A 121,896-nucleotide genomic window follows, 5' to 3' on the forward strand; every position below is an offset into this window, starting at 1 on the left:
GTAGTTGTCGGCTGTGCTTGATGGAATAGTGACTTCTTTTTTTAAAAAAAGATTTATTTATTTATGCATACAAGAGCTGGGGTACAGGCCAGAGATGCGGGGGTGAGAGAATTCACCAGAGACAGAGTGGGGAGCAGAACAGGCAGACGGACTGAAATCCACTGCTGAGGGGAGCAGCGGGCGAGACAGGAGAGGTTTGCTGTGTCATGTGGGTTGCTCCCTGGCGGGTTGGAATTGAACTCGTGCTGCAGAGGCTGCGGGCCACCTCATAGTGGGTGCTAACCCCTTGCGCCACCAGGGAGGCCCAGAATAGTGACTTCTTGGTAATTAAATGCTGAGATATTTTTTAATGTGCTGTTTCCTCATGTAGTGGGTTCCCCTTTACTCATCAATGTCCTTTTGTTATGAATTTAACCATATCATCTCTCACCCTTGCTTGTCTATAATCTTCATACTTCAGTCTAACACGCACAGCAGTTTCTCTCTTTTTGGCTTTGTTAGTTGCTGATAGGAAGTACCTTGGCATGTTCCTGACCTTCAAAGTGCAGCTCAGGTGACTCGTTAAGGTGTGGCAGAGTTGGTATCTGTTTGCATCTGTCAAGGAGTCATTTCTTTGTAAACATTTCTCTTCCTTTTGCAACAGGGCGGTCCCCAAGAAAAGGGGAGGTTCCAGGTTTCCTGCCCCACACAAAAGGAGGGTGTTGTTGAGCAGAGAGAAGAAGCTGCAGAGGAGACGGAGGAAGGAAGGAGCAGGATGGAGCCAGAAGGAGACCTGGAGGAGGTGCATGGAGCCTAGGGACACGTGAAGAAACTGTGCTTGCCTTTTGGTCGTGGACGGGGTGACACAGATGTGGGTGAGACCCGTGGGGAGGTGACTGTGGCGGTTTATGTCTTGCTTTTGATTTTGCTCTTTTCCCTCCAGACTCGTCTGGTTGTTTCTGACCCTTTTCTGTGGGTCCCCACTGGAATGTGCTTTAGACTTGGGGCAGGCTTTGGGGCCTTGCTCTGGGCTGATCCCATTTGGATGGAGTTTTACCCACGAGGGGACAGGGAACTTTGGGTGCTTCATTTAGAAACTAGACTCTTTGCCTTTCCTGTATTGTTTCTTAAATGTATTAAAGTTCCTTCCCATTAAAGTCTCATGTTTTGTGTTGATGCAGCGGATGGCAGAACCCATTTAGAGTAAGTAGGTAGGTTTGCAGGGTCTGGGCTGCCCCTCTCCCTGCCCTGTAACACTTTGAGAAGTTTTTTTTTTTTTCTTTTTTTCTTTTTTAAAGATATTTATTTATTTATTTATACGAGCACTGGGTACAGTCAGAAGTACAGGAGGGTGAGAGAATTCACCAGAGCCAGAGCAGGGAACAGAAAAGGCAGACTGACAAAATATACTGCTGAGGGAAGCAGCAGGTGAGACAGGAGAGGTCTGCTGCACAGTGTGGGTACCTCGCTGGCCTGGCATCCAACTCATGCCGCAGAGGCTGCTGATAGCTTCACAGTGCTGAGACTTAACACCTTGCGCTACCAGGGAAGCCCCACATAAGTTGCTATTTATATGAAACTATCAATAAATTTTCAAAAGTAAATAATAGTTATTTTGAGTTAAAAGTGCAGTGAATATTTATTTAAAGCATATTTATTAAACTACCACTAATGCCAGCCACTATCGTATATGCTTCAGCAAGAAGGTTCATTTAAACAGATCCAAAATTCCAATTAGTCTAACATCTATCCACCAGAAGATAAAGGTCATTAAATTGCATCTGATATGAGGTTTTGTTAGAAAAGTAGGTGATTTTCAGCTAAGGGGAATCAGGTCAGCTTTATTAAAGGTCGTTCTAGAGCCTGAGTGCCCCCATCAGGTCATGCTGATTCAATTACATTCCAGATGGCGGTCAGGCTTGGGAGATCCTGTATATACAATAACTGAACATGTTTCTATGCCTTCACGATGTCAGATGCAAAGTCCTTCTGCATATCCAGGTGTCAAGATGAGGAGACCAAGGGAGAACACTGTGCTTGGTTATTTATTTTTAAAGATTTATTTATTTATGCATACAAGAACTGGGGTACAGGCCAGGGGTGTGTGGGGGGGTGAGGGGATTCACCAGAGACAGAGTGGGGAGCAGAACAGGCGAATCTACTGAAATGCACTGCTGAGGGGAGCAGAGGGCGAGACAGGAGAGGTCTGCTGTGCCATGTGGGCATCTCCCTGGCCTGGGATCGAACTCGTGCTGTAGAGGCTGTGGATAGCTTCATAGTGCTGTGCTTCACCCCTTGCACCACTAGGGAGTCCCAGTACGTGGTTATTTTTTAATAATTTTTGGAATGTGGTATGATCCTGTACAAATCAATGGTGACCTTAAGGAATTATTTTATTGTTTTGATGGTCCCAAGGCATTTTGGGGAAGGTTGAGGATGCACTTTTGGTAGGGGTTGGGAAGCTATTTATCTCATAATTGGGATGGTCTTTTCATGCAGTTTAGATTACAGCAAACTTTCATAGACGATACCACATTCTTGAAGAAATTCCAGGTCAAAAGAAGTTAGTGAAGATCAAGGCGCATAGTAAGAAGAGAGAGCACTGATTGCCCAGCTTCCATTTTGAAGCTTTTATGACTGAAGGAGCCGGTGAGATGGGGCACAATGAAGAGATGCAGGAATTAAAGAGAAAGGGTGAAGGAAAAAATGGTGCCAAACATATGGCAGAATCTACAAACGTTAGAAAGCCATCTAGTATAAAATTTCATTTATACTAGAGGAACATGATGGATGATCACTGAGATGCATTGTAGAGGCCATCCAAACATACTCCTTTACTTGCTTTTTATTTTTATTAAATATTTATTTATGCATATAAGAACTGGGGTATAGGCCAGGGTTGTGGGGGGTGGTGATGAGAGGATTCACCAGAGACAGAGTGGGGAGCAGAACAGATAGACCGACTGAAATACACTGCTAAGGGGAGCAGCGGGAGAGACAGGAGAGGTCTGTTGCGCCATGTGGGTAGCTCCCTGGCCTGGGATTGAACTTGTGCTGCAGAGGCTGAGGACAACTTCATAGGTTGCATCTCAACCCCTTGTGCCACCAGAGAGGCCCCTTTACTTGCTTTTCAGTCCAGAGGTAGCCTTTTTCCAGTTTCTGATATTGTTGAATGTAAGATTAAGGTCAGTTTAAGACTTTGACTTCATTTATCCGTGGTAGCAAATGACTAATTAGTCAGCAACTACAAAGTACTAAGAGAACAGAATAATTTCATATTAAGCAATGGAAAAAAAATAATTTGCATCACATGCAGCCCCGAAATGCTGTGACTGCATCCTTCATTATCCTACAGATTGCATTCCCACCTGGGAATGCTGGTTAACCATCTGCACAGTTCCTTAAACACAGAGGCTGATTAATAATTACCTGCTTGATTGCCTGAATTATTCATATATTTGCTCAATAAACACTGACCAGGTACTCAGGGTCCTGTGCACTGGGACACACGATGTCTCCTGAGGAGCCAGTATTCCAAGTGGAAGGTGTTAGTTGAGAAAACAAGTAACCAAAATACACACTTGTGTAAATAGGTATTGCTAAGTAGGAAAGTGAAAAAATAAAAGTGGGCAAGGTTCAGAGCTAAAATGGGAGGAGAGGATTTTCTTTCAGAGAAGGTTACAGAAGCTCAGCTTTCTGCTGTTGCAGAAAGTGTGATGGGGAGTCACTGGTGCGTCTTGGGCAGGGGTGTGGCATTTATGGCTTCTGTTTGATCAGGATCATCCCAGCTGTTGTAGGGATGGATTTGGTATAAGAATTAAGTGACAGGAGCTATTTTGAGTCCTGGTGACCATGATAATGGCTTGAATTGGGATGGCGGCGAAATGTCATAGTGAAATGCATAGTATATTTTGAAAGGACATCTGAATGAATGTTTGGATACTCTGAAAAAAAAAAAAAAAGTCGAGGATGACTCCAAGAATTTTGCCATCAGCTACTGGTAAATGAACAATGGGTTTACTTGAATAATGAAGATTGGCAAAGGAACAAATGGAAGGTGGTGCTTGCTTTTGGCCCGTGTGGTTTGCATTGACTCCTAGGTCCCAAGTCTTTTGACGGAAGTTGGCTTCGCACAGCAGTCATGTAGACAGTTTAACAGATGAGGTTAGAACAATTCAACGAAGAAGCTAGAATAAGAGATACAGATTGTGGACTTGTCTACACACAACACTGTGTTGTAATCTGCTGACGCTGTCTCAGTTCTGATGTACAACAGCCACGCTCTGCCTCCAATACTTGCAATAAACAGATTGTACTTCATTATCCTTTAAAAATCACCCTCCCACCTGCACAAGGTAACCTTAGTGTTCAGAACATAGAGTACTTAATTTCTATTCTCTCCGAGAGTGAAAGACAACTGAAAATTCTGAGTATTGCATTTCATGACCACAGAGACAAACTAGTACACCACAGAGGTGTCAACTGAACAATTCTGGAACATCACTAATAGTTAAACGTAAAACAACTGGAAAAGATCTTTCAAGAGCTCTCTAGGCTGTTAGTTGGAGGTGTGTTAAGGTCTTGGCACCTAATGTAGCTTCCAAGCCATTCTCAAATCACTCTGACCTAGTGCCACCTACGTTTTTTTCTATCTAGAAATCTCAGGAGACTTCAGGACACAGCTCCGGGATGTCGCCAGGGAAGTTCTAGGTGAATTTCCTACAGATACCCATTAAGAACTTTCTCCATATACTTACCCAAGGCCCTCCCTCCTATTCCTCCATCCTTGGAGTCAACTCAGGAAATCTCAGGTATTTAAAAGGCATCTATGATTACAATTTCTTTTGGTAAAGGGTTCATTTCACTCTCTGTGTGTATGGGGGCAGGTAAGGGGTGAAGAAGGACATGACAATGGAGATCTTTCAAGCATTCATATTATTTATATATTTTTTTAATTGTCACTGTTGAAACAGGTTGGATGTGTCTGAGTATTTGTTCAAATGGATAGAATTGCTCCCCGCCCCCACCACCTTCATTTTTTAGTTGGTGGATGCCCAGCAGCCTATGACGGTTGTCAGCGGCTCCTGGTGCCCTGCAGCTGTTCTTTATCTGATGTCTGGAGCTCTATCACCTCTTCCATTTGGGTGCCAGCAACTGAGAGCGGCTCCTCCTTTCTGGCTCTCTATATTTACAGCAGAGGATGCAGTCAGAGCTACACAGGCATTTCCTCTGGATCCACTGAAGACTCACAAGTGAACTAGAGATCACCAAGGACTTCCCCTTTGCAGGGAGAGGGCAGCTTTGGAGGTCAGAGAAGCTGGGAATCATCCTTTTAGTGGTTACTCACCATATCAAGGAAAGTTAATTTTCACTGACCAGAGTTTTATTTCCAAAACAGTGAACTGGAAGGACACCTCTAGCAACGGTGGCCTCTTGCGCCGTGTGACTTTGCTGTCTGAGTCATTCTGCTGTTGAGACCCACAGCTTTATGTTGTCCTTCAAATAATAATGTACTAATCACACTTGCTAAAAACTGAACCAGCCATGCATTGAATTATTTGGGAGATTTTTTAAAGACCTCATTCAAGAATTCAGAATCAAGGTTTAGGATTATTTTAAGACCGGCACTATACAGACTTGTGCAATGTCATTTTGACAGGTGAAGACAAAATGAAAGCATATCTACAAAAGCATTTCTTCAATGTGATAAGTTCCTAAGGTATTCAGGGATTATTATTTAAAAAATGTGCTCGCTGCCTGCCAATCTGCTTCCAAAAATAAGCTAGTCTGAGGGGGCTAAGTGGTAGAGGACATTCCTGGGAACTAGTTCATCCACAGCCATTTGTGACAAAGCATTCTTGAATTCTTTTTTACTACCTTCTTTCGCTGCTTCGCGACCAAACCAATTTCTGTGAAAAGAACTGGGACATTAAGAAAAAAAAAAAAATCTAATATGTAACTTGCTGCCAAATGGATAGTGGAAAAATTAACTTAAGCCGGTAGTTTATCTAATCCATTTCATTTATTAATGGGAGTCAGTGCCACCAAATATACCTTGTACTGTAATACTTTTAGGAGGCAGGAGAGAGGAGTGGAAAAAAATTATTTCGTGTTTGAGTGGGAAAATCTGGGAGCTTAAATGTTCTCTGTGAACAAACAGTGCTGTGACCTTGAGCAAGTTACTTTGCCTTTCTGATCCTGGGTCCTCCACTATGAAACGCAGCCCCCAAGTCGCTGTCCTGAGAGCTAGTCAGGTGCTTCAAAGACCTTCAAGTGTTACTCTAGTGAAAATCACGATTTGGTCAGACAGTGCCTTGTAGCCATCCAACGCTTTGCGCTTTCACACTGTACGCATTTGGGGAGTACTGCCGTCTAGTTCCCTGCAGGTTAGGTAGTTTATTTTCAGAAAAGAACTGAGGGAATTGTTGCTCTGCCAGAAGATGAGTCACAGAGAGGTTCTTCGGAGTGGAGTTATACAGAAACGGACTTGGGGTGCGTAAAACCGAGATCCGAGGCTGCAGACACTTTTCAGGGCGCAGAGGGGTCACCTGAGTCCCTGAGCACGGCACAGATGAAAGTGACCGCCCGCCGCAGAACGTGGCACTAGGATTCCAGGGGTAGAAGCACTTCAGGGAACGACCTGAGACATTCAGAATGTCACCGAGATATTTACAAATAAACCGGGATACTCACTGCAGGAGGGAGGGAGCCAGAAGGACGAATGGCGGATTCAGGGGCGAGACGCACAGAGGGAGGACAGGGGTTCCCGAGACTTTGTGTTCAGGGCTCTGGTGGATCAGAGAGTGCCCTTGAGCGACAGGGTCAGCGGGTGGGGACCCACGGCCCGGCAGCGGCGGTTACAGTCTCCGGGGCGCGCGCCCCTGCCCCGCGGGCTCAGCGCGCCCTCGCGGGCGCCCGGCCCCACCCCGCCCGGAGCCGCAGCGCCCCACCTGCCCTCGGGGTAACGGTTTCCCGGCGCGCGGACTCCGACCCGCCCCCCGGCCCCCTCCCGCCCCCGCGCCGGAGCCGCAGTGCGCGCCGCTCGGAGAGGGGTAGTCCGCCCCGGAACCGACGTGCGCGGCCCTGGGGCGGGGTCGGTGGAAGTGTCTCCAGGATTCCCCCACCCCGCCCCCAGCCCCCCAATTCCGGCCGGTCCTCGCTTTCCCGCACCCCGGCCTCGCCCCCGCCCCGCGCTGCGCCCCCTCCGCCCCTCCCCAGCCGCCCGCGCCCGGACCTCCGCCCGCGGCCCCCCCGCGCCGCCTCGCCTCGCCTCCCCGCCCGCCGCCCCCTCGCCTCCCCGCGGCGCGGCTCTCACGCGCAGCCGAGCTCCGCGCCGCCTCCATCAGAGCCGAGCCGGCGGCTCCGGGAGAAGCCGCCTCTGCGCCGCCGGGCCCTGCGCGCCCCTCCCGGCCCGCCCCCCGCCCGGCGCCCCGGCCCCTCCTGCCGCCCCCCGCGCCCCCTCCCCTCGCCTCTCCCTCGGCGCCGCGGAGCCCGCCCGCCAGCCGGGCCGGCCGGAGGCGGCGGCCGCGCCACCATGAGCCTGGAGGGCAGGCGGGGCCGCGGGGCGGGGACCGGGGCCGCCGGGCCGCCCGCGTCCCCTCCTGCGCCGCCGCCGGCGGAGCCGGGCTCGGCCCCGGCTGCCCAGCGCTACCCGCCGGCGCTGCCCGCGCCGCCCGAGTGCCCCGAGCGCGCCGCGGGGCTGCGCGACCCGCCGGCGGAGCTGCCCCCGCGGCGCAGGGGCGCGGACGCGCTGCCCCCGCCGCCGCCGCCGGGGCGGCCCTCCGGGCAGGAGGTGGCGGCGGCCGGCGACTGCGGGGAGGGTCCGCGGCGCCCCCCCGAGGCGGCAGCCCTGGAGGCGGCGGCGCGGAAGGGCGGCCCCGGGGAGCCCGAGGCCGGCGCGGGCCGGGAGGGAGAGCGGCGGGGCGCGGGCGACCAGCCGGAGACGCGCTCGGTGTGCAGCAGCCGCAGCAGCAGCAGCGGCGGCGGCGACCAGCGCGCCGGGCACCCGCACCAGCACCACCAGCCCATCTGCAAGATCTGCTTCCAGGGCGCCGAGCAGGTGAGGCCGCGGGGGCGCGGGCGGGCGCGGGGCGCGGAGCCGGTTCAGCACCACGGACAGCGCCCGCCCGCCCGGCGCGCTCCAGCCCGGGCCCCGGCGCCCCACGCCAGGGCTGCGGGGTGCGCCTCTCGCCCTGCCCGAGAAGGCGGCTCCCCGCGGCCCGGGGGCGAGTGCGGAGGGCGATTTGTGCCACACCTTCCCCCTTACCTGGTTTTGCTCTTCCACATTCCTCAGGTGCTTTCAGGATAACGCCCTGAGTATCACTTGCGTGTGGATTTCTCGGTGGATTTTGGTTTATGATTACAAGAATATCTACGTTCCTTTTTGTGCAAATGTATTCCCAGACTAGAGAGTCCTAGGCTGCAAACGGGGGGAGGTTCTGTTCAGACCAGTCAAGGCACGGTGGTTTTTTGCTTCTTGCAGTTTCTGGTGACTTAGCTCCTTGAGGTGAAAAGGGTGTTGCGGGTTTTTGCCAGAGAAGTAGGGATGTGCTTTGGCATTGGGAAAGAAAGTCTGTATAGTCAGCAGTGTACTTTGTTTTGTTGGAAATCCAAGTCTAAAATCATGAACTCCATGAGAAGTGCATACAAACTTACATGCAAGGAACCCTGCAGACAGTAGGATAATCTGTTTCTCACGAAATGTGTGGTCTGAGGCGACATTAGGTTTAATATTTTTGAAAGAAAGGAAATTGCATAGGAATATGCAGGCTTTCAGGAGTACAGCGCCCTAAGTCAATATTTATGATGCTAATTTAGAAAAAATAAAAGCATAATGCTATTATTGCAAGCTACTTTCTGGGATGCCACGCGATTCTTCTTCAGCAATGATTAAGAATAACTGCAGGGGAAATGCATCTGACCATCCACTTAAAAGTTATTAAAGAGATTTAATAGTACAGCTTCCCCCCCAGGGTATTGGGAGCTATATCGTGCAGACATTTTGTATGTTGGTAGGACATTTATGTCATAACTCTAAGCAACGTCTTTGAAATAGTTTAAAGACTTTCGTTGTGTTCCCATCAGAGGTATAAACATTAATTTCATTTTCTAGGATAGCGTTAATGCTTGTATACTTCTGGGTAGACGGCTCTGAAAGAAAATAAAGCCAATGTTAGATTTTTTAAAATAGGCACACAAACATAACCATTCATCCTGAGCTGTTTTCTTTTCAGGGGGAGCTGTTAAATCCTTGCCGATGTGATGGGTCCGTTCGGTACACACATCAGCTGTGTCTGCTAAAGTGGATCAGTGAGAGGGGTTCCTGGACCTGCGAGCTCTGCTGTTACAGATACCATGTGATAGCCATTAAAATGAAACAACCTTGTCAGGTAAACTCTTGTGACCTTTTTCCCTGAAATAATTTTGCTTAATATGAGTGCACCTGAGTTTAGTTATTACTAAGGATATTTACTTGTGCTACTTTAAAACATGTTTTGCAAATCACAAACAAACCAAGATTTAGAATTTGTAGATTTTTACATGGTTTTTATGTACTTTGAGAAAACTGTGACACTTTTTTTATCTGAGAAACTCAAAAGACACTTTATTAAAATTGTTTATTAATTTGTTAATTGGGGAAACTATACTCATCTTTGTTTGTAAAAGGGCAATCTGGTAAATGTTTTGTGCTCCAGTGAAATCAACTTTATTAATTAGGAATGTGATGCTATTTTAGTATTTTGTTAATTTAAGCACTGAAGCCCTGAGTGGGCTCTATTTCTGGAAAATAGATTCTAGTAAAGCAAAACTTTGCTAGTCTGTAAACTTTGTTTGAACCTCTGAGTTCTAATCTGGACCCTTTTCACTTACACAGGTTTTCTTTTTCATGAGGTTTTTCGAATGTGGTTAAATTTTGACTACTCTCTATTTTCCTGTTTCACTACATAGTGAATGCAGAAGTAGTGTCAACAGTTAATATCAATAATAGTACTGAAATTATATATATATACTTGCACTTTTACATATAATCACATAATATAATCCCAATAAATCTACAAATATCCTTGAAAAACAGAATTTTTCCCCATGGTGGATCTGACTCTGGTTCTATAAACACACTGGTGGAATGTAAAATATAAAATATTAAGAATGACATCTTAAACCAAAGCAAAATAGTGTGTAATTGAGGCGCTCTGGTAGTGAGATGGAGAGGAAGTTGAGCAGACATGGAAGTGTAGGGTTCAGGATGAAGAGGCAAAGGCAGTAATGGGAGGAAAATGAGAAGGGAATTGAAAAATCAGGAGGGGCAGAAAATAATAAAATCTAGTGTTTCCAGTTTCCAGTTTCCATTTAGACTACCAGGTTTAGTTTGCACTGAGGAGTATGAAATAGGTAAAATGTTAGTCTTTGGAGAGGGAACCTGGAAACTGAATCACTATTACTTTAAATTTCAGAGTTTTTAACTTGTGTATCCCTTACCTAGTTTGCTATTAACTTGCATCCCTGATAGTCATTTAATGCATGATGAGCAAGCAAAAAATAAAAATGGGAATTTTCTCAAGCTGACCTGAGACTTAAAAATAATTGGGAAAGAAGAATAACTAAGGAGGAGGAGAGCTGGATCCTTGCTGACGAGAGGCGCAAAACGGATACATTGCCCCCGAATCTCTAACTGATGAAACTACTTAGGTGTCAGTTTATGGATCCATCATACTTGTCTTGAAAACAGAGGAAACCATGTCCTCAAGCCAGGACATAAATAGCATCATTGTAATACTGTAATTTTATGACTGGAAATATGTGGAGGTGAGAAATGGGGAACTTTGGGGCACTGGAGTAAAAAGCCCCACGAGTTGCTGTGTGGTCAGATGTATTAATTAATTTAGGGTCGTTAACTTTGAAGTAAATAGCAACAGGTCCTTGATATAATTTTAAAACTGAGGAGAGACAAGGAACTATTTTGTCATTTCAGTCCTATAACAAAATTAATTGATGAAACCGTGTTTTGCTTCATTGGAAAATTTTTTTCACTAGTTATTTTAACAAAAGCAGTTCTCCAGACTGTCTGTGATATGACCGAACAATCCCAATGAAACAAGCAAAAAAAAAAAAAAAAAAAAAACAGCCAGAATCTAACTCCCCAGTATCACTACTATATTTAGGTTTAATTTTATGACGTCTTCAAATACTGGCATGATTTAAAACTTGATTTGTATGTTGCGGTGAAGTACAAAATAATATTTAGAAACAAGGTTGCTATGAGTGTGATGATGATAGCTCAGATGATGCCTAAGAAAGTCATTTCCCAGGACTATATTATGTACATAGAAAACTCAGCAGTCTTAATGAAGTCAAGTATCAGGTTCCCAAGGTATGAGTTCTTTATTCCAGATAAAGTCTGACAAATTTTCTGACATTTCTGTTACGAACGACTGGCTAAGAGAGCACTAAAGTCAGAGATACTCTGACTTCTGGTTTTCCCTTGTGGTGTGAGGTCAGGTGGAGATGGCATTTATCACATTCATGTTTATATGGGTGGCAGAGATCTATTTCCTCGTGGTGCAGAAGCAAATAGGAGGCCTGTTTGGCCCCGTCCTACACTTTTCATCTTCCTCTGCCCTCTGTGTGGAGCCCTCCCATAATCGAGCGGGTAGATCCTCAGATGTGGAACACAATAGCAAATAAATAATAATATTAAGAGAGAACATTTACCGAATACTTACTCTGTGCCAGGCACTGTTCTAATTGCTTTACAGATACTGATACTGATACTTAATCTTCATAACAAACTTAAGAGGTAGAGGATTTTGTAATCTATTTTATGCAAGAGAAAATTGAAGCATAGAAAAGTTAAGTAAGTTTTTTTCTAAAGATTTATTTATACATACAAGAGCTGGGGTGTAGGCCAGAGGTGTGGGGGATGAGAAGGTTCACCAGAGACAGAGTGGGGAGCAGAACAGGCAGATTGACTGAAATACGCTGCTGAGGGGAGCAGCGGGAGACAGAAGAGGTCTACTGTGCTATGTGGGTCAGCTCCATGGCCGGGCATCGAACTTGTGCTACAGTGGCTGTGGGTAGGCTGTGGATAGCTTCATAGTGCTGAGACTTAACCTCTTGTGCCACCAGGGAGGCCCAAGTTAAGTAACTTCTACTAGGTACATACCTAGTAAAAGACAAAGCTGAGTTTCAAACTTGGTCAGTCTGTCTCTGAGGTCCATGGGCTTGGCCTCCATGCCCTTTGTTGGATGGTCTTCTTGACTCCTTGGCGGCCACTCTGACGTGTTTGGGACAGAATGTCCTGATCTGGGTTGTGCTTCCACATGAGTGGAAACAGAGTCAAGCAGGACCTGGTTCAGCCTGAGTCTCTAAGATGGTCTAGAAAAACTTTGACTATGTTGCTGCATCACAAACCACCTCAAATACATAGCTGTTAAAATAGTTACTATTTATTATCTCTGAGGAGTTTGGGGTGAGTGAGGTTGGCCGGGAGGTTCTTTCCTATCTTGGGTATGAGTCTTGGGTACGAGTCTGGAGACGTAGGCATCTGGTGGAGGTCCACTAGATGGGCACCCCATGGTACACTCAATGACCTGGTTCTTGGTGCTGACTGGTTGTTAGCTGTTGGCTGGTGCCTCAGTTTTCTTTCCCTGTGACTTGAGTTTCTCATAATCCAACCCTTTGTATTCGAAGAGTATGAAAGTGGAAGTTAATGGAACTCTTAAGGCCCAGCCATGGACGTAACAGAGTTTCTTGTCTGTTGCATTCTCTCTTTTGTTTTTTTTAAGATTTCTTTTTATTTATTTATGCATGCAAGAACTGGAGTGTAGAGCTGAGACTTTAACCCCTGCACCAGGAGGCAGGTCCTGTTGCAGTCTCTTGATTAAAGCCAATCACAGGACTAACCACCAAGGTTCAAGAAAAGGGAAAGTAGGCTCCATCTGTGGGTGTCTGCTCACCGTTAATTTTTTTAAATTTTATATATTTTTTACATCATTTTTCATTTTTGCACAATGTATGCATTTTCATCTTGGTTATAGATCTCCATACAATTCCCACCCTCCCCTTGTTTTGATCCTACTCACTCCACTGTCCCCCCCACGCTCCGCCGTAGTGTGTCTCTGGTTTATAGTTGCTTGTTGATTTTGAATTTTACTACTTTATTATAATTAGTCATTTTCCTGGTCCCTTATTTAGGTTTTCTAGATTCCTGCTATGAGTGAGACCATCCGGTATTTTTCTTTTTCTTTCTGGCTTATTTTGCTGCGCATGATCCCTTCCACCTCCATCCATGTTGCTGCAAATGGCATGAATTTATCTTTTTTGATTGCTGAGTAATATTCCATGGTATATATGAACCACATCTTCTTGATCCAGTCATCTATTTTTGCTGCCACCATTTAAATGTAGTGGACATTTTTTTAATCCGCTATAACAGATCATTTTTGAAATGATTCTATCAACCCACCCTGGTCTCTTCAGTTGTCCTCATCAGGTCCAGGTTGGTCAACAGGCACCACCATAACTTCCCTTCCTGGGTTCAGAAACAAAGCAGGTTGAAAAACTGCATGGGAGGTGAACTCCATTAGTGGTGCTTAATGAGTATCCTCAAGCACTTCCAGAGTGATTATTACCACAGTGTACATCTTGGTGCTCGGAGGGGCATGGCAGCGGAGACCGGAAAGGAACAGGTATTCAGAAGCAGGTGTGTGTGTGTGTGTGTGTGTGTGTGTGTGTGTGTGTACAGAGAGACAGAGACAGAGAGAAATGTTAAGATCAAAAACCGTAGTTTTAATTGTTTTTAACATCGAGATTAGAATTTTGATTTAAACCTGCCCATTTAATTGAATTTTAGTGCTTCTCAGCAATATGTCCCAATAAAAACCTGATGTATCTTCTACAAGATATTTAAACCTTATTTGCTGTATCATTAGCAATAGGAGTCAATTAAGACATGCGAGATAATTAACATGCATTTACCTTCCTACTCACTTACAGAATCCATTTTATTGATTAGCATATTCAAAGATGATGAAGTAATGATACTTTAAGAGTAAAAGTAATTCTTTTTGAATCTCATAGTATGGTATAAAATTAGTGGAATCTAAAAACATGTCTGATTACATTTATTTTGAGATATTGGTGAGTTTATAAACTAATTCTTCTACATTCAAGTTTATGAATGCTTGTAGTACTTTTTCAAGTAAGATAGACACTTCAAGGTAAAGTATTGTTTGGGAAACTTTGAACTTGTTATCAGAGTTGAACTGCAATGCCCATACATAGAAAAATATAGTGTAAATGGAAAATAATAGCTTTATTATACCCTGGACAAGTTAATTTTTTTTGTGTCTCAGTCAAGTCATCCTTAAAAGATAATAATGGCATCTATTTTAAACATTATTTTTAGGATTAAGTGTATATATTTACAGACATAGTGCATTTCCATATGTAATATGCATGCAGAGTGCTTAGTGCCAGCCCACAGGAGGTGTATTTAATGTTGGCTCTGATAATTTTTGTTCAGTCAGCAAGCACTGGAGACCCTCAGTGGCTCACAGCAGCAGTGCTCACAGACCCTGGTTGTTTCCTTCAGCCCCTGCTCGCCAAAGTGAGGTGGATGACTCCTCTCCCCACATCATTCTTTATCTCTGGGCTTTGCTCCCAGCTTTTTCTGGGTGAGCCCTTGTCACTTTCTGATCAGATTTGTTATTGTAAATAACAGAGGCATCAGCATTTGGAAAATAAGGTGTAATGAGATAGAATAATCCCTGCATGTGGGAGCATTTTAATCTACCGTTTCCCGCCCCCCCCCCACCCCTTCATTGGATGTCACCTTCGGTTCCTGAGATGTTCCTGCAGGGAGCTGAGCTCAGGCCAGCACGACCCAGTGCCACCAGGCAGCTCTTCTTTGTGGTGCTTTGGAAAGTTCTCTGTGGGTATGTGTGATTGGAGACCAGAGAAGCCCCAGAAATCCGTGGGGATCCATCCCAAAGGGGCACAAGCTGAACAGCCATAGGAAAGAATGGTGGCCATCAGCTTTCCTTTCCCTTTTTTAGGTAGAGCCCAGCAGAAAGGACTTCCCCAGGGAGGGAATGAGGCTTGAATGTGGGCTTTTGCCATATGGGCAGATAGAGTCATAATCACCAGCCTCTACTGTTTGTGTGTTTTAAAGATTTATTTTTATTTATTTATGTATGGATACAAGAACTGGGGTGCAGGCCAGAGGTTCTGGAGGGTGAGAGGATTCACCAGAGACAGAGTGGGGAGCAGAACAGACAGACTTACTGAAGTACACTGCTGAGGGGAGCAGTGGGCGAGACAGGAGAGGTCTGCTGTGCCATGTGGGTAGCCCCCTGGCCGGGGATCGAACTCATGCTGCAATGGCTGATGATAGCGCTGAGACTACTGCCCCACCAGGGAGGCCCTAGCTTCTAGTATTTGTATTACCCTTCCGCTACTGCTTTGCTTTTAAACGCAGCAATGTGCTTTCAGCTACGTCTTTCTGTAGCAGTGGGAATGACTGGGGAGTCTCCCAGTGAGGAGAGTGACTGGAGAGTAGTTTTCCTTTTTATTCATATTCCTCCAACCTGGGGGTTCATCATGATAGGAATGAGAGAGAGGAAGTTGGCACCAGTTAGGTTCATCTTGACTGTCATTCTAAGATACGGCTCCTGAGCCTGTCTGCAAAGCATTTATACAACTTTAATTAACTTCCTGAGGACCCCGCAGTCATTATTTTCCTAAATGGGGCTCTGTCATGAAAAGGGTATTTCCACCTTCGGAAATGATGAAGTCATTCTCGTGACATAGCCATGCACTAGGAGAAGCTGGCCAATTATTACTGAAAATTGACGGTGATCTTGAAAATGTATTAAGACAACATCGGAGCATGAGCTTTATCTGCGCTGCACGCTGTCATTTGCACTTCTGGATTAGAGGTGTCTGCATGTGTGTGAGCCTCTTGACTTCCCTTTACTTTTTCTCTAACTGTTGCTCTTATTCACATTCTCTATGGGTTTATTAGCCACCGACAAGCTGAGGGTAAGCTTTTCATTACCGTGCCTGAATAATGGAGAAACACTGTTAAAATGCAGTATTCAAGTGCACATACTGGCATGTTTTATAGGTAATTAAATATGTCAAAATAAACAAGAACACATGAGGCAACAATTTGCCTTTGAATTTGTTTTTGTCTATTTGCTTACTAATTCTTCTTAAAACACATGCATCTTTGTTTTATTTCCCCGAACAGATTGATGAGTCTCTCCTGAGTGAAATATGTAAATCAAACTTAGTCTGCTGCGATAGTCATCTTACTGCACAGGCCACGTAACCAGTGGTTTTGCCATTTGGCTCAAAGCCAGGGGTTGTGAGATGAGGGCCCAAGAGGCGAGGCCACGCCGGGCACTGTGTGCTGGTGACTGCTGTAGCGCTCTCCAGAACTTTCTTCTTCACATGCATCTGCCTTTCTGCTTTCTAGATCTTCTAGTGTACTTAAGTGTAGCTAACTTTCCAAGTCTATTCCCTTTGGACGGCTTTGTCCTTTTGGCTCTCTTTGCTGCTCCACTCAGCTTCCAGTAGAGGAAAGACCCTCCTCTTTGGTGCAAGACTTACTGCTGAAGGCAAGTCAGGGGGCAAGGAAATTTGGCAGTGGCTGCCTAACAGAAGCTGATTATGGCTCTGAAATGCCTTCACTTGATAACACTTATCTTGTTAATGTTATTAATGTTCTTGAAACCAAAGATCAGGAAACCTTTCTGTAAAGGGCCAGATAGTAAACATTTTAGGCATTGAGGGTCATTACAGCTACTGTCCTGGCATGAAAGGATCCGCTGACACTGTGCCCCTGAATGAGTGTGGCTGAGTTCCAGGAAGACTTTACTTGTAGACACTGACATTTGAATTTCATATAATCTTAATGCATCAGGAAATACTGTACTTCAGTTGATATTTTTCTCCCCAACCATTTAAAATTTAAAAACTCATGGGCTACTCAAAAATAAGTGGTAAGCTGGATTTGGCTTGCCTGCATTTGGTGGTAGTTTGCCCACCCCTGATTTCAATAAGTGGAGTATTGATAGGGAAGGACTTAGGTGCTTTCTGACTTCTTAGAAAGGGAAATGGGTGTTTTTAATTTTTTTTTTTTTTGGTGGGACCCTCGCCGGCGGCTGGGGAACGAACCGGCACTGCAGAGGCTGCGGGCAGCCTCGCAGCCCAGCGCTCAACCACTGCACCACCAGGGGAGGCCCTGTTTTTAAATTTTTATCTATTTTTTGTAATATTGAATGAAATTATTTAAAAAATTTTTTAGAGATTTATTATTTTTATTTATTTATGCAAATAAGAACTGGCATGCAGGCCAGAGGTGTGGGGACGGGGGTTGAGAGGATTCACCAGAGACAGAGTGGGGAACAGAACAGGCAGATCGACTGAAATCCACTGCTGAGGGGAGCAGCGGGCAAGATAGGAGAGGTCTGATGCACCATGTGGGTAGCTCCCTGGCCAGGGATTGAACTTGTGCTGCAGTGGCTGCAGGTAGCTTCATGGTGCTGAGACTTAACCCCTTGTGCCACCAGGGAAGTCCATGGAATGCATTTTAGGGTAATTTTCAGGTTCATCCCTATAGCAAGTCCTCCCAGGCTACCCGCAGCTCAACAGTTATGCTGAGAATTTCTTCTTTTGAATATTTACAAGTGATACCGGTTTATTTTGTCTGGGTTTCCAAGCTGGCCTTCCAGGTGGGCATGCGTGACAATGAGTAGGACAGATTTTAGAACAAACCATGCAACACAGCTCAGCATAGCTTGAAATTCACTGCCCCCCCGCCCCGCCCCGCCATGGTCACTATGGATTCAGTGACTCCCTGAGGTGTGTAGGAGTAAGAGAATGAATGAAAACATGTTATAGTAACAGGGCAGACCACAGGGTCCTGTTCTGTGCAGTGAGAATCTGTCCTAAGAAATCAAGTCACGCTCACTGCTCACACGTTAGCCATCTACTGGCTATTAATTTCCAGCTTGTTCTTCAGTTGCTCTTATAGTAATCCTCTTCTGAATCTGCCTGGGCAAAGATGTTCAGTGCTTCAGACCACGGGAAAAAGCCTTAAGTGTGGGATCTATTTTTAAAAGCCTAGAATAAAAAAAAAAGTTTTCAGTGAGACATATCTGCTCTTTTCAAAAATTAAAATGTCATGAGAAAAGACTCCGAGAATGTAAAATCACCCACATGTGACATGCTTGCTTTCTTGAGGTTGTCACTTGGTTGAAGGATTTCATCTGGCGTTGGTTCAGAGAATTTGAATAATTTGTTGGAAATGTTACTGTCTGATCTCGGGTATGGATGAGCTGCGAAGAACGTCGTCTACTGCGTGTAATCTTTTTGGTGTGAAATCTGCCACCTGGATAAAAACAAGGGTGTGTGTGTGTGTGTGTGTGTGTGTGATGAGCGATTTGTGCAGTTGGAACATAACTTGGACATGATTTTCCACCGGTGAATACCATCTCCCACGCAGGGAGATGCACTGGAGCCCCGGGTAGCTCCTCCTGCGTGGCCGTGTGTGTGGCGGGGCTGGGCTAAGGCCTTGGAACAAAGGAAACTCAGCTTCCTTCTATTTTCGGACCTTCTAAGAGTAGAATGGGATGACTCTGAGGGCAAAGCGAGAGTGCTTCCGAGTGGCAGGGAGTGGACTGATGAGGAGATAATCGCCTACAATTACAAGTAAATGGATGGCAGATGCGAGGGCTCGGCCAAGAGAAAGTGCGCTGTGGCTGATGCTTTCTGTCTCCCTGGACATCTGACAACATCTTCCCTGTGAGCCTCGCTCCTAATCCAACAGCTGTTCTACATGATTGAACCAAATGACGTCCCGTCCCATCCAAGTGGCAGTGCAATGGGGAAACATGGCAAAAACCGAGAAGCATTTCCATAGAGACAGAGTCAACAAGAGAACACATCGCCGGGACGGTCATATTCCTTCCTTCCGGTAGGTGTGGTCTGCTCTGAAAACTACCATCTTCAAAACCCAACCTCTCCCCAGTTTTTATGCCTTGGAGACAGTTCATTCTGACCGATGACATCTGAGCAAGGTATCTTTATCCGAATGCTGGACGGCCATTGCTGTGCGGGGCCTTTCACTTCGTTTCTCATCTTGCTGTGCTAATTATGAGCAAGTGACCAAGGCTTAATTTGTGTGTAGGGCCCTCATTGTGTGTGTCTGGTTCTCATTTAAGGCCCCTGTGGGCACCCCGTAATATTTGCGCTTGCAGTTGTTCCGGGAGACCCATTTGTGTTGTCACTCTGAGATACAACATAGTTCAAACAAATAAGGAACTATTTCAGGAACTGTACACAGGCTCTCCTTGGTTTGCTCGGCCTGTTACAAAAATAACAGGGTAATACTTCTCACAAATATCAGGGGATTTTACTTATATTCTTGTGAAAGAATATTCCAGAAGCCATAGGTAATACTTTTGTTGTTTACTCCCCCCTCCACCTCCCCCCCCCCAAATTAACTTATTTTCTGTTGCGTTTGCAATTTTTTTAATGTAAATATCAGTGTAAGTGGTCTCTGACTTAATATAAAGATAAAGAACGGCTTCTAGGAGAGTAGAAGAGAGTATATACTGAGCATCCAGTAAATATTTGTTTTATTCTGTTTGCTTCTCTTTCATCTTTTACTTGACATCATCTTATTCTTATCTTCTTAGTAGGGACAAGATGGCAGGTTTCCAAGAAGCCTCCAGTCCTGGGAGAAAAAAGACAGATGTTGATTCTCGATGATGCTAACTTGAAACTGATATCAGGGTATAAGGCAGTGTTACTTCGATTAAAAATATACTTTGTTATGTCAATTTCACCTTAACTTTTTTTTAAAATAAAAAAAAAAAACATACAGTGAATTGGTTGGGGTGGGGGGTCAGCACTTGCCCACTTGGTGTTCTCTGGGGCCAAGCACGACCAAGTTCAAACCTGGAAGTTGAAAGAAAACTTTGAACATAAAAACACTCTTCAGTCTTTTGCACGGCAGGCTCTCAGTCACGCCACCATAGCTTCTATTGAAGTCATTTTCAGATGTAGACAAGACTTGTCAGCAATTTGAGAACAACATGAAGGAAAAAAAATGCTAAGCCAAAAAGAACGCAACTAAGGGGCCTCTCTGGTGGTGCAAGGGGTTAAGCCTCAGCGCTATCAAGCTATCTCCAGCCACTGTGGCATGAGTTCGATCCCCGGCCAGGGAACCGACCCACATGGTGTAGCAGACCTCTCCCGACTCCCCGCTGTTCCCCTCAGCAGTGTATTTCAGTTGATCCACCTGTTCTGTTCCCCACTCTGTCTCTGGTGAATCTTCTCACCCCCTGAACCTCTGGCCTACATCCCAGCTCTTGTATGCATAGATAAATAAAAATAAATCTTTTAAAAAAATAAAAAAAAGAACACAACCAATTGTGCCAAGATTTATTGTGTAGCTTTGAGTGACACATGATTCTTAGACTGCGTAGGGAAAGGTTCTTAGATCTTGAAATAATTTTTTTAAAAGATTTATTTATTTATTCATGCATACAAGAACCGGGGTACAGGCCAGATGTGCGGGAGGGTGAGAGGATTCACCAGAGACAGAGTGGGGAACAGAACAGGCAGACTGACTGAAATCCACTGCTGAGGGGAGCAGTGGGCGAGGCAGGAGAGGTCTGCTCACCATGTGGGTACCTCCACGGCTACCGGGGATCGAACCGGCACTGCAGAGGCTGTGGACAGCTTTACAGCGCTGTGCTCAACTGCCTGCACCACCAGAGGAGGCCCAGATATTGAAATCTTTTTGGGTGATTTGGTGACATACATAATGATGGATGACAAACATACTTCCTGTCTTCCTTTTGTCTCCAACTTGCACCCTTCTGAGATGGAAGGTAATGCCTGTTTGTTACAGGAAAGGGAAATTCGAGATAGAAATATGCAGTTTTCATTTTGGACATGATTAAATTCTACTATAGTAGACATTAGGGGAAAACCACCAATTGTTTGAATTGCCTGTAGGGGAAAATGTTAATGCCAAGTGATGATGAATGCATGGAGATTACTAGTATAACTCAGCAAGGCAGTGGAGTAATGTGTGCTTATTTTTTTGTCTAAAAGATGGTTTTACTTAGAACAAAGGGTATCCTCTATATTTTCCTTCTTTGTTATTTTACACTGTGAATTATGTAATCATTACTTTTTATGGATTATTTTTTCACTAATTCAATAAGGTAAGCATTAGTAAGTAGCAGGCACTGTCCTAGACCCTAGAGCTACAAAGTTGGTGAGCACCTGCAGAGGCAAGACCTGTGCCTCTAAAGTTTAGTTCTTTGTGGTGAGGAGCAGAGAATGAATAAGCAAATAAGTTTTTAAAAAGATTCACTTTATTTATTTATGCATGCAAGAACTGGGGTGTAGGCCAGAGGTGCGGGATGTGTGTATGAGAGAGGTTTCACCAGAGACAAGAGTGGGGAGCAGAACAGGCAGATTGACTGAAATACACTGTTGAGGGGAGCAACGGGCTAGACAGGAGAGGTCTGCTGAGCCATGTGGGTAGCTCCCTGGTGGGGGATCGAACCACCAGGGAGACCCTTAGTTGTATTTCAAAGACCAAATTGGAGAGAGAGTGAGTTGAGAACAAGAATAGGGTTAGAATGTGTCCTTGATGGAAGGGAAGGACATACAGAGTCTCATGCTCAGATGATGTCAATAGAGATGAAGAAAAGTGTTTCCATTTGAAAAATGCATTGAAAATAGAAGTAACAGGTTTTTCAGTTTTGTTTCTTTGTAAACGATTTGGTGATAAAAAGAAAACACCTCCTGAACTGATTTGAAGCCACCTATAGTCTTTACCTTAGTTAGTATCAAGATACATGTATTTTGCTGTAGAAATAGTGTGATTGGTTATAAGATATTGACCCAGATCCTGCTGGGGGTCTCAGGTGTTACATAATATATTGAAAATGTACCATACATAATAAAAAAAATTGGGACAGTTTGGAATTCTGAAACACATGTGGCATAAAGTGTTTTGGTTAAAGATTTTGGCCTTATGCATGGTCCATCCTGGAGAGTATTCCTTGTACTCTTGAGAAGAATGTGCCTTCTTCTCTTGTTGAATAGTTGTCCTATAAATGTCTGTTCATAGTGGTTTATAGTATTAGGTAAGCTGGTTTATAGTTTTGTTAAAATCATCTATTTTCTTGATCTTCTAATCAAAATTGAGGTATTGAAATCCCAAACTATTGTTGAATTGTCCATTGTCTCTTCACTTCTGTCAATTTTCAACCTTATGAATTTGAGAACTCTGTTATTAGTGAAAATATGTTTATGAGTGTTTTATCTTCATGGAAAATCACACATTTTATGATTATGAAATGTTTTGTGTTTCTGGGAACAATTTTTGCCTTAAAGTCCATTTTGTCTGGTAATGGGAGATCCACCCAGCTTTGTTTGATTAGGTTTTGTGCAATAGAACTTTTTCCATCTTTTCGCTTTCAGCCTCTTTGGTCTTTGAAGCTGATTTGTATCTCTTGCTGACAGCATATAGTTAGATCATGGGGAAAGGGAGTTTGGACCTGTGTATGGTTATTCCTGTAATAAAGCTTTATGAAAATAAAATATTGTTGAGATTGCTTTTTTTGTGACATTATCAATTTTGGAGAATCTGTGATTCTGTAATCATGGTCATCATGTGATGTATGATTATGTATTTTGAATTCCTGTAACTCTATTGTCAACTTGTGTGTTTGCACTGGTTCTCTGCCTGCCATCACCTAGTGAAGAAACAATGATTTTTCTTTATCTCCTCCTTGCTCTCATCTCCTGAGACAGTGCAAACAACTTAGGAATTGTGGGATTCTATGCCTTTCTGCCAGATTTTGGTTTTTATTTATTCATTTGCATATTCCCCATTTAATAATCCAGCAGATATTTACTAATGATTCTTGCCAGTTGCTCTTCTATGGACTGGGAATGAAAAAAGAGCGAACAAAAGATGGGAAATCTCTGCCCTCAGGAAGCACACATCCCAAAGAGGGAGGTTGACACATAGAAGTAAAAATCCCAAGCAAAAGAATTTGTAAGTTATTTAGTGATAAATACTAAGGAAAAATCATTAGACAAGGAAGGGGGGTAGGAAGTTAAAACTTAACATGAGTTAAAACTTAACATTATTGGGGAAGACTAGTCTGTGACCTTTGAGTTTGACTGACAGAAAATTTTTTATATATGGCTTTCTAGAAATACGGTACGCTAGTAAACATTTGTCAAGACTCGTTTCCCACTGAAGCACATTTCATTCTGGGTTTTACTTTTCTTTGAGTGAACTGGGGAGGTCAATATTGACAGCCTGTAGTCTTAAAATTTGCACTAAGATGTTAAAAATCTCAATAGTGGACCAACTTCCTCGATCCATTGTGAATCCAGGATATTGCGCTAAAGATGGACTATGTTTGATATAGAAAAATGGAAAAAGTATAATTAATCAGATAGATATTAAGGGAAAAAGAATAGTGAATAATGTATTCTAGATTCTAAGATTCACATATACTCAATTTGTTCTTCCTGAGTTATTTAAAATATTTATGTTGCCATGTTCGCTGTTCAAACTGCATACAGTCTTACGTCTGTAGATTAGGTTAGTATCTTAAATAAAAGTCATCTTAAATGAGAAATTTAGCCTATTTTTGTTTATAATAGTTTTTAATATTGATTTTTATAAATACAGCGATAATAAAACAAGAAAAAAAACCTAATATTGGGCCTATTTTATCTTCGGGCAAGTGCATTTTTTTCTGTGGAAAAACACAATTTCTGAGAAGGATCATATTAAAGAGAAGTTCCATGTCCTCATTGAATGTCATCTAGAAAACTTGGCTATTTGGAGAATGAATGTTTGAGGGTGAAATGTTCAAGGTAATATAATTGGGAGATATTGAAGCAGCTGTACATGACTTGGCTACCAGGAATGTCTTGTGATGACTTAAAGAGAGGAAACAACTTTTTATGTTGCTCCTGGAGCTACAGAAATAGACATTTGGGCTTGTAAAGTCCATTTGAGACAAATGGCTTCCATTCATCAGTGCAAAGGCATGCCTAGCAGCCCAGCTTTTTAAAATCTCAGCCATGGGCTGGGAATATGAACGTAAAGGAGTTTTGAAGGGTGAAGAGACCTTCCTCCTCTTCAGAAAACTTTTAATAATATGGAGACATTTATGATACTTAGTCAACCCAAATGCAATAATCAGTTCCCCCAAGCTGACGGGAAATGTCATCAGTAACTTCAAACCCTCAGCTTTCAAAGGCCATAAGTAGAAGTGGGTTATTAAGAATCTTTTATTCAGGAGGAAAGTGATGGCCATTTCATGGGGAGTAGATGTTATATTTATGAATACATGCAGGAAGGAAGATAGATCATTCTTATCCTAAGTATTCTCCAAGGAGCCCTTGTCTGGGTTTCCTGTATTTGTTTAGATCATCTGTTAATAGTTTAAAACCTTTCAAAATAAGCAGCAGCAGGTTCTGAGGGTCCACGTGAGCCTGGGTCTTTGCGTTGGTCTCTCTTGCCCCAATTAGGAAGGGAGCTGCTCTCAAGAGCTTCCCTGCACAAGTGCGCCCTCTAGCGCTTCCCGGTCACTGAAGTTGTGCTCTTGAAACGTGACCCCCAGAGGGCCCAGGATGCTGTTAAGTTAGAGGAATAGGGTTGTTTCATAGAGTTGTTTCATCTTACTGGACAACAATCTTGGCCCAGTTCCCATTTATTTCAAGGCCTCTGACATCTGTTACTGTTTACTTACTTTGTTTCAAAAAAGGTGCCTGTTTTTCTATCTGATTAACTTCTGATGAAGTTAAACCTTTTCTGTTTTCTTTATCAGTTTGCAATTTGAGGGGTAGGGGGTGGAATCTTTGCTCTGCGCAGAGACTTGGGAGTAACTACATCTTAAGTAGTTTAAGGATATGAGGCATGTGAGCTCAGCAGACAGTTAAATCCATTTAAAGTGATTTTAGGTAGCAAATTCAAAATTTGATTGTCCATTATGTGTCTGGCTGCAACAAGTTTAAAGAGGAGATAATTGTGACATCTAGCAGTTTCTGCCAAAATCTTTACCATATGTTGATGATCAAATATTTTAGATATTTTTTATCAAATAAGAGAACTTTGGATTAATGTATCCAAAAGCAACTATGGACCAAATATGGAGGCAGTTTGGTTAACTTGAAAGAGGAACTGGGATTGCATTTGGCCTGTTTTTTGTCCAGCTTTAGAATTTTCAAAGAGAGCCTTTTATTTCACCCCGGGTGTCATTTTTAAAGAGCATTAGATGAGAAGCAGTTTTCATGATGTAAAACTTATGAGCTATATTGGAAAATGAGATTTTTAATTACTACTGATTATTTTACTAATGGCAAGTCCTCTTGCTTGAGGGAGAAAAATTTTTCCAAGTAGCTTAAGTTCTTAGTTAACAAATTAGGTAACAGCCAGAGGAATCTTAATTAAGTAGTGACTGTTGAGGCACCAACTACCTCCTGAGCGTCCCCCCTGGAAGGTGGGAGGGGGTCTGGAGAATGACTCTTCAATATGGTGTAAATCCCCAGGAAAGAAATTACTGGAAGTGGCAAAGAAAGAGAGGATGGAAGAAGAAGTGAATAGGATTTTCTTTTTCCAAATGGAAATAGAATTTTATTTTAGAGGTACAAGGTGTTTCAAGAACACCGTGCGTAGTGGGTTCCAGACATACAGATGATTTGTCTAGGAGCAGATGAGTGACTCTCTCCACATCAATGAGGCCACAATTACTTGGGGTTTGATGCACAGGAAATAAGACCTATTAGTTACTAAAAATGAACGTTTCAGAAGCAGCTTAGAGAACATGACTTGTCACAATGCCTCTGCCTTGTTGACTGATAACTTATTGCTCAGGAAGTCCACAAAGGCGTGGCAGAAGGTACCAACCACATCATGAGGTCTTTCTCTGTCACGGAACCCTTCAACCTGTGGTTTCCAGCAGTCATATGCAAGAAGGTGAGGCTTCTGTTAGATGATGACATGATTTAAATGGAGATCAGACATGGGAGATTTTTTTGTTTAAAGATTTATTTATTTATGCATATAAGAGCTGGGGTGAGAGGATTCACCCTAGACAGAGTAGGGAGCAGAACAGGCAGATGTACTGAAATACACTGCTGAGGGAACAGAGGGCGAGTCAGGAGAGGTCTGCTGTGCCATGTGCGTAGCTCCCTGCCGGGGATCAAACTCGTGCTCCAGTGGCTGTGGATAGCTTCATAGGTTGCGTCCCAACCCCTTGTGCCACCAGGGAGGCCCAGACATGGGAGATTTTAAGTGAATAGATAGCCATGTAAAATAAATATACTCTCTTTTACATAAAGATGTTCATGTCGTATTTTTTGCCTTAGCAAGCATCGAAATATATTTGTAGGCCAAAATAGATGTCACAGAATATTTAGCAAGCAAAGCATAATAATTGCAAAAATTAGCAAAGTTAATTTGTAGTTGACTATCTTGGTAGCATGTGTGAGAGTGGGGAGATCTAGAAAAATTCTTCATCAGATTTTGATGCAGGAAGAAAATGTGAGTGCCTTTTTCTCTCAGCAGCAGACCACAGTCCTGACTGACATAAACACACCGTTAATTAAGATTGTTCGGCATGCTCGATAACATCTTTTCAGCAGTTAAGCCTTTGGCAAATGCCAAGCATCCTCACTTTTATGGCAATCTTGCAGCAACAGGGCGCTGCAACACTGGGACACTTTTCAATGAAGTAGTATGAAGTTGCATTGAGAGTAAGGACAGAAATGCTTGCATTAATAATGTATCTGCATTGCATGCCCTGTATTAAAACTTATCCATCTAACCATTTCCAAGCAGCGCCCCACTGACATAAGATTAGTATTCTCATAAAGAACTAAGAGAATGTTTGCTGTTGTCAAAGGCAGTTTTAATTTATAGTGTGAAGACAAGGTTCTTCAATTCAGTTGCTAACTATATATAGGTGACAGTTCTATGCTATGAAAAGGAATACAGCGCTCTCCTTATCAATTGTGAGTCAGAATTTGGCCTGCGTCTCGGGAGTCAGACCGCTCATTTCTCATCCGGTATCTGAGGCTGATAATGGAATTTCTTCTAGATGTCTGATCAAACCCAAACAGTGCCAGCGAAGTGACTTTAAAGTGATTAAATTACTCAGGTCTTATCTTTTAACTTTCAGTAGCTAGCAAATCCATCCAGAATTCGGTAAAAAAAGACTATACAGTTTTATGTATTTACAGGTAGTCATGGATTAAACCTCACTCAATTGCATAGCAAACCACAGTGGAAAGTGAGGCAGATCAGACAAGCATGGACTTGAAGCGAATCCCAACATGTCATTTCCAGGACTGACAATAATCTCTTAAGTATAGTGAAGAGCAAGCTGGAGTAGGAGGTTAAGAGTATGTTTCGATGTCTCCCCACCTTCTCACTTTCTCAGGATGACTGTGGCTTAACCTTTCATGAGCTTGGACAATAACTACATTTACGATAAAGTTTGTGTCAGTTTGCAACGACTGCTTCCGGGGATGCTACTCTAAGAATTGCTGCCATTTACTCAGCCCTTATAGGCCAGGCACCTTGCAGAGCGCCGACGAGTACTGCCCAGCATTCATTCCCCAAAATGCGGCAGAATGGGCAGTCTAGAGAAACTGTGTCTTACTTTGTGCTTCAGTTTAAGTTGTGCCAAGGTTGATCGGCTGGATCAAACTCTCTGGAATTCAGAAAGTTTAGATGAGTTTGAGAAAATGGGAAAAGAGCTCCCCGCTCAGGGGTCTGGATGCTGGGCCGCGGGCGCCACACAGCTCTGTGGGCTTTGGGGTCATTACTAAATTATTCTGAACTACATAAGCTATTTAGGAAAACATAATGTTGTGAAAATGTACCCTAAAATTTGAACCACCCAGGCGATAGGGAGTGAAAATGGATGACTCCGTTTATTTACCCCCCAGGCTCCACCCCAAGCCGCTGCCCCTTCATCTCTGTTAAAGATTAGACCGTTGACTTCTAGGGCCTTCTGAAGAATGCGCTTACTTGGAGAGCCACGTATGGCTGTGAGTTTCTAGCCTCTCTTTCCCCACTTCCTCCTGCCTGCAGCTGCTTTCCCTTGGTATCCAGTCAGTTCGTGCCTCTCTTTTACCTTTTTTAAACAACTGCAATGCAGTCTTCCAAATGAGTCTAACGACTTAGTTAACAGTTTCCTAGTAAGGGGCGTTCAGGTAGCTTACAATTGCTTATTGTTATAAAAACGCTGCAGTGACTCTACTACATTTGCTAGCTGTATTGCAGGGGGTGTGTTTCGAGAGGGTTGAGTCATACCTGGAAATGTTGGGTTATAGGCTCTGTCATCCACCTTTGGCTGCTTTTCTGTGTTCCCCACCAACCACACCAAACTATTAGGGTCTCCATCAGCAGTGTGGGACCAACAGTGGCCATTTCCTTCTTCTTTGCCAAATACTGGACATCATTCACTATTATTTATTAATTAATTAAGTTATTCATGTTATAAAAAAGTGATACCTGATTATTTTGATTTGCATTTCCCTGATTGCTAGCGGGGTTGAACATTGCTCTCTGTACTGACCGTTGGTATTTCTGAGTGTGTGTGAGTTGTATGTTCATACCCTTTACCTGGTTTTGATTGAGATTAAGCTTCTTTTTAAAATTTAGATTCACATCATTACAAACTTTTCTCCTTTTGCGGGTGCTGGTTTGACCCATCAGTTTCTGTTCCATGTCTTATAATTTATTTGGGACACAGACATTATAAATCATCATGCAGTTTTTAACACAAGAGGATGCCATCCATTTTTGTGTTACTGATTTTAGCCTAATTATTTTGTGATGAGAAGAGATATTTGGTATAAATTCATTCTTTCAATATTTGCTAAGACTTGAGTTTTGATCAAATATATGGTTCATTTCTATACATCTGTCATGTGTGATTAAAAACAATGTGAAGCTGATAGATTTCTCAGACAGGTAACTACAAAGAGCCGCTGCATCACTTCCCAACCATGTCAGATAAGATTTGGTTCAGACGCCAATGGTGGAAATTCAGAATATCCGCAGCTTAGAAAAGATAGGAATTTCCTTCCTTCTTTCATGACAATGTCAGGTAAGGTGCTCCAGGACTGTGACTATATTTCAAGTGTCAGAGTCCAATCTCTCCTTCTCTTGCTGTCTGATAAGTGTGGCCTACTTTCTCAAGTTCATCTTACTGCCCATAATGGCTGCTTGAGCACCACCTGTTACATCCACATTCCAACCAGGATGAAAGCCCACTTGTTGGAGAATTGCGGAGCTGTCTCGAGGCCATTTTCCTGAAGTTGTGCGCAGCACTTCGGACTACATCCCATGGGCTACAATTTAATCGCATGATCAGATCTAGCTGTAAGGCAATCTAGAAAGTGTGTGATTATTCTGGCTAGCCTGTGACCCACTGCATCTTGGGAGTTCATTGCAAGCATAGGTATTGAGGAACAATTAGCATTCTTCTCATCATAACCAGTTCTATCAATATGTATGTCCACCAGTTAGTACTCATTTTATTGAATACAGTTACCTTGAAGGATAAAGAACCACTGCACTTGACTTTGTGTATAATCTTTGTTAAAGTACTTAGAATCCCATCTTTTTTACAACCTAAAACACACCTCTGAGCATTATAAAGAGCCTCTTTGGAGTCACAGAGTTGCTTCATGCTCTCTGGCGTGATACTAAAGGTCTTTGCTGGGTAGCCGCGTCTGAAGTCAGCAAACATATGCTGCTTCCTGCTCTTCTTGTAACTGTGATCACACTGAAGAGTTACCCTTGTTTTCCCAGTGTGGACTGAACCCTGTCTTTGTTCTCCTGCTGACAACACTCCTTTCTCAGCTGCAAATGACTTTTCTCTCTTTTCTGCATGGTGAAATCCCCCTCTTGTTTTCCAAGTCTAATCCAAGCGCTACCTGTCCACCAGGACATCTCCTGTGCCAACGTATGTGCCATCTTCTGCCTCTTGGAGCCATGTGGCACTTTATCCTTTCTGTGCTTCTGTGATTTTGTACACATTGCACCTCTCCACCACACCCTGAGACACTCAGGGCAGGACTGGTGCCTGAGTTACTCTTTCATGCCGTACAGTGCCAGCTGTATGCCTAAGCGTGGACAAGGCATCGATCAGGGAAATTAAAGTGAATGATTGATTGATGGTAAAATGTATGCATTTAGTGCCTTAATATTTATTTTATACAATCTAAATTATATAACCTTAACATTCTTTCTTCTCCATGGGGTCCAAGTAATGTTGCTGGTACCAGATCATTTTAATAAGCAGTGAGGTGCATTTAGTTCAAAGACGGCAAAGCTAGCTGCAGGTGGTGAGAAAGCTTGGTGCCACTTACTGGCATATCTTAATATTTTAACAGATTTATTCTTAGCCAAATAGAAGAAGCAGAATGTAGAAACAATGCCAGTTCCTGCAATCAGATTCATCTGGGGGCACTGTATTTCATACTTTGGAGGGCTTGATGACATGTCTTCGGCTCCATTTGCGTCTCTGCTTGAGGATGAGAAATGGATGTCTTATGTTGCTGTGAAAGCTGTCTGTAGGTAATCTTATCCCATGGTCTTAGAGCTATCTTGTCTCAATCAGTCCTTGCACCAGACTGGAGCCTGCCAAAGTTTGGCTTAGTTTCTTCAGGACAAATTAATAAGCAGGACTTGATATGATTTATGACATGGATGTTGATAAAACTGTTATTAGGCTTGTGCCATACACTTACAACATGTGTTTCAACTCTATTTCTGTGGGTTGGTCTTGAAACATGGATCAAATCTCATGTTTGGACAGAAAGTGAAAAAATTCTTGTTTAGATAGGTTGGTAGGCAGGTAGAAACTGCTTTATATCCATCATGACTATTCCAAGCTCTGGGTATACATCTTGATAGATGCACCTGGAAATGCACTTGGTAGAAGTCATTTATTCATGATGGAACTGTAAGTGAAATATAAATAAAAATATAAAGCTCAACTAAAAGCCTCTTCATGCCTAATGCCAGAGATACTGGAAATACAACTATTAATGTCAGGATGAAAACAAGAGTGCCTGCCATCGCTGCTGTTATTGGAAATTGTTCTGGGATTGCTGGCTAACACAATTAGGACAGAAAATCAAAAAAGGGACAGCAGTACCTCCCTGCCCCAAACATCAGCAGAGAATATCGCTCTTCACCATCATCCCCAAATGGTAAAAACAAAAAAAACCCCAAGTCATGATTTTGTTTGAGTTCTTTCGGTGAGTTGTTGGCTCCCTTTTCATATATTTATTTTTTAAAAAGTTTTTTTTTTTTTTTAATGCATGCAAGAACTGGGGTGGAGGCCAGAGATGTGAGGGGTGAGAGGATTCACCAGAGACAGAGTGGGGAATGGAACAGGAGGATCTACTGAAATGCACTGCTGAGGGGAGCAGCGGGTGAGACAGGCGAGGTCTGCTGCACCATGTGGGCCACCTCCCTGGCATGGCGATAGCTTGATAGCGCTGAGACTTTAACCCCTGTGCCACCAGGGAGGCCCTTCTTATGTTTATTGAGGATGTTAAGATTGAATGTTTACTCAGGACAATACTGTAGACATGGAAGGGAGAATTCTGATTGACATCATTTTTCAGCGACTCCCACCACACACCAACATGCTGTTAACACAGAGATGTGAGATTACGGTTGTCAGGCATTCGTCCTGCTAGGAGTCAGAAACTTAACTCTGCCTCAAGCAATGGGAGGTGGCATGGGAGTGGTTCTGGGAAAAGGATTTGGGGTCCATATTCTGTTTTTGGAGAGTGGTCTAGGTCTGGGGATGTTTATTTGAATGAGAAATGATCCGTTCTTTGCCTTGGCGATCACTTCTCGAGAGGTTTACTCTAAGGATATAATTATACTAGTCTGAAGTGGTGTATGAACAGGGGTATTGATTTCAGTCTTGTTTATGATGGAGAAATATTACAAAGACCTAAACGCTCATCCATAAAGGCTGGTGAATGGTTATGTAAACGATGGCGCCGCAGTCCGGGGGGCGCCGTGAGACAGCGCGACGCATGGGTGTGGAAACATGTACAACCGCTGAGAGCAGGCGGCGGGTCCCAGGGCACATGTTCTCTGATTCCACTCAGCAGCTGGGCAGAGGTAGAGCTTTACCTCGCTCTCACTCTCACCAACTGAACGTAGAGCGATGACTAGGAAAAGTATTGGCTAAAAAATGACATTAGAAGTGGAATCCAAGTAGGGAGATCCAGGCGGACAGGACGCTGTCGGGCGTGAGGGGATGGTTACAGCTGACCCGAGATCACAGGGTTTCGGAGAAGAGGGAGTCAGTGCAGCAAGAGAGGTTCTCGCTGGGACACCCTCGAGCTTGTTCGCATGCGGAGGCAGGCTGTGAGTGGCTGGGGAGGCAGACGTTGAACACATTCAGCGGCCTCCTGGGATTTGTTCAGGTCTATCCCTTCCTCACCGGCCTGCACAGACTCCGCTGACATTTGTGATCCGTCGGCCCCACCCCGGGCCAACTTTCCGCCACAGCCAGTCCTGGTCCTGGTCCTGGTCGAAAAGGATCCGTGTGTGTGTGTGCGCGCGTGCACTGGTGCCTTTGGGGGAAGAAAGAGGAGGATTCCGTGCCCCAGTCTCCCATCCCCTGTCCCCACCCCGCACCCTGTCTCTTCCAGCCACCAGTCCCCTTGGAAGCCGTCTCCTCCACCTCCCCCGGGGCCTGCCTGCTCTCCTCCAAGCTCCGAGCCCCCAACATCCACACCGTCCTGTGACATGCAAGTGGGGCCTTTCCAGAAAGTCACTAATACATCTTGATAGCAAGTCCTCGGGTGTAAATGAAATGAAGGGTGAAGGCACTAGAAAGCAGAGAGGCGGAGAGAGCCCGTTCACCATCCGGGTGTGTGATTTTGCAGTATGATTAACCTTGACATTTATAAGAAAGCAGTACCAAGTATTGGTGAGGACGTGGAACAACTGGAGTTCTCTTAAACATCTGGTGAGCGTGCACACTGGCACAAGGACTGTCTAGAATCAGGGCACATTATTTTTTCCAGCTGGCTTTGCCAGTGAGGTCACGGTTTAACAAGTCCGCGGGTCAGGTTCTACGTCCATGGATTTACTTGTTTGTGACATTGGGCTCGTTTTTTTAACCTCTTGATGCCCCAGTGTTCTGGACTGTCAAGAAGAGATAATAATAGCAGCAGCTGCTCCTCGGGTTTTGGGGAGGGTTCGATGAGATGATGTGTCCGATGCACTTAGCAGAGTGACGCGTGGAGTGAGTGCTTGGTGACTGCCACTTGGCATCCGTGGTTTTTGGTTTTTTATTTTAATCATGAAAGGCTTTATAGTTCAAGGCAAAGAGAGACTAAGGACTGATTCAGGGCGCCCTTGGGAGTCGCTGTAGGTTGACCAATCAAAACCTGTTCTGTCCTGGCTGGGCCCCACGCAGAATAGAGTCACCTCAAAAGTGACATCAAATGGAAGGGAGTTCTTTGAAATGTTCTTTCCTTTGAGAAAACTGATCTGCCGGACTGTGAGATACTGCCAGCATTTTCACACTGGTAGGCTTGAAAGTAGTTAGCTTAGCGTCTTCCCGCTGTCGCTGTCAGTCGCTGTTTCTGTCCTTTCAGAGGTTTGGAACACAATAGCTGGGTGAGAATTTTCCATCTTCACACTTGATATCTAGTCTCTGACGAAGTGCTCAGGGGAAGCTAGGAGCCGTGCTTCCCGAGAACTGTGGCTGCTACAGCCGGCATTTCCACTTCTGCACGGGCTGGGGTTACTCTCAAATTGTGTGGCCGCAGAAAGCTGAGTGGAGGGGGTTGACTATCCTCCGGTTCAGCTCTTGTGCCAACAACCTGCCCCAGTCTCCTGCTTCTCATGACCTTCCCGAGTAGAACTCTGAATTAGTTTTCCACTGTTAGACCTGCAGATGCCTTGGACATCATCTACCACAAACCCTAGGACCGTAGTGCTGGTGGAGTGAGCCCCGAAGTCCTGGTCCCCGGATCCAGATGTCTTTTTGTTACAGGGCAACCCCAGTGTGAAATGGGTTGGCCTGACTGTGGGTCCTTCCCCCACTTGCTTAAAAGGGACTTACAATGACAACTGCAGGCACACACAAAAAGGTTAATGAAGGGTTTGTTTACAAAAAGGGGAAAATGAAGACAGGAATAACTCAGAAAGAGGGAGAGATAGATTGGTGAATATGGTCCTATCAGCTCTGCTGAGCTGGCACCCCAATAGCATGCTGAAAGCCAGCAAAAAAACAAGGCACCCCAAGGCCCACATGTATGGTTATTTACCAGGCCTGGCTGCTTAACCCCACCCTCAGTTCCCAGCATCCCCTCTTCGGTGGTGATGATATCATGGGGTTTGTAGTGTCTTGGCTCTTTGGTCTGGGGTGGGGGTGGGATCCATAAAACCTGTGTCTACGGAATTCGTTCAGGACATCCTTTCCCCCCTGACATTTTTTTTAAAGATTTATTTATGCATACAAGAACCAGCGTACAGGCCAGAGGTGTGGGTGTTGAGAGGATTCACCAGAGACAGAGTGGGGAGCAGAACAGGCAGACTGACTGAAATACACTGCTGAGGGGAGCAGCGGGCGAGTCAGGAGAAGTCTGCTGCGCCATGTGGGTAGCTCCCTGGCCAGGGATCAAACTCGTGCTACAGTGGCTGCAGCTGGCTTCATAGGTTGTGTTTTAACCCCTTGCGCCACCTGGGAGGCCCCGGATTCTGCTGTTTTGACTTGAGGTCTTCCTTTTTCGCCCTCAACATGAAGACTCTTCTGAACCTAGTTCAGCCTTCAGAGCCGAAGAGATAAGATGGGATGCTTTTAGTGAGTCATGAAAGGCTTGGATCCGCTGTACCTTGTTTTGCTCATCCGTGATTTGAACAGGTGAGGACCAGGACATCCCACCCATGAGCTAGTATGATTTGGTGTGATATAAAAGGGACACTGTGAGATTGGAGAGACTCTGTCTGTCCCCTGCTGTGGATAAAATGGAAACGGGTGTCTTGGTGTTTAGACTGAAATCAACGAGACTGTCACTTGCTCATGATGGGGGAGGTTGAGCTTCCATTCCAGCTCTTTTGATTAGTTACAAAATCCAGCATTTTCCTGCTGTTCTTGAGAATTGTTGTGAGCTTTGCATTCAAATGGCTTCCCTTTTGATGCCCTTGACAGATTTGAGGAGTATTTGGTCAAGTGTCTTCTAGAATTTTCGTCACCTTGGCTGTGCTTGATGCTTCTCTCTTAGGGAGACTGGGGTTGTGGTTTGCTGCGAGGAACCCCTTAGAGGGGTCACCATTCTCATCACCTCCTATGCAGGATTCCTGCCTGGACCACAGGCGATAATCCTCCTGAATCACCTCCTTTGAAGTCGGGTTTGTCAGCATCTTCCCCTGTAGACCCTTCTTCTATTTCCCTCCATAATCACCTCTTCAAAAGCCAGTCAGTAAGCGCAGACCTCAGGGAGGGTGGGAGTTCTTCCACTTCACTAACTGACCTCGTTCAACTCTCCTCCATTAACCTCAGTGTAACTCTAGCGGGGAGATTTAGTCTGATGATTTTTCTCAAAAGCTCCATGTACTATTTCTTTTTTTCTCATTTCTTTCAACTGTCACTCTTAATTTTGCTCTTTTTCTGTCGTGTGCACATGGCATTTAAAATCCAGATTAAGATTGAGAAATTTAGTCAGCTCGCCCTATGTTTCCACTTAATTTAAATGTTTGCCTAATAACCTAAAAATTCAGATAATGAACTGAAAATTATTTTTTAATCACAGTGTTTGGCGCTGCTAAGTGCTGTACTTCCTCTGGCACCACCATGTCCTCACTTTCCTACTAAACTATGATATAATTTCACTGGATGTGGAGCGATATGACTCACATCTGAGCATTCCCTCGGGTGCTGGGTAAACAGACTGTAACGTGTCGCTTTGATGAACAATCAGAACGCACACTTGCATGGAAAGCTCAGACCCCCGAATCAAGGAAACAGGCAGATGGAAACACCAGAGGTGGGGTTGTGGGGTGAAGAGGAGCAGAGGTGAGAGAGTGCACATCGGGCAGTGCTTGTGGTAACGGAAAGATGCCAAGTGTTCAGAGCTCCCTGTTAGCCGTGACAGCAGTGACGCTGCTCCAGGCTGCGGATGGAGATGGGGCGCACAGTGGGAGAACATGGGCTGGGCATTTGGGGCAGTTTGATAAATTCCATTTTAAGATTTTATTTTTATTTATTTGTGCATACAAGAACTGGGGTGTGGGCCAGAGGTGAGGGGTGGGGGAGGTGAGAGGATTCACCAGAGACAGAGTGGGGAGCAGAGCAGGCGGATCGACAGAAATACACTGCTGAGGGGAGCAGCGGGGAGACAGGAGAGGTCTGCCATGCCATGTGGGTAGCTCCCTGCCCGGGGATTGAACTTGTGCTGCAGTGGCTGCGGAGAGCTTCATAGTGCTGAGACTTTAACTCCTGCACCACCAGGGAGGCCCAAATTCCATTTTAAAAGCACTAACAGAATGAATGAAGATTCAGAGAGTGACTATTTGGAGCGTAGTCAAGAGCAGTCTTGACTTCCACATTTCCTAAACTCATTTTACAGTGTTCATTCTGTTTCTCTGAGAAATAATAATTAACATTTTTCTTCGTGTTTTTCCACATTTGAAGTGCTTTCACATGCATTAGCTCATTGATCCCTCATGTTAATTTTAATATCATTGATCCCATGTTACAGACGGGTCCATTAAACTTATGGTGCTTAAGCAACTTCTGCTGATCACTTGTTCCAGAAATAAGGGCCCAGGGCATTCAGTTTGTTTTGATTTCAAGTTAGTTGCTTGCAGTGAACATGAGAACATGGGGTGAGCCTTGTTCCCTGCTACGTCAGAGCCAATAGTGCACGTGGGTCTTAGGCTTGAATCCGCTGCCTGCATTTAAATCAGGTCACATCTGAAGCCCTACCAGTATCTTGAAGAGATGTGACTACCAGACTGTTTATGCTATGATCCGGTTTTTGGGGGGGAGGGGAGTCTTCCCAAACCCAGCCCTGAGGGGGTGACTTTCTCCTCCCTGCCCACACTCCCTCATCCTGCACAGAATCCTGTCAGATACATGCGGCTGTCTCCTGAGCCTTGCTCTGTTTTGCAAGTTGACTGTCTGGTTTAGGCGGAGAAACTGAGTCAAAGCTGAGGGCAACTGTGCTTTTCCTTGGAATAGCCACTCGGCTTGGCTTGTGCTTACGACAAGTTCCCTTCAGCACAGTCTCACACTCGCTGCTGGGGAGGCCAGTGGAACACTTAAGAATCAGGACTAGTTCAGTTCCAAGGAGGTGATGGTGCATGGTTGAGTCCTCAAAGAAGGCCAGGCCAGCTAGGGCAGATGAGGGCACCCCCGGAATTGCCTTGACTCTTCACAGGGGCTGGACCTAGGATTATTAGAGGGGCTGGAAATGACTTGAAAGTGGGAGCAGAGGGCAGGTCCAGATAAGTCTCCCCCCTGGTCTTTCTCCCCCACCTGACTCTCCCCGCCTGACTCCATGGTAGCCTTGATCTCCATGTCCCTGTAGCCCTTTGGGAGTGAGAAATAGTCACATGGAAGGGATCAGCCGCAAGAGCCAAGGGCGGGTAAATAAGGAACAGAGAAGGGAGATGCGGGCGAAGGTGTCCTGTCCCTGCGGGTCAGATACTGTTTGATGCTACACGTGAAAAGGCGAGACACGAAGGGTCAGGAGCGCTTTCCCTGTGAGCGGAGCCCGCCAAGGAGAGCATAGGGCAGGAAGGGACAGGGCAGGTTCTCTATGATCCGAGCAGACAGAGTAAAGGAGAAGTCCTGGAGCCCTCGGTGGCTTTTGCAGGCTTTTATTGGGATTTACGGCAGGCAGGGGTGCTGGGGGCCGGGAGGCTGGCAGGCCTCGCAGCCCCCGGCGAATCTTCACTCTATCTGGGCTCTCCGGCCTTCTCTCGCGTTCTCTCTGCTACTCTCATGGTTCTGCTTCTCGTTTGTTCTTCTGCTTTTCTCGTGGTTCCCCTTCCTTTTGGTTCTGCTTGGTGACGCCGCCCTTATAAGCCCAGTCTCAGCCCAGGTGAATCCCATCTACCGCTGCCCACACCCTACTCCAGGTGCCGCCATCAGGCCTGCATTCAGGACCGCAAGGATCCATCATCTGTCCTGATGGCGGGAGGGCAGAAAAGCCTGATGCTTTTTATTTATCCTACAGAGCAGAAGGCTTGGGAAGCCGTCACAGTGAACTTGCCTACAGATGGCCCACATGCTGTGCCCCATGGAACCCCTGGCATCCGGAACTTGTCGCCAGTTTGAATGATCAGGGCAAAGCTGGGTGCGTGGTCAGTGCCTCTGCACGTACTTTATTACCTGGTGTCTCAGGGACCAGCTGCTTGGCTGAAGACAGTTGGACTCGGAAGAGAGAGTTTTGAAATCTGGGCCAATGGTGGAGTTACTTTTAATGATGTTCTAACAAGGAAAGGGAGCTTGAGGGGAGAAGCCGACAACGCGGGCCCCAGGATGCGCAGGGGACCATGTTCTGATATGTTCTTGGATGCTTAAAACCCACCTTCGAAACAAGTTGACTTTGTAAAATACACGCAATGCACCCACTGTTCCCCATTTGAGCTGCCTGTTGGCGACTGCTCTGGTTTTGGCTGCAGTGACGCCAGTTCTTCCAGGGAGTCTTGGGTCACTGTGGCCTGAGTTGCTCCTACGTGACCAAGATGGAGTCTGCTGTTTTCCCATTTCAATTTACTCACAAGTCTACCATCTAAATCTTCAGCAGCAAGTCACATGGAAACCCTGGGTGGCTTTTAAAATGTTTGCTTTAAAGTCATTTTCCAGGAAAATGGGAAAAGAGGCCCCGGTTGCTGATGGCCTGAGGGGGCTAGGCACGTTCTTGGCACCATATAAATGGTAGTTGGTGTTGTGATATTAGTGACCTCTCCCTATTTTCTATTCCATGAAGAGTTTCAAAAATGGATAATTTTAATGGCTTGAATGTTGGCCCTTTTTTTTTTCAGTATTAATGGAAAATGTCAGATTTCTCTAGTTACTAATATAGGGGACGAGATCACTTTCCAATGGTGAGCAGTCCTTGCACACCGATAGGCACATTGTGCTGCCACGTTCGACTTGAACATCTTTGCTTTGAGATTTTTGTATTGAGAACATAAGTGAAATGTGTCTGTATATTTCTCCTGCGGGTGCACAGTCTTTGTCGAGTGGTGGTGTGGATATAGGCTGGTTTTATAGAATCAAAAGCTTCTTTTCATTTCTTATGTGAATCGTAAATAGCATTAAAATCCTTTAAGGATTTGTAGAACTCATCAGTGAGAAATTGATGTAAGTCTGGTGCATATTGGGTGGGCTCATTCTTTGAATTGTCCTGCAGTTTCTTTTGCAGTCGTCAGTAATGCGCGGCATCATCCATTCACGTAGGTCTTTGCATTCATTATAATATTTTTGAGACAAGTGTTCTTTGTGGTTCACATATTCCAGGAGTAATCTGTGGTTATTGATTATTCGCACTTCTATTTTTTCTTCTTTGTTTTGGTTAGTTAAAGGCTTAACTCACTTATTGGCCTTGCATTTCTTGACCTGGATGTTTAATTTCTAAAATAAAAAACAGAAGACCTTTGTCCATTATCTATTAATAGAAGTCGTTTAGGTGATGAAGTTTTTTCCTCTGAGCATGTTGCGTCTGTATCCCAGAGATTCTGGTAGAGATCATTCCATGTTTTCTATTTTCTTTATTTTGTGCATATTCTGTGGGGGTGTCCCTCGCATCTCCTGTCTGCCCTCGCTCGGAGCCCCATTCTCTGTGAACTCACCTCCCCCAGCTTGGGAGGGTCCTCTTTGGGGTGCTATTGGCCCTAGTCTCTGACCTCCCAAGGGACATGTGAATTTTGTGCATATTCTATGTTTTCAGTTTTGATTTCATTTTGATCCAATGTTTATTTGGGAGAATTAAACATTTTTCACATGGTAAGGCCCTATGCTTTTTATTACAGATTTTTAGCTTTGTGGCGTTATGCACAGAATTATTGTCTATTTAATTTCTATTTTTGTCATCTATTGAAGTTCATTTTTGACCTAGTCCATGATCAGAATATTCCTTGGAGATTTGTAAAAAAAGTCACATTCTCTGTTTTAAATTATGGAATTCCATTTATATTCTTATTTCCTGTTCATGTGATCATTCTTTGGCAGAAAGAGATAACTCTCAAGTCTGCATTTCTTTTTTTTTTTTACACTTTTGTTTTTTTAGTTGAAGTATCATTATTTAACATCCTTGCTAGTGTCCCGACAGCTTAGGAGTCCTTCTCGGTTGCAGTCACCATAGCTCGCACCACCGAAAACACATAGTCCTCCAGCCTGTGGTCCGTTGGTGCTCTCTATACATAAAATTGTGTTCATGAAAATGTTATGACCCGAGACTCTTGGAACCTCACCCTGCATTCCCCCAGGAGCAATGTTTCTGTACACACCCATTCAGTTTCTGGCGTCAAGTCTGCGTTTCTTACACTCTTTACGTCATGTAGGTTTGTATATCAGTGACGATGCCGTATTTATCACTAGATGCGCATTGAGGGTGAGGTATGCTCTGAAGTTTCAAAATACCTTTCTCTTATTGGATGATAATTGCTTTGAATTCCGTGTGCTGGAAATTAAGAGATAAATTCCCAATTTTTTTTAAATATTTATTTATTTATTTATTTATTTATTTATGCACTGGGTACAGTCAGAAGTGCAGGAGGGTAAGAGAATCCACCAGAGCCAGAGCGGGGAGCAGAGCAGGCAGAAGGACCGAAGTATACTGCTGAGGGGAGCAGCGGGCGGCAGGAGAGGTCTGTGTGCCATGTGGGACCCTCGCCTGGCGGTCGGGGATCGAACCTGTGCTACAGAGGCTGCGGGTAGTTTCGCAACCCAGCGCTCAACCGCTGCGCCACCAGGGAGGCCCAAATTCCCAATTTTGGATGGTACTCACCCAGTCTTTTTTTTTGGTCTTTCCATTGTCCTTTTTTTTTTAATTGAAGTAGCATTGTTTTATAGTGTTATATTAGCTTCAGGCATTTGTCCTTAAGACTCAGCATGTGTCTGGGCTCCATGATGGTCAGCCCTAAAATTCCAGACCTATCCTTTCCTCTCCGCCTTTCCCCATTTCCAACCCCTCTCACCCCGCCCTTTCTGGTAACATCTAACTGGTCTTGTGGTCCAGAAGTTTACTTTCGTTTTTTTGTTTAGTTCGTCTCTTACTTTTCTCTATATATCACATGTGAGTGCAATCCTAGGGTGTTTGTCTCTCACTAACATCTGGAATATACAATGCACTCATAAAACGCACTGACTGAAAAATGGGCCAGGCTCTGAATTGACACTTGTCCAGAGAAGACTCTAGACGTGCATTCTAGACAGGTGAGAAAAGGTGGTGGTCACCTCTTGTAACTCAGAAAGCCCAACCGCTTATTTTCAGTGTTTTCTGAGTCACTTCACTTTAGGAGTTTCTTACGTGTAACATACCGTTTTTTCCCCTTTGGGAACCAGTTGGTCTTTTGACTTTTTAATATAATGCAAGTACATTTAGTTACATGATGGATGAAGTCTTATTTTTTAATCACATTTTTTTTTCCTGGTTATTCCTGTTTTATTTCTTAGCTTTTTTATTAGTTGGTCTTGGTTTAATTGTATGTTTTGTCCAGTTACTGGGGAAGTCCTTGCCTGGGATGTCATGCTTTTAGTGATAGCCTTTGTAGCTGCAGCTCCATAGTTATATTCACTTAATTATATTTCTTTACACAGTATTTATGCCCCTTAAGGCCCACAGAGGAATAAGTATAATTCCACTTATTTCTGCCGCCCACGCCTCCCTGGACTCCCTAACTTTAGCTGATTACACTGTGTATTTTAAGCCGTGGTGCTGGCTACTTTTGTATTTTTAATATACTTGAGTTTATTTTCCTTTTCCGCTGCCAGAGTTGCCTGTTTTTGCCCTGACCCTAAATGACGCATCCATCTGTACCTTTCACCCCCTCTCTGCTTCTCCTCTGTAAACTCCCCAACTTTTGTTCCCCATTTCTGTGTTGTCAGAGGAGAGACCATTTATCTCCACTCTCTTCTGTGGCCTGCTCCCCACGTGGCTTCGCTCTCCTTCCTCGCTCAGGTGACTTCAGTGGTCACCGCTGGCACTTTGTCAGGTGTTTTATTTTGTCTCTACCCGGAGACTTTAGAGGCCTTCTACCTTGTCTTAAGATTGAGTGTTGCTGGGGGAGGCCTAGTTCACCCTCCAAGATAATGTATCCTAGCTGGACCCCCAAAGGACTTTATTGTTAAATTCCACCAGCTTGACTCTTACAAGAGTAGTTATCTGTCAGGTTTTTTTTTTTTTTCTGATTCCCAGTGTGCGTTTTTCATGTTTTTCTTTAAGTTCTCACTTTCTCATGTATTTTCCACCTCTCCTTCCTTCCTTTTTCTGTCCTTTTTGCTCTATTTTCTTATGCTGGGTCACCATTTATGCAAAAAAAAAAAATTACCTACCTGCTATCACTTTCAGTGAATTTTTAAAAAGCACATGTGATTCATCATCCTCCATAATTTGTAGGAGAGATTGAGGCAGCACTGCCTAGGACTCCAACCAGAGTCTGCATTTTCTCTGTCTTTGCAGAGGAGCACATTTCTCTCTTTACCTGCAACCCCATCTCTCTGCCTCCCTCACCTACTTTAGCTTCTTTCTCCCTTCCTTCACTGTTTATTTCTTTGGTATCTTTTATTTTAAATATTTATTTATGTATGTATACAAGAACTGGGGTACAGGCCAGAGGTGGGAAGGGTGAGAGGATTCACCAGAGACAGAGTGGGGAGCAGAACAGGTGGACCCACTGAAATACACTGCTGAGGGGATTAGCAGGCAAAGCAGGAGAGGTCTGCTGTGCCATGTGGGTAGCTCCCTGGGCAGGGATCGAACTTGTGCTGCAGAGGCTGTGGATAGCTTCATAGGTTGCATCTTAATCCCTTGCACCACCAGGGAGGCCCTTTCTTTGGTATGTTTTCCACATCTTTGCACTGAAGAACATATCCAGATAAAAATGTGGCTGTAACTATGTGTGAAGTTGGGAGGTGGGACTTGGCAGGGAGGGAGACGGTATGATTATAAATGATTCTCATATATTTTTTGGCTTTTTCTCAGTAGACATAGAGGCCACATGGTCATTGGCAGCTCTGTGTAATAATTATCTTCATTTATTCTAAGAATTTTGAATCTTTTCTGAAGAGTGTTTTCCCTTTGGGATACATGCATGATTTCATTCCTGAAGGGATATTGTTATTATCATGTTTTCCAAAAGCTGTACGTGTTTTTCGTGAACGACTTGATGTGGCCAGTAGGGTGGGGAGGAATTAATGCCATGTTTTATTCATCAGTTTGGTTTCAATAATGTACTCGATTTCATACACAGATTTCTAATCCATGTTCAGTTTCTGGTCCACTGACTGCAAGATCTATTTCAGACATACCTGCGCTCATTCTCTGCATTGTGTTGTGTAATGAGTTTATCCTCTTCAATGATCCAGCAGCCTTTCTGGATCTCATCCTGTTTATTTCCGGTCACCTGGGCATTTAACGATGTCATTCGGAATAAGTTTCCTGGTTTGGTAAAAGACCCAAAGCTATTAACTTTATACCTCGTGTCAATAAGTACTGATGAAGGATTATAAAATTGCACCGGACCAGGAATTGACCTCTACATTAACCCAAGCTATAACAAATCATGAAAAAAACAAATTTATGGACTGTGTATGTATAATGAATGTATGCTTAGTGTAGGGAATTTGAAAATTCTGTGTGCATGTGTGTATTGCGACACAACAGCCATAATCCTAATCCTGTGGATACAGAGATTACTTAGCATGATTTTAGAATTCCTTCTAGTCTTCAATATGCACATACACATAATATTTTATTAAATGTTACTCAGGCTTTCTCTTTGTAATTAAAGTTTCGTTAATGACTATATAATTTTTGGTTTAAGGCTGTCCCACAATTTACTTCCTCTCTTATTGTTGAAATTCTTCTGTTCCAACAATAACGTAAGCCAAATGTTACCTCAATAAATAAATAAAACAGAAATTCTTATGTTATCAATTTTTGTTCATATTTACAACTGTCATTCACTTAGAGTTTGAAAGTAGAGTCAGTAGGTAAAAGAACATCTTTGTGCCAGTTCTTTGGTTTGTTTGTGTTTTATTGTCAAATGCTACGTGAACAGAAATAGCACATGAGCATGAGTGGATTTTGGCCTCAGATAGAGACTGTGTTTGAGTGTCATGCCAGTTATAGCCCTTAGCCTTATGGACTTTAAATTTTGTTGTCAATTTAATATAAGAAGAAAGGCATTTCTTTGCTTTAATTTTTGATTCTGATAGTAGTGGAGTCGTATGGGTTGTGATGTTTGTTAGCCCTTTTACTTTTTTCTTGGAGTTGTCCAATAAAAAGGTCCTTTGCCTAACTGTCTGTTGAATTTTTTAAGTTTTGCTTAAGGGCATTTCAAACATTTCAACATATTTCATACAGTTTGCAAACATATATGTGTGCATATGTGTGGGTGTGGATGTGTCAATAGTTTTTTTATTGGCCCTAGTTAGGTAAATTAACTAGCTGGTGCAATGTAGCAGACAACTCTAAAACCCGCTGGCTCAGATAATGCTTTGTCGCTGTTTGCTAGTCTTTGGGTGATCTGTAGGGTCTTCTGGTCTCGGCTGGATTCTCTCATGCCTGTGCGGTTAGTGATGGGGTTGGGAGATGGCTGGTCGTAGCACGATGTTCTTACGTTTTGCACTGAACTCTGATAACCCAGCCTCGGACAACGTGTTCTCTCCCCTTCAGCAGCTCATCTTCGCCTGTGCAAATGGTAGGGCTCCAAAGAGGCTTAGAGTGGGTACACAACTATTTCTGACACATTTGTTGGCAAAAGCAAGTCATAGTGCCACACCAGAGCCAAGAGATGATGAAATAGACTTCACCCCTCAGTGAGGGGATCGGTGAATACATTGCCAAAGGCATATATGTAGGGAGAAGTGAATAATGTTGGCCACCTTCCATAGTAGGTAATTGGTATTATTGTTATTTTCACCAGACCCTTTTAGGATATTTCTCTTTAGGTGATTTTTCTGACATATTTCTAATGATATTTTAAAAATTAATTTTGCTTTTAGGCGTGGGAAGGCTTTCTTCAGTATATCTTTTTTTTTAAAGATTTATTTTTGGGCCTCCCCTGGTGGCGCAGCGGTTGAGCGCTGGCCTGCGAAGCTGCCCGCAGCTTCTGCAGCGCCGGTTCGATCCCCGGCTGCTGGGCGAGGGTCCCACATGGCACGCAGACCTCTCCTGCCGTGTCCGCTGCTCCCCTCAGCAGTGTATTTCGTCTGTCTGCCTGTTCTATTCCCCGCTCTGGCTCTGGTGAATTCTCTCACCCTCCTGTGCTTCTGACTGTACCCAGTGCTTGTATAAGTAAATAAATAAAACTTAAAAAAAAAGATTTATTTTTCATTTATTTATGCATACAAGAACTGGGGTGTAGGTCAGAGGTGCGCAGCATGAGGGAATTCACCAGAGACAGAGTGGGGAGCAGAACAGGCGATGTACTGAAATCCATTGCTGAGGCAAGCGCGGGGAGACAGGAGAGGTCTGCTGTGCCTTGTGGGCAGTTCCCTGATGGGGGATTGAACTCATGCCGCAGTGACTGGATATGGTAGCACTGAGACTTTAACCCCTTCGCCCCCAGGGAGGCCCCTTCAGTGTGTCGTTGATTCTAGTATCTATTGTCTATGTTAGTGTTAGTTGCTTTCTCCAGTGTGAATTCTGATTTTCACGTTACATTTTTACTATTTCCTCGCAAAATTTCTCTTTATTTCTACTGCAACCATTAGTGTTTCCGCTGAGCATTCCCCCCTCCTGGTGATTTTCTTCATCTATTTCTTACAGAACATAGTTTCTTTCATACTTCAGAGACTTCCAGGAAGTCTTCTAAATGTTCTTTGCATTCATTCCTTCAATAAAACATTGGCTCTCTTTCTCTTGGTCTTTAGGCTCAGACTTCACCCGATCCTGTGCTCTCACACTGAATATAAATCCCACATATCCATACAGCTCCTTGATAGCCTGCTACTCACATGCTCCCCCCGTCCTAATACTTATGCTATAAGTGTTATGGCTTATGCTATAACTATGGTTGTGTGGCTTATACTATAACTCTCCTGTACAGAGCCTTGCATGTACAGTCTTCCCATCGTTGACACATCTTTGGTTCTGGTAACCCTGACACTGTAGGGGGAAGAAGCCATAGACGGTTATGAGTTGGAAGCGCCTGGACCAGCCGGGATTGGGTCCCTGAAATGGGTCCTCAGGTGGACGGTGGGGTCCTGACTGGCCGAGGGATGATGAGACTAGACCAGAAGGAACTTCCTGTCCCGATGGCTGCTTGTCATGCCCTGTCCCATTCCTTTGTAGCGACGTTGCTGTTTCCTCTCCTTATCCTTGTTCTCAGGCCACGTAAACACTGAGAATAGGTCCCCTGGGCTTGGCCTGGACCTGGAGGGCCCCTGCCCTGCCCTGGAGGGCTAGCCGCCCGCCCCATGCCACCTCTGCCGCGTCACCTGGGCAACCTCCCGCCACTGTCGCGGATGCTCTGAGCTCCTGCCCCGCAGCTCAGGACCAGGGATGAGAGGAATCTGCAGTAACCTGCCCTGGACGGCACCCAGCCGTAATCAGTGGCTTCGCCTCTTCTGTTCTGTTCTTTTTATGTAAGTGAAGTTGACCCGAGCTCAGCGCACCACGATTTTTAATTACCGTGTCTCCGTTTTTAATGGTGCCACATCGCCCCTGTTATTTATGTCCAACATCAGAAATTGGCAGAAATCAGAACTGAGTAGTTGTTTAGGAAAAAAAAAAATTCAAATTTCTGCTATACCTCTGGGATAATAAAAAAAAAATAAAAAGTTAAAAATTTAATCCTGACAGCAAGAAAAAGATGTGGCTCCTGTTCCTATGCATGAATGAAGTAAAGTGATTGGTGTGCGCTGCCCTTGGCGCAGCAGCCCTGTTCCCAGAACATTTCCAGAGGTCCCCAGAGTTGAGAGGCTCTCAGAAGGTGTCCTGTTCAGCTGGGGAAACTGTACCCCAGGGGCTCATTCACGATTCCAGAGCAGGTAGGTGTGAGAGGGGCTCCACACCCGGGTCCCCTCCGTCCACTGCCCTTTTGTTCCTCACACTCCCCTAGTCTTCACCCGGCTCTGCTGATGGCATCACATGTTGTTTTCGAGTACATTCTTCTCCTCTACTGCTCGGCCTGAATTTATTTCACCCTTGTCCTAGAACAATTGCAAACATGTCTGTTTATTATATTTCAAAGCGGAAAATATTTCACCCTTGTCCTGGTATAATTACCAACATGTCTGTTTATTATTTTTCAGAGTTGAAAATGTTTCCCGAATCAGTCTTGTTGTCTTGAAAATCATAAACAACAAATTGTAATGGACTATTTTCCGCTTCCATCTCGCCATAGGATGTAGTTTTAATGGGACTGTGTTACTGCTTACTGAACCGTGCCACGTGTCTGCCTGCTGTTTCTTTCATGATGATTATTTGCTTTTTTTCCTTACCAATGAATTAAGAGTTCTTGCTATCAGGATTAAATTTTTAACTTTTTATTTTTTTTTATTATCCAAGAGGTATAGCAGAAATTTGAATTTATTTTATTAACAATTTGTTTTTATTTGTTGCGGTAACATTGGTTTATAATGGTGTGTGTGGTTTAGAGGCAAAGGATGTATTCCCTTCCTTGGATGTATGTCACCACCCCACAGACACCACCAAACCACCCGTATCCCTTCACCATAGACCGTTGGGACCCTCCCCTGTATGATCCCGCCCCTACCTTTCCTCACCCTCTGCTAGCCTCAATTCTGTAGTCATATTTCTGGGGTTGTGTGTTAGTTTTCTCTGTCACTTTGTTTTGTTTCACTGCATTCCACATAGGAGTGAATTCATCTGGTATTTTGTCTTTCTCATCCCCTCCAGTTCTATTCATGTTCTCACCAATGGTAAGATTTCATCTTTTTCATTGCTGAGTAGTATTCCATTGTGTAATGTACCTTATCTTCTTAATCCACTCACTTGTCATTGGGTATTTTTTAAGAGAAAATAAACAGTTGTAACACCAGCCTTAACATTACATGTGGATTCATGTGAGTTTCCCTTCCCTCTGTCTATTCTTCACATTCTCTTCTGCTGAATGGAATAGGAAGGTTACTGCTGGCCTGAAAGTCTATATTTAAAGGCATGTGTAAATATTCAACATTATGTAGTTTAAAATGAAGACGCCATCAGATCATATTTTACCTGGTGAATTAACAAAAACCTTCAAGCGTATGGATTAAAATTGTCAGACAGGAAAAGATTTTGGAAATGCATTTCATTGACAATGGAAAAAGTAACGTCTGCGATATAAACATCCCTGGAGACAGGCTGTCGTGAGGGGCCCAGCTCTGGCAGTGATTCGAGGTGCATAGTGGGGGTGATGTTGGCCTTCTGTCCCAGTCACTACTACACAGACGGGTGTATCTGAACATTCCTGACTTCCTGTAACAATTCTTTCTGGATTGTTTATGGTATGGATTTGCCGATGCTTCTTGCCCTGCTATGTCTTCCCCTTTCATGTGTACAATCATTTGGAGAAATTATTATTTTTTTCCAGAACAAAGAATGTTTTCTTTTCCAAAGAACAATTTTCTCTTTTTATTTAGTAGTACCCTGCTCTGATTAAATCTGTAACAGTCCTCCTAGATCTCTCAAACAGGCTGCAAGGGAACAGAACTATGTCCAAGTTTCATCAATACAGCATTTGTTAGCATAGTATTCTAATTTGTGAGCATATTGAGCATAGCAGAATTTCAGGTTCAAGGCCTATGCACACTCAGTTTTCTTGAAGAAACCTTGACTTTCATTAGAAACATGGAACAATGGTCTATAATTAAAATATAATGTACTTTATATGAACGTGTGCTTGTCACCACAAATTTATGGTAGTTGCATCAGCACAATAGTTAATACAAATTGCTAGGTGAATGGGTGGACCAAATTTCCAAAATTTGAATTTGGATATAATTGAATTTATTTCACCTGCATTTGCATGATTCTGTTAAACCACACCTGAGAGGGCAATGAATAATTAGCTCTCATTTTCTCTGTAACAGATAAAATAGTTTAGCTCTTTTAATTTCCTGGGAAATATAGCTTGAAATGTCAAAAAAAGGGGGAAGACATGGGAATTATATCCATTTTGGATTTCGTAGCACAAATTTGCCCAATACTCTTATTTTTTGTTCTTCTGATCCTTGTCTCACTGACTGCATTCTGAACTCTGTTAACTTGTAAAGAAAAATGTCAGTAGGGCAGGTGTCATGAAATGACCTCAGACAGGGCCTCCATGGTAGCCTAGGGGTTAAATCTCAGCACTATCATGCTAAGGCCTGAGTTTGATCTCCGGCCAGGGAGCTGACTCACATAGTGCAGCAGACCTCTCCTGTCTTGCCCGCTGCTCTTTCTAGCAATGTATTTTAGTAAATCTGCCTGTTCGGTTCCCCACTCTGTTGCCTGTGAATCCTCTCACCCCCTGTACCTCTGGCCTATACCGCAGTTCATCTATGCAAAAAAAAAAAAAAGACCTCAAACTAAAGAATGGTGTAACTCACTGGAATAAAGGTTGATTGGAAAGTGCTGCTTCCTTATCAGAAAACCCAAAGCAAACTCGATGATATTACAAATATCATACTCAACTACACAGTTCACTTTCATGAAGTTTTTTCTAGGATTTCTGAAAACTCAGTGGAGAAATAAAGTAACGCTGAACCAGCAAGTTGCTTGAAGAATGACTGACTTAATTAAGGCATAATGGGAATACAAAGTCACGCTAAAATAAATATTTTCAATGTCTTTATTTGGACATCTCAACAGTAAGCAAAATGAAATTTGGCATAGCTACTTCAATATAAAATGCTTAAAAAAAAACTTAAAAAAATAAGGAATTTGGGGGGCCTTCCTGGTGGCGCAGGCGGTTGAGTGCAGCTCTGTTAAGCAGTCGGCAGCCTCTGCAGTGCTGGTTCGATCCCTACCGGCCTCGGAGCAACCCACATGGCGAGCAGACCTCTCCTGTCTCGCCCGCTGCTCCCCTCAGCAGTGTATTTCGGTCAGTCTGCCTGTTCTGTTCCCGCTCTGTCTCTGGTGAATCCTCTCACCCTCCTGCGCCTCTAGCCTGTACCCTGGTTCTTGTATAAATAAAATAAATCTTTTTAAAAAAAAGAAAAAAAAAGGAATTTTTACCCACTATAAACTGTGAGTTTAAAATTGTTTATTCTAATATATTGTTTTAAAGAAAAAAATGAAGGATGCAAATTATATGTTAGAAAAACCTTTCCTGGGCAATGCCAAGAAAATAGAAGCAAAGAAACACTGATATTATATAACAGTGATGGAAAACATTCTTGGCCATTCTGCAACCTCGAATACCTCTGATGTGCCTTTGGAACATCCGGCTGTGCTGTCATGTCTTAAGCCACCTGGGCCTAGGCAGCAGGACCCCTGGCTCATGTCAGTTGCACGCTGACCACATGAACTTGTGCTGTGCAGTTTCTAAGTTCTGTGCCAGACAGATTTTAAACTGTAGGCATTGCATCAGTAAGGTAGGCTTCTGGTCAACCTCACTGTCCACGGGCCAATGGGAAGTCTCTGTGTACAAATCTGAATGTTGAAATGGGGGTGGAATGACATGCTAAATAAAAGACAGTCTTTTTTTTTTAAAGATTGATTTATGCATAAGAACTGGGGTGCAGGCCAGAGGTGCGGGGGGTGGGGGGTGAGAGGATTCACCAGAGACAGCGTGGGGAACAGAACAGGCAGACTGACTGAAATACATTGCTGAAGGGAGCAGCAGGGAGACAGGAGAGGTCCGCTGCACCATGTGGTAGCTCCTTGGCCCAGGATTGAACTCATGCTGCAGAGGCTGCGGATAGCTTCACAGTGCTGTGCTCAACTGCTTGCGCCACCAGGGAGGCCCCCAGATACTGTCTTGAAAATGAGAGCAGTAGGCCCCAAAGGACAGAATCAATGAATACTAAGGTTTAAATATCCATCTGGAATTGGTGTTTTATGAATTACTGTGTGAACAGATGGCAAGCTCACTCACATTTTTTCCCCTAAGTTTTTGAACATTGGATCATTTTTATTATGGCCTTTGAAATACACATTTGGAGTAGGTTTTCACACACGGTTTGGTATAGGATTGGGGGACGCTCAAATTCTCTGTAAGGATTAGGATGTCGCTTTTGTTCTGGCACATCATTCTGAATTCAGAAACTTTGTCCCCAGCACCAGCTCTGCTATGGCGGATTTCCCCCTAAAGTGCCCTCCCCACGGGCACTTTAGAATTGCATAGGTGGCAACGTCTCTGGCTCTTATTCCCCCGAATGGTTCTAGACCCTTTCCTGTCTACTTCTGGGCATCCGTGGGGCTCTGTCAGTGGGTGTGAGTGTGCCCTGGCAGTGAATAGCTGTTATGCGATTTGCAGAGTAGTGCAGAAGTGCCCAGTCACAGCCTGTTGTACCTGCCTGCAGATAGGTGCTGCATCTGCGGGTCCCTTCACCCCCAGACGTGTGAGTGCTGCCGAACCCCTCACTTGAGCGCTGGCAGGCCAAGCTGCTTTTCGCCTTGACCCAGCGTATAGGGAACACCTCACGTTCCTTGTTTGGTCCTGCTTCACCTGATTGTGCCTCTGTGTCCTGCACAAATTCAAATTAGGGGATTTTTTGCCCCAGTAGGAAACCAGCACAACATTCAAACAGATTTTGTGGGTGGTGTGAGCTGGGTTAGGAGAACCAACAAGAGAGGGTGAGAGGGGTGAGGGTAGGGGCTCCTGGAGTCTGACTGTAGAGCTGTGACTGTGCAGGAGGCTGTGAGCTGGGGTGTAGACAATGGAACCACTCCCACATCCATAGCAGGACAGGAGGAACTGGGGAGCGGATACCCCCACTTCTCTTTACTGATTCTTTCTGACCCCCAGCAGGCCTTGCTCGTAGGCCAGAGGGCAGGGCTGCTCATGTGATGGTTTCATCAAGAACAGAGCAGGACAAAGGCAGAAATGACATCTGCAGGGCCAGGAGAGGGCTTGGCACAGCTCTCCCTTCCTCGAGACTCCCCGCCACTCTAGGCCAGGATGGGGTAGCGAGGAGTTCGCTTAAGATGACTTTAGTGCCAGGCTTGGTGTGACTGGCCTCTGGCCACTCTTGGTCCACTGACCACTTAGGCTCACGGCTCTAAAATGAGAGCCAGGAAAGGCAGGAAGTCGGAAGGGTGTGAACAGTCTCCGCTCTGCTCGTAATCTCAACACTGAGCATGCTGGAGTGAGCTGGGCTCCTTAACTCACAGTCAGCGAGTGTTCGCAGCCCCACCCCTCTGCCTGGTTCCATTCTTCTTCCAGGACTCTCCACCATGCCCTCTGAAGCACGAATACATCACCGTGTATGCTATTTAAATTGTCTAATCAGTTAATCATATGCTACTTTAATTCTCCCATAATTCATTACTGGGAAGAACCATGGCAGATACACTTTTTTTACGTCCTTGAGATGATGTAAGTAGGCAGAATTATGTTATTATTAAAGATCTATGTCCCTTCAAACATTCCCCCTGATTTTTAATGCTTTAGTCCTGTTAATTTGATTCCTTATGAAATGCTCCTGTTATTTAGAGGTAGATACTAACCAAAGCAGGACCTTGAAGATGCCATAGCTTAAGGTTAGAACAAACAATGGATTGTGTTCTGATGAGCAGTTACTATTCGTGAATTTGTTATCAGTCCTTATAGAATATTAATTCTACAAGTAGGACCTGAACACTAAATGTGTCATTCCATGAGAAATTTTGAAATCCCAAATATTTTGGATGAAAGAGAGAGAGAGAACCACAGGAGGAATGTATCATTTAGCTTTTCTTGTCCTAGGAAATAGAAGACCATAACATAGCGCTATTTTCCCCCCATTCTTATAAGCACACGTGTGTGTGTGTGTGTGTGTGTGCATGTATGTGTAGATCTATATGTATGTATGTATGTATGTGTATAGATATGTACGTATATATGGCATTTAAAAAGCTACAAATATTCTGTAGGAATTATTTCAAACAGTGGGTTTACAAAGAAAAACTTAAGTGCACGTCTGGACATAAAGTATAATTTGAAGCAAAGTACAAAATAATTCATGTGTTGAACTGTTTATCTGCCAACATTTTCTTGTAAATGATTTAGCTGTTAATTAGCGGCATTTATATGGTACATTCTTGGTGTATGACTTTGTGAAATTGGTGAGCAATGTGCAAATGAGAAAGTGATTTATCTTCATTCTTGATTCTCCCGTCTCTGGATGTCAAGCCATCCTTGTGTGCCCCCTCCACCCACCCACCTCCCCTCTCCACTTAAAGCCATGCAAGGTTTACAAGGCGATGGTGGGCCTTCACTCCTTCATTAACAACTTCTCCTTGACTACACCGGCTGCTTCACTTAATCTGCATAATAACTGTTACCACAGTGATGTCATTTAAGAAATCCAAACTGCCAACTATAACAGTTAAGGGATTCATCCGAATTCTTTGCAATGAACACTTATTCTGATTACTTTCTAAGGATTTGCAAGGAAGAAGTTATATTCCCAAATCGTATCACATTGACTTAATATCCTCAGATTTCAGGGACCATGTGTCTTGACTGTGTCTCCTCATGGAGAGAAGTACAAACGTGGATACTACAGACCTACTGGTGTTTATCAATTGAATCTGAAAGCTATTTGTATTCCATTTCTTCTGGTTCACATCTGTAGCTTTTCTCTCCCACATAGAGCAAATGGACTTAGATTTCCTCACAATCATGCTGTGTCTTTTGGCACGTGTTTTTGATGGTGTAGTGAGGCAGTGGTCAGTCTGAACTTAGGCACAGCCAGGTCTGCCAGCTGAGAAGTGTCCCTGGATGAGCCACCTGTAAGGTCCCTGTTGCTTTTACAACATCCAGATCCATGGCTAGCATGAGATTTTTCATGGCAGCCCAAGCATTGCCTTGAATAGAAAAGCATGGTTACCCCCTGCTTTTCAATCCACATGGCAGGGGGTCATTTGGGGGAGTCTTTGTGGCATTGAGCTCTGTAGGATAATAATAGGGTGTATTGAACTTGAACTATGTGCCATCTCAGTTCTAGGATATTTACATCGATTATCCTCCACGCACACCACGGCAGCCTTGCCAGTATGTGGAATGCCTTTCGTGCCCAGCGCTCAGCTCATTGTCAGAAGGTTATGAACATGCTATCAGCTGAGGAGCTGTTTGCAGTGTCACCCTCACTCGGGATGCTTTTCAGCTTAACGTGACACATCACAGTTACCAGAGTCCTGCAGTGTCGATACTGCAGATTATAGTACATGGTTTAAACTCCACTTTACCATCACGTAACTGACAAGAGCCTGGAAAGTACTCCTGCGGAGCAAGCTCAGATGAGGGCAGTCCCAGGAACGCAAGCCTACTCCAGCAATAGGAGCGTGGCCAAGATGCCACTGCTGGTGCTGGTGCGGCCACATTTCCAGAAAAAGAAAACAACAACAATAGAGCTAATTGTATCCTGACAAAAAAAGTCAGCCCAAACCAGAAATGACGAGATTATTAGAGTGTGGATTTGCACCTTGTATTGTCAATTACGAGTGTAGCTGCTAAGTGTGCTACCGTGTTTGGGGTATAAACGTGAGCCTCTGAGGCGTTCCAGGGCATCATGGGGGATTGTCACCATCAGAGCAATTACAGCGAACCCTGTCAGGCACGGGGTGAACCGCTGGCTGGAGGGGGCTCAGCGCTTCAGCTTTAAGGGTAAACCCTCATTCTGTCCTTCCTCCTGTATCACACACGTGTGAAGCTAGATTTTGAGTGAATGCTATGACAGAGGAGAATGGAGGTGGCAGTGTCTTGTGTGAGTCCAAAGACTGAGAAGCTGTGCAGAGAGCCCAGCAGGATCAAGTGTCCTATTGCAAATAATTGTGGCTGTTTAGTAACGACATTTATCTTTATCTCTGTGTGTGTGTGTGTGTGGTTGGCTATGAAGGTCTAAGTTATTAAAGGATATATACTTAAGTTAGCTAGATCTAACTACTTAATAAGCAGAACTGTCAGCTCTTTCTCCTGACCTAGTTGCAGCATAAGAAAATTTACCACAACACGAAGACCTCCATGATTTGGGAGCATCAGCTGGAAACCCATGATGGTTTCCAGGACCTTTTCAAAACTTAATATGCAGAACAGGGAGCTGAATCTCTTACATCATTTCTGTGAAGATAGTTTCAAATCACGTTTGAACGGGGGAGGAGGGGGGGACACAGACCATACTTACTCATGTGCCTTGAATCTTTTGGACGTTCTTGTAAAATGTGATGGCTCTTACCACATCTACAAATTAGCATTAGGCAAATCTCAGTTCTTATCCTTTAATGCCCTGAATTAGTGACTGAATTTCCAAGAATTGTGGCTGCCTTGGATTTTTATTTGATTATGCAGCTCAGATGAAACAGACGGGGACACACCAAAACACTTACCTCCCCATAGCTGCGGCTGCAGTGAACAGAAGCCATGTGCTGTGGGAGAGCATCTTTCACCCTCCCCTGTGGGGAGCACATGCCTTTATTAATTGAGCACATCGGGAAATAGATGGTGCTTCCAGTTTTGACTCCACTTTGAGAAAATAGACTCTTGTGTTCAGGGCTTGTCTATTCCATCTTGCTGGCCTCCAGATCCCACTCTACAGCTTCTGTCAAACTTGACTGGCAGTTTCTTCCCCCAGACCTGTGGTTCTGTCCTCTCCTGGAGTAATGAAGAGAGGACTCTAACCTTCGAATTAAGGTTGAGCTTGACTCTCTGTCCTCCCAGCCACTTCCTAACAAGGCATTGCAGAGCGCTGTGTAAGCTCTTCTTCCCTTTCTGAAACAGAAATAAATCATGAAAATGTCTCTCTCAACCCTGGGTGCCCAGTCCTGTCTCTTCATGCTTCTAAATTGTTCTCGCTGGGCTCTCCTGTGAGCCATTTTGCATAAATACTGCTCTGCATTCTCAACCTCGCTGCCTATATAGCAGATCCTCGTTTTCTTTTCCCCATCTCCTTTTTCTCACAACTTCTTATTAGTTCTTTTCACTGTTTCAAGGACATTCATCCTGGTCATCAGATGCTCATGCAGTCATAAAATTAGCCTCGGACCCACAGCGTCATTCTGTCTCCCAAGTTCAACAAAGCTTTGGACCTGATAACTTTGAAAACATGAAACTTTCAACACATTGTAATTTCCATTTCTTTCGGAGGAAAGTACTGTTTTTTCTACAGTCCTGACTCCAGCACTTCCCCCCATTGGCCCGTACATGCCACGTGTTGCCTGGCAAAAGTGGGACCTTGTGACTTATTTTTAACATGGCAGTCTACACATTGCTCAAAGCTGTCTTGTGCAAATTTGTCTTTCAGTTGACAAATTCTGCCAAATGATGACTTCCTGAAGCTTTTGGCGATACCACTGCAGATACTGTAAGATAAAATAAGAAGCTCTGGTTTCTGTTCTTGCTGGCGAGGTAGGCTGAGCGCATGCAAAGTTTAAAGAACAATGCAATTCACGGCAATGATTCCAAACCAAGGCATAAAGCAAAACCCTAGAAGTTCAGTACCCAGGGAGCCCAAGACATACTCCAAAGCTGACCAGGGTCTGCTTTGAGAGTTTGCTAGGGCTGCTGTAAAAAAGTGCCACAGACTGACTGACTTCAGCCACAGAAATGTGTTGCCTCAGAGCTCTTGAGGCTAGAAGTCCAAGGTCAGTGTTGGCAGGTTGGTCCTTCTGAAGGCCGTGAGGGAAGGATCTATTCCAGACCTCGGCCTTGGCTTGTCAATGGCTGCCTTCTGTGTCTTCTCATTAGCGTGAGACCAAGGGGTAACTTAGCACCCCCAAAGTTTGCATGCTCTTAAGAGGTCTGGCCAGCCATGCGCACAGAGACAAAGGAGACTCTTAGTGTAAAAGAATTTTAATGGACTAGTGTGCAGAGAGAGAGAGCGGAGAAGAAAGGATAATAGTTTCCAAAAACAGTATCCAAAGTTACCCAGTTCCCTCCGGGGCCAAAGCCCAGCTGAACAAGTTCTGCCAGAAGTGGGGCTGCTGAACGGAGTGCTACATGAGGCCATCTGGGTGAGGTATACTCGTAAGTATGGGGAGTAGCAAGTGCAAAGGCCCTGAGGTGAGGAGTATACTTATATTCATGTACAGCGAAGAAGTGGGTGTGGCAGGGACACAGTTGGTGAGGGGAGCTGCACATGGTGCTCTTGCTTCATCACAAACAACTCTTCATTTAGTTCAGTAGCCTGTTTATTGGGCTTAGCTGAGCATTTCTTCTGTTGGTCTTGACTTGGCCTTCACTTACGTGTCTCTGGCACCTGCAGGAGCTGACTGGTCTTGCGGGCCTCAGGTGAAATGGTTTGTCTCTCGTCCACATTGATGTCATCCCCCAACAGGTTATTGCTGGCTTGTTCACGGGGTTAGTTATGTCCTCCGCGTTCTGTTGGTCAAAGCAAGTATCATGGCCAAACTTAAATCCAAGGGGTGGGGAGTTGCTCCACCTCCTAGTAGGAAGAACTGTAAGGCTTTGTGGCCATTTTTGCAACCTCCTCTATGGAGCATGGTGGGACATGAGGCCGGAGAGATGTGTGGGCTTGTGAGCTGTAAATGGAAGTTTAGATTTCATGTATAATGTAAGCCAGAGGAGTGCGCTGGAAAGCCAGCTGAGGACTTGGAGTAGAGCTTGAATATGATCTGACTTATTAATGCGGAAGTGCCTCTCTGGCTGTTCTGTGGAGATGAGGCCGTAGAAGCGTGAAGAGGAGGTTGGTGATCAGTTAGGAGGCTGTGGCCATAATCTGCAGTGAGATTGGTGGTGACTTGGACTGGGGGTGGCAGCAGTGAAGGAGGTGAGAAGTGGCCACATAGAGACTCACCGAGTGTCTGCCCTGCGTATTCTCTCTCCGTCCCCCTGCGTGACAGCTGCTTGTAGACACGGTGCTGTTTTATTTTCAACAGTGCACTCAGCACCTGGGACCATGGCTGGCACAGGTAAGATAGCCACAGCGTGGTTGTTGAATGAATGAAAGAAAGAAAGAGTAAATGAATCCGTTGGGCTTTAGATTTTCAAGGTGAACTTACAGAATCAGGTGGAGGCTCCCTTCTTAGAAATTCGTTAGCCAGGGAACCCCACTTTCTCTGCATTGCTCATGCAAAGCTCGCTGGGTATCTGTGCCTCCATCTATGCCTTCTCTCCTCGTTGTCCTTGGACCGGCTGCTGGGATGGGAGTGTCCTTGAGTTAGGCACTTAGCGGCATGTGTGTGGACATAAAGGCCAGGGGGATCCATTTGTGAAGGGTTATTTAGTAATGCATTTTAAGCTAGTTCATTTTACTTCATTGCATTCTGCATGTTTATTTGAATCTGTGGGTTGAGTTTTTATTACTATAAATAGAAGTAATAAACCACAGAGCCTTGGGTTTTTTTTTTTTTTTTTTTTTGCCTGAGAGGAATATTTGGTGGAATAAACTCAGAATTTGAGGGTTCTTAAAAGGTATTGTCAGCAAGTCAGTAAACAAAATTGTTTTGTTGGCTGATAGGACTCTGGTACCCCAAATCACAGCATGCTCATGGGCAGGCATCCTTAAACATTTTAAGAATCTTGAGGCTTCCAATCTTATGGCTCTGGGAATTTTGAAAATGAAAATCAATTTTTCTTTTCAAGTTCTGTGTAGAAAGAAAATAGCAGTTTTTACTTGCTCCCTGCCTGGCGCTGAGAGAGGCAACATCAGCCCCTCCAGGACACCCCACTTTCTGTTCCAGAGCTCGGGGCTTCGATTTTTGTTCCTTGCTTGCTGCTTCTCTCTCCTGTCTCTGCAGCATCTCTTCTGTCTTATCCACTCCCTGAGGTCTTGGGAAAATGCCTTTGGATCGAAGAGCCTTCTCTGAACCCCCAAACTAAGTAAGTTCTTCCTGTTTCCCTCCTTTACAACAGCCTGTGCTTTCTCATGGCAACAAGCTGTCACTGATCCACACCCCGGTGTCATTTTTTGGTCTAACATCCGTCTCTGCTGCTGGTCTGTTGGCACCACAAGAGAAGGAAATTGTCACATGGCTAACAAATGTTGGGCCTTGGGCACATCAGGAGCACCAAGTTATAGGATGAACGAGGCATTTTATTTCCTAGTTTATTTGGGAAGACTGTTGTGTCCAAAGAAAGCAGTCACCGATTTTTGGGGTCCTTCTGTGGCCTCCCTCAGGGCCCAGCTCCAGGTGGGGTCACACTGTGACTTTGCGCCCACTTCCCACGCCATGTGGGTTTCCAGATGTTTAAACAAGAGTTAGTTCAGGAGTGCGAGGAAAGAAGCTGGTCTGAACCCCAAATGAATCAATTTCAGGAAAATTTGCACGCTTTTTTCAGAGGTTAGTGAACAAACATGCTGAATGGGTACATAGGAATAAATAATTCACAGCTTCCCAAATGAGCCATATTATAGCACAGCATATATTTTATTTATCTCTGTATTGAAAGAAATCAATTTGAGAAAATTTCCAGAGCCTTGCTGGTGCTTAGCTGCGCCCATCCTCTGTGGGTTAAGTCAGGACAGAACCCCTGCCCCGGCCTGACCTCTCTCCTGTCGCTTCTCAGGGTGAATCCCAGTGCGGTGATGGCCGTGGTTTTGAAATTTTGTCTTTCTCAGTGTATTTCTGATTTATAATTTAAACAGTCACGCCGAGGCTCTCATCTGCAGAATGACAGGTGTAGTAGTTTATGCTTCCTCCACTGTCTCTGTCCTCAGAGATCCTAGCTGGGCAACCTCAACCTCCGTGAGCTTTAATTCTTGTGTCTGAAAGGCGTCTTGGCACCTCTGGCCTCTCGGCCCACGTGGGGTGGTGGGGCTCTATCTGAGAAAGCGACTTCAATCATAAAGAGGCTCTCTGGAAATTGGCCCCAGCCCAACTTCTTAAGCATTTGCCCATAGGTTTAGATACTTGTAACTCTTCATCATTGCAGGAGGTTTTCCCTTCGACTTCTTTTCAGATATTCTAAAATGTGATGGTGGGCCTCCCTGGTGGCGCAGGGGGTTAAGCTCCGCACTGTGAAGCAATCCGCAGCCTCTGTAGCATGAGTTCCATCCCCGGCTGGCCAGGGAGCTACCCACATGGCACAGCAGACCTCTCCTGACTCGCCCGCTGCTCCCCTCAGCAGTGTATTTCAGTCTGCCTGTTCTGTTCCCCGCTCTGTCTCTGGTGGATCCTCTTACATCTCCGCCCCCCGCCCACCCCATCTCTGGCCTGTACCCCAGCTCTTGTATGCATAAATAAATAAATCTTAAAAAAAATAAAATGTGATGGTATTGTACATAAGATAACAGTTTTTACTTATTATTCCACTAGCCTAAGATTAGCAGCGTATACTCATTATTACAAATAGCAGCTCTTACTTGTTATTCCAGTAAATTAAGATTACTTTTCCTAAAGTCATTAGAGGGTCTTTTACTGTGTCAGAGTAGGCAGAGAGCAGTCAATGGCTCACATTTCTTTCTCTTAGAAGTTTGTATGGTAGCAGAAACTGTTTTCTACATGACCTGTAACAGCAGTTCTCTGTGGCTTTGGGAGTGGGGGTTGCAGTGAACAGAAGCATTGCGAATATTCAGAGTGGTTTGATGAAACTACAAGCATGGACACGTGGGCTCTCCCGACCCCTCGAGACAGGCATAGGGTGATGGCAGTGCATTGGCCGTGAGAGAGAATTCCAGGCCTTGACACGCAAGCGTCAGCTTGATTCCATGGAGGTAGATCAAGTCTGTGGTGACAGAGACAGAGAGCAAGCCTCCCCTCAGCGAAAGGCTTTCTTTCAGAACACTGACTTCAAGAATGTTAACGTTAACAGAGGAAGGTTTCCTTGGTTCCCGGCAGCGAATCTCCCCACGGCCATGTATCATCTCGTTCCCAAAGCTTACCCTCCTCACAGAACAGGCATCCACCTCTGCCTGCGAAAAGCATTTCCTTCCCTCAGAGGCCTGAGCAAAACGAATCTCAACATAATTGCTCATAGTGAAATTTTCCCAGAAGAAGATAAGGATTTTGAAAAGTCGACAAGCTCCAAGAGTCAGTTTCACTGGCAGAATTGTCCACGCGTATCTGCCTCGTCCTTCCTTCTTACCCAGCGTGTTTAAAATGCTAGGTGACCGGGAGCGCGCGTCAAGAAAACTTACCCCCCACTTCAGGCCACGGCCCCCGGCCTGCCTTCTGCGATCCCAGCTCTTGATTCAGACTTTCTGATGAGTTCATTCTTTTCTCGACATTGGCCTGCACCTGCTGTGCCTCTCAGCCGAGGAGACCTCCGGCAGCACCAAACACGGCGTCAGAAACACCAGCCGAGAGGAGCTAAGTGCCCATTGATGCAAACGTGACGATGGAAAACGATGAGTTAAGTAAGGAAAGAGAGGGCTCTTAGACTCACAAATTGTATCTTAATATGTAGCTCCTCTAAATATTTGATTTTAAGCTATTTTCATTGCCAAATGCCCTTTACAAAGTCCCGCCCCAGCCTCCATTAAAAAATGTTTCTGCAGAGTCAAGGCTTGTAATCGTATTCATGAACCGCAGTGATGACAAGAATTTATTCACTGCTAAGGGATGAAATAATTGCAACACGGTAAGCCCCGGCGTGCAGTTAAGCACTGTCGATAAACACCATCGACTGGGAAAGCTTGGATAAATGGTGTTGCATTCCATAGCACAAGATCTTTTTATTCTTAAAACAACAATCCGAATAATCAGAGCAAACCCAATCAAGGGAACATACGAGAGACAGCATTGCATTTCACATTCACAGTCACAATGAAGGCAGCCATTTCTTTTTTTTAATCAAGTTTTATTGATTCGCCATTCGTTTGTAAAACTATGTAGCTTGGGAGAACAGCGTCACACCTTGATATGTGCACATGCTTCACTTACCCGCCACCAAGTCCTAGGGGCTTACCTGAAGCAAGCTGACACTCTGTACCCGTTGAACCACCCCTCCCCCTTTAGTAACCCAGTGTTCCTTCATGGAGTTGAAGAATATTTTTTACCACGTTTTGAAGGCAACCATTTCTTCTTCTTCTTCTTCTTTTTTTTTTTTTAAAGATTTTTATTTATACAGCAACCAGGGTACAGGTCAGAGGCACGGGAGAGTGAGAGGATTCACCAGAGACAGAGCGGGGAGCAGAACAGGCAGACTGACGAAATACACTGCTGAGGGGAGCAGCGGGCAAGACAGGAGAGGTCTGTGGCACCATGTGGGTTGCTCCCTGGCTGGCAGGGAATCGAACACACATTGCAGAGGCTGCGGACAGCTTCACAGCTCAATGTGCTGAGCCATCAGGAAGGCCCCATTTTTTTCTTGATTATAAAGATAGACTCCTAAGCATGCCAACATCATACACACGCCAGTAGTTTCTCCCAGCTGACTGTTTGGGCAAAGCTGTGATTCTGGACAGGAGAGGGAGATCCCTGCTCTACCAAGAGTGAGCTGCTCTCCAGGAGGTAACCAGCTGGAAGAGAAGAGAGCACACTGGCCACTACCCTGCAAGCTCCATCACTGCGCAAACAGAACACGAGAAATCTTTTCCAGAGTTTAGACTCTTTTCTGTATGTCTAATTTTTGGTTGTGAAGTCTTAGTTCTCAAGGTTTCTACCACTTTTATTTCTGGCATTTTAGACCAGCTCTGAAAAAGATAATAGCCTTCCTTTGAAGATGAAAATACTCTCTTGATAAGAAATACTGAAATTGGATTGTATTGTTAACAGTTTCTCAAAGACATGTGGTGTTGAGATTCTAATTATGCCCTTCTTTCTTTCATTCAAATCCAGATATTGTTTTTCAATTTTTTTTTTAATTGAATCAACATGGCTTTATAACATCACTTAATTTTGGGTGTGAAACACTTGAAAACCAACAGATTCATGCATGTTTTATTTAACTGGAGAAGTTGCCTCTGATCCTAAAAGATTATCTAAAATTATATCTTTTTAAAATTATTTTTATTGCGGTACCTGGTTTATAGCATGCAGATAATCTAGGGTTATAGGTTCACACCTCTGCCTGTGAGGGTTGCCACCCCACGCTCACCATCTAAGCACCCATAATCCTCCTCCACCGTCCACTGCGGCTCCGACCCCTTTACCCCACCTTTTCCCTCTCCCCTTCCCCTTCTGATAGCCTTAGTTCTGCAGTCAGATTTCAGGGATTTGTTTTGGATTGTTTTTGTCTGTTTTTTTTTTTTTTTTCTTCTTATATTCCACATGTGAGTGAAATCATCTCGTATTTATCTTTTTCTTTCTGACTTATTTTGCTTAGTATAACCCCCTCTAGTTCTATCAATGGTGCAAGAGTGCATCTTTTTTTTTAAAATACAACAGAGTAGTCTTCCCTTGTGCGTATATACTAACCACATTTTAAATAAAAGGTTTATTTATGCATACAAGAACTGGGGTATAGGCCAGAGGTGTGGGGGGTGTGAGAGGATTCGCCAGAGACAGAGTGGGGAACAGAACAGGCAAATCTACTGAAATCCACTGCTGAGGGGAGCAGTGGGCGAGACAGGAGAGGTCTGCCCCACCATGTGGGTAGCTCCTTGGCGGGGGATCAAACTTGTGCTACAGAGGCTGCCCATAGCTTCATAGGTTGCATCTTAATCCCTTGCGCCACCAGGGAGGCCTGCACCACATTTTCTTTATCCACTCATTTGTCTGGTTGTTTTACATAACTTGGCTCCAGTGAACATAGGAAGTTCACATATCTTTTCGAATTTATGTTTTTGTATTCTTCTAGTACACACCCAGGAAAGAAATTGATCTATTTTTAATGTTTTGGGAAACTTCCATATGCTTTTCCTTAGAGGCTGGGCCAACCTACGTTTCCACCAACAGTGTCTCTTTCCTTCTCGCTACACTTCGTCAACACTTCCTGTTTCTGGTCTTTTTGATGTGGGCGATGCTCACAGGTATGAGGTGTACCTCGTTGTGGCTCTGGTCTGCATTCCCTGATAATAAGCAATGATGAACATTTCCTCATGAGCTTGTTGTCCATCTGTATGTCTTCTTCGGCTCTTCTGCCCATTTTTGATTATGTTGTTTTCATTTTGATTATGTTGTTTTCACTTCATAGATTTTAGATGTTAGCCCCTTATCAGATATATGATATGCAAATATTTTCTCCTTTGTATAAGGGGTCTTTTTGTTGTTCCCAGCAAGCCTCCCTTCACTGGAGGGTGATATAGTCCCATTTATTTGTTTTTGCTTTTGTTTCTCTTGCCGTTGCAGGCAAGCCCCCAAAGACATCACTGATGCCAATATCGCCATGTGTCTTACCTGTGCTTTCTTCTATGTATATTGTGGGTTTAGGTCTTACATTCAGGTCTTTGATCCATTTGGGATTAATGTTTGTGTGTGATGTGATATAATGGTCTAGTTTCATTTTTTTGCATGTGGAAGTCCAGTTCTCCTAATACCATTTGTTGAATAGATTTTCCTTGTTCTATTGTATGTTCTTCACTTTTATGTCATAAATTGACAGTCTATGTAAGTGTGAGTTCACTTTTGTGCTCTCATTTCTATTTCATTGATACGTATGTCAGTTTTTAGTATAGTACCGTACTATTTTGATTACCATTGCTTTGTAATATAATTTGAAACTCAGGGGCATAATACCTTGTTTGTTTTTTGTTGGGATTGCTTTGGTCATTTAGAGTCAAATTCCATACAAATATCAGTAATGTTTGCTCTATTTCCTTCAAGAATGTCACTTAAAAAATTATATTTTTTAAATGTCAAGCAATAATAACAGTGAGTTTCTTCACTATGCCTAGGAATATTCTTTTAAGTTTTAGTCATACTTTTCATTTGATCACTGGTCAACATTAATTATGATTACTATTTAAATTACAAACCATATATTAAATCCATATTACCTAATTTGGAAATCTCCCGAATAGAAAAGTATCATGATACTTTTAATCCTTCCAATCCGAAGTACTTGATTTCTATAAATCATGATAGACTACTAATAATTAGAAGGAAAAACATGTCTACTAGAGCTAATTTTATTTTTAACATATCAGGCATTGTCTAGACTTCAGTTTACTGAAGGTACTGCCATGTGTTAGCAATTTCCTGTCATGGATGCCATAAAAACCATGCTTTCTGATTGTGTCTTTCTTTAATTCATTAGCTTTTAATATTAAATGAATTTTCTTCACGTCGGGCCGTAAGTAATTTAGTAACACGTACTTTATAGGATGGAGATTAGAAATTGGAAATGCTACCACTAATTGTCATGTAAAGATTTATAATTTTTATTCTATCAGACCATTAAATTAGCTATGATACCATATATAAGTCACTGTATCTTTGTTCTCAGCTTCTGTGAACTGTGAGTTAGGACTAGATTGATTTTAGGTGCTTTTTAAAAAAACCTATATAATATTCTCTTGTTCAAGTATATATATTTCTTATTTTCTGTTGTTGTAGTGTATTTATTGTGTTATAACTGTGTACCTCACATGTGAAGACGGTACAATTCACCTATAACTTGTAGCCATGTGTCGGTAGTGGGAAAATGTCAAAGGAGTTGGGCTGGATGGTCTTCTTCTGACATCTGGTCTTCTTTGAGCCCAGTGACTCAATTAATGATTCATTTGTGCAAAGCAAACCTACAAATACAGAAATTGAATAATGGGGTTCTGGTCTCACTTAGCATCCTAACCAAGAATATTTTTGCATTATCATCTAAGGTCTTTTAAAATTGCGTACTGTATAAAAGTTTCTAAGTTACAGGAAAAACATGAATATAATTTGTCTGCTTTTCCCAGAGAACCAGGAAGAAAGTTGTCTCCCAAAATTGACTTCACTGATATGTTATGCTAATGGTCCTGGGAGGAAAATGTGGCCATTGCTGTAGTTGCCCATTTGATAAGCTTGCTTTCTCTTAGAGCTCAGTGGTGAATTTCTGGGAATTCTGCCCTCCTGACAGCTAGTAGCTAGATGTTGTTCTTTGAGTGCTTGTGTCTTTGGTATGCTGCTAAGTATATTATGCAGATTATCTCCGATGATTCTCACAACAGTCCTACGAGGTAGGTATTATTATCCCTGGTTATTTTTTTATTATCCCTGTTTTCAGATGAGCAAACTGAGACTCTGAAAGGTCAAGCCAATTTCCAAGTTTATATTACAAATGGTGGAATTAGGACGCTCGTGGACGACTAACCCCTTCGGGTTGTGGTGTTAATGTTCGTCTGCCCGGGGGAGACACATGCACAGGGCCATATGCAGAGGCGTCCTCACACGCACTTGACGCCGTTGTCATGTTGCTATGTCGCTCCACGCAGAGCTCACCTTCTGCCTTCAGGGGCAGCAAGGCCTGGAGCACACTTCTCTCACGTGCCCAGCTACCTGGAGCTATATGGGTCGTGTTTTGTGTTGCCCCTGACAACATCACCCCCTTGTAATGTCAGTGGGAGCAGTTTTCAAAGGCCTTCAGCTTTGGGGGTCTCTCTGAAGCTCCTGCTTTGCAACCTTTCATTGGCCTCCCTGCCCTGCCCAGGCTGACTGATGCTCTGGCAGTGAACAGATCACACCCCTGTGGCCCTTCTCTCCCACCCTGAGCAGCTCTGCCTCTAGGAGGGCCCCTCTTCCTCTTGCCTGACAGACCTTCAGGCAGGACCTTGTCCATCTGCACCCACCATATTGCAGTGCCTTCCCTCCTTCTCCTGACTCTTAGCCCTAAAATGCCCAGATAGAGGCCTTCTTTCTTGTAGTGGGACACAGTTAATATTGTCCTAGCTATCTGATCCTGTATTAGTTACCTGGGGTTGCTCATTGCCTTCTTTTACTATTTGCAAAGCATGCTTGCCTCTAGTAGTGCCTTCCTACGTCCAGTTACAGACTTTTTGTCACAGAAGTTCATTGAAGAATAAATCACCCTTTAATAGGGACATAACCTCCTAAAAAGCAATGATATGGTAATCTGATTTCCAAAGAAATCAATAGTGCTTCCCTCAAGCCCTCCTTTTTTTTCTCCAACCATTAGGTGTTTTCTCTCTCTCTCTCTCTAAGCATCTCCCTGGGAGGGAAAAACTTCAGAAAATTTGCTCACTGTTGTGTGAATAATTCACCTTCATTCCTTTTTTGATGCTCATTATTGGGGAGGCTGGTCAGGATAAACCACGCTTCCTAGTAGAGCCGCCAGCTCAGCCGGGTAACACGCCTGGCCTGCAGCCACGCCCGGGGCCGTGGACAGAGATCACAGGCCCTTCCCCACCACCGCTGACGTTTTGATTCCTGGAGTGGTGGATCTTGCCACTCTCTTAATCATTGTGCTGAATCCCTTGGATTGCAAGATTGACTTTAGAGGGCAAAGCACTCGAGCCCATAAGAATGAGAAGATCAGGCAGCTGAGCAAGGGCGAGGTGTCAGCATAATCCAGAGCATCGTGAGAGTCACTGGGCCCCTGGCCCAAACACAGGGAACTATTGGCGTCTTCACGGGCAACGTGGTGGACTCGTTGCCAAATCCCACTTTTCTGCCTGGATCTCTCTTTTCCTTAAACTGAAGGCTTCTGAGGAGCATCTGCCTCCTTCCAAATGTGTGTTTAGAGGTCAAGTTCTAAATTGTGTGCTTTCACAACTGGAATTGACTGAATTCGGTCCTCATGGACACATTTTTAAATCCATGCTCTCTGAACCAGATTGCTTTGCTTTCATCTCCTCCCTGAAAGCTTTCCTTTCTCCAGAACAACACAACCATTTAGTTTAGAGGGCAGCTTAGCTTCTCTTCTCCCAGGTAGAAATAAGTGGGCTGATCCAAAACTAACCTTTCTGGAGACTTTCTTCTAATTCCTAATCAAAAGCAGAAAAGGCCACTGTCTTCTAATCTGGGTAATTACGATGTGTGGAGACATAATGCATGTGGCCCAACAGCGTTATGGAAGTTCTAGTAACCTTGACTGTGGCCTTGGATGGGATAGATCAGTCCTTTCTTCCCACCCACCCCCCACCCACCCCCCACCCATCACCTACCCATTCATTATCCAGTTCTCTCTTTCCCTTCCTCCTTCCTGTCTCTCCCCCCACTTCCTTGCCTCTCCCTCACACCCTCCCTCCAATTCCCCTCCCTTGCACCCAGTCTGTCTCTCTGGTTCATGTTAGAAAGAAATCTTCCCCTAAGCATCTTGTTTTTTCCTCCTTCATCTATGCATCTTTGAAGCACCTCACAAACTAGCATGCTGTGCTGACATTCATATGTAACCGATTGCATGCAGACTCGCACAGAACTTGAACTTGCTTTGAGCTAGGCACCTTGCACACATTAGCACATTCGTCACTGTCCCACGTTATCCTCGGCACTGTCCGTTTCCCACACGCTTTCTGGGTGCGGGCAGCCTGTGATGCAGCTGCTGGCTGACGAGCTGACCCGTGACACATGTTGGACAGCGCCCCTGTTGAGTTTCCCAGGAAACTAAGTGCAATTATCTTGAAAAGAATCATGCTCTTTCCCCCTCATTTCTTTTACAAGATAAGCATGCTCTCTGTTGTGTAGAAAACATAGCTACAATAAGCACAATCCAAACCCAGTCTGTTTGGATCTTATGTTCGGTAGAGTAGGATGAGGTTACTCAATCTTGGCACTGTGCATGTTTTGGGACAGATCATTTTTGTCATGCGGAACCTGACATGTACCTTGTGGAAAGTTCAGCCACATCCTGGCCTCTGTCTCCACGATGCTGTAGCTCCAGCTCCAGTAACCTGACGTGTTGTCAGACTCCCCGGGAAGTGGAGTTGGGCAAAGTGACTCTTGGGTGGGAATGTCTATACTAGAATTCGCAAGTTATGTGACGTGGGGACCCTCTTGCACTGTTGTTGTAGAAATGAGTTCTGGGCTTTTCTCCAGGCAGAGGAAGAACAAGGTTACTTCAGGAATGGTGAGGGCAGGAGAAGCTTTATGACTCATGCATGAGGTCCCAGACCTGGGGAGCCCCGTAAGGTCTGAGCACCCGTATAAAGACCAAGGGTTCCCTTTATACACAACTGTCTCCACATCTGTTACATGGACAGCACCGTTTTTCAGCAGACACAACCATTTGGGGCAAAGCCCCGGGGGCAAGGCAAGGGGGGATAGATGCAGGCCTTCGGGGATGGCCTTGGAGAGAGACACCAGCTTGGCCGGCTGCCCGACCTTGTAGATAAGAGTGCTGAGCCCCTGGCCACGAATCTGAAAAGAGAAGGAGCTGTAGGTAAGCAGCCTAGTTGATGATGCCTGCGTTGGAGTGTTCATTGCACCTGGGCTGGGAGTTCTGCTGGAACCTTTATTATATTCATTTGCTCAATAATATATTTTCTCATCACTGTTAGTCACGCGCATGAAGAGACAAAGCAAAAAGAATTGCCATCCACTGACCCCATGTTTCTGGAGTTCTGACTCGGGCATCAGTGAGATGCAGTTCCTGCTCACAGCGGTGGGGGAGCAGGTCTCTAACAGATGATCACGCATCACAGGGACTTACGGGGAGAAATGTACTCATATTACTAGGTGTCTCCTCACCACAGGTTCATAACATAGTTACTAGTATCCATTTTAGAGATGAGAAAAGTAAGGTCTTCCTTGTCCACAGTCACACACCAAAGAGGCGGGAGTGTCACCTCCTGGAACCAAATGTGGCCCAGAGTTCAAACCTTACCCGGTGCCCGCATCCTGGTTTTCTCCTGCCAGGCAGTTCTATAAATCGCTACCGATGATTTGGAGACTGGTTTATCTTTTTAAATCATGCAGAGTGAAAACTAGGTTGATAACATCGACTGATTGATGATCATTCTAAATGAGCGGTCTCTTTGGAAATATAATCAGTAATTCTGGCACTGTCTTTGGTTTTAACTTTACAAGTTAAATCTGGGGAAAATAGTGATCTGAACAATAATGACTTTTCTAATCCCTAACTGCGATTTATTTAATTCTTTAATTTCTTTTAGTAATGAGTTGTAGATTATCTTTGAAAATATGTAGCCCTAAGTAATTTATGATTTATGATATTATGTTGCATTGTTTCTGTAATTTTGTTTTCCAACATTTTACTGCTAGTGTTTAAATACAGTTGATCACTTTCTGTTGAGCTTGTGTTTTGAGACTTGGCTAAATTAGCTTCCTAATTCTTTTTGACTTTTGCATAGATGCCCTAGATTTTTTACATTGACAATCTTCTCATCTACAAAGAGAGGGTAGTTTATGCTTTTCCTTAACAGTCTACTTTTCTCCTTCCCTTGTTTCCATTCTCTCTTCCTTTATTCCGTTAACTGGGACATCAAGTTGGAATTGAATAGAAGTAATAATAGTGTGGATATTTTGCCTAGTTCCTGCTCTTAAAGGGGAATGCATCCTCCTGCCTCCATTAACTTTAAGTGTTTTGTAAATGCCCTTTTAGGTTAATAAGTTTTCTTCATGACTGGGTGTTTGCCATATAATTTTACCACATCTAGAGGGGATATTTTTATTTTTATCTTGCTGATATGGTCATTTACATTGATTGATATGTGAATGTATGAACCCTTGCATTCCTAAGATAAAAAGGCTACTCACTCTTGCTGCATTATTCTTTTTATATATTGCTGGATTTCATTTGTTAATATTTTATAGAAGATAAAAATATGCTTATAAGGAATATTGCATTAGGATTTTTCTTATTATGTTTTTTTTTTTTGTCAGGTTTTGGTATAAAAGTTTTGCTAGTCTCATAAAATGGATGGAGAGATGTTCCATCCTTTATTTTCTAAAGAATTTAGGTAATATTGGTATTTTGTCCAAATATTTGATAAGTTCTGTGAAATCATCTGGTCCTGGAGGTGTTTGCTCATTGGTTTGTGGAAGATTTTTTGATGAAAATTTCAATTTATTTTATATAGGATTATTCATACATTCCATTTCTACTTGAGTCAGTTTTGGTAAGTTATGTTTTTTTGAAGAATTTGTGTAGTACCTCTTTGTTATTGAATTAATTGACATAATTAATTATGAGATTACAGCTCTTTTCATCTGTGGGAACAGTCACTATAGCCCCTCTTTCACTTCTTGGTTAATCTTGCTGGAATTTCATTGATTTCTTTTCAAAGAAGCTGGTCCATGCTTTCCTAATCTTTTTCTCTAGGTTGTTTAGATCTCACCTTTCTGAGGCAAAGAAATTTCCTTTTTTCCTGACTTTTATCTCCAGCTCAGATAAGTTTTTGAAAAGATGCTTTTATAGCAGGGAAGATGCATACCAAACCACAAAATCACTTTTAATATGCAACTATAGATACAACTCTAAAAACAATGGACATATAATTAACTGAATGTTGCGTACTCATGGCAAATTGATGACACATTGTGATGTCTTCTGCCAGCATTTCAGTCCCAACGTCAGTGGTTCAATTTAAACACCATCTAAAGATGATTGAAAATAAGTTTTAGCTAAATTCATTTTTCTGGAGAGGACACTTCTTCAGATCAGATCTTCCCTCCTGTGACACTGGCAAGTAATCCCAGCTGTCACGCTGCATGCTATAAATCATCGTACTACAAATCTATTAGCTTATGATTCATAACTGGTCTGCCTTGTAAAAACAAAGATGAAACAGTCCTGCAGGCTGAATGACTTACAGCACTCTGAATGAATCCACTTTCTCCGAGTTCAGCCTCTTTCTCTCTGAGCACGTGTCATTTTCGGGGAGGAAATTGAGCTCTAAATTGAGAGGGTCCATTAACTCTTTCAGACATTGGCATGACAGGAAAATCATTCTAAAAAGCTTCCTGGAGGCTCGATGGAGCGTATGCCTTTCTCAAGTTCTTCTTCTCTTACCGCTGGAGTGATTTATACTGGGGAGGGACTGTCGGTCTCACCATGACTTTGGGACTTTGGGTTCTCTAGTGGAAATGCCTACCTCTTCCTTCCATCCCTCTTCTCTGAAGGCAGCAGTAAACCTGTGTTAGTTAGTTAGCTTGCATTGGTAAGGAAAATGAGTGTTGCCATGGTTTCACAGCAGCGTGTTGTGATGACTGGGTAGTTATCTAATTTCTCATGGAGAGCCCCACCCTGACACGGACCCCCCCACAGTGATGCACAGTTCTGAGCCGCCTACATGGTCTCTGTTTAGGACCGGTGGGCCTGACTGGTGCTTCTCTCAGCGATTGTGTATAAAAAGAATGTAAAACAATGTCCAAGAGGAGTTTCTTTAATTGTTTCCAAACTTTATCCATTACAATTGAAGAGATGTAACTCCCTGAGATCGTCTTCCTTCCTTCCTTCCCTTCCTTTCCTTTCTTTCTTTCATCCTTGCGCCTCTCACGTGTAATCCCTGTGGAATTCCCACCGCCCAGTCACCCGTGCACCATCACCACAGTCCCCTGTGCTCTTCCCTCCTCTGTTCTCCCTCCTCCTCCCCCGCTGTTTGTCTCTGATTTATCTTTTGCTGCTAGTTTTGTTTTTGTTTTCCTGATCCCTTATTTGGTTCCCTTATATTCCTCCTATGAGCGAAATCATCTGCTATTTTTCTTCTTCCTTCTGACTGACTTCACTGAGCATAATCCCTTCCAGCTCCATCCATGTTGCTGCAAATGGCATGAGTTTATCTTTCGTGACAGCTGACTAGTATTTCTTTATGTTAACATTCACTTAATGAACAGAGATTTTCAGACTCAAGAAGTATTTGAGGAAGCCATTTATAAAGTTACAGGGCAGATTACTTGGCGCTCTGGTGTACGGCTCTCTGCCTGCCCACTGCTCTCCCCACTACATCCACATCCACCTTTACGTAGGTACATTATGTCCACTTTTTTTTTGCTTATAGATGTAGGATATGTCGATTTAAGCAGGCATAGAGAAGGAATAAGAGAAGCATGTTATGAGAGAACTTAAGCTTGGGTGGTAGGGAGGTGAGAGGATTCAATCCTCAGGGATAGTGGGGAGCAGAACAGGCGGATCTCCTGACATACACTGCTGAGGGGACCAGTGGGGAGACAGGACTCCCTGGTGGGGATGAAGTCAGACCGTTGCCATGGGCCTTCGTGATGGTAGCGCTGCGACTCAACCCGTAGGTCACTAGGGAGGCCTAAACCCGCCCTTCTTTACTCACTGAAGGTTTGGTCAGAGTTGGAAGTCTACCCTGGAGGCAAAGATAGAATGTTAACCTGGCAGCCAGACAGAGGATGGAAACTGAAGACAGGATACAGGAGCGTTTCAAGCACTGAGTGAGTGTTGGCCTGTTTAGTAGAAATGCGGAGGGCTGAGGCTTAGCTTCTGCTGTTATAAAACGTGTAACGCGTGGACAGCCTGGAGATAAAAACAGCTATCTGAGATCCAAGTGAGGAAGAAATCCACACAACCCCAAGTATAAACAGTGGGTTCTGGGATCAGAAGAGGGGTTCTGTGCGCAAGAGGGGCATGGAGAGAAGGGAGACTCTTCAGACGAGTTGGCTTTGGAGCCAATCATAGATGCAGGAGGCTTCATCCTGGGGAAGGTGGGGAGAAGAGGCCTTGCATGCTGGAGAAGGAAAAGGCAAAGAGGTGTTGGGGCCCAGGGTGCAGAGGGGCCCCGAGATTCTTTTTTTTTCTTAATTTTTTTTAAGATTTATTTATTTATTTATACATGCACTGGGTACAGTCAGAAGCGCGGGAGGGTGAGAGAATTCACCAGAGCCAGAGCAGGGAGCAGAGCAGGCAAAAGGACCGAAGGACACTGCTGAGGGGAGCAGCGGGCGGCAGGAGAGGTCTGCGCGCCATGTGGGACCCTCCTCCGGTGGCCGGGGAGCAGCCGGGGATCGAACCGGTGCTGCAGAGGCTGTGGGCAGCTTTGCAACCCAGTGCTCAACCGCTGCGCCACCGGGGAGGCCCAGGCCCCGAGATTCTTGACTTCTACACAGGAAAGACTTCATGTGGGAGTCAGTGTAGCGAGTTAGAAATGAGTTAGAAATGACGCTTTGTAGGTGATGGTGCACCTTTGAGGTTGGGGAGGCGGGCTCAGAGGAGGACCCCACCTGGGGTCTTGAGGTGCTGATACTTGCTTAGTTTGAGGGGCCAGGGGCTCGCAGATGGATACTGAATCAGTCTTGAGCACTTTTGTTTACCAAAAGGAGCAGAAATTTACAGAGGAGAGAATGGGTTGGGTCAGTTTGTTTAACAAAGAGGCAGGAATTTGCCAATTGGGATAATGAGTTTTGACTAACTTTGTTTATCAGAAGCACCTGACCCCCAACCTCCTGCGAGCTGAGACGGCTGATGGCACCTGGGTGAGGTAAACTGATGGGGTCTGAGTGGCTTTGTTCTGAAACGTGCACGGCTGCTTTTCAGAAATGCTGGATGGGGAGGAAGCGCTGCAGCCCCTGTGCTACCTCAGAGGGGTCACTGTAAACTACATGGCATTTGGGAGAATAAGAGGAAATAAGTAAAAGGATGAAAGGAATAAAAGGAAACCAAATTAAGAGTGGTCCCTCCCTCCCTCCCCCTTCCTGTTCTTCCCTCTCATCCTCACAGTTCTTCCCTCCCTCTTCACATGTCCTGTGGAAATTGTGTGCCAGGCTCCGGGCACATGGGCTAAGCCAAACATGTAACTTTCCTATAACAGGGCAGCCCTAGTTTGGGGGATCCTGAGGTGCCCCTTGCCCTGCCCCGTAGCTCTCCTTGATGGAGCTGAGAGTCCAGCCCAGTGGGGGAGCCCCCCGTCACTAAGCATGTAGACGTGGGCGCCCCACAGACGAGTAGGCAGTGGCTCACAGCTAGTGGTCCAGCAGGCAGCCCAGAGAGGACAGATTTGAAGCCTTCATCCCCCAAAATACTGTGGGCGTGTCTACATCATCATTCCCAGAGCCCAGGAGAATCACTATGCAGCGCAGGTCAGAGACTCAGGGTGGGAGCCTGGGCGCCAGCCTGCCCGAGCTCTCAGATATCAGCTTCAGTCAGAGGTTGTGACTTTGGATAAATTGTTTGGTTTTCTTTGCTTCAGGCCACTTATCGGTAAATTGGGGACTATCATAGTACCTCCGTCAAAGTTGTGGAGATTCAATACGTCAGTATGTGTAACCGCTTAGAATAGTGCCTGGCACCATTAGTCCTCACACAGTAGCTTATGTGAACGGAGGCTGTGGTTGTTCTTTGCTCTTCTGGTGTGCTGAATGTGAGGAACTTGCCGAGGAGGAGCTAACCCTTCCCACTTTTGTTAGAAAAAGTAGCCCCAAAACTTTCTATAGAGGTGAGTGTCTTTCCAGGAAGGTAAGAGTCCCACACATTCAAGTATCATGGACATTACTTAGAGCCAGTCTGGTTATTGTTGTAATACTCCCCCTTTCAAACTTGGGGGGAAAATGTACATGAAAAAAATATCTCAATACCAAGTTTTACAGGAGAAAAGTATATTTGACAGTTGACAAGTTTTATTCAAGGTTCAGAATATTTTAGAAACTGAAATCCAGGCCCTGGAGACCACTGGGGTGGAAAAGAAGTGCCTGAGAATCTTCTGTGTTATCGTCCGAGCTAATGGTCCATTAAGACAGCTCAGGCTGAGCCTTAGATAATGAGCCCCTTCCAGGCAGGATGAGGGGGGGCGGGCTCCCTGCGGGTGGAAAGTGGCATTTTTCCTAGAGAAGAAAGCGCGCAGGACCATGCTTGCACATAATGGTAAAATTAAGGAAGAACAGTATGGAGCAGGCAAAGAAATTACCAAGATGATATTAGTGTTCATAATCAGTTTAATCATTTGGGTTTCAATAATGGTCTGTCCTCATTAGCTATTCAGAGAGATGGTGTTCATTTTAAGGTTCATCAGTATAGGAAGAACATCTATGCCCTTTCTGACATGCTTGCGTATTTATATTATTAACCGAGTGATAAAAGCCCAGCAATTTCCGGGAACCCACGATAGATGTCCACAGTTTATCCATCTTTGAAAGTAAGCTCAAAACCTCAAATGGCTCCTATCCACAACAAAAAGTAGTTGCTGTGATAAAAGTAAATAACAAAGCTCCCCAGTGCATAGCCATCAAAGAGTTGTTCTTTTTCTTCCCCTTGTTTGTCCTGACATAGTTATAAACACATTGATCCCAAACTGCCAGGTATTTGAGGGTTCAACTATTTCGAGTGCTGAGTCATCAACGCAAACCTGAAGCATCAATATTTCTTCTTCCGCACAAGTGTGAAAGTTCCCTTGTCGCCTTCCCTGCCAAGGAGCAAGCTAAGCCTCATGTGTCGTGAGACACCCCCCAGCCCCATCCTGGCATCTTGCTCCCTCTGAGACGTGAACCACCCCCATTTCCCTGTCCCAGGAGACACCTCAGCCACCCCCATCTGTCCACCCAAGTCCAGCCGTGCAGTGAGGCCTGTGCCCACGGTCGCCATATTGCCACTGAATTGTCAGGCAGCAGCCTTGGGGCAATTACTTAGTAAACCTCAGAGCAGCTAAATATGACTTGTCTAATATCGAGGGTCCAGATTTCTCTCTACTGAAATCAGATAATGAATAGGAAACATAAAAGATTACCAGTGAAAGGAAAATAGGTATCGATAAAGACCATTCTCGGTGACTCTGCACTCACCTTTGACTGCCCACCCCTCTCTGATCCAGGCTGGTGCATTCTGCAATACATGACTCAGCCGCTGAATGTGAGACACACAGAGGTTGGCCATGCTGCCTCGTGGGTTTAAAAGTCTGTTTTGTTTTCATCTTTGTGATGTGGTTGATAAATTGTCAGCAGGTAACATGGTACCTATGGGCATGATAGCATCTGCCTAGGATGGATGTTAGCTGGAAGCTTTCTATCTTGTATTTAATGCATATTTTAATGAACATCAAAATTAATCTTTAAAATGACTTAAATTTCAAATGCCTGGCAGTTTGAACTTCATGCATTTACTATAATTAGGTCAGAAAGTTAGCAAAAAGCACTTTCAGTACATGCTGGAGATATGCCATTGACTCACACATAATGTGGAATAATAGTGACTAGTTTAATTATTACTTGTCCAGAATTGTACAAGTAAGACATGTTTTTCAAGAAATGAATCTTTGTGTTAAAACAATTGGAAATACTGTTTTTGTAGAATTCCAGCAAACTTTGTCTTTGGTTCTGTTTTTTAAAAGAAAAATAAAGGTAATAATGTTAGAGAACCAAGTGTTTACTTAAAAGGCATTTTGATATTTAATCTTTAACAAGTACGGACTTAACCGTGTGCACAAATATGCAAGGTCACATGCTTATTAATATGTTGTGTGTGAATTACTGATGGTGAGAGAGACAGAGAGATAATGAGGGACAGAGGGAGGTGACAGGGAGGGGTAGACCTGCCATTGGGTTATCTTTATTGGACTTATGGTAAGTAAAGAGTTTAAGGACATGCCAGATTCATCCAGTGGATGCTGAGGGTCCGAGCTCATTTGCTTTGCAGGTTATTAAGTAGATCAGGCGTTCTCTGACAAGCTTGCATTGCAGCAACCTGGGCTCTTCCATCCAGAATGAGATTTTGCGGGCTGTTTCCAGTTTCATTGTTTACGGGCAAACCACATTAGAATTCTAGCTGTGTTACTGTCTCAATAATGCAAAAGGGAGAACACAACTAATTAATTCTCTCAAGTTGATAACACCCTTGAAAAATGTTTGCCCACTTGTGCTGTAAATCCTCTCAAATATATTGATACTTAGGACATTGTGTATTCTCCCCTTCAAAAAGTGTGGGCTCGTACAGTTTGTGAGTTTCAAAGATACTTGATTTGTGTACAAATTCTAAATCTTGACAAAAATAACTCCATGGATTACCTGTTAGGTAATGAAAAGTTAGTACTTTTTGAATATAAAAAATGCACCAATAACAAATATGCAATGAGTAGTTCCTTTATAATTATTCTTGTGTATTACCTTAAACGATTCTTTTGCTGATGTTCTTATATCACTTATTTATTTTTTATATTTTTTGCTAAAATCAGAAGATGATTCCCTTTTTATCATTAACCGAACGTGTTAAGAATGAAATAAATTTCCAAGTAGAGGAGTCCTCATCACGTATTGTCAGAATATATTTAATTTCATGCATGCGTGAAAGATAATGTGATTCCCAGGAACTAAATATTCCATAGCCATTCACATGCTGTACTGTTATCTGGAATAAAACTAGATTAAACCTGCAGAATGGTGAATTACCGAAAATAATGAAGTTAAGCAATTCATTAATCCTTATCTGCTTGTCTATTTTGTATAGTCTGGATGAAATGGAAAAATTAATTTGGGGGTGATCAGATTGAAAGGGTCTAATGAAGAGAAACATGGGGCTGAAAATGTTTTTTTTTTTTTTTCTTTTTTAATTATCCACAGCACCTTTTTCTTACATGCCTCTGTTTTTCTTTTAGTGGCAAAGCATATCTATAACACTGGTTGAGAAAGTTCAGATGATTGCTGTAATCCTAGGATCCCTGTTCTTAATAGCGAGTGTGACCTGGCTCCTCTGGTCAGCCTTCAGCCCCTATGCCGTGTGGCAGAGGAAGGACATCCTTTTTCAGATCTGCTATGGAATGTATGGTTTTATGGATCTAGTGTGCATAGGTAAGACCACGATGCTCCTCGCTAACCACTGTCAGTAATCCCTTTCTTGCAGCTGTTCTGCGTGCACTAGTCGGATCTAACATAGAATGTTGTGGTTCGCAAGATCTTGGTTTGCCAGTTACTTCACTCTTGGGGTGGGGAGGGGTGTCACACAAAGCCTGGCATCTGTATTCCCAGGTCACCTGAAAAAAGTAACAGGGTAATGTCCATTTTAAGTGACCCATTTTGCAATGAAATGGAAGGAATTAGTTGAAGAAATGGTTGGTGAGGGTGGTCAGGGCTGCCATTTATTTCTAGGGAATAAGAGCAAATCAGTGACTCATTACAAAGCTGGGAAAGCATTGGCTAGTGCTGGTGGAGAGCTTGTGGATGGAAGAAGGAAGAGACCCCAGAGGTCTTACATCATAAGTGGGACCCTTAAGTGGGTCCTTGGAATGTTAAGAGGCTTGGGGATAGTTTCGCTGGATGCCCCGTGCCCTTTGGTTCACTTAACAAATCGAGTAACTTGGAAGACAAATGCAATTCAAGTGCTTTAGCTTACACTGACACTACAAAAAAGGTGACTTGTACATTTCACTTGATCAACCTGTGGTTTCTTTAACACTTGGAGAAAATGGAAGTCGGTTCCTACATCACATGTGGTAGGTGTGACAAGTCGCAGACACCGTTCATGGTGACCCACTGACAGTGGGGTTGGGGTGGGGGTGGAGAGGGCAGTGACCCAGCCAGGAGACTTTCCCTGCTCTGATGGGTTTTCAGCCAAAGGAGGTAGCTCCAGCTCAAAGCTGTGTGGTCCATGGGGCACCTGCAGGGACATCCGCAGCATTGTTTTTAGAAATTGTCCAGCCCCACCCCCGACCTGCTGTTTTCTTAGCCCACTGAGGTTTGGATGTGCATAAAGAATGGGTGATAAACTTGGGATCAAATAACCTGGCTTCTAGTCCCAGCCTCTGCTTGGACAGATCACCTTCACCCCCATATCCTTGTTTCCTCACCTATAAAAAGGGGAGTAATAATCTCTGGCACACAGGATAAAATAAATGAAATAACGATCATGAAAGAATTATGTTGATTGGATGTTGTAGAATAAAGATATTTGAATAAGTCACAAACATTGACATTATTTAAATCACTTCAATTAATGTCTGTACTCGCAAGAATCTTAATTTGACTAGCAGTTTTAATATCCACAGTCACTTTTTTTCTAAAGAACTCCATAAATTTTTAAATTGTGATCAGCCTGATTTCTTCTCCTTTTCTTCTTCCCTCCCTTGTCACTAGTATATGACTCATTGTAAAGAAAATGATTAAATTTCAGGCAGGCCAGCAAGGAAAAGGGAAGGAAGAGAAATGTCCTGGATAATATGTAAGCTGAGCAGATGTTGCCTGAATAATTGGGCTAATCACGTATATAAACATTTTGCATTCAATGCGATAATGCATCTGTAAGGATAATGCATCTAAACCTATACATATATGATCTTGAGGGTATTGCTCTAAATGAGGAAGAATCATAAAATTATTCTACAAATCCCTCAACAAATTCAGAGGTTTATTGTCTTTCAAAACCAATATTTGAAAATGTGCTGTTTTATTGATAGCAAAAGGGGGGTGAGAAACAAAAGACCCAATGTGGAGGAGAGAAAGTGCATTTTCTTGACCTCACTAGAGCGCTAAGAAGGAAAGTAGATTCCCTACTTAGGAAATCATTTTCCTGAATTTCACAACTTGTACTTAGTACTGAGCTACTATATTTTAGATTTAGATGGTTAAAGCCAAATCTTTAATCAAAATTATTAGAACTCTGGCTTTAAAAGCACACACTTATGAATTAATGATCTTTCAACTCTAAATGGCAGATTAGTCATATACTAATCTCTTTTGGCCCAGAGGAAATCTTATTTTTCCCCCAGAAATTGGGAAATCACTGTAATCAAGAAAGTTCTCAATAGCCAACTGGTAATAGCTCCTGTTAACGTTTCAAATTAATTCAAATGTGGACAGTCACCAAGTGGATTGCATCGATTATGCCTGAAAGTCTTTGACTGCAAGACTTGGATTCACAATGAGAGAGAAAAGCAGATTTACAGCGTTGTGTCCAGTTGGCTCAAATTGAGTTCAGTACATATTTACAGAGAACTTTCTGGATCAGACACAGTACTCGATACTGGGAACACCAGTAAGAGTTTGTTACTTTCCTGCCCCTGGGATGCTCCTGGCTGGACCGGAAGAAGAGGTGTGTGGGTGGGTAGTTATGGAGATGTGCTGACTGGATGGTGGTTGGAGGGGGCAGGGCAGTGGTGGGATGTTGTACGCCAGGCAGGCTATGATTGTCATCATTGGAAGGTGATTGCTTCTTCATTCAGAGGGCTTTAAAGTCGTTGGAAACTTTCTCACATTCCTGTTCATCCAGGATTTTCAAACTTGTTTATACAACCAAACGCAAAGGAACAGGTCAGCAGCTTCGTTGACGTTCTTACCAACAACAACAAATTTTTTTTTTAATCCTTAAAAGATTATTTTATAACTCAAATCATTCAGCCAGTTTATATTGTGCTTCAGAAGAAGTTATTCTTGGAATTGTTAAACAGGAACTTAAAGATGAGTAGAAAATTATTTATTTGGGGAGATTTATTTACATATTTGCAGACACAGTGAGTTTGTCACCTCCATTCATTGCTGATGAATGCATTTCCTTCTTTTCCAAGATTCAACTTTTTCTTGCAATGAATGCTCTGAATCTCCCAGGGGTCTAGGCACTAGTATTGTGGAAATACCTTGACCAGGTTGTCAGGGGCGCTTTCCGCAGTGGTGAGAGGCTGTGAGTCTGTGCTGGCCAGTGTGGTGGGCCGCAAGTGGTGACATTTGCCTGCTAAGCACTTGAAATGTAGTTAGTGAGAATGAGGAACTGAAGTTTTAATTTAAATTTATTGAAATAAATTGAAATTTAACTTAAGTAGTCATGGTGGCTAGTGGATACCATATTGGACAGCATAGATTCCAGATGATGGAATGGTGATTAAGGGTTTGATTAGCAAGTTTCACTTCATCTGTAAAAGCAGGTTGTATTACCAAAGTGATAAGGGTACTTTTCCACAAGAGGTGAGTAAAGTGGAGGTGAGTTCAGAAGGATTCAGAGAAGGGTATTAAGGTAAGAGTGTGGTGTGGTTAAGAGGTCAATAGAGACACATTCAAGGAAGCCACATCTTAAGGATATCAGTGCAAAGAGAGATGACTTTGTATTATAATATATTTGGGGGAGCGCTCTTAAATATTGAACAAGGGGGCATTTAGGCTATGATTGTGCACCAGGAAAACTAACATAAAGGATTTAAATCACCAAGGTGTTGTAGACCAGGGACCGTAAGAATAGTAACCAAAGCAAACTCCTCCTGAAAAAGATTTGGCCTGTGGACAAAGGGAGACTGGTAAACCCAAGAATGACGAGTGTTAAACTCCATACTTTGCACATTGGAAACAAAGGTTATTACTTCCCTTGGTCCTGGGATTCGGTGGAATTTGTGCCACTGAAGAATATTCACTGAAGGTTGAGGGCCTGGGGAGGACCATGAAAATAGGGGCCATTGGATTAAGTTGCATCCGTAAGATAAGGGCAGGTCCCGAGTCATTTTAGTGTCTTGTAGAACCTGAGGAGGTGAGTTCAGTTTTTTCTAGAAGCAACCAACGTAAACTAAAACCCAGTTACATGGTGGGATTCGGGAAATGGAAAGTCCTAGACCTAATCTCATTAACACTATAAACAAGTGCCAAATCCTCATCTGGAAAAGATTTTGGTTTTTCCTGAGAGACTAAGAGAAGAGCCAGTTATGGTTACAAAAATTTTTAAACTTGGATTGACTTCTGTTATTTTTAAATTTTTTCTTAAATTCACATAATATAAATATATACGTATTGAAGCAAAGAGCATATTTTGTGTTTGTAAATGGTAACATATAGTTGTCAAAGGACCATTTCACTTGGGGTGCCCTTTCCGTTGGTCATTACCTGTGCTGAAGTGTCCCCTCTCAACATTTCGCTCTACATCCTCAAAATCTTTTTCATTCCGTCTACATCCATATAAGCAAGTATTTAATTTACAGTTACATAAAAGCAAGTATTTAATTTCTTATATAATTAATTTTGGAGGGAGCTTCCTTTATATATGTTATATAATTTCTCACATAACAAATATATAAATTTCTCATAGTACTTCTCAGTACTTTTCATATTGTTAAACAGATAGACCTTTTCATTCAACAGCATGATCTAGAGAGATTTTCCTCTTTGAACAAAAATATGATATTTTTTAACCTTTCTTCTGATGGATACCTACATTGCGACCACTTTTTGGCATTAGAAACAATGTCGAGAAAGATCCTTTTATGTGAGTACTGATGAAGGCAAGATTCCGAGAAGCGAGAAATCTGCGTGGAGTGGGGATCACACGTTGCATTTTGCTTTCTGAAAAGGCTTTGCCAGGTTATGCTCCTGCCAATATGGGGGAATCCTGGCTTCCCCACACCCTGACCAATGTGGAGATCTTTGACCTGGTAGTTTAAACTATATCTACACCACTAGCATGCTTTTCATAAAATCCACTGTGTAACTATTTAGGTTTATAGGGCTACTTTATCTCAGAAAATGCGAGTGACGGGGCTCAACCTGCCTGGCTTCTCTGGGGACTCCGGGGGTGGTTGTGTGGGGACACTGGCTGGATCTGCACTGTAAACTCTCCACTTTCTGTAAATGAGATCCAGCAGGGGTGACAGAGATTAAAGATCATTGCCTCTCAAAACCTCTGTGTGCTCGGCTCATTTGGAGCTCTGGGGCCAGATTCTTCTATTATACTGTTAACACTGAGAGGATTTCACCCCTCAACCACTTGCTTTTGTGTATAGAAGTGCTCCCTGAAATTGCTTTAAGAAAAATTGCCTCCCTCTGTCATCTGGCTCTGTGGCTAAAGTACCAATTCTGCTATTGCTTGTTCTCCATATTACTCTGTTTCTAAAACTGAAGCACCAGCAGGTAGAATGGAGGAGATACATGTGCATACGTGTACACACACACACACGCACACACACACACGGGCACACACACTGTGTACCACCAGGAACAAAAATATTTCCCAAGGATCCTTTGAAATTATGAAATAAGGTATAATATGACTGCTTATGTTTTTAAAAGCTGCAGAGGTTGGGGAATTAAAAAAAAATAACTTGAGAGTTTCTCGAGTGAGGATCCAATGAAAATATCTTCTCCCTCCCGCAACGATTGTGGCCCATCTGGGGAAAAATGCTCCTTCGGCAAAAATTTCATAGTCTCCAACATAAAGTTTTATTTCCCTATATTTTAAATCTAAATAATTATTTAAAAATTCATGTGAATTCTTATTGCTATTATTATAACCCTTAAAAAAGTCTGTTCTTCATAGTTGATAACTTACCTAGCTAAAGCTACTTGTGCATAGCCAAAAAAAAAAAAAAAAAAAAAAAAAACAACAAAACCTCAAAACCAATAAACAACAAAAAGCATGTTGAGTAACCGCTTAGTAATATATCTGCATTTCATCATAGGACATAGAATTTATTATTTCATTATAAATAAATACAACCTATTCCTATGGTCTTGGATCGATTATGCCAGACATATGTTTACATTTTTTAAAGTAAAGGTAGTATTTTTCTCTTGCTTTTGCTTCCCTTTGCTATTTTTCTCCCAAGAGCAGCGGCTATAAGTAGAACATGATTTAACATTTTATTGACATGAAACGCCATACAAACTCTTTTTTATTCCATGCTGCCATAGGAGCAAAAGTGAAGAAGTTCTACAACCAGCTCTTCCCATCAAGGGTGACCAGTTGTCTATTAAATGCTGGGGTTGTTTTCCCCTGAAATAGTATTTTTTTAAGATCTATTTATTTATGCATACAAGAGCTGGGGTGCAGGTCAGAGATGTGGGGGGTCGGGGGGTGAGAGGATTTACCAGAGACAGAGTGGGGAGCAGAACAGGCAGATTGACTGAAATCCACTGCTGAGGGGAGCAGCAGGGAGACAGGAGAGGTCTGCAGCGCCATGTGCGTAGCTCCCTGGCTGGGCATCGAACTGTGCTGCAGAGGCTGTGGACAGCTTAATAATGCTGAGACTTAACCCCTTGCCCCACCAGGGAGCCCCCTCACCCCCCAACAGTACTTCTAGGTCATCTGCCTTCCTGTGGCTCAGGTTCAACAAATATAAGCCAATTAGCATAAGCAAAGCATAATTAAGAAAGTAAATCTGCTCAGAAAAAAAATTCTTCAGCATTCCAAGCAAAATATAAAAGACATTTCAATTATCTCTTGTTTAAAAATTTCCATGCGTTCTGGCATGTCCCAGTGTGATTCAGAAGTTGACAATATCCCTTCATGTATTTTAGGTGAAAAACATATTTACTGAAAGAGTTAGAAAGGGATTAACATTGGAATTTGAAACATGCCATAATTTAGAGCAGAAAAAGATGAGTTTGCTGGAGACCCCAGCAGAGCCTGGGGGGCTCCCACTGCCGCGGGCTCATCAACCATGCGGCCGCGTGTGCTTGGAAGAGTCACCATTGGCAAGATTTGTGAAATGCGTAGCTCCTGGGTCGTTGGAGAGACACAGTATTTTTTTTTTTTCAGCTGCAAAATAGTGTATGGATAAATACAGGATTTATCGGGTAATTCCAGGTGAAACATTCTAAGTCCCCAACAGAATAGTCCTGCCCACTGCACACCCTGTGGCTCTGGTAGGTCCTGTCCTTAGGGGAGGGGTGAGGATGTCTGGTAGGGTGAGCTCCCCCTGACTCTCTCTTAGGTGAGCAGAGCTACAGAGTCCAGTGTGCTCTGACATGGACCACCTCCACCTGCAGACACCTCCTCTGGGGGAGCTGGAGAACATGCTGTCGAACAGCTACTGACATCCCCCACCCACCCCGTCCATCTTCTCTGGACGCATAAGCAAGGTGGTCCACCCCAAACTGTCAACAAGTGTGATGAAAAGACTTCAAATATATGGAAAGCAGATCTCTTTCATCACAACTTTTAATCACACCCCATTCCCCTCCTGCCCATCACCACCCCCAAGTCTGGAACTTGAGCTCCTGGGTTCACTCAGGAAAACAGGGTTTGGGTGCTCAGCCACAGAGCAGGGACGCAGGGACCCTGAAAGGTTGGGGCTGACGCTTTGGGCTCCAGGGAAGGTGGGTTGCGGGGGAGTGGTGATGCCATTGTCTCTTGCCGAGTTTCACAGGAAGCGCTAATGTGGAGCAGTCTGCATGAGTCATCGGGCATGTGAACACAGAGCACAACTGTTTGTCCTAATAACTAGGAAAGTTGATTAGCCCTGTATTTCCTTTATGAATCTTCATATCACAGTTTTCCCTGCAGACATAAGACGACCATCAACTACCCCTGTTCCAGGAAATGCTTCCATTTTCTGATCTATAATTTGATTGGGGCTTACATCCTTCATTTGCTTACTTAGGAGACTTTTGCCCAGAGAGAACAGAAGTACAGGGAGAACAGAGGCCTTTATCTACTCATCCACTTCATCTACTACTTCATCTTGCTCAGAGCCCTATGGGTTTCCCTTCAGATTCCCTCCCAGTTGCAGGACTGAGTTGTGAGTTTGGCCAGGCTGGCAGGGTGTTGTTATCCTCGCAGTTACTGCCACCTAATTTACATGCTGTGCTTGTGCCTTTGAAATCATTTCTTAAAGTACCATTCCTTGACCAGCCCCACTCATCATTTCTGATTTCAGAACATCTTAGCATGCTTCATACCTAAGAAACCCCACACTTGCACTGGAAAGAGTCTGAGACAAGTGGTCCATTTGAGATACCAGTGGGCATCCATCCCCCCAAACCGTCCCGGCTGAATCCTCTGCCCTTGTGATTTCTGAGCACATTCCATTTGGCCCCTTGGGGGGAGAGGCAGAGTAGCCCTTTGTAATACAGAATTGTTAGAGGAAAAACAAATCTTTATCTTTTATACGCTTTGAGAAGTAGGCAGTTATTATCTCTTTACTCTGAAGGTACAAATTACAGGCTTGTCTGTGCCTTAATCATACTGATGTTTACCAATTTCTCTAAAGATTATTATCATGGGGGGTTATTAGTGATTTTGCTGCCTTTAAAACCTCAGGGAATAGAATAGAAGGAATCTTGTGTGCTGTGCCTGCAATGGTCACGGCTAATTAACTCTTTAGGCCGCCTCCTGGGGAGAAAACCCAATCTAAGCCTTGTTGGACCTTGTAAAAGTTCAAGTTTTTTTGGAGCTGTATTGACATAATTATCAGAGCAGCAGATCAAGTAGTTTGTTATCGTTGACTTCTGTTTCTTCCATGAGAAGTGATGTGGGCTTGCAGTCATGTCATCTGTTGACTCAAATTCTTTGAATGTTGACCGTGTCCCATGGATAGAGTTCAGGATAGAGACAGAGAGTGCGTGGAGTGTGCGGGGGCGCAGGGAGGGCGGAGGGCTGCTGCCTGTTTTTCTATATCCGCGATAGAAGAGTCACGTCTACATTTTGAAATGAGTGGAAAGAAGAATACTATTTCGTGAAAATTTATTTTGGTTAACTGAAAATAAAGTCTCAGTGATAAACAAGAATTAAGTAGGTCATCAAAGTGAGGATTCGAACCTAGGAAGCAGTCTGTGAGAGCTGTTCTGATGCACAGTTAAGTTTGAAGTTAGTTTCTTTTTTTGTTTTTTAAAGATTTATTATGCAGAAAAGAACTGGGGTGTAAGCCAGAGGTGTGGGGCAGGGTGGGGGGAGGTGAGAGGATTCACCAGAGACAGAGTGGGGAGCAGAACAGGCAGATCTACTGAAGTACACTGCTGAGGGGAGCAGCGAGTGAGACAGGGACAGGAAAGGTCTGCTGCACCATGTGGGTAGCTCCCTGGCCGGGGATCAAACATACTGCAGAGGTTGCTGATGGCTTGATAGCACTGTCTTTAAGCCCTGCGCCACCAGGGAGGCCCTGAAGTTAGTTTCTATAAGGAGAAACAGTGAGTCATTGGCATTGAGAATATAATTATTCTGGATAGGAGGGTCTTCTAAGTTGTTTTGACCTAAAGTTTTGCTGATGCTTGAAGAAGGCAATGGAGAATTCAGCCTCTTCCTTTTGAAAGACTATCCTGCAGGGGTGCAGAGAGTGGGTGCCCATTGTTAAATCTTCTTTATTTGGCTCCTTGGTCATAAATGAGTGTGAAAAGGCTCACTTTACCTTCAGGTGGCAGATTCCTGCATCGCCCATAGGGTAGTCTGTGCTGATGGCTGTGCCTTCTTCCCTGCTGGACCAGGGGCGGGGTCCCCAGAACCACCGGGAGGCACAGATCGGAAAATGTTACAATATGTTAATAGATCAAATATAACTTTCAGTGCTCATGAACTTTTATTGGAACAGAGCCGCCTATTCAATTTACGTGTTGTTGATAAATAGTTGCAGCCGTGTCAATGAGAGACCATGTTTGCATAGCCTAAAATATTTACTATCTGACCCTTTGCAGAAAAGGGTCTGTCAAGCCCTGAAATATAGCATGCACCCTGCTCTCCAGCTGCTGGAGAGAGGCGGCCAAGGAAATAAGCAATTAAAGCACAACATGGAAAGTGCCAGGAGAGAAATACATGTGAGAGCAGATGGGGGAAGGTTAATCATACTTGGGGGTCAGCAAAATCTATCAGGAGGAAGAAATCTTGAGCTAAATTTTAAAGGGGGGCCAGCAAGGGGCAACTGCCTGGCCCTGTCAACACATGAAAATATCTTTTTAAGAAATCTCATGAAATGTGGTACAGCAGGAACAAAAGATGCTCATTGGAGAGTAGCAGCGAGCACGTGATCACTGACTCTGTGGGTGGCACTGGGGAGGAGGAACAGGCTGTGAAAGTCGGGGGGCCCCATGATGGGTGGTCTGTTGCCTGTGATTGGTATTGAAGAAATCACCTTGATAGCCAGGAAAGGGTGAAGGGCAGGGAGTAGGAGGGTCACACTGGGGAAGGAGAGGGGGAGATTTGAACCATCCTCAAATGTGTTTGGCCCCGCATTGAGACTAAAGAGAATTAAAGAATTAATTAGAATTAGAGAGGCACATGACGAGCCGTGGCAGTCACGTGGGGGAGGTGTTGTGGAGGTGGGAGGTCAGGGAGAGAGAGAGACTCTCACGTGTGATCCCAGAGCCTGATTGGTAGACGGGAGAGGAAGATGATACCTTTCTTTGGGACATTTTTTTATGCAGGAGTTCTGGGCAATCCTGGTGGATGAGAGTGGTAAGCGGCTGGATTCAGGGATCTGGAGATCTATATCTGCTGGTTGAGACCAGTGTCTGCAAGGGAAAGTGACTCGGGTGAGATGAGCAACAGTTTGAGAATCACAGGGAGACATGGCGAGCGGGCAGGGAGAGATGCATGAGCGCCAAGAAAACAGGGGGTCAGCTGGGGCGAGGAAGCGGGGACCTCTGGGGGCAGAAACAAGTGGCAACAGTGCCAGACACCCCGTCAAGAGAGCAGGTGAAATAAGTTCAGCATGAACTCCCTGCTTTTGACAATAGGGAGGTTGCAGGGACAGACACGAGATGGCCGCGGGCCGAGAAGGCCTGTGTCAGGCAGAAGAGCTCAGCGTGTGAGGCGGTAAGTCCTGGCTGCAAGATGAAGACCGGATCTAGAAGGGAGAGTAGAAAAGCTGCTGTTCACTTGTTCCCGTGGTAGAGTTAGGCGCAGGTAAATGCTGAGAAGAGAGGCCCAGAAGAAATGAGAAGAAAAATCGATCCGGGGGCAGGAAGGGGCAGCTGGATGTCCCCGAGCATGCAGAGATGCACACCGGGAGGAGTTGGTCTTGCAGAGAGAGCTGGTGCCGCCTCGGGCCAGGCACCTCCGGGCTGGCTGCGTCCACTGCTCTGGGAGAAGGCCGGCAGGGCCTCCTCGCGAGAGGCTTCCCGCTCCTCAGTCAGTGCGTCTCCTTCTGAGACAGAGCAGGCACCGGTGCAGAAGAGGCTGGGGACGGTATTTAAAATGAGCGTCAGCCACTGAAGGCTTTGGGGAGAGGGAGGCCAGTGCCTGCGCGAGGAGAATCCCTGAGCATGACTGTGCCCCCTCCTGAGGCTGGACAGGGGGTGGCGCGAGCTCCCTGGGCTGTGTGTGGTGCTTTTCTATCAACAGGGGATGAAGGGTAGGTCTGAGGAGGTGAAACGGTGTGAGGAGGCTGAGAGGGGGTTGTGTAAGGGCAAGCTGCTGGGAGATCAGCCTTGCCTTGCACCTCAGATCAGGGCCGAGAGACCCCAGGGTGGGTGGTTTGCTCTCAGCTGCTTGGGAAAGGAGTCCGGGGCAGAAAGGAGCTAGCAGACTGGGGCAAGATGGAGCCTGCCAAGGCTCAGTCTTCTGGAGGTGGAAGAAGAGATGAAGAAAGTGGGTGAGGGAGAAGCGCTGGGGTGGGGGTTGCCAGCAGGGGCTGGTGGTTTCAGAGCTTGCGGTTGGCATGGTTTCTGGAAGGGAAGGCCGAGGCTGGGGAGGAGGAGGCACGTGGATGTCAGGTCTTGGCCTGAAGTCATTGATGTGGGTCTAGGAGGCTGACGAGACCCTGAGCAAGCCGTCCACGAGTGTGGCGAACAGCTGGTCCGGGGGGGGACCTCTCCCGGGGGTTCACCCTCTGCGCACACATGCGCACGTGGGTGTCTGCGAGACGTCCTCTGTGGCTCTGCCTGTTTTCCAGAAGAGTGGTTGGAGGAATTCTGAGCGCTCGAGGCTTGGGAACAGCTGCAGCGAGTTTAGGGAGATCTGAAGGTATCCGTGGGCCCCTCTGACGTGAGGTTTTTGATGAGGCCCACTTGACCCGGGAAGGGGAAGCGTTCCTTGGAAGAGAGCAGAGTCGGTTGTCTGATGGGAAAGCCCGGCACACACCTGGCCAGGGAAGGCAGCCCCCATCCTGACGACCTGGAGATTTTTCTTCAGATCAGCCACGGCCTCTGTGGGGATCTCCAGGCTTCGGGCTGGTGTTCAGGGGAGAACGTCCTCCCTGGAGAGAATGTGAATGTGGTCACGCATCTAAATGGCGCTTCTGTGTGGTGCGGTGTCTGAGGGGAGCCGTGGGGAACCCCAGAGATGGGCGTCGGTGTGAAGCCACGTCTGCTTCCAGATACAGCAGACGAAGTTTGCAGGAAACATCTCCACTTATATCTAAGCTCCTGATGTCTTGTCCGATCCAGGCAACCTGCTAAACACTTTGCCTCAGTTCTCACACTTGATCCTCACAGCGACCCCGCGAGGCACAGGTACTGTCCTCCGTCTCATCTCGGCAATGGGGAAAGCGAGGCTCAGGTTAAAGTTTCCCTGAGGTCAGACAGATCGGAAGAAGGAACCAGGATTACCCCTCCCAGAATCTGTGCAAGAATATTTATGCGATTCATTTAATTCCCTTTGTTATTTGGTAACAACAACAAAACAAAATCAAAAATGCCCTCCTATTATGCCCCGTTTGAATAGCTAATTTACAGAATGTCTGCGCAATAGATATTTCAGAGTGATACAGCTGTCTTGTGGTTTTCATCTCGTCTAAATTAATAGAGTCTAAAACATACAGAAGCATTAGAAAAGTGTGGAAATACTTACTACACCCTACAGAAGCCATCTCTCGCCATTGCTCTCAGCGAGACAATTTCTAATAAGGATGATTTATGTAAAGACCTACATTTCAACCTTGAATTTGGGTGCTTAGACCATCGACTAGAATGTTCAGGAAATCTCAGGTCTGAGCATTTTTATATTCAGGTTAAAAATTCCATTAATATTTTCAATTAAAAAATCTTACTGATGTTATGTGAATGAAATGGGAGAGTGAGGGACTTTGTTTATGCTGAGGTGGCGGCTTGTGTTTGGAATTTTCACCCTCTGCCTGTATGACTTGAGAGAAATGAAAAACAAAGCCAACAATAATGAAATAGCTTACTACAGTTCAGAAAGATAAACAGGTTTTAATTAGATTTTAATTTTGATCTTTTAAAATATTATTTTTGCTTTCACAAATAGAACAATAAATACATGTATGGTTTACCCAGTACATGGGTCGCAGACCAATTAAATCATAGTCCATGAGTTTGCAGTAGCAGGTTTTCATCCACTGGAGAAGGACAAAGTGTTTATGTTTGTCTCTGCTTGCCCCTGGGGGTAGTGCCCTAACTTCCTTCTAGAAACTGGCTTTAGACCACATGCCGGAGTGGGAGAAACAAAGCAAATCTACCAAAGTAGATTTTTTTTTAAAGATTTATTTATTTGTGCATACAAGAGCTGGGGTACAGGCCAGAGATGCGGGGTGGGTGAGAGGATCCACCAGAGACGGAGTGGGGAGCAGAACAGGCAGATTGAATGAAATACGCTGCTGAGGGGAGCAGCAGGTGAGACAGGAGAGGTCTGCCTCCCCATGTGGGTAGCTCTCTGGCTGGCCGGGGATTGAACTTGTGCTGCAGAGGCCTCGGATTGCTTCACAGTGCTGTGCTTAACCCCTTGTGCCACCAGGGAGGCCCCCATGTAGATTCTTAATCAGAAACGCTTTAATGCAGAAAATGGACATTGGTAGACTACTTCTTTTTTTTTTTTTTTTTTTTTTTTAAAGCAAACACTGTTGCATCAAGGTTTGCAGAGTTATTTATCTTTATAAATGGCGAGGGTCTCTGGAATCCTCCCAGCTCTCTGAATACCACAGCGTGCCCTGTGTGTGAAGACCAGATTAGAACTCACCAGCCCAGTCTTGGGTGTTATGGAAAAGAGACTTTGCTTCTGCCGACTTCACAGTTCCCACACTATCCCTTCAGCCAAACACATTCTGGCAAGGACAGACTTTGGCTAAGGATGGCTCTTGAGGTGAAGTCTGAGCTCGCAGACACTATCACGGCCTGGACTTGGGCGCTGATAGTGGCCTCTGCACCAAGTCGTGACACTCCTTGGCCCCAGAGTCCTCATCCCCCAAAATGAAGGGGGTAGATTCAATCATACCCAGTCTTTTCTGATTTTGAAATTCAGTGACTGTGCTTGTCACTCCTCATTCCTGTGATATATGACATCATACCTTTGCTGCAAGGTGTTTCATCCATCCACGAATTGAAAGGCAGCATTGGAGTTGCATTCAACGGAAATTAAGCCGATTCTAATCCATGCTCCCAGCTATGGAAAAACTCACCGGTGTCTTCATTTTCTGTAAAAGTACTGGGTTCATGTTTTCAATTCTTTCATTATAATTATTTATAGTAATCATATGCATAGGTTTTTTTTTTTCCTCAAGCAATTTTGGGTAGAAACTTTGATGATACAGCAATTCTTTCTGGTGAAGTCTTTTAACCCTTTAATTTTTTTTCCAACATATTGGGTATTTTATAATGTGTAACAAAGTTTATAGCATTTGAGGACTATTCTGTGGCTATTTCTCAAATATTTGTGCTCCAGGGCTGGCAATCAAAAGATCAAGAGATTCTCCTATCTACTAAGGAACAAAAATCACTAAATGATTGTTGGTTTCTTAGAAAAGCAAGTGATCAGATAAATGGACAGCACCTTTTTTTCCCTTTCCTCCATTATTTGCCTGGAAATAGTGAGGAATCCCTATCTGTCTCTTAGCTGTAGACCTGTGTTCAGGCAGATTATAAGTACCTGATTTTTTTATAAGCTCATGATTTTTTTGATGCATTTGATAACTAAGCCTACAAGTCAGTCAGTGTGGAGGTTGCTACAGTTTACCCAGGCTACTAACAAAATCTTTACAAAGAACTTTAACTCCTCTCCTCTGCCAATCCCCTCCCCCCCACACTTCCCCCATGTATTACAACTTTTGACTCCCTCCAAACTTAACTACCAATAGCCTGCTGTTGACTAAAAGCCTTGCTGGTAATAGACAGCCTATCATGTGTGTGACATGTGCTGTATATTCTGTAGTCTCACAGTAATGTACGCTAGGGTGGACAATATGTTATTAAGAAAAGTGCAGGAAGAGAAATCACATTTCCAATATTTCATTGTATTCATCAACATCCTGATTTTACATCATCTGTTTACAAGGAAATTCATGTACAAGTGGATTCCTGCAGCTGGATGGATGGATGGATGGATGGATGGATGGATGGATGGATGGATGGATGGATGTGGAGAGAGAGAGAGAGAGAGAGAGAAAGAGAGAGAGAGAGAGAGGAAACTCTGTTCTATGTTTTCATCTCAGATTTGCTGATAAGACAGATTAGCAAAATTTAGTACAGGAGGATAGAGGAGTCTAGGTGGTTCCCAGGTTTCCATCTGATTGACTTTGGGGGATGCTCGTTAACTGAAGTAGGGGTGACAGGTCCAGAGGCAAATCCAGCCGGGTCAGCTCCTTCAGGAAAGGGTGTCATACGCCACCAGTTAGTGAAAGATCATGCTCCCTATGAAACCTGGTTTGCCCTGTTGTTCTGTCCCCAGCATTAAAGTCCCCAGCGCTGAGGATCCATGCAGGGGCGCGCTGTGTGTCCAGGCTGATGCCGTCGGCGTCACTGAGCAGAGAGAGAGGGACAACGGCGGGAGGCAGCACCCCCAGCCAGCACTGAAGTGCTCCCAGAGACACAGCATTTAAGGTCTCTGCTGCTGTCAACGCCACTTGCTCATGTGTGTTGTTTTCAACTCTGGGGGTGTACTGGGTGAGGTCAACAGAATTGGGAATTAGTCAGTCTCTGACGTCAGGGGTTTTCATGTTGTAGGAAGTTTCCACACCATCCATTGCTTTATCATGTTGCTTGCACAGAAGATTTTAGTTTCCAGTGATCTCAGTGATGCGTGTGTATTTGAACCTTGGGAATGTTAAGCCCTCTAGGCCAGCCCGTCATTCTATGGGAAAAACTATATCTGATGTTCATCAGTAGGAAGATCAGTTCATCTTCTATAGCTATAAATGTGTTTTCTGTTGGCTATTTCACATTATTTGTTTTTACATTATTTGTTCTGACTGACAGCAGCAGAAACACCAATTCACAAAAACACCCACATATAATCAGGACAACAGTGGTTCCCTGAGACGTGGATTCCTGTGTATGATAGTTTGGTTTTGTGAGCTTAGTCACTTTTGTGATGAGGTCTGTATTGCCTTTCGATCTTCATCTAAGTTAACTTTTTTATATTTCATATAATTTTAAGCTTTCTAGAGAGTTGGTTCTAAGCAACTATGCATAGAAATAATGACACACGGTTGTTTCTCCAAGGTTCATGTTAATAAGATTGAACAATAGAAGAGCAACTTTTGAAGTGACCACCCCTGCACCAACAGCTAAGGTTCTGTAACTGTTGGGCATTTACAGCTTTGGAAAATATGTCAGGAGGCTTCACATTTTATTACATTTTAGCAAAGGGCATGATGACAGAGGGCGCCTTGGGCCATGCGGGTTTCTCCCTGGCTGGCCGGGGATCGAACTCATGCTGCATTTAGTTAACCCTCTTTGCTGGCACCGTGGTCTAATCATCGCCGAGTGGCAGCAGGAATGAAGGTGCCAACAGTGTCACCACTTTCATAGAATCGATTCCAAACTCTCCTTGTAGCTGGGGTAGATGGGCCCCCCAAGTCACCGTTTTGCTTCTGCTTGTTGGCTTCTCAGAATGACATAGGACAGACTGTGTTTTCAGAGTGTAGTTGTGTGCAGATATCACTGAGACAGTGGGTGAGATGCAGGGTCTGAAGAGAGAGGAATCTTGGCAATGGGAAGTAGTAAAATATAACCTAGGAATCTTACCACATAGAGTGTTGCTTGCAAGCGAGTCTCCCAGCCTTTCCCTCTCCTGGGGTGTGTGGGGAAGCAGGGGCTGCACTCCCAGAGATGTGAGAGTGTCAGTGACATGGAAGGGTGTTGAAAATGGCATCTGACTGTGACATGGCCCAATCACAGCTTCCAGGACTTAGCTTACTTATATTTTAAATGAAGGTGATGTAGTTCATCTGCGAAATATTTCTTAGTCTTTGGAGCTACTATAACAAAATGCCATAGTCTGGGGATCCTAAATAGCAATCCTTCATTTCTTATAGTTTTGGCAGTGGGAAGTCCAAGGTCAAGGTGCTGGCAGATTCAGTGTCATCTCTCTTGGTTTATAGCATCTCCTTGTTATGTCTTCACATGGCCTTTCCTTCGTGTGCACAGAGAGAGAAATTGTCTGTTTCTCTTAAGTGCATTAACGCCATCACGAGAGCCTGAGTCTTATTGCTTAATATAATTCTAGTTACCTCCCGAAGGCCTCACCTCTGTATGTTGGGAATCTAGCATGGCTAGGACTGTAAAATTCAAGAAAGTTTACATCTGGACACATTTGAGCTACACCCTCAGCTCTGATTCTTACACCTTCCTGAGATTGGACAGGATGTCAAATCTCCGTAGGCCTCAATTTCCTCAACCAATTTCTGTGAAATTGTTCAGTAACAGTATTTATTTGCAGTGTTACTGTCAAATGAAATGAAAGTCACACATGTAAAGTCCTCAGTGCTGGATAAACATTTAGTTTTTAAGTTGTGAAAAACTGAAACCTATTTGAACAAAAGCTGAGACTGGTAACACGGGAAATGAAGGTGTTTTGCCAGTTCTTTGGTAGCTAACAGCAAAATTTACTTGTATTTGATCATAAATTTTGCATGATTCTGTTAATTACAATACACCATTTGTCTGTTTTAAAATAAACATAGATAAATGGTGTAGGGTGAGTGTGGTGTGTGTGAGGAGGGTGTATATATAGTGTGTGTGGTGTGAATGTGGTATGTGTGTGATGTGTGTGATATATGTGTGTGGTATGTGTGGGGAGGGTGGCGTGCATGCGTGGTGTATACATGATGTGTGTGGTATGTGGTGGGGGGTGTGGTGTGTACTCACCCACGTGTGATTGTTTGCACCTTCACAGTCTTCCCATCATTTCTTTGGGTGATTAGCTCATCTTCTACTACCATGTAAGACTTTCAACTAATATCGCACTTCAAAATTTGGGATGTGTTTTCCTTATATAAGCACTGCTTTTATTTCAGTCAAAGCAGTAACTATTTAAGCCTGCTTTGTTTTTAAAAAATTATTCCCTAGCAGAAATGTTCCTTTGCACACCAGTAAAGAGAGACACCCATTAAATATTTGCTAGTAAGAAACACAAACTCTCTCTCTCTCTCTCTCTCTCTCTCTCTCTCTCCCTCCCACTTTCAAAACCCTCAATTCCCATTAATCACCTTATTGACAACCAAGCCATCAACACTGTGGCCAGCATCCTAATAGCTAATATTTACATTCTGTAGAAATGGCCGTTGCCTTTCCCTTCCTGCTTAGTGACTCCAGTGGAAAGGCAAATGCAATTCTGTTCTCACGTGACCTGAAGTGCCAGGATTACTAATTCCCTTTGAGGCTTAGCCTGCGATTGCTCAGGTGGTGGAGCGCCCCCTCCTGGAGGAAGTGAGCTTCGCTGTGAAGGGGTCCCACCCCCAGTGAGGAAGGAGGGTAGGAAGACATTAATTAATCAATTAATTAATTAATTCATACAAGAATTGGAGTACAGACCAGAGGTGTGGGGGGTGAGAGGATTCACCAGAGACAGAGTGGGGAGTAGAACAGATGGATCTACTGAAATGCACTGCTGAGGGGAGCAGCAGGCGAGGCAGGAGAGGACTGCTGTGCCATGTGGGTCACCTCCCTGGCTGGGGATCGAACTCATGCTGCAGTGGCTGGTGATAGCTTGATAGTGCTGAGACTTAACCCTCAGGCCACCAGGGAGGCCCCGGACATTTAAAGGCTCATCTCCGGCATGTGAGCTGGAGGGGACTGGAGCCTTAGCCCAGGGATTCTGGGACTGTGGTCTTGTCTTCTCATAGCCACCATCTGAAACGCACTTGCCCTAACTCCAGAAAATTTCACCATCTGAAACGCACTTGCCCTAACTCCAGAAAATTTAAGGAAGAAAGGGGGCAAGTGTACATTACCGAGGATGACCTTAAGGCTGGGTTCCTCAAATATTGGGAAAATTTCAGCACCTAAGAGTAAGGAGCAATTCTGCAAGCTCATGGGGAATGAAACAAAATCTGAGCATCATAACCTGAAATGCATTGAGATGCTGGGGCTGCTTCTGGAGCTCGGTGTTCAAGAGGAATGGGTCTGCATGAGAACTGTAGGGAGCTCTCTTTTTAATTTAAATCCAGCTCAAAATGCACTATAAAGACCTGTGGGGTTGATTTCACACATTGGGTAGATTTATGTATTTAGAAGAGAGCTGCCAGGCATGCATTTCCAGAAAGTGGCTTTAAGCTGCAGTAAGTGATCTGATTTCTGGCCTTTCAAAGGAAATCAATAAAAAAAAAAAAAATTGGTTCCTGTGAGATGTGTGGTTCCCCCAGAGAAAGCGTCTGCTTGTCTCTGCGCTGGCCCAGAGTGGGTCTGTCTCAGGTTGTAATGGTTTGGGGAGTAGTGTGAATGAATGGTCTTCTCCATGTAGATTCACCATCTCTGAGGAAATCTGAGTGCTTTATTGTTGCTGAATACCAATTGGTCTTCACCCTGTCCTTCATACTCTCCTGCTATAATCTAGCCTGTAGATTAGGTATTCCAATTGCATTTTAAAGAGAAAAAATAGAGCAGGAGAGGTAAATCATCGACCATGGGGATTTCAGAAATTAATAATAGAATCATCAATGAAAATCTGGTAGTCCTGACTTCTAATTCTGGCTGTTTCCCAAAAACATCTAGCCAGTTGGGTCAACTCCAGTTATTCCTGAGGAAAAAGAGGTTGACCAAAATGATTATTTGGAATGGCTACTTTTTTTAAGGTTTATGTATTTATGCATACAAGAGCTGGGGTATAGGTCAAAGGTGGGGGTGGTGAGAGAATTCACCAGAGACAGAGCAGGGAACAGAACAGGTGGATCTACCGAAATACACTGCTGAGGGGAGCAGCGGGCGAGTCAGGAGAGATCTGCTGCGCCATGTGGGTTGCTCCCTGGCTGGCTGGGGATCGGATCGAACTCATGCTGCAGAGGCTGCGGACAGCTTCATAGGTTGTCTTAACCCCTTGCGCCACCAGGGAGGCCCTGGAATGGCTATTTTTAATGGAATTTTTACATCTCTTTTTTGGTGTGCAATGACTGGGCTTAAGATGTTTTTATTTATTAGACCACACGCATCATTTAGTGACCTGTAAAAATGTGTTTGGGATGCTATTCAGAGGTTTATCTCCTGGTAGAGGGGTGATTTTCCCAGGACTGGGTATCTGGATCACCTATCTGACTGTGCTTTAGCTGACAGAAAAATGAAATCATCTTCCCAACATAGCATGTTCAAAACCCTTGCTCCTGGCACCTATGGGAAGGCTACGGCTGCCCGCCCAGTCTTCTAATCCTCCAGCCTTAAACTGCGGGCCTCTAACTTTCCCTTCTGGCACTACAATTTCTGTTGACATTTTCTCTAGCAAGTTTCTGCCTTTGTCCCTGTGCCGCCTTCCTGCCACCACTCAACTCACTCACGGTCACCATCTCCCTGTGCTCCTGACTTTGTTGTCTATTCCCTACGTCCATTTTCCTGATGAATTCTCTGTACTTTTTGAAATTCTGAATTATTCAGACACACAAAAATTATACAGAATGATGTTAGGTATTTCTAGACCCACCTCCCAGCTTAAAAAACAAGGTCACCCTTTGGGGAGACCGAGGACAACCCACTGGAAGCCTCCTGATCTCATTTCCTGCCCCCCTTTTGTAAATGTCACAATTATTATTCAACATGTTTTCATACTTTTACCCTATGTATATTTGTGCCCATAAAAATGTGCCGTATTTCTGATCATTTATGAACCTTTCTTTTCTCCCCCTGGTGACTCAGAGATTTCCACTCGTGTGTCAGCTGTCCCTGCCAGCGCCCGCACCTCTGTCCCCTCCTAGCAGCCCCGAGGACCCGTTCTCCTCAGGGTGGACATTGAGATGAACATTTTCCCTCAAATACAAGCCATTACGCAATTAGCATTCTTGGAACATGCTTCTTTGTTCGCAGTTATGAGTTTCTCTGGAGCCTGTACCCAGGGGTCTACAGGCTGGGAGAAGATATTTGCTCGTTTTCAAATTTATCACTAGAAAGTGTGTGTGTCACCTCACCTGTGACGTCCCATCTGTAAAAACCTCAATATTCCACCGCTGACTTCCAATGGGATTGAACCCCTGAAAGAAAGGAGTTTCTCCTCACTTCTCTCTCTGCAGGGGCCTCACCCCAGTGCTCCTTGGTGTGTGTGAGTGAGGGAGAGCGTCACAAAGTCAAAAGCTTTGGACAACACACTGGGAGGGGGGAGGAGAGGAAGCCGTGGGTCAGGCGCCAGCTTAGTCCCTGAGTTGCTTGTATTGCGAGTGTCCCTGACATGTGGGGTCATCCTTTTCACTGTGTCAAGGCCTCAGAGGCTGCCTGGGTCGAGTCCAGGCTCCCCCACCAGTGCAGTTGTCCGCTCTGAGCAGGTTCCCAGTTTGTGCCGTGGGGCTTGTTGGTTGCATAGGCCGAGGAGGGGGCTAAGTGAGGTAATACACAGAGAGCTCTCCCGGGGGCGCAAAATCAAGTTGTTACTGACGAGTGGAGGAGCGTGTCAGGTGTGGTTTTAGGAACTGGGGAGGTGGCAGTGACTTTAATGTCTCTTTCCCAAATTAAGTTGCCAGCTGGGACCAAGGCCCCAACTCATTGCCTGGCGTATAGTGGGCACCCAGGAAACGTGCTGAGTGAATAAATAAACATAATTATTCTCCTAAAGCAATGCACATGCCTGACCTTGTCATTCTGAGCCAGGAGGGAGCGAGGTCGTTACCTCCATGATGACTTTCCTCTGCATGTTTGTGCTTCTTACTCTTTGAATATTGATTGTAATATGGGCAACCACTTGCCACCAGCGGTGACATCTTATGATGCTCTATTTTTTATTATAAGGTACAGAGCATTGATTATTTCTTTCACCCCTTGCTTATCGACAAAATAAATTCCCCAGCAATCTTTGTCTCCCCTCTATCGTAGGTCTCATTGTGCACGAAGGAGCCGCCGTGTACAGAGTCTTTAAACGCTGGCGAGCCGTTAATTTGCACTGGGACGTGTTAAATTACGACAAAGCCACCGACATTGAAGAAAGTAGCCGGGGGGAGTCTTCTACAAGCAGGACTTTATGGCTGCCGCTGACGGCGCTGCGGAACAGGAACTTGGTGCACCCCACGCAGCTCACCTCCCCGCGGTTTCAGTGCGGCTACATGTTGTTACATCTGTTCAACCGGATGCGGACACACGAAGACTTGTCAGAAGACAACAGCTCCGGGGAGGTGGTGATGAGAGTGACTTCAGTGTGACAAAAGCGTAAGACGGGCAGGGTGGGCCGCCCCCACCCCTCCACGCATTCTGGAATGTAATTGCAATGAATGGCGAAACCCATAGCACTTCTAAAAACACACATCTATGAACTTTTTAAAATTTATGCTTTTTATATGAACATTTGAATTGCAAATACATTTTTCTGACAAAAAAAGAGTCTTCTTGTTCTTTGTTTTCTGATTGATCACATCTTTTATAAGTTGGTACTTGAAATCATTATACGTATAATTTGACTCTACTTGGTTAAAAGAATGATGAAAGTTATCCTTAAGGCCAAAACTATTTTTTCTTGCTTGTTTTAAATATATTTTTACCAAACTTTTCGCTCCATGTGTAGTTTTTCAGACATATTGAAATGGGGAAGAGTTTCGAAGGCCGTGGGCAGATTCTCGCAGGCCGGTCAAGCACAGGCATGGAGGGGTTTCTGCCGTGCTCTGCCTGGACCACCTCGTGTCTCACGCTGGCTGACAGACTCTAGCATGACATATTTTACTGGGATGAAATCACCTTTCACTAGGAATCGTGACTTGTTTTCTAGCTTCTGAAAGAGCACAGAGAGCTTTAAAAAAGCTAAAGGTGTGTGGAATAAAACAGTATTACTCCAGTACGTTTCACACAGGCAGGGTACCCTGCAACTTACAGTTCTAAAAGCTCACCAAAATGTTGAGTCATCTTACATGTCATAATGAAACTGCCCCACATTTACATAAACCTATTGCCATTATTTTGCTCAATTATCAGTGTCTGATTTCTCTGCGCACCACCTTAACTAGATTTTCCTTTTTGTAAATGTTTGTACACCTCCTTAATCATGTAAATGCGGATCCTATTACCTGGCTAATGAAGTCTTGGAAAATATATCCACTGGCGGCAAGAAGTATTTCTCTTTCACCATTTTTTAAATGAAAAGAGGGAAAGAAAAATAAGGCTGTTGGCGCCCCAAGAACAGGTGGCTGAATAGTGGTACCTGGGAATTTTCCAACCTTATTATCCTGTAAATGGAGATAATTGGCACCTTTTAATGGACAAGACCAGGAGGCAGGGAGGCAGGCTTTCCTCAGACACATGAGTTGAACATTTGAAGTCATTTGAAGATATCAAAGGTTATATGCTTACACCATAATAGATAAGGTGTTTTACAATATATTTTCTAAAAATGACCTTGGAATGATCAATAGTAGAATAGCGAATGTTTACGGGGAGCTTTGTGACACCGACATAGGAAATTTTACCAGAACATGAAATATTTTCTCAATTAAAAATCTGCAACAAATGAGTTAAGGGTGTGAAAATTTGCAGAAATGTGAAGAAATAATCACAGAAGTAGGAAAGAAAGAAAATTCAACCCCTATAGAGGAGCAAATCTGGGAAGTGAAGGTTCAACACTCTTATTCCAACCCTATTTGATTTAGTATGACATTCTCTGCACACCAACCCTCCTGGGGAGTTGGGAGTCCAATAAACCTGGTCGCTGTCTCTCAGGACACAGATTTTTTTAAAAAAAGATTTATTTATTTATGTGTATAAGAGCTAGGGTATAGGCCAGAAAAGGGAGGGGGGGGTGAGAGGATTCAGCAGAGACAGGGGTTGGGGAGCAGAACAGGCAGATCTACTGAAAAACACTGCTGAGGGGCGCAGTGGGCAAGACAGGAGAGGTCTGCTGCACCATGTGGGTCAGCTCCCTGGTGGGGGATCAAACTTGCGCTGCAGTGGCTGCGGATAGCTTGATAGTGCTGTGTCTTGAACCTCTTGCACCCCCAGGGAGGTCCAGGACACAGGTTATTTAACAGAGACACCAGGGCTGCAAATCTGCTGTCAAAGCAACAGCCCGTCATTTGTGCTGCAGGTTTGACACCTACCCTGAGAGGTTCAGCAGCCCATGTGTAGATGGAGTAACTGTGGGCACTGTTAACTAGCGCCTTGTGATAAAACTACTGGATAAAGAGACTTGAGATTCAGGCTAGACAATCAGGACCCCGGCGTTGAGCAGGTCTACCCTTCTAAGTACTGTAGACAGTTTTATTTTCACAGCAATTCATTGGAAAACTGGGCCAGGAAGGGAGTCCTCTCTAACACTGTCTGCACTGGTGATGTCTGGGGTGAACAGACCCTGGATTTGTCAACTGAAAGGAATAGGCTCCCTTGGGCTCCCCTCTTTCCTGAACTCCTTGTCCTTTGCAGGTACCTTTTGTCTGCACCCATTATTTTCCCTCCCTGGCTTATTAGCCCCAAGTCCAGACACACCCACACATACTCAGATGCCCACTCAGGACCCACATCAGCCTTGAAATATAATCTGACAGAATTTCCACTGTGGAAAATATGCTGTCCGTGACAGAAGAGCATGGAAACTCAAATGCTCCAGCAGTGGGGTACATTTACAGAATTGAATTCGCTGCTTAAAAATAATTAAAATTCAAATATGCAACACAAATTATGTTATGAACAATTATCTTTCAGCGATGCACGCTATAATTCACACTCAGGACGCCTTCCATTGCAAAAACATTTGTGGTAAGGAAATAAGATAGAACCATTTTAAGTGAATTATTTTTCAAAAAATTTTCCAAAATGATAAAACCTGACACTCATGCAGCCAGTCTCTGCACAGCCGCTCCTGTTACCTGCAGCATGAGCAGCTGCAAGCGCCGCCTCTTAGGGCCGGGATGCCCTGGGGGTGTGGGGATGAGCAGCACATGTCATGTGTGTGGGGGTCATATGTATGGTGGGTGACCCAGTCCTGAGGCGCATCCCGTTTCCCTGGGGAAGTGGTCACGGAGGAGCTGGCAGGACTTGGTCTTGCGGCCTGGATAGGCTGTGGGCAGGAGCGGCCATGGGGGACGCTCTTGCTACAGAGCCTTGAGCTCGTTATCCAGCTGCCCAGGTGTGCACTTGCCAGGCCTTTCCAGAAGCTGCCAGGACAATGTAGATGGAAGCCGGAGATGCCCTGCAGGACACTCTGCCCACGATTCTCTGCGCAATCGCAGAGAATGTCATGAAAGAACCAAAAGGTTGATTTGGACACCAGGGAAGAAAGCACCTCCTCACCGGTGACTGGTGTGGGGGAGGTGGCACTCAGCAACTGGGTCCTCTGCCTGCCCCTCTTCATGCACTGATCCAGGCTTAGGAACACGAGGTGGCATGTCCCCTGGTGCCACCGTTAAAAGGGTGGTGGCCCAGGTGCTTCTGTTGGGCACGTTACTGAGCGGTGTTGGGGGCCGAGGCCAGGGGTGCCAAGTCCAAGGGCCCCCTGTGAAGTGACAACAGACCAGGGGCCTGGGAAGAGGTGACAGAGACAGAAAGATTGCTCTGTGCAGGAGGAAGCTGGTCACTGCTCAGGAAGTGGATCAGCAGCTCCTGTCCCCAAACAGCCGCCGGCGTCCATGCGGGTGTCTCTTAACAAACCGACCCCTTCAAAGCAGCAGCAGAGTCAGCAGTTCTCTGTCCACCTGTGTCTATGCAGGTGCCTCTCTCTCTCCTTTTCTAGCAAACCTGACCTTTTAAAATGCCAAAAAATAAAAGAAGACTAAGGAAAAGAAAGTGGACCACACCCACTGCTTGGGCTCGGGCGCTTGGCCCCAGAGCCTGCGGGCAGTGCAAGCGGCAGCGGGTCGTGGGCATTTTGGTGCCCATTCCCAGCCACCCCACTGGGGCTCAGGCGGCTGGCAGAGGCCAGTAGTGAGGGGGGACAGCAGGGGGTTTCTATCGCATCACCCAGGGCATGCAGCCCCGGGGGCCGCCCGGGGCCAGCTGCAGGCAGTGGAGAGGCCTGTGGACTTGGTGCCTGGAGCCGTGGAAAGGACGCATCAGGTGCGAACTGTGAGCTGATTGGTAAATGGTCCAATTAGCCAGAGGATTGAAAAGACTCATGGGGGGAGGGGAGGACCCGGACAGAGGATATAAAGCAGGAGAGACGCCAGCTTGGGGCCTCGGGGCTTGCTCGCCTGGACGCCTGCGCTCTCTGGGGCTGGGAAGGGAGACTCCCCTCCACCGGCTCAGGCTCCCTCTGTGCTTGAGAAGGTCGCTGCTCCTGACCCCCGGGGACCAAGGGAGGAGGCATTGGCAGCTGAGCTCTGAAGGAGGAAAGAAGCCAAAAGCCTCGCAGAGAAGCCGAAGTCTTCGCAGCGGCCGGGTGCTGCTGCTCGTCTCCGGCCTGCCTCCGGGCTGGCCGCAAAGGAGCGCTAGGCCTCGGGCCTCGTGTCTCCCAGAGCTGTTTGTTGTTGGTGCGGGCCAACCACTCACACAGCGCTGTTGGCACGGTGTCTCTGACACCACCACCTCCTAGTGACCAGGTGACTGGCACACTGGCCAGCACTGCCCAGCACTGTTGACGAGGGAACCTGCAGTGGGTGTCCAGGTCACCTCTGAGAGCTGTTAATCATCTTGCAGCACTCCCAGTGCTGCCGCTTCCATTGCTGTCTGGTTCAGCGTCCGGTGCTGTCCGTCCCGACCTCCAGACTGTGGCTGGGCTGCTGCGGCGTCATCTCCGTGGCCTCCTCGGAGTACCTCCAGCTGTGGTGAGTTGGACCCTGGCCTGTGCCGGCTGGCTGCCCTGAGCTCCAGGCCCTCGTTGACATGGCAGTGCTTTCTTGCATGAGCAGCCTTTGGGGTTTCTGGACACTGCAGACACACTCCAGTGGGGGAGCTAGGTGGCCACTTATGGCCTAAGAAACTCTGTCTTCCTGTTTGTTATGTAACCCCCATTGTTGTTCCTGAGCCTGAGTGGACTTGCAATTGTGCACGGGGGGTGAAGCACCCACAGGCAGAGGCGTGTCCTCTGTTGGGCCCTGTCCTTGGATGGCTATAGCCACCTATAGTCCTGTTTCAGTTCAAGTGTGGTGAGGATAATTACCTAATTAGCTCAGACTGGGAGGGTTGGCAAGGTTTCCTAAGGGATGTCACCCCCAAACTGAGAGCCTGAAGAAGCAGTTGCTGACAAAAGAGGTGAGCAGGAGTGCTCCAGGGGCATTGGGAGGGTAGATAGGCCACGTGCTGACCTCGAGACAGAGCGTAGGTGTGGAGGAAGGTGGCAGAATGATGCTAAGTAGGGTGTGGATGGCTGAGTTCTCACGCCTGTGAGCTGGAGACTTCCAAGAGGCAGTGGAAGGGAACCATGTCATGCACCAAATTTCCTTGGCTCTTATTTGTACGTGTTTGTTACTGTTGTTTAGTTCTATAATGACTTTAAACATACAATTTTATTTGAAAATCATGGGGACAAATCATTTTCAGAAGGCACAGCTTTGGAATATTAATTGATTGATTCTCTGAACATAATTTGCTGTTAGAATAAGTAAAACAGAATGACCAGCTTGAAGACCTTTAGAGTGCATGATGAGGTGAAAACAGCTGATGGCAATGAGCCCTTGCTTTGTGCGAGGCACTCTGAGATATTTGTTATTTCTATTTTATGGATGGAGAAACTGCCACGAAGAGGCTAATTATGGAAGATGAGCTAGTTAGTGAGAGACAGACCTGGATGCAAACCCTGGTCGCCCGATCAAAGTTACTTTCTCTTCAATCCAAGACATCCACTTAGTTGTTTAAGTGTCATGTAACAACAAAGCTCAAGTCAACTCTTTTTCCCCTTTCTCTAAATCCCAAGAAATAAAGGGTCTTAAAAATCTCTTGGGTCAAGGTGCTGAGCACTGCACAACCCCTTGCATAGACTTCCCGAACTTTCCTCACCACTAACCCTTGTGTTGCTTTGAACTCTGCACACACTGTGCTTGGCCAATCCAACATCCACTCCTTATTTGTATGTATTTGTTACTGTTGTTTAAGTCTAGAATGACTTTAAACATACACTTCCTGCTACCTCATGTCTTACCTCTTATACCTGCATCGATTCATACATATACTCACTTTTCCAGTTTTTTGCCGATGGAGAGCTGTGTATCACTCTTCTGGGCAGAGAGACATAGGCAGAAGTCAGGTGGGTTAGCTCTGGGGAAGTTTCTGATTTCTTGGTTTAAAGGATCCTTGGCTTTGAGTGGGTATGGTGCCTCTGAGTGGAACGGATATGAACATTTGTCTTGAAATTGTCAGGCTGGAGAAACTTTATAGAGATGATGGTTCTGACATCATTGAACCTTAGTGCCAGGAACCACTTAGCTCTTACTTAGCTTTTTATGAGATTAAAAACAAAACTCTATAAGTAGTTGGATTTTCTTTCTCTGTTTTGATTTTTCCAGAAAAGAAAGCAATCCTATTACAAACAGAACACCAAATCTCCCAGTTTTCACTTTGACTCCACTGTGGGATTTTCAGCTAAGAATTTGCTTTTGTCCTTTAATCTCTTTATTTTCTTCAAATCCAGGCCAAAAGTCTCTGTTCAGTTTTAAGAACCTAAGCCCCAACAGGACTTGAACGTGTCTTCCTGAATGTTCCATGAGCTTCTCCAAGTAACATGGTAAAAGCTAAACTTGTCAACTTCCTCCCAAAGGCCCCTCAGATTCCAACCTCCTCTATTTCTTTGCTCAGTAAATGTTGTCACAACCCACCCTGCAGCTGAGGCCAGGCTAGGGAACCCCGTCTTAGATTCTGCCTGCCCATGAATTCACTTCCTTGATGTCTCAGCCTCATCACCCAAATCCAATATCACTATCTGAATAGAGACCCTCAAGGTTTCTTGTCTACTTTTCTTCAAAGCCTCTTTCCAACTTTCCCAGTTTCTAGTTTCATTCACACCAAATCCCATACTTTTCCCAGAGTGGTTTTTTTCCAAGCCACGAATCTAATCATGTCGCTCTCTGATTTAAAAATTTACCAAACCTCCTCCTCCCTGTCAGGATAAAATCCAACCCCCTGAAAAAGGCTCCCCAAGGCCTTGCCGCCCCACGTCCCCAGCCTCATCATCATCATGATCCCTCCTGGACCCAGCACTCCAGCCAGACTGAAAATTGAAAACCAGAATGGATCAGGAATAAAATATGTTTCAGCCCAAATGTTCCAAAGCAAAACAAAAAGGAGCTTGAATTTTTATAGCTGTGGGCGTGGAGTTTTGGAATCCCTTCTGTCATTGAGGGCGGGAGCTGGGTGGTGATGGCGAAGTGTTTGGATTCACCAATTAAGATAACTCAATCTCTTCTGATTTAGAATACAGTTTTCTAAATAAGGACTGGATCTTTTGGATAAATGCCTTTAAAAATAATTTTTAGCTTTTCTGCTTTTTCTTCTCTTTCACTCAGAAAGCTGCAGGGAAAAGAGGAAAGGTTATTACATCACCACCGGGGAGAAGTTGTCTGGTTTGCAGAGAATCCTGTTTTGTAGGATCACTGACTGCAGACTTGGGGAGTAGCTCACTGCACCCCATCAGTGGGTGTCAACCTGGGAGTTCACTGCTGCTGCACTGGCCCACATACCCTTGCTCTCATTTAGGGCTGTAAGGGGCTGTTCCCAGGGAATCTGGCCAAGGTTCCCCACTGAGAATCCTTCCCGCCTGGGCTCTCACAGATGCTGGTGTCTGATTCTCATCCAGATCCTGACTTTGGGCTGTCTGCCTTATGGGATTTATTTGTCCTTGACCTTGAAAACTCCCTGCAGACCTACTGTGTTTTTTTCTTATAAACTAATTTTAAAGTACATACAGCAAAATGCATACAAATTAAGCATTCAGTTGATGAAAATCAACAAAAATATACACCTATGCAACAAACTTCCCAGTCAAGATGTAGATATATCCATTACCCGAGAAATTCCTTTATATTCCTTTTCAATCAATTTCTGGGCCCCTCAAAGGGAAATACTGTTGTAATTTCTATTGAGAGATTTTGAATGTTCTTGAACTGATATAAAATATGTATACACTATATACTACAGTATGTGTTCTTTGAGTCTGACTTCTGTTTTTCAAAATATCTAACCATGATATTCTTTTTTCATTGCTGTGTAGTATTCCATCACATGAATATACAGTAGTTGGGATATCCATTGTCCTTTTCACAGACATTTAGTCTATTTCCAGATTGGAACTATTACAAAGGAAAATAGCTATACACTTTCTTGCACAAAGTTGTTCTGTGGACATATGTTTTAAATATTTCTCTTGGATAAGCATACCTAAGAGTAGAATTGCAGGTTTCAGTTTAGTGTATATCTGGAGAACTTTTTTTTCTTTTCCAAAATTGATTTGGCTATTCTGGAATCACTGCACTTCCACATACAATGTAGAAGAATCAGTTTGTTAATTGCCCCCCTCTCCACCCCAAAATCTTGCTGGGTTTTTGTGTGGAATAACTTTGAAATTATGGATGAACTTGGGTCACATAGATGCTGTACCAATATTGAATTTCTCAATACATAAACATTTAAGATTTCACAACTTTATCTTAGCCATATTTTATAGTTTAAACATGGAGATCTTTAAATTTCTCTTGTTAAAATTATCTCTAATTATCTTATATTTTTATGTTTTTGTAGATGGTGCTTACATTTATCTTTATTGCTAGTATATAGAAATATATTGGTCTTTCTATGTAGGTCTTGTTAAATTTCCTCATTGTTCTAATTGGTTTTTGTTGTTATTTGTATTCTCTACAAACACAATCAAGTCTGTATCTCTAAATAATGGCTGCACTGTTTATTTCATTCCACTAAATTTGAGTTTAATTTTTCTCTGTCTAGCATCTTAAAGTAGAAGCTTGTAATCTACAATCCAAAATCTGAGTTTTGAGCCTTTATTCTCATCTAATCATTTAAAACAATAAATTTCCCTCTCAGTGCTGTATCAACAGAATCCCATGTATTTTGACATATTGTTTTCTTTATTCTGTTCAAAAGATTTTATAATTACTTTGTGGTTTCTTCTTTGGCCCATAAATTATTTAGAATTATGGACTTGATTTCAACATATTGGTAGATACTTTAGGTATCTTTCTATAACTGATAAAGTATTTATAATTTAATTTGTTGTAGTCAATGAAGAAATTTGTTATCATTTAAGCCCACTGAAGTTTGAGATGATTTCTCCTCCTACCATCCCTTGTGTCTCCTCACCCCTTTCACTCCCTCTTTTTTTTTTAAAGATCATTTTTTTTTAAAGACTGATTTATTCATACATACAAGAACTGGGGTGCAAGCCAGAGGTGTGGGGGTTGGTGGGTGGGTGAGAGGATTCACCAGAGACAGAGTGGGGAGCAGAAGAGGTGGATCCACTGAAATACACTGCTGAGGGGAGCAGCGGGGAGACAGGAGAGGTCTGCTGCACTGTGTAGGTCAGCTCCCTGGCCAGGGATTGAACTCATGCTGCAGTGGCTACAGATTGCTTCATAGAGCTGAGACTCAACCCCTTGCACCATCAGGGAGGACCCCTTTCACGCCCTCTTAACCTCAGAGCTCTCAGGGGTTTGCTGATGTTCACTGGTTTTTGAAAGTATTTTACATCATCCAGTTGGTCTTCTATCTGATGTGCAACATTTGTTTTTATTTTGCTGCCCATGATTCTCTCAAATTCCCTCCATTTTGTTGAACATGGCTGCATTTTATCCTTTCTTATGGTTGCATAATACTCCATGATGTGTACTGCAACTTGAGATGATTTTAAGGCTAAGTATATGCTCTTTCCTGTCTTTTTAAAAAAAGATTTATTTATGCATACAAGAGCTGGGGTACAGGCCAGAGGTATGTGGGGTGGGGGTGTGAGAGGATTCACCAGAGACAGAGTGGGGAACAGAACAGGCAGATTGACTGAAGTGTGCTGCTGAGGGGAGCAGCGGGCGAGACAGGAGTGGTCTGCGGTGTCATGTTTGGCTGGGGATCAAACTCATGCTGCAGAGGCTGTGGACAGCTTCATATGTTGTGTTTTAACACCGTGCACCACCAGGGAGGCCCATGCTCTGTCCTGTCTTAAAGATGAAATGCTTCATAATAAACCACCCCAAACATTAGTGTCTTGAATATTATTATTTCCTGTGACTTTATTGGGTCTCTGGTTGGTTCTTCTGCTAGTTCCTTTGAACTCACTCCTAGGGCTGTATTCACTTGGAGGGTTGACTGGGGCTTGACTCCTCTGAGACATCAGCTTTTCTGGACCAGTCTGAGTTTGATTTTTCAATGGAGGTTAGCTGTGGTTTCTTTGCGTAACAGCAGGAACAATGCAAAAGAGAGGGACAAAGGCCAGGACTGAGTCATAGTGGCATAGCTTCAATTCTGCCATACTCTGTTGGCCAAATCAGGTCATGAGTCTGACTCAGATATGAGATGAGAAAGCTTCTACCACTTCACAGGAGGCGGAATGGTGGTATACCACATATTCATCATGAAATTTTCATTGATTCTTAAAAAAAAAACACTCTTGCATTATAGTGTTTTAGAAATTTCTAGTATGACAAATTGGCCAATATTGTTTAAATTTATATACTTACAGATTTTTAAGTTGACATGTTCATGTTTTTCTCAATTCCTCCACTAGGATTGTAGATTGGATCATCTCTGTTTAGCTTGTGAGTTTGATTTCAGGTGTTTCAAAGTTCTGGGTAATATATGGGATCATGATTTCTTCTTGGTAAATTGACCTTTTCTTCATTAAGAAATGTTCCAATTTATGTATGGCATGGAAATTGACTGGCAACATTGATTTGTGACACCTGCTTTCTAACACTTATTGCTTGCAATGATGCAGACTTCCAAATCCTTTTCCTTTTAAATTATCTGTATTTTTACACTTAGTTCCTGTCTCAGAAGCAGGATATAGTTGACTCTTGCTTTCTCTTCACTCTAAAATTTTTTACCTTTTAATTCCCTTCTGCCATATAAGACCACTGACTACAAGTATAAAAATCTTACATATTTGGTGGGCAATTCTTTGGTTTAGCATACGTATCTTGGCTGCAACCCTTACCCCCCACTCCTTTTAGGATTCAACATAATTGTATATAATCATAATCGGTACAATTATTTTCAAGGAAAATAGCAACAATAATGATAGAATAAAAAGTTGTTCACATAAGGAAAAAAAATACTAACACAGCTTTGAGGGTGGGGGAAAAATTCTCTTATGTTTTAGTCTCTCATGAAAATGGAGGGAAAAAATTAGAAATCAGGGCCTCCCTGGTGGTGCAAGGGGTTAAGTGTCAGCACTATAAAGCTATAGGCAGCCACTGTAGCATGAGTTCAATCCCCGGCCAGGGAGCTACCCACATGGCGCAGCAGACCTCTCCTGTCTTGCCTGCTGCTCCCCTCAGCAGTGGACTTCAGTAGATGTGCCTGCTCTGCTCCCCACTCTCTCTGGTGAATCCTCTCACCACTCCCCCATACCTCTGGCCCACACCCCATTTCTTCTACACAAAATAAATAACATTTAAAAAAATAAGTGGCATCGTCACAAATATACAAAAAAAAAAATTAGAAATCACTGTTCCAAATCCAAGGAAGTCCCTCAGTATTCCTAAAGATAAAAGTACCATCAAGGGTGTGTAGTCGTCAGTATTTCTGGCCAGAATACCAATGATGAGTTAGGCAGAGATGGATCTCCCGAAGCCAAGAGATGATATAAACATCATAAGAATTTCCAGGGACAGAGCAAGTCATCCATTTCTCACAGTTTAATCTTTTTTTGCTTGCTTTAGATCCGAAAGACTTACAGGAAACAAAATCCTACATGTACTTTTGAATTACACCCTAAGGGAATTATGCGTAAACTCTGTTCTATTCCCCTAGCCACACTCATGAAGAATCTGCATGGACCCCCTTCCAAATGATATTAAATTTATTGACAGAATTGCAGCATGAAAATTTTACTTTTCACTTTTACTTAAAACGCCCTGGGGTTTTACTTACATTGGTCTTTTTCTGGTGCTAGCAGAAGTAAGTTTAATCAAAATGGCAGGTCAACTTTTTTTTATACAACTTTATGACTCAAGTCCTTTCTGTTTGGGTTAAAATGGTATGAAGATACCTGTCTCAGATCCAGCAGCTCCTCCCATGGGTGATGGTTTTCTGGAGGGACCCAAATATGTTTTTTGAGAACCAGCACTAAGAGGAAGTGCATGGGTTTGCTGGTGACACAGATCTTTAGAAGGTGTGTGACTTGTGGGTCCGGTGATCATGGGCCACCATCACTGGGGATGGACTTGGAATGTTCTGTGGTTCAGCAGAGGCAGCTCTGAAGACACATTCAGGACAAGTAGTTCTTTTGAAATAAATCACGGTGTGCAACATTCCACAGGGCACAAGGCAGCCCTTGGCTCCAGACACTCACACTTAGCTGGGTTGTCATTATTGTTCATCAGCACGGTGGGGGGGTCCCCCTGACCTCTGCCCCTGGTGGGGTCAGGTGAGCACGTGTAGGGGAAGAGACTAGGACAGTTTTTGTATCCGGGGGAAAACGTTACCATCGGGACAAAACACAGGGCAGTACTCACAGTTTCATCCTTAAAGGGCTGGGGTCTGCCTTGCACCTCCCTTCAGGGGGCCAGAGCGAGTCTCCTCCATCCTGCCTGCTCCTTCCAGCCCTTTGAATGGGTGAGAGCTGAGTCCAGGGTGCTGGGGCGGGAGTTGGCTTCCTTCCCGGCTTCATGAGCATCACTCTGGAGTAAAAGTCTGAAACCCCATTAGCAACCAAGATCAAAATTATGTAATTCGGGGCCTTCCTGGTGGCACAAGGGGTTAAATCTCAGCACTATGAAGCAGACCTCTCCTGTCTCCCCGCTGCTCCCCTCAGCATTGTTTCAGTCAGTCTGCCTGTTCTGCTGCCCACTCTGTCTCTGGTGTATCCGCTCACCCCCACACCTCTGGCCTGTACCCCAGCTCTTGTATGCATAAATAAATAAACCTTTAAATTTTTTTTAAAATTATGAAATTCGCTTTTGCTCACAGGGTGACGTTATTTGGTAAATATTGCTCCTCAGTCATGGGGCAGACACCTCCAAGGGCAGCTCCAGAGAGGGACTGGCCAAATAGCTATGCTTCATCAGCTGCTGTGCACAGAAGCACAGAGGGTGTAGGCTCCGTGGACTTCACCCGAGGGCACGAGCCTGTGGGGGTCCTGCTCTGCCAGGGGCTTGCCCATCCCCTCCCTGGCATGCATCCTGTGTGCTTGCTCAAAAACACCTTGCTCCAGCGAACCAACACAGCTCTGTCCCCAATAATGGCTTTTCTGGGTGTAGCGAAGTATGTTTGAAACAGAGCGTTAAAGTGAAGTGACAGACACAAGTTTAGCAAATTTGAGGTCTTGTAGGTCCCCAAGGCACAGAGCTGGGTCGAGCATCCTTGCCCACCCAGCATCCATCGGGGCCCACCTCTCTTTTTAGATGGTGCTCTAGGCCGAGGGTGGGGCCCCAGGGGCTCAGTTGACTCCCCGAGCCCTCCTGGGCCTCTGTCCCGAGCTCTTCCCTTGGGGCCGACCATCACCCCTCATGGCCCGTGCCTGGCTGCACGACAGGCAGCTGATTGGGGAGGACTTGGGAATGAAATTTGGGGTGCAGCTGGAGTTTACGCTCAAGTGGGGAGGAAACTGGTGGGGTGGGGGCGAGGATCCAGGGGTGGAAAGAGGAGTGTGGCCATGGCGTCCAAGCGCAGCCTGGCCGTTCAGATTGCACGAAGTATCTGTACGGAGTAGGCGAGAACACGTTCCATTTGGCAGCTTTTCACTTGATGTTTAACTTTTAAATATTAGTCACCTGATATTAATTTGTACGCTTGCCTTGGACCCTATCAATTTTAAAAGCTTGTCTGGATGCACAGAGTTAAGAAATCAAACCATCTCATCAATGCTATATATAGTTTAGTTGGGGCACTTAAATTTGTTTTTCAGGAATGTAGTAATTCTGAAGTCAGCTCCTGGACTCAAGCTCTTGCGTGAGCTTGGAGAAGTCACCTGGTTTCTCAGCTCAAACGTTCCTGCTGTGAAACTTACCAGTCATACCTATAGACCTGGTTCCAGGGCTTTGTGATATAACAAGCCACCTGCTGACTTATTTGTAATTGGGTGAGGATAGTTCACCATTCTGCATGGTATAATGTAGGGTGAGGGCCTCCCTGGTGGCAAAAGGGGTTAAGTCTCAGCACTTTGGAGCTATCGGCAGCCACTGCAGCACGAGTGTGATTCCCAGCCAGGGAGCTGACCCATATGGCGCAGGAGACGTCTCCTGTCTCCCTGCTGCTCCCCTCAGCAGTGTATTTCAGTAGATCTGCCCATTCTGCTCCACACTCTGTCTCTGGTGAATGCTCTCACCACCCACCCCTCCCTGCCTGCTCTCCAGCACTTGCATGCATAAATAAATAAATCTTTAAAAAAATAATGTAGGGTGAGCTGGGACCCCAGGAGCTGCTCCCAATGGAGCTCATCACATGGCGGCAAGGGTGAGGGGCCAGCTGGGGGTGCAGGCTGGGCTGTGCACTGAGGACCTTCCTTCCTCTCCAGGTGCCATCTCTCTAGTTTCAACACATGCAGTTGTTCCCAGACTCAGTGTTGCTAGAGAATGAGGCAGAAGAGCTTGCCATTTTCAAGACACAAGTTGGAAGCCACACAGCCACCAATGTGCTCACCAAAGCCCCTGGGCTTCACTGGAGGAGGATAGAGACCCCCCACTTGACCATGAGTATGTCTTGGAATTTCTCCAGGAGACCCACACATTTCTACTTTTATCAGGTGAGTTGCCTACAACTTAGTCCTCAAAGCTTTCAGTCCCAGTGGCCATCACATAATTTAACCAGGGGTGATAAAATCTGAATATTAAAATAGGTACTTTCTTCCCCTGTGAAAAGTGGAAGGAATGGCTTGGACAGACTGGATACCAGTGAGCCAAGCCAGTTGGGTGTTGGATAAAACACTTCAAAAGTTATGGAAAAAAAAAAAAAGAAATCTAGAAGAATTCTGCATTGATTGCTTTACAAGTGTCTCCAGGTTTATTTCACTTCAAAGAAACTGAAACTAGAAAATGTTGAGCATATGTTATGTGTGTGGTTTATGCCAGTAAGACAGAACTGAATTCCAATTAGCAATTTCTAATGAAAATGCCCTTGCCAGATTGAAGTACATTCATATGTGTTAAAGAAAATAAACTGCTTAAGGTAAGCACAAATCAGCTTTTAATAATTCCTTATTTCAAATGGCATTTTCATGAAACTGACTACTGGTACTGATTGCATTCACTATGAGTCCACTTTGCACCCTACTCCCGTGTGCTTCTGCTGACTCATTTGCAAAGTGGACATCATAACATGATACCTATTTTACAGTGTTTTAAAATAATCATCTAAAACAATCTGCTCAAAACATTTAGCATATGGCAAGCACTTGAGTATTCTGCTTACTTTTATAATTTATAATTTTTATATTTGTAATTACTCTGGGTCACAGGGAGGAGACCCATAGGATTCACTGTGGCCAAGAGCTCTTTGTCTAGTAACATAGAGTGTACAGCCACCATGGCCACGGAGGCGCAGGATGGCGAGTCCATGGACAGCTACTCACACTGGGGTTCATTCAGCCCCATGCATCACCACAGGCCTTCTGGAAGTTTCCAGCTGGTGTTCATTCTATCTAGGCAGTGTTGGGGCTAATGATCTTGACTCTCACCTCCACATGGTGATTATTTGATGAGAACTGTCTAGAAGACAGAGGACTGTGCTGTAAAATTTGGGTGGGAACAGATCCTGGTTTTTAATTCTGGCTTCTCCTCCAGAATCAATCTAACCACAGCAATCCGTCACTTTCTCTCTCTGTCTATGTCTCTCTGTCTCCATCTCTCTCTCTCTGTACACACACCCACGACTTCCTGTAATTCCTCCTAAAACTAATTGGAAGTAATTCATTTACAGCCAGATATCCTCAATATGTGCACCTGAGCATGGACAGTTCTTGCTGCAGATTCCTCCTGGGAGCTCTGTCCTGCCAGGGTTATTGTTTCATGAAAGCACCAAGGGGAAAAACAAGAATCGAGGCCACGTACCCCAAGTGACACCTAAGGCAGCAAGTTTGCTCTCCTTAGTTGCTTGATATTTCTTCATCCTTCAATCTTTTCTGAACATGTTCGTTCTATCTTTAGAACTCGTTTAGAGAAAACAATTCCAAAAATGGTACAAAGAGAATCCATCTGGAATCAATTGTTTAAAACGCTCACCAAAACCCTCCTCTTTGGAACACTCCAGTCCCCTAAATAGAGTTAAAATTAAAATAACTTTCCCATCTCACCCCTGGCCAGAAAGTGGCAGGGCAAAGGGGTGTTCCAACATTGCGGAGCGAGAAGTCCCTCAAAAGATTCCTTTATGTTATTAACCTGCATTTTGTCTCTCTGGTTTGGCTTTGCACCTCCCGACATCACTCCCAGCTTGCATGAGCCTCACAGTTCATTTCTTTTCTAAATAGAGTCAAGGAAGAGTGATCTCACCCTAAGAAAGAGAAGCCAGCATGGGGAGGCACAAATAAAATCATCAGTAATCAAGTGGGTTATCTGGCGTCTCACCAGCCCCAGTTGACAGTGTCCAGAGTGCTGCTCAGTGATGTGTATTTTATCACTTGGAACAGAAGGAAAAACGTCCTTCCCTAGACAGACAGAAAATCTATTTTTTTGGTTATTCTTTTTTTTATTATAATATATTTTATATAATTCTTACATCATTTTTTTGTTTTTGCACGATGTATGCATTTTCATTTTGGTTCTATTCCCCATACAATTGCACCCCCCCTTATTTTGACCCTAATCCCTCCTCTCCTACCCCCACCAGAACATTTATTTTTTCAAATTATGTTTATTGAGGGAATGGTGATTTACAGCCCTGCATGTATTTCAGAAGTGTAAATTCACCCCTCTGCAAGGGGATGTTATTACATCACCCTTACCACCAAAGCCCCAGAAACCCCCTCCCCATTTTGTCCCCCCCACTTTCTGGTAGCCTCAATTCTGCAGTCAGGTTTCAAGGACTTGTTTCAGTTCCCCTTTTCTTTGCTTTTTATATTCCACATGTGAGTGAAATCATCTTGTATTTGTCTTTCTCCTCCTGACTTATCTTGCTTATCGTCATCCCCTCCAATTACATCTGTGTTATCACAAATGGCAACCTTTCATCTTTATTTGTGGCCAAGAGGTATTCCTTTGTGTTTATGCTACTCATTCTTTATCCACTCATCTGGCCTTGGGTTCTTAGATGGTTCCCATAACGTGGCTATTGCCAACATTGCTACAATGAAATAGGAGTGTCTGTATTTCTTAGAATTTGTGTTTTTGCATTCCTCATGTAGATACTTAGGGGTGGAATTACTGGATAACATGGGAGATCTGTTTTAATATTTTGAGAAAGTCCATTTTGTATAGAGAGCCAAACCCATTCACTCTTCTCAGCTTGGACCCTTCCTGATTAAATTTTCCAGAGTTTAGTTCTATCGGAAATATCTTTGGATCTCACCACACAAATTTCAGGACATAAATACAGGACCAGATACAGAAAAAATTGGTTTCCTCCCATCAAGGAGCTTTCATTACCCATAAGCCCAAGCGTCACATCTCACAGTGTCTCTTTTTATTCAGTCTAATTAGCAGTAAGTGAATCCAGTCCTGTCCTGTGGTCAGCCAACGTGCAATTGGATCTTACGTGCACTTTAGACTCAGGAACTTGCCTTTATCCAGCTCCAGGCAACCTGTCATCTCCGGTCAAGGGAAACGCTCCTGCTTTTGATTTATTTCTAGCTGGCACTCCAAAGGCTGACTCTGTGTGCGTATTCGAGACACGGCTATGACGCTTCTCTGCTATACTTCCCATTTTTGAGAGATTTGAAGTTTCAGCAGGCACGGCTGCTCTTTGCTGCTCAGTTGGGTGTCTGAGGTAGGCATCAGGCTTTGTTTTGTAAGGGAAGGTTTCCAAGGCACAAGAGGTGGTGCAAAGCTGTGTGGGAAGTCAGACGACAGAGGACAGGTATGTTGTTGACTCAGAATGGTCTTGCTAGCCAGGAGCTGAGCACAACCCTCTGTGATCGAAGTCTCCTTACTGTTAAATCCTAGGAACATTCTCTGAATCAAATCTGCTCTCTGTCCATTCTCACCCCCACCTCCCATCTTAGTGACCTGTAGTTGGGAAACAAATGCTTTTATGAGGAGGCAGAAATGAGCTCTGCTTGTATAATCCAATTTAGGAAAAAAAAATTCTTAACGTCAGCAAATTGTCCAAGATTCAAGAATCATTTTCAAATGACACAATACAGATTTTGCTCCCTTTGGGGATCTCACTTATCCCATCTTGGGATCAGGATGGGTCCACTGGGAATTCTTAGCTACTTCTCAGAGCAAGAGGGGATTACTTAAAAGCCCAAATCATCCCCCATGAGACGGACCCAAGGGCTCTGAATAGAAAGCTTCCCCTGCCTCTTAGCACCTCCCCCCACAAAGCCCAAGGTCAGACCCAGGATGCCAAACCAGTGACTTTATTTTCATTCTAATGAGCAAAGAGTGAATCCCACCTGGGGTCATGCCCTTGGAAACAGACCAGGACCATTTCCTGTGGGTCAACCAGAACCTGACCTGAAGGACAAACCCTTCTACACCAGTCTGGATCCACCAGAGATTTGAACACACCCCAAGTCTGTGGAATCATCCTGGTGGCCAGGGTGGTCCTCATGTCCTTGATGAAGTCACCTCATATTCTACCTTTGGTTCTGTTTGAAAGTCTTGGCCTGTAGCAGCCTCAGAACAGGACTGGGCAAAGACCCGCCGCCTCCACTGAGGTGTCTGCTGACACTTACATCCCTCTCACCCAGTTGATCTCAGTGTCTTTTATCAAACCCAAAGAACTGCTGTATCAGAGGCCTTGAAAGAGGATCCAGGATCCCACCTTACTGTAAGCGTTTTCTAGTGGTCTCTCCTGAGGGAGATCTGACCACCCAACTTCTCAGTTCCCCTCTCAAGACATGGATACCACTGGCTAGAGCCTGAGCTAGTGGTTTCTAGATCATTTGTACTAGTAAGTACCCTCCATGGGGCAGAGGTGCCAGATACAGACACATGGACTCATTCACTCCAAAAATATTTGTTGAGCACCTACTGGGCAGGACATGATGGGGACATTAGTTACAACAATGAAGACAAAGCAGCTGGTGATTCCAAAGACATGACCCATGTGTAGCCCATGCCCATGGGAGTTTGTCAAGGCCTTGGGACAGTAATCCTTGGGGCTGTAAGGACATGGTAGGGGGGCGGGGGTGGTCTGAGCATGCATCACCAGCACAAAGGAGGATATCATAAGTCTACTTCAAGAGTTGTCTATAAATTGAGTGAATAATGCCCCAGGAATCTTATTTTCTTATCTATGAGATTGATTTAAAAATGATACTGGATGTATGACATTCTCCAATCCTCAGAGGACTCTTCTTTGTTGAAACACACCTGTGACCTGGAGGAAGCATGCACAGTTGTTGAGCAGGGCTTTGGGGTGACAGCTCAGCATCCCCTTAGCAGTGGTGTGATGTGGGAAAGCTACTTGGACCATGTGCCTGGCCTTCTCTGAAATGGCTGTTTCTGCTGACCTCATAGAGATGGAATTAATGGAATGCTTGCACAGAACATGCTTAAATGGGTTTGGCACATGGCAGGTCTTCTGACCTATTAGTATAATTATAGTCATAAGGGGGGGGGGCACAAAGTATCTTAAATGTGTGAAAATAGTTAAACATGGGTTCTTGTACCAGCAGTTCAGGAATGAAACTTTTCCCCCAGGTCTCCAGCTGGGAAGAAATGTTCCATCAATGGATGTGAATCCTGTGAACGGATGTCACTGGTCCCAAGTCAACATCAAAGCTGGGCCCATTCTGCTTAAACTTGCCATGACCATTTCCAGCTCCTGTCCCTGAGGTGTGCATAATTACACCATTGCCTTTCTCCTAAGAACCTACACCCTGAAGTTCTCCTATTCACTCAGTGTGAGCCTGACCTTTATTTCCACAGTACAAGGCTTAGGTCACAGGCATGTTGGGCAGGGGAGAAGAGGCGTGGGGGGTGAGAAAGGAGGTATTTATTGCAGTCCTAACAGAATTAGGGGGCTGAAGTGTACAGAGTGAGGCAAATCAATGCTCTTTGCACTCTGATTTTTATTTTATAAATGTTATTTATTTTATTTATAGTATTTGAGTGGGTTTAAATTTTTTCTTTCTTAATCATCCATTTCCTAGGGTGTCATGCTATTTATTACTCAGTTCCATAAAGAAATATAAATAACCACGACCTGCAGAGAAACCTCCTAAGTCCAACATTATTTGCAATTACTCAGGCTTTGGACTCAGAGAGAGTAAATGGTAATGTCTCATAGAGGTGTGGGGGAGTCAAGAACCACACTCTCATCTTTCCATCAGTATATTCCTTTCCATTCATGCATGAATGTATTTTTTCTCTAGCTCTATATCTCCAGCTTTCCACCCATCCATCCATATATTAGCTGTCCAACCACCTGTCCATCTATCCATCCATTCACCCACTCATTTACCAACCCATCTATCAATCCATCCATCCATCCATCCACCCATGCACCCACCCACCCATCCATCCATCCATCCATCCATCCATCCATCCATCCATCCATCCATCCATCCACCCACCCATGCACCCACCCACCCACCCACCTACCCATCCGTCATCTATCCAATACATCATGTATCTAATGTCTCCACACTGAACACATGACTACAAGAGTGTTTCCAAGAAATCTAAACTTTGGAGATCAAGATAGTTATTGGACATGTGTATGTCTGGCAGAAGGGATAGAAACCATGAAAATTGACCCAGGAAATAAATTACAAAACAACTCCTC

General features: G+C 44.3%; 1 protein-coding gene and 1 long non-coding RNA gene across 2 annotated transcripts; both read left to right on the forward strand.

Moving 5' to 3' along the window:
* The first annotated feature begins 6,700 nt into the window (after positions 1-6,700).
* Positions 6,701-101,461, forward strand: MARCHF11 (membrane associated ring-CH-type finger 11). Its single transcript, XM_037529372.2, has 5 exons — positions 6,701-6,995; positions 7,575-8,038; positions 9,213-9,368; positions 78,627-78,819; positions 100,819-101,461. The coding sequence occupies exons 1-5, from the start codon at positions 6,701-6,703 to the stop codon at positions 101,139-101,141; spliced, it is 1,431 nt and encodes a 476-aa protein (XP_037385269.1). The 3' UTR covers positions 101,142-101,461.
* Positions 101,462-105,523: 4,062 nt separating this feature from the next.
* LOC119261129 (uncharacterized) lies at positions 105,524-121,137 on the forward strand. The gene is made up of 3 exons (XR_005128935.1): positions 105,524-105,680; positions 115,526-115,753; positions 120,810-121,137. It is a non-coding gene; the product is annotated as an uncharacterized LOC119261129 (long non-coding RNA).
* The last annotated feature ends 759 nt before the right edge of the window (positions 121,138-121,896 follow it).

This window comes from Talpa occidentalis, unplaced genomic scaffold, assembly GCF_014898055.3.
Source record: "Talpa occidentalis isolate TD23 unplaced genomic scaffold, MPIMG_talOcc4v2.1 talOcc4.6, whole genome shotgun sequence".
Classification (NCBI taxonomy): domain Eukaryota; kingdom Metazoa; phylum Chordata; class Mammalia; order Eulipotyphla; family Talpidae; genus Talpa; species Talpa occidentalis.

Coding starts and splice junctions, on each gene's coding strand:
- MARCHF11 (XM_037529372.2), top strand. CDS start 6,701: ATGGCGGATTCAGGGGCGAGACGCACAGAGGGAGGACAGGGGTTCCCG. Junction 8,039..9,212: donor GCTTCCAGGGCGCCGAGCAG/GTGAGGCCGCGG, acceptor TTTTCTTTTCAG/GGGGAGCTGTTAAATCCTTG. Junction 9,369..78,626: donor AAATGAAACAACCTTGTCAG/GTAAACTCTTGT, acceptor TTTTTCTTTTAG/TGGCAAAGCATATCTATAAC.